The sequence below is a fragment of the Parasteatoda tepidariorum genome, chromosome 7 (assembly GCF_982258835.1).
Source record: "Parasteatoda tepidariorum strain Cologne lab strain chromosome 7, Ptep-v5.0, whole genome shotgun sequence".
NCBI classification, from domain to species: Eukaryota; Metazoa; Arthropoda; class Arachnida; order Araneae; family Theridiidae; genus Parasteatoda; species Parasteatoda tepidariorum.
In genome coordinates, this window is record NC_141761.1 from 15,196,400 (window position 1) to 15,314,377 (window position 117,978).

The 117,978-nt window shown below is 28.7% G+C and overlaps 3 protein-coding genes across 4 annotated transcripts; all 3 read left to right on the top strand.

The window, feature by feature from the left end:
- The first annotated feature begins 36,073 nt into the window (after positions 1-36,073).
- Positions 36,074-67,367, top strand: LOC122272569 (AP-4 complex subunit mu-1-like). Its single transcript, XM_087167389.1, has 9 exons — positions 36,074-36,140; positions 37,611-37,673; positions 39,576-39,657; positions 42,377-42,471; positions 47,635-47,723; positions 50,623-50,721; positions 56,577-56,632; positions 64,495-64,562; positions 67,297-67,367. The coding sequence occupies exons 3-7, from the start codon at positions 39,591-39,593 to the stop codon at positions 56,578-56,580; spliced, it is 354 nt and encodes a 117-aa protein (XP_087023515.1). The 5' UTR covers positions 36,074-36,140; positions 37,611-37,673; positions 39,576-39,590; the 3' UTR covers positions 56,581-56,632; positions 64,495-64,562; positions 67,297-67,367.
- Positions 67,368-70,112: 2,745 nt separating this feature from the next.
- Positions 70,113-90,383, top strand: LOC147806897 (ubiquitin carboxyl-terminal hydrolase 34-like). 2 transcript variants are annotated; one of them, XM_087167387.1, is made up of 5 exons: positions 70,113-70,249; positions 72,805-73,023; positions 80,345-80,486; positions 81,353-81,477; positions 90,230-90,383. In XM_087167387.1, the coding sequence occupies exons 2-5, from the start codon at positions 72,844-72,846 to the stop codon at positions 90,239-90,241; spliced, it is 459 nt and encodes a 152-aa protein (XP_087023513.1). In that variant the 5' UTR covers positions 70,113-70,249; positions 72,805-72,843; the 3' UTR covers positions 90,242-90,383. The 2 variants fall into 2 exon arrangements, with proteins under 2 accessions (XP_087023513.1, XP_087023514.1); XM_087167388.1 differs by lacking the exon at positions 90,230-90,383 and adding an exon at positions 83,628-83,765.
- Positions 83,673-105,919, top strand: LOC147806898 (ubiquitin carboxyl-terminal hydrolase 34-like). The gene is made up of 8 exons (XM_087168626.1): positions 83,673-83,811; positions 91,727-91,855; positions 91,939-92,028; positions 95,138-95,227; positions 100,357-100,439; positions 102,385-102,539; positions 103,976-104,152; positions 105,848-105,919. Exons 2-8 carry the CDS (start codon positions 91,803-91,805, stop codon positions 105,917-105,919), a joined length of 720 nt encoding a protein of 239 aa, XP_087024752.1. The 5' UTR covers positions 83,673-83,811; positions 91,727-91,802.
- Positions 105,920-117,978: the final 12,059 nt, after the last annotated feature.

Below are 117,978 nucleotides of genomic sequence, written 5' to 3' on the forward strand. Positions count from 1 at the left end.
TGATAAAACAGTGTAGTTTATATGATTATTTATTTTTAAAATATTTGATCTAGTTTGAAATTTAATTCGGTGCGTTGTCTAATAGCCAATCTCAAAGCAGTATCATAGACGCAATTGCTTTCCGCAGTTTCATACGCACTATAGATATGCCCTTTTTTTTATTTTCTCGTCATGAAATGCATAAAAGAAATTAAATTGAATAAATGATTAAGAGCTTTATTTTCTTTAAAAGAATTAATAGTATAACATTGATCGGCCAAGCTCTCTGTTTTCCAAAATACAGTATTATATGTATCAACTGATAAGAACTGTGCACTGTTATTTTGAATATTTTATTTAGCCGTACTTTAATAATTTTTATTTTATTTTAGCAGTTACTAAACTTTTTTCTTCCTTAAAAGTTGAAATGATATTTTCCCCTCAAATGATTAATTAAATGTTGCCTATCATTAATTAATCAATTCTTTGCTGTTGAATGTAGTGCTTAAGAGCACAAGAGCTGCAGACTCCTTTACTGCTCCAAGATCAAGCATCGCTAAAATCTATTCAATTTAATGAAATCAAACAGTGATATAAAACCAGTTTGATGCAAAAATAAGAGGGATAAAATCATTTGCAATTATCATGCTTCTTTTGAGTAAAAAATATAAGTTTGAATTTGTTATTCAATGTATATATATATTTTTTAATTTTCCTCCATATAAAATAAACGCTAATTCTTCTAAATCAAATAATCTTGGACCTGCATTTACTACATTTTTTAATTATTAGAATTTTTTTTAACTTAAAGCTACGGTCTTGGTCAATGTTTAAATTTGCATCTTAACACATCTCTAATATCTTTTAAATAACAAGAAACTGAATAGTTTTTTTTAACGTTAATAGTTTTTTTTTTGAAAAAGAATAAAGCAAAGATTGAATTTTTAAGAGCTTATAAAGGACAATAACGTCCTTCCTTAGATAATAATTAATGACAAGTGCTCTATCAAGCAAGGTATGGATTAAAATTTTAATTAAAATTTAAGCATTAAAAATTTATTTATTGTTATTAAAAGGAATTACATGTAAAGTAAAAAGATATTCTCAAAATTAAAATAATGTTTTCAAAATATTACCAAAAAAGAAAATTTTAATTATTGTATTTAACTTACAATTTCTTTCTAAGATTTTCTATAAAATAATATAGAAAACTAAATAAAAAGTAATTTCATTTAATAAAAAAACAACTTAACTATTTAACAAATTAAGATTTTATTATTAAATTACTTACACAAATTTAAATTTGTGATCACAATATTCTGTAAAAACTTCAGAATGATGGGATAAAAATAGTACTATTTTGTATTTTAAATGACCATTGTCCACTTCCATACCATTTACTTAATCACTTTGCTTTATGCGTATACGAAAAAGATAAACATTAAAAACACCCTATCACAGAAACCAAAGACTTTGTGCACTTTTATGTGCTATTATCATTTTTAAAAAAATAAAAATAAAATATCCTCTGACACTTATTTTATTGGTCCACTTAATTAGTAAAAAAACATTTATGTTGAGATTCATATTTTTTTAAGATAAACAGTTTTACTAAATTTCTAGATTATTGAAATGATTTTCCGACTGTTTGCATTTATCTCTTGTCCAAAACTATATAGTTGTTTCTTAAAAGGCAAACATTTATTAATGAAAAAAATTGTCATTTTTTCATTCAAGTTTTTTTTAACCTATCGGTTTTCAGAAAGGTTGTCTTATTACATAAAATCGTCAACTGAATAAAACAACGATAGCTAAAACTAATAATGGCAGTGTTTGCTGACAGTTTTGATACTTTAAAAATATCAGTACTTTTTTTAAAAAATTTGATTTAATTTTTCGAAAAGAGAAAACGTTACTGTAATTTTTGTTCTAAGATTATCATTGAAATAATAACAAACAAAAGTTTAAAATTTTGAATGGTTCATCTATTTCTCTAAAGTAGATATTTTGTGATTTACGGTGAAGTAGAATATTTTGAATTTTTATATTTTTCAAATTGTTACTGCTTCTTATTAAAGTGGTCACAAAATATGTTTAAAAAGTTTCAATGATAACGAATTGCACGAAATAAAATTCAGTTATACGAAAGTATAGTTCATTATTTAAACTTGAACTTTATTTTGATATTCATCTTTACTTAGTCCTGTTGAAAAGAATATAATTTAAAAGGGTACAAAAAAATCTAAATTCCATATATGTACTAAAAAATCATTGATTAAAATTACATCATATAAAATATTTGAAATATTGAAATAGAGGTTAAAATGACAAATTTAGATTTCGATATAGCTGTATCAATATTTTCTAATTTATCTTCTTTACAATAGTTTCATCCATCTTCACAATTGATACTAATTCCCATGTTTAGTGAGGGAAAATGCACCTTAAAGTTCTTTCTAATTGCTCTAGTTAATTTTTTTCTATTAACAGTTTATTAATTGATACATAAACAGAAATTTATATCTAATGTTTGTACACACGTATCAGTATCCGTATCAGTAATTACACACTGGCTTTGTTGCGTGTCTTTCTTTTAAATATAATTTACTAAAGACAGTTAAATAAGACAGTTCATAAGTATAAATTGCAATTATATTTGGCCTCGATAACTTTAATTTTTTTTTTAAATTAAAAATAAATCTGCTAAATTTTTTAAATAAAAGTTTAAAGTATAAAAAGTCAGTTTTGATAAACAATATTGATTTCGAAAATAAAAAAGCAAAATAAAACAGTTCTGAAATTTTCTACATTTATTGATAAATTATTTTGATTTTGAGATCCTTTAACAGTACTAAATAGTACTTGCGTTTTTGTTGGTAAAATCAGTTACCTCTATTCGTTGAATGGTAGGATTTCCATATAGGTAATTACATTAAAATAATCTTGAAGGTTTTTGCTACTTCTGCGCAATGGTCCACGAGAAACTTCAAAATAAATAATTAGCAGCAGATAATCACCTCGTATAACTGCAGAAAAACGTAAGAGTTGGACTAATGTCATGTCACCACCAATTCTTTTGTTTTTACTAGTTCAATTGCTGAATTATTGACGTACCTTTGGCATGAAATGAAGCACTTTTTAATTAATCTGCAAGTGATCTAGCTTGGATAAATTCTCAATAGTTAAAAGTCAATTACGATACATTTTAATTTCTTTCCATGGTTCATGATATTATATAGTAGATAAAAATCAAGCTTTAATTCTCGAAACAAGCTTAAAAGTTCTTAGAAACCTTCTGGTTCAACTTAATCAAAATAAATGCGCAAATATAAGTAAATTGTTTCAAAAGTTATTTCCTAGTAAACTTGGCAGCAGAAACAATGCAGCATGGTCAAGGGCTCTGCAGATTTTTTTTTTATTACTTCTTGGGTGAAATAGAAAAAAAAATTTTGAAGATAAAACTTTCAACATAAAATTGTATATATATATATATATATATATATAGCTTTAATGCTAATTTTGTTTTTAATGGGCTTGGCGTAAACATCTGCTAGACCAGAGTTATTCATTTTTATCTATGCCATATTTTAAAAACATCTTTAAACTTATTTTCACTCAAAAATATATAGCTGAATAGACAGAACATCAAGAATAAATTGTTTGTTAAAGTAAAACTGAAGACAAACATTCGAGATAATTTTACATATCTTAAAATGTTTAGAAACTTCAATTTTATATGTTGGAAAATAAAGAAAAAATTATTGTAGGAAAATGGGAAACGATTAAGTGCAACAGATGGAGAAAGAATTACTCCCTTCGTATATTCAAAATATTCTTGTTTATTTTCCATTTATTATTGATAAATAAAAGGTATCCATTCTGTTGAGGAAATAAAACATCAAATAATTTATGAGCATCTATCAATCACAATAACATAAATAATTCATTAATCATATATCAACTACTGTAAACATTTAAAAGTTTGTTTATTGGAGCTGATGAATATTACTGAAAAGCTGTTATGAAAATCTTTTGCTTATTAATTATACAGTAAATCATTTTATCATTCATAGCTTATATATTCTCCAATCTCACACTTACGGAGTGTGTTAATATGAATATAGTAAACACCATTTTCATTTTTTTTTCAGTTCAAATCAGTGAATTATAGAAATCAGAATCGAATTTTTTCAAAAAATTTTTTATTTTATTACCGTTGTTGAACAGCCGACCCAATTTTTGGTTTTCGACTGCTAATGTTCCACTCAGTAGCTTTGAAACTTTGAGCCCAATCACGAACACAAGGGAACTCCTGGATCAAGTATTGGGTGAAATGTGCCCGCGTGGAAATTTTTTTGATGGAAGTAACACGCATTTGCGTTTCATGGAGAGGAAAACCATAAAAAACTCCCACCAATAGCCTGACTGCATGGGGTTTCTAACCTATGATCAGTCTACCACTGAGGATATTTCACGTCAGCACTGTAGTCGGTGCGAGCCGGGTGCGGAATTCATGTCACCCAGCCGTCACTGGGATTCGAACCCGGTACACCTCATTGGAAGGTGAACTCTATATCCTCTGAGCTACCGCGGCTCTTTCAACAAGTACTGTTATTAATGATATTTTTACCACAATTATTGCATTGGATATATGCCTTCTTGTGCAATATAATACAAAAGAGTGTCACCAACGCAGCGCGCATGTTAAGGTTTCTTACATTATCCAAGAGAAAGAATTTTAAAGTTCGACATTATTCCTGACTTTATGTTGGGTATGTAATGGATTGTTGCTTAAATTTATGATAAATTTTTATGGTTAAGATCTAAAATTTTATTTTGTTACGATGTTTTAAGATATAATGAGATAGAAAAAGAAAATTGTAGTATAAGAGCTAAATCTAGAAGAGTTTAACCCTTTCTCACCAAATTGTTTTCGTTTTGAAACGCTGGTAAAATAGAGAGAAAAAAAAAGAAACCTTGAAACTGTAAGGAAATTCAATAAATTTGAGGACAACTAAGAAAATTCAGGGAAAAATATTTTCACCTTCAATATTTATTATCATAAGGATAAAAATTTTCTCGCTTATTTATCCCCTTCTCTATTATACATATAAGGTAGTTTCCTACTACCGTATATGTATCATACATGGATATCTAGTTTCCGACTACAAATTATTTGGAACAGTTGACTGTGCTCGAATGGTGACCCCTATACATAAAAAGACTGACTAAGGTCTTGAAGTCTGGGCCCGTGTGAAAATCAAATTGTGAGTACAAAGGAAAGTATTTTGTTGATTTGAGATACAGTTATGAAATTGCCTCATCGTTTAAAAATTGAATTATTGTTTAAAAGCAATATCAGGTTAATTTTGAATAAAGATGGAATCTTTTTGGATTGCTTAAAATTTATTGTAAGAAATAACTAGACTTCTTAATTTAATTATTTTGTATAGTTTTAATATGTAAGATTAATATATTCTTAACACTTGCTAAATAAGTTACACTTGGTGTATGCTAATAATCAAATTTTAGATGTCAATTCCTGCCTTCCTTCATTTGCTTAGCAGTGAAAAGCTTAAGAATTGAAATGATAAAGTGGTTAGCACAAAACAGTGGATCTATGATAATTAAAAACGAATTTTAATCGTTCTAAAAAAGGAAAAAAGTAAGATGTTGCAACAGGGGATAAAAAAAATGATAGAAACCAATTGAAGTGTTTTTGTCTTTGATGGTGTAAGAGACAATCGAAATAAAAATGTTTGATGGAGAATTATAGCTTGCTTTGAATGACTAGGAAAAATAAGGAGGGTTTCTAACACGAATTTAAAACGTGCCCCTGAAAAATTCCATTTTTCCAACAATGAATGATGTTATGGATTTTCTCGGTCTTCGCAATGAACTCGAAAAAAAAATATTTAGACATTAAATACAATGTGAATTCCCCTTTTTGTTGTTTTTTCCCCTTGAAATTGGATTTAAAATTCATGGTTTGCAAAAAGGAAGTAAACAAAAATAAATCAAAAAGTAAGGAAAATTTTTTATTTTTGCAGTATGTTGTATCTGAAGTCACCACATATATGCTCTGAGTGAAGTTGGAATATCCATTCATCTAATGGAATGTCGTGGAGGCAAATTTATGGATGTACTACTCCATGAGTGCATCATTGAGTAACCCTTCGATTTATAGGATGTAACACTACACCACAGTTTACTCGATGGTACTTTCATTGAGCAGTGCTTTCATACGTATGACCTTCGACATTCCATTGGTACATGGGCTGTAATAGATATACCAACCACACTCATAGCTTATATGTTAGGACAACAGTGTTTTTTTTAACACTTTTTTTTTCCTTGCAAAAATACGAAATTTAACTTTTTGAGTTATTTTTATATTAATGCGTAATTCAAAATGGGAGGGTGGGCCAAATTTTAAATATATATTCTTAAATTTCCTGCATATTTACTTCTTTTTGCATATTTCATTTACATTTAATGTTTTCCTCCCTTTGCATGTTTTTTTAAACTCCTTTTCCTTTAATCTTTTAATTTATTTTTCTGCTTTTATTTTCTTGTTATTCCATATTATTTCCTTAAATGTCTTTTTTTTTTTAAATTTTTTTTAATAATCATTTTTTTCCTCCCTTTACCTTTAACCCATAATTGCCTTTTACCTTTTTGTTCCTAGATTTTGTTTGTTTCTAATAACTAAATTCTATGTTTGCATTATATTACTACCCATCTTACTTTTCATTTTTTATGCACGATTTAACAATTTATTATTTTTCTTGAGTTATCAAGGCAGTGCTTGAAATTTTGTTGAAAATGCATAATTACTTTATAGTCTATTTTGAAATTTGATATTAAAAATAATTTTGGTAAATAAATTACAAACTGATTGAAAATTTTATATTATTTGTTTTTGTGAATTGTTAATGTTTTAATGTAGTTTTTAGTTTAAAGCTTGCGTCTTACAAAACAGTGTCAAAGTTCAATTCTGAAATTTGCATGATTTATTAAAAATTATAAATGCGAGCTTGTGACAAATTACACACGCAACGAATTGCATTCACAATACTTTTAACGACATGCAATCTCACACAGCCACTTATATAGATTTTTATGTATTGTGTATATGTCCTCGTGATTATGAACTGAACTCAGAAGGCAAAGAAACTTTATATCAAAAAAGGAATATGAAAGAGACAATAGAAAAATCTAGATAAGATTTTAATTCATGATGTGGTTTTTCTATTATTGACATTTTTTTTAATTAAACGGCTGACAATTAAACATAATGCTAACGCAGTTCCTAAAGCCAGACTGCAAACCTCAGTACAGGAGTTCATTATTGAATTCTTGATTTTTTTTAATGAAAGTTTTAGTTGATTTGGATAATTGATATTGTTTCTCTTTAACTGAATTAAAATTTCCCCCCAGGGGGTTTGCTTAACCCTACAATACGAATTTACTTTATTCTTAATACTGACTATTTTTAAATTCATATTTTGTATAGCTTTTATTCGCGTGTATTTCTTTTGGAAAAAAAATCGCATATAAAAGTTAAGCTATTTTTTTATAAAAATTGAAAATAAGCATTTCTATTTCTTTTAAATGCAATTTTTAAAAATGTATTTTTTAGACTTTTGAAGTTTTACAAATTTTTCAATTTTAATAGTCAATTTAAAAAAAAAAAAAAAAAACTTAAGTGAAAGGGAAAATGGAACGGCTTATACCCATTTGTGAACAGAAATGACTTGGTTCGTAAATTTTGAGAATTGCTAAGTTTTGGAAAATCATTAACGTGAAAAATTTTCTTGAGAGTTATTACACAGTTAAGATAGGCAGTGCCTTAAATGGTTCCTGTCTAATCATCGATACTATGAAAAGTATAGCTAATAGGGCAATACTTGTAAGGAAACATTTATGGGGAAAAAGTTTTGAGAGAAAAAAGTGTCTTTTCCAATCAGATTTCCAAATTGAATATTTCCTGCACAACCAGCTATTTAAATACAATTATCAATATCAAGAATTGTAAATTTCGTTTTCAAATTCTAAGGGACGCAGATAAATGCTTGTGATATTCGTATACATTTTTATTTTTACGATAACAATGATTCTGAAAACTCTCAAACCCAGAACCAGATTTCACGAATATAAATCTCCGCTCTTGATTTGCAGTTGTTATTTCATCAAATTGTAGGGTTTAGCAAATACGGGTTTCACTTACCCGGGGCCCCAGTGACGTCCATCTTCATTTACATCTTTTAAATTTTGGCTTAAATCATGCTTGATGCATTTTTTTAATATTAACTTCTAATGACTTGAATCTTATTTTCTAAACGAATGATTTTTATATAAGTATCCACAAAGCAAAATTTTAAGACTCACTTGCTAAAATTATGCGTTTTAAATAGTTAAAAAATTTTTTTGGAATATATTCAATCATGTCTAATATCTCTACTATAAATTCGTATTTTCTCCAGAAAAATGAAGATGGACGGTCGGATAGAGTATTTTTGTTTTAGCTAATTTTTCAACATTGTTGTAGGCGTTTTTTTAGATTTTATGATTTAATAGAATTACAAAATATGGCCTCCTAAAAATTAAAAGTATCAATCCGACTTTTTAACAAAAATTTATACATCTCATTGTTTAAAGGAAAAATATTTTTCATTTTGGACAGCTAGAAAATAATAGGAATTAAGATAATTGTTTCATTATCCAGTTTTACTTATAAAGAAAAGAATATTTAATTAGTATTGGTTAAAATACTTTTTCGAGAAAACTTTCAAGTAACTTAACAGAAAGGAATTCTGTAAGTTTAAATAGAAGTAAGTTTGTTTGCAGTAGTAAGTTTGAATAGAAAAAGAGAGGAATTCTATAAGCTGAATTCATTGGTTTGAAATTCTAGAGCTTTCTATTTACTTTTACTAAACTGTTAGATTTAAGATATTTTTAATGCATGGAAAAACAAATGCTCCCAGAAGGAAATATTTTCAAAAAAGTTTTAATATTAACAATTTGAGTATTTGTTTTTAATGGATTTTTTTATGGTAATTGGTTTTTAAACCTAACATCCCACCTGTAATCAATTCATTTAAAAAAAATTACACAGCTATTAATTCTTTTCTACGATTGTGATTAAAGAATAAAATGGAATATTCTCCTAATTTAAATTCGAATACATTTGTTTTTCCAAATTGAAAAGTTTCTGTTCTGAATTTAAAGAAGTGTTGCAACTATTTTAAATCACAGCTAATAAAAACCTATTTGTTCAAAAAATTGCATTTTGATTCAAAATCGAACGTAAAAAATATGTGTGGCTAGAAAGATTATAAAACTCGCATTTATTAAAACTATAAATAAACATCACACTATGACATATATTATTACATATGATTAAAACTATGAATAAATATTTAACAATATTAATAAACTTTTTTTGAAGAAAGAAAAGGTAAAAAAAATGTCTGTTTTCAAGAAAGCAAAACTTTTTCTTGGAACCGATCCAATGAAAATAGCTTCTTTAAGTACAGAAACTTTTTATTTATCATTTTCGATTACATGTATTTTACATAGTTTTATGTTTTGTATTTTACACTTATTTATGCTTTGTATTTACATGTATTTTACATAGTTTAGTTCTCGATAAATCTTTTCTGTACTGTTGTAATTTTTCAGGAAAAAATAAAAAAAGATCAATTAATAGAAAAAAATTTCTTAAAAAAACTTAAATGTAAACTAGTTCTTATTAAAAAAAAACTAGATTATCCTTTTCAAATAATCTCTATATTAAATTCATTCACAATACCCATTGTTTTCCCATTGAGGGGTTAAAACAATTTTCGTCATTTGTTTTTTTTAATACATGGGATTCTCTAAAAATAATAAAGTTCTTATTTTGTGAAGTATGAAAGTTGAATAGGTATTCAATTATTGCACTTGAGCTCAGAATTGCTTGATTCAGATAATTCCAGTAAAACCTCTCGGGAGCGACCACTCTCCTGTTCCACATTAAAATAGTAGGAAGTTGGTTGTTCTTAGAGGTTACCTCCATTGACTTCAAACTTGGTATGGAAGGTTCATGATTTTTTCGCAAGCGTTTTTAATTTTTTTTCTGAGTCATTTTCTTGGTGCGGAAGTACCACTTCTGTTGATGTCATAAAAAGACGTCTGGATGAATAAAATGTAGCATTCATAAAAATGATCCCAACTGATATTATTAAGTATAAAAAAAGTTTTCCAAATATGAATGGTAAAGATATTTTAAATAAATAAACAATTATGTTTTTTTTCTTTAATTTTAAATTTAATTTCATATCACAAAAATCAGTTAACTTTAAAAGATGAGAAGAAATTTGTTTGTTTGAAATGTTTTTTTTCTTCTAAAATAACTTTTTTTTCTCTCATTTAACTATCAAATCTATAAGAGAATGATTGATAGCATCTTCTTTAGTGTACTCTGACTGCAACATGAGGTTGTATCGTCAAAAGAGCTTCAGCCAAAATAAGCATGAAAAATATTTTATGTGAAAAAAAATATAAGAGCTGCTGCTTTCCTAGATTTTAAAGTTACAGCCAAGCATTAAAAAGTAAAGGTTTTCACATTTTTTTTATTGTTAAATTCTTGTATATACATTATGATTATTTGGAGATTTTTTTTATATTTCATTTACTTTATTGCATGCGTCTTACTAAGTTTAGGTCACTTTAATAGGAAAATTTTTAATAATTGAATGAATTTTTTAGGTGAACACAGTTTAGTTAGCCAAACTGTGGTTACTTGAACCAACCCTTTTTGTAATTCGTGTATTTATAACATTTATACATAAATGTTTGAGTGCATTTGATGGAGAAAAATATTCTCTTGTATTAGAATGTTATTTTTGAATAGAAAGTTTCATAATTAAAAAAATTGGAAAAGGAAAAACAAAGTGGTAGTTTGATATTTAACCAATATTTGTTTAACGTAATGTTTTGTTGTTTTAGTTAGTAATTATTTCAATAAGAAAATATATATATAAATGATATTTTTTCAGTTCTAAACATAGATTTTTAAGTTGTCAATTTATGGGTAGCATATTTTTTCAGTGAAATGAAATGCAATTATACTTCTTAACATTTTCAGTATTTACGATTTTTCCTATTTTATTTAATTTAATTAGACAAAAATGAAATATTTTTAAGATTTTCTGACAATTAAGAAGTCTACATTTTGTTTTCAGAATGTAAAAAGATTCTTTGATTCATTAGTGATGCGAACTTGCTTTATATTTTGAAACTTTCTATTCATTCTTCTTTTTAAAGAGGTGCCAACTGTTACGGTTTGTCTGTAATTTTTAGTTTCTTATTTAACAATAAATTCCTGCACAATAATAACATTATATATAAGCATATATTTTAATATTAGTATTACTATATATATAATTATATATTATTAGACATAGACTATATAAAATTTTGTAGATTATTTGGAAATTTCTATAGATTATATATGTTACCGTGAAAGATTGAAATAAAGACTTTCTCTGGTGAATGTCCGATCTTATATCCTATTTGATATTAATTTATGCATTATTCGATTATTACATTTATTTGATATTTTAATGTCTGATAAGAATAGATTAAAAGAAACATCACTGTTCGGAGTTCCATTCTGGGAAGTGGCACTTGACCTTAAAAAACATCAGTGTAGGGTATACCGGGCAAATGTACACCAAGCACTTAACTATACCTAGTATATATTTCGGACATTTACCGAAGCGACTATTTGATTGTCAAAATTCACCGGCGTAAATCAACAACATAAAATTTCGGTCATTCACAGAAACATATATATTATTGTGATACTTCTAATTACTGATATCTAGTTAGGAAAGTTGGCGCCCCTCTTCTACAGATTTTAAGTTTTCTTTACTCTATTCAAAAATATTAATTTATTTTTACTTTGTTTTATTTCTTATAAATGTGTTCTGGTTTTTAATATTATGGCTCTTGATACTATGGATTTTTTAAAGTGTTTTCTTGAGATCAAAGCTATGCAAATCAGGATTAATAATTGTTAATCTATTATTATTGAGCTATTATTATATTCTTGCAGTGCTTAAAATTTATATTATATTTACATTATAGTTATCTTCTCAAATACGTTTGCAATATTTATTAATTTTTTTTAAATAGAAAGCTTCTAGAAAATGTGATTGTTGGCTAAACATTCAGATTAAGAGTTCATTACTACTCATAGACTAATAAAATCGGATTAGACTGTTACCCTAAACGTAAAACCCACTCCTACTCTTGAAACTAATTTCCCTTACAAACTCACTTCCTCCCTGATCACATTAAATTAATCAAAACTGATTCCTTAAGGAATTAATTATAAGAGTGATTTATTGGTTTTCAATTGGTTTGGTGAAAATGCTAAAAACAATAGTTTTATGTAGGCTACATTAACACAGTTTTATGCAGCATAAAAAATATGGAAAAGCTGAAGTACATAAAGAAAGAAAAGATTGCCAACTATTTTTCACAATTTAAAGATTTTATTACGTTATTATATTTTTTTTCGTGCAACTGGCCAACTTACATAGTTCTAAACTAAGTTCTAATTGAGCATATATAGTTCTAATTGAAAGAGTTGAGTGGAGTAAACTTCCTGCGCAACAAATGAAATTATATAGTTTTCAATTAAGTTTTGAAAGAGTTTAGTAAACTTGCTACCCACGATGTTAAGTTTACTTAAGCTGAAATGTCGAAATTTTCTTGCAGAAAAATGTCAAGTTGTGAATAAGGAAATTTACGCAGAACAAAATATAATTTACACATTGAAAAACAAATATACAACTTCAAAGAGTTTGTTCGAAGTGTTTTTTCTAATCAATAATTCAAAAAATTTAATTTCAATCGAATTTGAATTTAATTGTAAAATATTTTTAGGATAAAATAATTTTTTGTTACAGTTACGTGTTTTTTAAAATAAATTTTAAATCGACGTTTCATGTCTTGAAAGTTTGTATGAATGTTTGTTTACATTCATCTACTTCTCTAATCAGTAAATTTTTAATTATAACTACATTTAGCGGAATCAAGCAAAGCTAACAAAAGTTTTCATCCATTAGCAAACAAAAGAATTGATATATAAATTCGTTATCTGTCTTAAATTAAAACAAAATACTGATCTAAAATTTACAAGTTAGCACAATAATTTTGTACAAATATTTCTAATTAATTCAAGAACAAAATTATTAAAAATTTAGGTCTTATTCAACTTTAACATTTTTAAATTCTTAATCTTTATTGTTCTTAAAGAAAGAATCAACAAAATTATTTTGGGCTCAATGAAATGATTATTAAAAATACATTGAAAAATAAATTTAAATCACTAATCATTTCTTTTATAGACGCGCTATAAAACATTCATTAAATTTTTCAATCATAAATAAGTTTGCGAAATATCATTAAAGTTAATTTGATTTATTTAGTGATTATTTCAGATAAAGTATTGCAACCTAAAAAATTTTTTAAGAAGAAAATACTGATCTTTTTTTTTAATTTTGCTCTTGTGTTGAGTTCAATTAACAATGTGTAATCAAAGAATTGGTAAAGAACAGTAATGAGTCCAGACATAACATGCAGGAAAGGTAAAATAGACAAATATTTTTTCTAGAATTTTATACGAAATCAAAAATGAATTTTTTGCCTTTTTTATTTGGCGTTCCTTTGCGATTGCCTGAGTTCCCCAAATGATAAGTCCAGCCCTGTTCAAATACAGCAAGGATTTGCCATTTTGCTCATAAGATTCTTCCTAGCTGCCTATTGGCAATCATAGATGAGCAGTCTACCTATATTATTAGTCTACGAAAGAACTCTTCTGTATGTATAGCTAACTTAATTTATTCTGTTTTGTGCCATACATAAAACAGAAGCTAAGGTAGAAGGTAATATTTTAAGTAAATAATGGATAATGGAAAAATTTTAGTGCCTTCTGAGTTTGGAATTCAAAAAATAAAAATAATAGAACATGCAATAAGTAGATAAGCTGATTATCAAAGGTTATTAAAAAATAAACATTTAATCACATACTTTTAGCAAAATCGAATTAAAGAATAGCGATTTGTCTTCGAAATTTGAATTTATTTTTACAAATATGTTATATTTAATTTGCAGTGTTATCAACTGCCACAGATAAAGCTTAGAAATACTTAATTGAATGAATTTCTTATTCTCAAAATTTAAGGTAGAATAATTGTTGTTGACTATCATATTCACGACGTCGGTAGTCATACGTCTACTTTTTACTCTTTAAAAAACTGTTGCGCAATATTTACTATGTAGATTTATTTTTAATCAACTATTTCTTTTCAGGTGAAACTAATACGTATTTTAGATTTTTTCTAGTTTATTGAAGTTTATTGTCTTGTGTTCTCCGATTTTATTCGACTGGATGAATAGCTTTTTGTATGCATACACACAGATGAAGACAGCAGGAAATATTTAGAAAATCTTGCAAGATCGTCTTTTTGGGTACGTTTTACAATTATATTATAATGAATTTATAATGATTTGAAAATATTTTCTTTGAAAGTTGATGATGGCTTAGAGGACAGAGCGTTTGCATTCCAATGAGGTGAACCGATTTCGAACAACAGCGATGGCTGGTCGATGAGAATTCCTCATCCGGCTAGCATCTATCACAGTTCTGACGTAAAATATTCTCAGTGGTAGACGGATCATGGGTTAGAGTCCCCTTGCCGTCAACGCTAACTGTGGAAGGTTCTCGTGGTCTTCCCTTCCATGCAACGCAAATGCGGGTTAGTTCCGTCTGAAAAATTCTTTACGAAGGCAATTTTTTCCTAATACTTGATCCAGGAGTTTCCTTGTCTTCTGGGTTGGGTTTAAAATTACAGGACTACGGAGTTGAACATCAGTAGTTGTGAACCCAAAAAATTTGGATTGGCAGTTCAAGGGCGGTGAAAAAATAAAATAACTAAGAGGAATTTTTTATTTACTATTCGAATAAAATCTGTGACTTAAAACATTCTCTGGATAGACGTGAAGCACAATGCGAAAAATGAATTCAGACTTAACCTTCTGAATAAGTTTAGATTTAATGATCGGTTTTTCACATTGTGCGACTCAATCTTAAAGCATGGTGCGTAGCGTTTTTAAAAAGTTGCTTAATTTTTCCTTTTCGAAAATGAGACTTTTTTTCTTAACTATGTCGATTTTTGCCACGCATTATGCAAAATCGTGCTTTTCACATTATTCTATTCAACGTTTTCACAATTCATTTAACCACAATCTATTTTGGCGCACCGTCGGTCCATAGTGTATGAAAGCGCTAATCATTTTGCAGGTTTGAGAAAATACTTCCGCGTGTGCGTCTACTGAGCAGGGTTTGATGATATTATTGCACCCTCATGAGCAACTCTGTTGCATTTTGCAAGATATTATCATTTTCTGGCTTGATTTTCCACTCTCCTATGTCAAACCGAAAAAATCTCCCGATCATTCTATAATGGTTAATATAATCAAGAAAATAGTTATTTGTCAAAAACTAGTTATTTTATCAAGATCATGCAAAGTCTTTGAAAATTATTTTGCATTTCGCTAATGTATGCAGTAATTAAAAATATTTTTTGACTGCTTAAAAAGTACTTAAAAGGTGCTTCTTTTTGGTTGAGAAATATCGCTGCAAACCCTGTAATGGTTCGAAAATAAAACTACATCTATATATGCTAAGTAATTAATGCAAATGATATATTAGTTACGAATGAAATACGAAAACGTATTTTCTTTGAATAAAAATGCCTTTTTTTCATTACGGATTTGGATTTCTGACTCTCAAAATAGAGTGGGGGGGGGCAAGAGAAACCAACCTTAAAAAACACAGGGACTAACCATACTTGTGTTCATAGACTAAAGCCCTGATAGAGTTATCCAAATGAATATCTTCTATAGGACATCTGAAAAAAAAAAGACTTCTAGCGGCTGTTCTCAAGGAGGTGTTTTATGACCATTACTTTGGAGTCGGGTATTAAACAGCCTAATAAAACATTTCAGCTACTTTACTCAGGGATATGCAAATGACATTGTCATACTCATCAAGTCGAAATTTTTGATGGTTTCCCATTGATGGACCGACATAATCTTGATAGTAACCATCAATAATTCCATCATGAACCATTATATTTTTGATGTTAACCAACATAAGTGACCATCACCCCAATGTAACCATCCCAGGAATTTGGACTGATTTATGATGGTCCAACGTAAGAATAGCAACTTGTTTTGATAGTTTGTTCAGGTTGAACCATCGGAAATTTCGAACATAGCTGTTGGAACGATCATGAAGCACAATCACCTCAATGTAGGAATTTGGACAGACTTATGATCGGCAAACAAATGGTTTTGATGGTATATTCCTAAGAACTAACAAGAATTTCTATTTAACGGTCATAGAAATGTATAGTTGGAACTATTATGGACCATCACGGTTCATCTTGGATGTTGATTCATGAGAATTAAACTTCTCTTCATGATTAACCATCATAGTATGAAAGTAATATTTTCCATCATGAAATGATGGAAGTTTGTTTTCATATCAAGCACTATGAACACAGAATGGAACACGTTGGATGATGGTGACCATCAAATGATTTTGGACCATCATGAATCGCACTGAAACCAACATAAATCATCGAAACTCTTCAAATTGGTCATCAATTAATATTTTTCAAGTAAGGTAAAGATTTTCACATAACTTGCAAATTGCTATGTAAGCAAATTTTGCATTGAAAGGAATCTTGAGTATAAATCCACAGTTGACTACTCTCGTATTATGCACTCACAAAATAAAAAGGGATTGTTTTTTCACCTAAAAAACTGCCAAAAGTCCAAATCAACATTGCCTCTAAAGGGAAATTTTTTTTGCCTAATCCTTGACCAAAATTCAACCTAAAACAAACATGTTGGTTACAAAATTAATTAAACCAAAGAATGTATCTTGATGTCTCAGGAGCGTGCTTATAACTGAAACAACAGCGGTTTATAACCGAAAATTATGAAGCAAAAATATAAATGAACCATCCCGAATAGTTTTTAAGAATTCGAATTAAAAAAGAGTCGTATTTTAAAAATTTGATTTCTCGGGAACTATTTGACCTATTTCATTCAAATTTTATATTTTGCCGCGTAAAATTATATTTTCTTTATAATAATGTAAAAAATGTTATACTTTGGAATATAAATTTTTTTCGACTAATATTAAATAAATAATAAAATATAATAAATATTTATTATAAGTTATATTTTGCATAGAATATATCTTTGTATAAATGAATTTTATAATTGTTTGGTAAAGATTTCTAATAGTCTTTTAAATTTCTCGAGATATGGATAAACGCGCAAAAAGTAAAATAAACATTAAGGGGTCGGTCTAAATTTTGGAGCACTCTCCTGGCCGAACTATTGGGACCCTATTCCTAGATTGCGACTATCCCCGTAAGCTGAGACGCGATGGCTCAGGAAATAGAGCGCTCGCCTTCCAATGAGGTGAACCAGGTTCTAATCCCAGCGATGGTAGGAAGGTGCGAATTCATATCCGGCTTGAAACCGACCACAGTGCTGATCCTCAGTGGTGGACGGATTATGGGTTAGAGTCCCTTTGCCGTCAAGCTAACAGTTGGAGGTTCTCGTGGTCTTCCTCTCCATGTACAGCGAATGCTGCTTAGTTCCATCAAAATGTCCTCCACGAAGGCAAATTTCTCCCAATACTTGGTCCAGGAGTTCCCTTGTCTTCTAGATTGGGTTCAAAATTACAAGGTTACGGAGTTGAACACCAGTAGTCGTAAACCCAAAAATAGGGCCTGCTGTTCAATGACGTTTAAAAAATAATATAAAATAAAATTATCCCCGCTAATTTGGAGGCCAGAATTTCGAATCCGTCAGGGGAAAAAAATATGTTTCTTCAGCGAAAGTAGGTTTTTGTGTCTAATTTCTTATCTTAAAATATCGTCTGCACTAATTAATTAGCATGTTTGCGATAACACCCTCGAACCATTAAGATTGAGTCCTAGAATGCGAAGATCCGATCATTTGATCAAAAGTTATTCAGGATGGTCCGTTTTTTTTTATTTTGCGCACTGTACACATCAATAGTCAGGCCTGCTATCACTTGCTCTTCTGTGATTCGGTGGTGCAAAGTGGAGCAGAACTAAATTTGTTGTGGTGCCTAAATACAAGTGTTTTTTTAAATATAAATGTTTTTCTTCAGTTCTATATTTTATCTACAAGATGGTACTCTTTTCTTTGGTTAAACTATGTTGGTAGCTCTGCTATGAGAATATAGTTGAAGATAAATGATTTCTTTGATTTCTTAGGATATATTTAACAATTAAAATTTAAGACAATGGAAGCTTATTTAAAGATTTTATTTTGCACTTCAGTATTAAGGTTCCAACTCAAAACACTAAAGTACTGAATAGTTTCACAACTATGATAATACATAGCAATTGACTACATTTTTCAACGTATTGTAGTGTGTCTACCACTACAAAAATACAATGGCAATTCAATAGTATATAAGACATTTAAACCCAATTGGGGTACCTTTACATACACGAAGGCTGACAGTAACTCCTTTCCCCACATTGGTGACCTTCGGACTTGATTTGAACATGCCTATCTTGACAGTAACGGCCACTTCGATCTGAACACGCCTTCTTCGATGGATGGTTCACATTGAACAGTTGGACTTGTTAATTATGACTCTCTCCATTGCTACTCAGTCTCGATCACCCACAACGTATACACTCGACTGCTAAAGGCGACACAGGAGCGACCACTACAGTCAACTTAATACAGCTCTCATGATCAGCTCAAAAGTACTGTGATCTTAATACAGCTCTCCCGGCTTTTCACAAAACAGCGATAAATCAACTAGTGGTATCCATTCATTGAATTCTATCACAGCTATAATTCTGGTGGGGGAGTTCTGCAGTGTGTCTATCACTACAAAAATACAATTCACTAATATATAAGACATGTTAACTCGATTATATGTTGGGGTACCCTTTCGTAGATGAAGGTTGACATTGTCGATAACTCCTCTCCACACAGTATGTTTTAAAACAATCTGATTGTTTTTCTCTTTAATTTTTAATTAAGGAATGTTCTGAATAAGGAACTATTTTTCTTAAAGATCGAAAAAGGAACGAATATTAATGTATGAAAGCAGTGCAATCTTTCGATTTCCCATTACGAATTGAGTTTAATTTTCTTTTCTTTCTAGAATCTGAAGAAAAAGATTACCAATAAGTACTCATCTGACATTCATGAATGAAATCAGTGAAGAGTTAGTGAGTATTGCAGGTAAGTTTTAATTAAATTGAAGAGATATTTTACGTGACGATCACAAAATGGCTGCGTACTTTTCTACGTTAACAGGTAAGCTCACTCTTGTAAGGTAAGGCACTTATTTATTTTACATGGTACGATACTGGAAGTAGACTCACATTTATTACTGAAAAGAGGTAATGCATTTTTTCTTTGAATAGAAAAAAATTTTAATTAAAATGTTGTTTTTTTTCGTCGGTTTGCCGTCGGCTCGCAACATGCGCTCGAGGTTTTCCCGCTTTTAAACCACGCGCGACGAATTTCGATCGGTCGGTTTTATCATTATTTCATCATAAAGCGCTTTCCGCCTCTTTTTTTCCTTTTAACTAATTATAATTTTTTTCATTGTAGTTTTGAGTTTAAAATTTTTTTCTTTTGATTTTTATTTCGTATGTGTGTTCCAAACTTTTTCTTCAAACGTTTATGCTCCAAATTTTTTTATCCAGTATTTATGTTCCTACATCTTTCGTTCTATGTTCCTGTTGCAAAATTTTTCGTTCTGTCTTTGTTTTCCAAATTTTTTCATTCAGTATTGGCGTTACAAGTTTTTTCACCTTGTTTTAGTGTTCCTAATTTGTTAACCCAGTGTTTGTGTTCCGCATATTTTTCAACCATTGTTTGTGATCCTTATTTTTTCACGATGTGTTAGTGTTCCAAATTTATTCATCCCACTATTTTATATTTCTGTATTGTATTCTATATTTTTTTTGTGTACTGTTTGTGTTCCAATTAATTCCTTCCAATATGTGTTTTTTGATTTTTCCCTGAGTGCTTTATGTGATGTTTAAATGTTTTGAATGTTTTCTGTGGTATTTTCAAAGTGTTATTCGATTGGTAAATTTTTTGTTCAAGTAAATCCAATCCAATTTTTTTTGAGAGGGACGATCTTTATGTATTTTTGCGTGGTCAATTCTAATTCCTATTTTCAATTTTGTTTACATTTGATGTTTAATTTTTCCAACTTTTGTTTTTGATTTTTTCCAGTTTTTAATTCTGTTTTCATGTTTTCGATTATTTTTTTTTAATTTGCTTTCTGTTTTATTCATTGCGTTCCAACTTTTTATTCTTTTTTTTTAAATGTAGATACTATTTTATTCTATATGATTTGTTTTTATTTCCAGCATGTGTTGTTTTTTTATTTTCATTTCGAGTAAGTTTTTATTTACAATGTATTTTTCAAATTTCCCTTTCAAATGTGTGTTACATTCATTTTTCATTATGCAGTTCAAATTTTTTCTTTCAACATGTATTTCAATTTTTCTGTTTTCAATGCTCGGTCCTAATTTTATTTTCCATTGTGTGTGCCAAAATTTTTTCCCCTTGCTTATGCTCCAAAATTTTTTCATCTTGTGTTTGTGCTCCAAATACTTTCATTTTGTGTTTGCGTTCCTAATTTTTTGGACCTATGTTCATGTTCCAAATTTTTTTGTCATGTGTTTCTTCTAAACTTTTTCTTCAGTGTTGTGTTTAAATTAGTTTCTAGTGTGCGTTTAATTTTTTTTCGCTGTATGCTTTAAGTGTGCTTTACATTTTTTCAATGTTTCTCTGCAGTGTTTTGAGGGTGTTTTTTGATTAGTATAATTATCGCTCAAGTATTTTCTTTTTTAATATGTGTTCCGCTTTTCATTTTTAATATTCATTTAATTTTTTTTTCTTTCAATGTGGGTTTCATTTTTTTTCTTTCAATGTGTTTTAATTTTTTTTCTTTCAATGTGTGTGTCAGATTTTTTGTTCAACGTGTTTGTGTTCCAAATTTTTTCATCCAATGTTTATGTTTCAAAATTTTTCGTCCCAATCTTTGTATTTGAAATTTTTTCGTTCTTTGTTTGTTCTTCAATTTTTATCATTCTGTGTTTGTGTTCCAACTTTTTTCGTCCTGTTCTAAATTATTTCGTACAGTGTTTGTGCTCCAATTTGCTTGTCCTGTGTCCCTGTTTCGAATTTTTTCAAACTGTGTTCGTTTTTTAAATTTCTTCATCTAATGTTTGTGTTTACTATCTTTTCATCAGGCATTATGTATCGATATTTTTTTATCCTGTATTAGAGTTTCAAATTTTTTCATCTTATTTTTGTGTTCCAAATTTTTTCGTTCAGTGTTTGTGTTTCAATTCATTTCTTCCAATGTACGTGTTGTTTAAATGTATTTTGTATTTCTCAAATGTTTTCCTGTGTCTTTTTCAGAGTGTTTTTCAAAGGGTAATATTTTCGGGATGATCAAATCCATCTCTGTTTTATGCACTTTTTTCGTTGCATCCATTCTCTTTTTGTATAAATCGTTTTGTTTTCAGAGTTTTGCATTTTTGGCTTCAGTTTTTTTTTTTTTTTTTTTTTTTTTATTTATGTAATTATCATTTCCAATTTTGATTTCTTCATATTTTTCCACCGTTTTCAAATGCTTTCCACTCTTACTCACAGTGTTTCAGCTTTTCATCTTCTTTTTTCTAATGCACCCTATATATATATATAGTATATATATATATATATATATATATATATATATATATATATATATATATATATATATATATATATATATATATATATATATATATATATATATATATATATATATATATATATATATATATATATATATATATATATATTAAATCTGAGTTTTCGTTTACTATGTATGTGTGTATATCCTTTTTCGGAGTTTTTTTTTTTTTTCGTTTATCTTCCAATGGCTTTTTTTCAGTGCTTTTGTTTCATATTTTTGAATGGATGTTTTTCGTATTGGTGCACCACTTTTGTTCCATGTCTCTTCCATTTTTTTCCAATGAGGGCTCTAATTTTTTTTGCTTTATAAAATTTTCGTTTATGTACATCTGATCAAATCCATTCCTGTTCATCGCCTTATTTCATTTTTCATATTATCCATCTTTGTTTACGGTGCGATATTATTCTTATACAGATTTAACTTTTTTTATTATTCATTATTTAATCTGAGTATATCCATTTTTATCCTTTTTTTCAAGATTTTTATAATTTTAATTATTTTATTCTTATGTTTTTCTCATTTTATGATTTGACCAATTTTTTTAAATGATTTTAAAAAAAATGTTCTTGTTTTTTTTGTAAGGTTTCAGATCTTAATATGTATTTTTTTGTTGTTTCTTTTTAACAATTTTGTTCCTCGTTTCTTTTCAAGTGTGTCTGATTGATTTTTTTAATACTGTTTTTAATTGTTTTCTTTTGTTTTTATCATATGTAAATTAGTGTTTCATTTTAAGTGCTTTTTAGCTATTCTTTTTCTATGTGTTTGTAAGTATATTGATTGTTTCCGGCCATGTTCCTTGTGCTGTGTTTCCATTGCTTTTAATATCGTTAACTTTGACTTTTTTTAATTAAAATTTTTTTTTTATGTTTTCTTGAGACCTTTAATTCTTTTGGTAATAATCCTGTCTCTCTAACAGAATGTAATTTAGCTTTGTAGGATATTTTCTGCTTAATAGGGTGACAAATAAGGAACAACCGGACAAAGTGGGATCTGTTTTGCTGATTGCAACTTCATCTGTAAGTATAGTTTAATCTACTTAGTAAACTATTTCAAATCTTGTAATTAATTTCAAATTGCAATCGTTTTTATTAAATTAAACAATGTTTGTAGGATATATTTCAGCTAAGTTGTGCGACAAATAAGAAACAACCAGATAAAGTGGAATCTATTTTGCTGATTGCAACTTCATCTGTAAGTAAAATTCAATCTACTTTGTAAACTATTTCAAATCTTGTAATTATTTTCAAACACACTTCTTGCTACAGTTTTTTTTCCTTCGTTAACAGGCAATTTCTGGCTGTTTAAGCAAAGAGTTATAAATTATATAATATGTGATTTCAATACAAATTCTAGTACAAGGAATAATACAATATATTAAGATACATATGTATGGTGCTCAGTATAGAAATGGTCCACCCTGAATTACTTTTAGTCCAATGATCATTTATTGAAAATCTTAGTAGTGAAAGGGGGTGATCCAAAATATGTTATAATTAAATGCAGACGATATTTTAAGTTACGAAGTCAAACGCAAAAACATACTTTCTCTGAATACGCGTAGCTTTTTTCCTCCGGGGAATTCGGTTTTCTGACCGCCAAAATCTAAGAGGAATAATTTTGGGAAAAAACATAATTTTATTTTATAAACTCCCTAGCTTTTTAATTTTGAACCCAATCCAGAAGACAAAGGAGCTTCTGGATCAAGTATTGGAAGAAATTTGCCTTAGTGGAGGATTTTTTGATGGAACTAACCCGCATTTGCATTACATGGAGAGGAAAACCATGAAAACCTCCCACGGTAAGCCTAACGGCAAGGGCTCCCGTGATCCATCTACCACAGAGGATATTTTACGTCAGCACTGTAGTCAGCTCAAGTTCAAGACTAATGCGGAATCGACCAGCCATCGCTGGGATTCGAACCCTGTTCAACTCATTGGTAGGCGAGAAATATGGTCCCACTAGTTTGATCACGAAAGCGGTATTATTTAATAATAGTCGAAATAATTTCGATTTGTAAGGTATAAAAGTTTTTACATCCTTTTAAAGAATGTAATTTTACAAAGCAAAATATGACATTTAAGTGAAATCGGTCAACTAGTTCTTGAGAAATAGAATTTTAAAATAGTTGTATTTTTAAAACTCGCTTTTTCAGGAACTATTCTACTACTTCTCTCAAATTTTGCCTTTTGATATGTGAAATTGCATTCTTTATAATGATGTAAAAAAATTATACCTTACAATTTAAAATTTTTTTAATAATTAATAACCAAAATAATAAATAATAAATATTTACTAAAATTTTTTTTTTGTATCTTTAGACAAAAGAATTTTATTATCGTGTGCAATTTTTTACAGTTTACTTAAAAATTTCTCTAGACACTGCAAAATATGCTTAAAGTAAATTAATAATTGTTTCAAACTGTGTACCGTCTCTTGGCCAAACTATCAGGACAAATTTTTTTCCAGATTGCGGCTAATCCCTATATTTTAGGAAATAGATATCCGATTCCGTTGTTTATTCAGAAAAATTACTTTTTTCGTCTCTTGTCTGATTTCCTAATATAAAATATCGTCTGCACTAATTAGTTCCCCCACAAACCATTAAAATTGAGTACGTAAAAATCGGATGATTAGATCAAAAGTTATTAAGAGTGGCACTCTTTTTCTTTGGTCACTGTACCTGCGCTCACAAAAATAAGCGAATTCTAATACGACAAACAGTTAAAACTAGTTTTAAGCCATTTATGATCTAGAACTTAACCTCCTTTCCCCTTTTAACTGGTTGAATCATCCGGATTGAGCCATGGTGGCTCAGGGGATAGAAAGCTCACTTTCAATTAAGTGACTCTGGTTTAATCCCAGTGATAACTGGTCGATTCGAATTCTACTTAGCCGGCACGCACAAACGTCAGGGCTGCCGGAAAATATCCTCAGTGGTAAACGGATCATAGGTTAGAGTTTCCTGCTGTCAAGCAAACCGTGGAATGTTTTTGCGGTTTTCCTTTCCATGTAACGCAAATGTGGATTAGTTGCATCAAAAAGTCCTCCACAAAGACAAATTTCTCCAAATACTTGATCCAAGAGTTCCCTTGTCTTCTGATTCAGGTTCAAAATTACAAGGCTACGGAGTTGAAGATTAGTAGCAGAAACCCTTAATTGGGTTGGCTGCTTAACGACGGTTATAAAATCATTCGGACTGGCCATAGACTTGAAAAAGCACCCGGGGCCCCAGCCAAAGCCTTCCTTTAAAAAGGGGCCGTTTGACTCCCTGCTCTTAAGAGCAAAAAAAAAAAAACAAAAAAAAAATAAAGCTTTTTAAATATTCAGTATAATTTTAAAACACATTTTGTCGCAATTTTTTTTGATATTATGAATATAATATTTAAAATATTATTATTTAAAAAATAAAATACTTTTTTAGAATTTTACTTAATAACTAAGTTGAAGGCTACGTTGAGCGTCACTGTTTTAATAAATATAGGGAATTTCATCTTCAGCCTAATGCACGTGCATGAAATTCTGAGTTAACAATCATTTGAGTGTACAAACTGGGGCCTCATGTACGGTACAATCAAAACAATAAACTATTACGTAGTTTTTCCTCCCTTTCTTACGATTCAAAACTTTCCTCACTTGTTCCTTTTTGGTCAATGCCAAGGTTGTTAACGCCTTTTCAAAAAAGATAATGAAATTGGGGAGTTGTCACTGTGAATCTTGGAATTATGGTCCCCCTAGATTAATACATTATCTGATCAGATCAAAACTGTTTAATTCGAACTTGCAATGTTTTATTAATATTATTGAATTTTCTCACACAAAGTGTACACTTACTATGAAAATAAAATGCATCGAATATGTTGGGGGTTCCGCAGATTTCCTGAACTTATTGTCATTAATCATGACACCTGTACAGATAAAAATTATATTTTAGTTGAAAACAGTTTTTAAGCTGTTTTCATTTAAGACTTCAGACAATGTCGGTTTAAACTCATAACAATGTTACTGTGAATGACAGAGAATGGTGGTGGTTGACTTAAACTGGTGAATGTTGACAATCACCTAGTCCAGGGATGACGAACCAATGGCACGCGTGCCATTTATGGCGCGCGACACAATATTTTGGGTACGCCACCGATCACAAAGTTCACTATGAAGCATATTAACAATTAAATTAAAATTCACAAAAAATTAACAGAAAAATGAACAATTCCAAAAAAGCAATTAATAACCATAAAAAACAAGCTAACAATAAATAACTAGCAAAAAAATTAACAGTTCTGCTTAAACTAACATCTTATAACCCTAATATAAGTTATTTGTCATCTAATCTGCAACAACAGAAATCACACTGATGTTATTTTAAGTTGAATTATGCGTTTAATTGAGACATTGCAAAAAAACATTTTTTTTTTCGTTGTAAATAAAGAGTTTTGAGTTGATAGTATTTAGCATTATTATTTACCCAATAATCATGAAGTCAAAACTATTTGTCGGCACGTCTATGACCTCATTAAAAAAATTTGCAGAAAAAATGGCACGTTGATGCATAACGGCGAGAGCAGGCTGCTTTTGCTTTCCTCAGTGAAATAGATATCCCACAATTACAAATTGATAATTTGTAAGCTACAAATCGTTTGCGGTCGCCCCCTTTTACATGGTGGACGCTAGGTGAAGGGGGTTTGAACGGCGAGAGGGCCACTCGTCTGGTCAGCAGAAGGGGAGATAAGGAGTGATAGATTTATGAGGAATTAGAATGCAGAACGCCTTATCTTAACAATTTGTTCTTGTGGAATATAACATTTCTTTCAATTTGTTTTTGTGGTATATCTATTTCATTGAGGGACGAAAAAGTTTCTAGTTGCGACCTTGCTCTCAGCCTTAAGGTTCGCCACCCCTGACCTAGTCTATCTTGTTAAATGATACTACCCGGTATACATTTGCCCGCTTTATATCCTATATCAATGTTTTTTTTTTAAGTTTCATTGTCACGGTCCGGTATACATTTACCCGATATTCCCTACACTCATGTTTTCTTAAGTTTCAGTGTCACTGTTCGATATGTATTTTACCGATATTTCGAACACTGATGTTTCTCCTAATCTATCTTCAAAAGATGTTAAAATATCGTATAAATATAATAATATCAAAGAATAAATATAAAATAGGATGTAAGTAATATTTCGGCCATTCACCAATGTGACTAAGTGATTGTTGACATTCACCGGTGAAAGTTGACATTCTCATCATTTCGACGGTAACAACTTGATTTTGACGATTTTTCATTTATGGTAACAACTACATTTCGAAAATAGTTAGTAAAAGAAGCAGTTGCAGTTAACTACATTTCCTTTTTAGTTTATAACCGTCGTTGAGCAGCCGACTTGATTTTTGGACTAACGTCCAACTGCGTAACCTTGTAATTTTTTAATCCAATACAGAAGACAAGGGAGCTCCTGTATCTAGAACTGGGGGGAAAATGGAACTCACCCGCATTTGCATTACATGGAGAGGAAGACCACGAGAACCTTCCACGGTTAGCCTTTCGGCAAGGGGATCTGTCTACCACTAAGGTAGGTTGTTATTCACCGGTGAAAGATGACATTTTCCTCATTTCGGTGACTAACAGTAATATATGCATTTCAAAAAATTTTTCTGATTCAGAAGATCATTGGTTTTATTGAGCTATAAATTTCTAAAAAAAATTTCTTTCACGCATCAGTTTCTAAATGTTAAAATGCATCACTCAGTGGAAAATTTATGACATACATTTTTGTTTCATTTGTTGCCTAACAATATAGGCAAACATTTTGTTTTCCTGTAAAGTTGGCATATTAATTGAGTAAAAATGCGTTAAGAAATTCTTTGGTTTACAATAGTTTAGGTAGTTCAGACAGTTTTAAATGTCACTTAAAGTTGAGAAAAAATAAAAAATAATTTTGAAATCAAAATAAACTATGTAGTTATTGGTACTAGTTAAATTCAGGACTAAAACATTTCATATATTTTAATTTTCTTACAATAAATTCTAAAATAAACTAAACTGCTGTTTGTAGAAAATGCAACACCATGAAGGAATCATCAGAATCAAATGAAATTCGCAGCAAATGTCAATTATAGGATATTATGCAAATTAATAAAGTTTCAGAGCCATCGCGCGTGCGTGGCGCGCGCAGCGCCCTCTGAATTGATGCTGAAAGCGTATAAATAAAGTGCTGTAGCGGGACGTTGAAAATAGTCTATGATTATTTGTTAGTGGCAAACGTTTAGTGAGACCTGAGTATGCCTCCACGACGGAAGAATAAGAAATTCAAGCAACTTACGGAGTTTGAACGAGGGAGGATAATCGGCCTTCGAGAAGGAGGATTTTCCTATCGCGCAATAGCAGCTCGTATGCAGCGGAACAGTTCCACAGTGATGCGAGTTTGGAAGCAGTGGACCGACGAGCACCGAACAACTCGAAAAACAGGCACTGGACGACAGAAGGTGACGTCAGAGCGCGATGATCGACACCTGCTCCGCATGGCGGTGAATGATCGCACAGCTTCCTCCAGGCAGCTGGCAGCACATTGGTCTACTGCTACAGGTGTACAATTGTCGGCTTCGTCAATTCGTCGTCGTCTGCTGCGCCGTGGATTGCGTGCAAGGGTGCCATTATACAGGATTCCCCTCACGGCGGATCATCGACGGCTGCGTCGGCAGTGGGCTCTTGAGCACAGAGACTGGCGAGCTGATTGGCACCAAGTTGTCTTTTCAGATGAATCACGCTTCAATTTGTGAACCCATGATGGCCGTGTTCGTGTTAGACGTTATGCCGGTCAACGCTGCCTTCCTGAGTGTATTATTGAACGACATAGTGGTCGAACACCCGGAGTTATGGTCTGGGGTGCGATTTCGTATCATGGACGATCCAATTTGATACGAATTGAGGGTAATCTCAATAGCAACAGATACGTCCGTGAAGTGCTACAGCCCGAAGTCGTTCCTTTCCTTCAAGGCATCCCTGGAGCTATCTTTCAGCAGGATAATGCACGCCCACATGTTGCGCGGACTGTTAGAGACTTCTGTTCAGCACAACGCATGCAACTTCTTCCTTGGCCTGCTTATTCGCCGGATATGTCGCCTATTGAGCACGTGTGGGATATGGTTGGTCGGCGTCTCACTCGTGATCCGCGTCCTGCAGTTTCCAAAGACGAACTTTGGTTGCGCATACAAGCGATATGGAATTCTCTTCCTCAAGCAGATATTCAACATCTGTTTGACTCCATGCCACGTCGTATAGCAGCACTTATTGCAGTGCGTGGTGGCTGCACCAAATACTGATTTCGGACGCTTAATTTGTTTCTTTTGTTTTGAAAATTTCATCATTTATTTGTATCAGTACAAGTCGTTTCTGCATTAAATTTCATTTGATTCTGATGATTCTTTCATGGTGTTGCATTTTCTACAAACAGCAGTTTATGTTGACTGATAAGTAAGTGCTTTAAATTTAAATATAAAATAATTAGCTCCCTAAAGAATGTTTAATATTTCTTATAAAATTTGAAATTGAGTTACGAAGCGGAAGTAATAAGGCAGTATTGACTAACTGTGAGAGGTCTTCCTCTCCATGCAACACAAATGCTGGTTAGCTCCATCAAAAAGTCCTCCACGAAATCAAGTTTCTCCCAGTACATTATCCAGGACTTCCCTTGTCTTCTGGATTGGGTTCAAAATTACAAGGCTAAGGAGTTGAACATTAGTAGTCTTAAACCCGAAAATTGGGACAGTTATTTAATAAAAAGAAAGTGTAGTACTAAATTACTGTTTAATACTGTAATTTTATACTTTAATTTCTTTATATTTGTTATTTTTTTACAGTTTATTTAATACTGTTTGTCTTGAGATATTTGGTCTGTTTAATTCTGTCTGATTAATAATGGTATTTTATTTATATTTGTTATTTTTTTACTGTTTATTTGTCTGTCTTGAGATTTTCTAAAATTTATTTTAATTTTGTTTGCAAAATTCGCAGTGGATGCAGCTTAAAATTTCTTTTAACCTTAATCATGCAATAATGTAAATATTTTTCACAACCTAAAAGTGGACAAAGGTATAGTATTAAATTACTTTAAGAAAATGCTGCTCACAGTTAATTAGCTTAGGTCCACGTATTGATAATTTACGTTTTATTTACGTTTTATTACGTTTTATATTACGATAAATAACGTTTTTATAATTTAGTGTAGTTTTGGAAGAAAAATTTTATATTAGTTAGGATGATTATTGATTATTATTTAGATTTTATTTAAAACCGATTTACAAAAATTGGAGTGGAAAGTTTTGTTCCTGATTTTCATTCTATTATATTTTCTATGTAAGGATTTTATGTTTGAAAAGAAAGCACGTCAATCATCTTCAGGTTGGCCAAGTTGTTGTTTATTAGTTTGTAATTAGTTTGCTTTATTAAATTAAAGGATGCAAAATATTTTATTAGCTATACCATGCAGAGTAGAATAAGAAAATATTTTAAAGTTCTATTTCAGTTTGTTTTATAAGTTCGTTTTTGCTTTTTATTAAAAGTTTTGAGTTCTTATTTTCTGCAGTAAACTATATTTTTCTTTCTTATTTTTTAAATTTGTTGAACACTAATTGAAAGATATTGTTACACATTTTTTTTAAATTTTCTAGTCACGAATTTTTAAGGCTTTATTGCAATGTTTTACTCTAAATTATGCAATGCATAGGACAAATTAAAACTTGAATTAAAATTGCTTTTTGGATTGTGGATTAAAATTCCTTTACCAAAATTTTATTAGCTACGCATTATAAATTTTTTTTTACCCTACAAAGCGGTAGGATGTGTAATTATTGAATAATAAAAAATTCAAGTGCATAACTCTTTGAAATCGATTTATTGTTCTGAGAACTTCCTTTTAAAGATTATTCCTCTTTAGTTAAAAAAAAATTCAAAAAGCTCTAAAATTATAATTTTAGGTAATATTAGTTCACTATAATATTCCTTGTATTTTGTTTTTATTGTAACAATGCTTAACTTTCCCTTTTTTTTTAAATAAACTGATCTGTTACTTGAACTCTTAAAATAGTTTTAGCATTTATTATTATTATTATTATTTTTAGATAGTGGAAAAGTTATATTATTGTTAAATGCAGTTTGACTAAAACATTTTAATGTGTTAACTGTTTCAAATAAAAAACAACTAATTTCATGTAAAACTTAATCATTTTTTAAGTAAAAATTAAAGAAGGCAGAAACTAGCAAAATGAAGTATTGAGGAAAATGCATGCTATATCACAGAGTTATTTAAAAGCATTTCTTGTTTATTTATTTAGTTTTTTTCCTTGCACCAAAAAGATAAATTTAGCTGAATTTTTCCTTTATAGAACCTGAAGACTGAAGTGTTTGTTGATGTTATTGAAAAAATAGTTTTCCATATTTCCAAAGAGGTAATAAATTATTTTATAACAAAACATAGTGAGGTTTAAAAATGTCTTAGCTGATTTATCCATTTTATATTAATTAACATTAAAAAAAATTTTATGTTCCCCATTCTATGTAATGAAATGATAGTAGAAAAAATGTTTTGCATGAAACACTTTTTTAATGCAAGGAATATTTATACATATTTTATTTTTTATGTATGTATTAAAATTGTTTCCTTATTAAGAGTGTAGAAAATTTTATTTTAAAGCCCATTTAGTTTAGGAACATAAAAATTTATTATTTCGTAAGAGCTTTGAATATTGTTAAAAATTTTGTTGCTTTAGCAACCCCAAAAATAGTCTTATTTTTCTTTCTACAAGAAAACCTTGCTGGAATTTTTTTTTAAATTCTGCAAGCGAGCGTTAAACTGCACGTGACTTTGCTAAAAACACTTTTTTTATCAATATCTTTTTGATAAGCTAATTAAATTGCCAATTTAGTTTTAGTCGCTCTAAGCAACCAAGTTGCAACATGATTTTTATACTAAAGATAAAGTTGATTCTCTGACTTAGAATTTTCTATGTTAAATTTTGGACATTAACAGAGAATGTTTTAAAAAACATGCTTAAAATAAGTGTTTTGTTTAATGTAAAAAGCAAGTGTCTTAAAGGGATAGTCTGGTTATCAGTGTGCAGGACTCGTGTTCGTAAAAACTGGGTCTGGGTGTGACAGAAGTCAAATTCTTGGTCATAGACAGTGCCACTGGAAAACAAATGCAATCACACCCTAATGGCCTACAACTACAATAAGTGTTTTGAACATAACTCTGATTTTTAAAAACACCAATTATCACCAAGCCAATTCCTACCAATTCTTTATGAAATGGTGGCTTAGGGCAGTGGTGCGCAAACCAGGGGTCGCGACCCCTGTGGGGGTCGCCAGAAGTTTTTTGGGGGTCGCCAAATTTTTATGAAATGCATTATCCCTGCATGCTGCATACTATACAGTGTAAATATAAAGAGTGAAGCGCCGCCACTAACTGTTTAATTGCAATTTCATGCTGTCCACTCTTTCTTTGACCGTAATGCGTAACGTATTCTCTATCTGGCTATCCGTGGAAAAACAATATCCCGTTTTATGCAAGAATGTCATCAGAGTGTTAATACAATTTGCATCAATGTATTTATGTGAAGCTGGATTTAGCAAACTAGTTTCAATAAAAACTAAATACCGCTCGCGTTTAAACCCTGAAGATGGTATGCGAATTGCAATTAGTAACATACATCCAAACATCGATGAGATAATTAGAAACTTGCAGCCACATACATGCAGCCACATTAAAGGGCAATTACTGATTTTTGAGTTATACAAATAGTATTTTCTTAAAATTATAAATAAAAATTAATATGAATTAAATATGATGATGTTTTTATTCGATGAAACGAAAGAAATGCGTGAAATATACATCGTATTTGTGAACATTTATCTCTAGGGGTCGCCGAAAATTTTCTCTCTACAAAAGGGGTCGCAGTCGAAAAAGGTTTGCGCACCACTGGCTTAGGGGATAGAGCGCTCGCCTCTCAATGAGGTGAGCTAGGTTCGGTCCTAGTGTTGACTGATTGATTCGAATTCTACTAGCGGCTACGGAGTTGAACGTAGTAGTCATAAACCTAGTTGCTAGTAGTCATAAACCCAAAAATTGGGTCGGCTATTCAACGATGGTTATGAAATATAAAAAATTCTTGATGAAAATATAAAGTTTTTATAAATATGTAGTTATAATAATAACTATTATTATTTATATAATTATATATAATTTCATATTGAATTTTTTTCTTCCTTTTACGATACTTGTGGCTAATTTTAAGAATGACATTTATTTTGAATTACATGCTTTGTGCATGGACTTTCAAGCAACTTAAATTTTAAATTACAAAAATTATGGATTAAATTATTTATGATTTTTATTTTAAAAAAAGTAATTGTTTAATAGTTTATGGATTGATATATCAGTTCATGATAAAAAATACGTGCTAACTAGAGAACATATTTCTTTTTTTTTGTTCAAAGATTTAGAGATTTAGATTAGATTTAAGTTAGTCGAGAAAATGCATGTGAGTACAGTACCACTCCCAAATTGAAAATTTTTAAAAGCATAGTTTATTTTTTAACTACATAATCCTTGCATAATTGTTTTAACATTATGTATCTAAATTTATACTTAAGTGCTGTTTATGGCTGTATAGTTTTTAAAATTTTATTAGGAGACCTTGGAACTTATTGCTTCCTTTATTGGAAAGCGACCAAATTCAAAACGTTTTGATTTGTTGAATTTGGTATTTTTGCACAAATTATTCCTTACCTAGAAATTTTCTGAATGCCATTTCTTCATCGCTTTTCCTGAAAGTGCAATTCCATCATTTTTTTAGATATTCATAAAGCAATGTTAGTAATTTCAAAATGTTTTGTTGTAAAGAGAGAAATAGCTCAAACAATTTGAGGCTATTTTCTTTTTAATTCAAAATTATTTTTTGTTCAATTTATTGTTTTGTTTTTCCATTCCATGTAGTTTTCTTTGTGGAAAATAACTATTCAAATATTTTTTTATTAAAAAGATTGAGAATTACCACTGTAAATACCGTCTGAAATAACATTTTGCACTGATAAGTAAATTTTTTTTTGTAGTTCACTATTTTCCTTAAAAACATTTTTCAGGATGTAATGGATGTCAGGAATAATGTTTTGCTCTGTAAGATCAGTATTTCTTTAAATTTATTTCTCTCTAAGCAGAAAACTTTCAAGTATAAAGAAAAATTTGAAGATTATTGCTTAAGACTAAAGTGACAAAGAATTATCAATCTAAATGGCTAGCAGCTCTTTGTCAATTCTTTGGGTGCTCTAATTAATAAAGTTTTGATATATTGCATATTTTGTTAAGTTATATATATACAGTCGACCATTATTTAGGGATGGCACTAAATCCCGGTAATAAATTCAATATATGGAAAATTCGTTAAAAAGAAAACACCTTTTTAAATATTTAAACAACACAAAGCAGGTTTTAAATTCATAAACCCTAGACATAATTAAAAGTCGCAATTGACACACCTTTATCTTGTAAACTAGTATCTACTTTTTATTTTATAAATCTTAACCCTAAAAGAAATCTGTATGGAAACCAAGAATAGAGCAAAACATTATTCAGTGTTACACTACCATTACAAACATTTTCAACTAAAAAAACTAAATTTATGTAAAAAATTATAGCTACATTTATTATTAAAGTAATTTTAAACATACATTTCCACATGCGCTCCTAAGTTTATTTGCTACACTTAAAATCTATTCATTTTTTCTGAGTTTTTCGTTTGAAATACAAACAAAAAAGGATTTTAACTGCTTTCACTAAAAGTGGCTTCGAAAATCAATATAAAGTCATTTCCCCCATAACATGCATCCACAAGTTTGAAATATTTTGGGAAATAGGAAAAGTGGATCTCAACGAAAAAAACGTTAATTAGAAATTTTACTTCGCTATTTGAAAGTTATTTTACGAAGAAATTTCCAAAATGTTCTTGGTTCCTAGAAAAGAATTGCAAAATAGAAAAATTCGCAAAGTGGAAGTTCGTTAAATAGTAGCTGTATAAAATATTAAACAGCTTTTTTTGAAAAATGGTTTATATTTTGTAATTTTTGCTTAAGAATTATTTCTTCTTAGGAAAATAGTTTGAAAGACAGATAAAGTCTAAAACAATATTGCATGACATTTTATAAGACTAAAAAGGATATTTTTGAAGTAGCTTCTTCTGTATCTGCGTCATATCAGTTGAGTTCTATAAAATTGTCTTTGTAAAGTTCAAAAGTTAGTTAATTTTATATGAAAATTTTCCTTCTTTCCAAAAAAAAAATTATTGCTGCTTCTGTGGAAATTTTTTTTCTGACCTTGGATCAACTATTTTAAGTAAGATATCATCTCTTAACTTTATAAATGCAATTTAATTTGAGTTAATCTGGAAACTTTTCATTTTTTTGGAAATAATGTTTGTAGTTTTAATTTTAAAGAAAGTAATTTTGATTTATTTTACTTATTGTTAAATGGGATTCGTTTTTTTAAGGACAGCTTGATAAATTTCTTACCATTTTGAAATTTATTAATTTTCAGGGAATAATTCAAAAGTGCCAACTGCATGGAATGATACTCATGAAAAGCTTCTTACCTATGAGTCATAAAATAATTGTGAATTCAGAAGATAATTTAAAACAAGATGACGTAATGAAAGGTAATTTTTATTTTTAGCAAAATTTTTTAATGTGAAATTTTTTTTTTATTTTTTAAAAATTTTGGAAGATTGATTATTTTTATTGACTGATATTCTTATTTATTTACTGTTTTATTACTTATAAGTAACAAATTTTTAAAAAAATAAATTAATGTGTAATATCTTATTTTCATAGTTCGTATCTGTATCAAGTTATAAATAACAATAATTAATTCCTTAACATTAACATTTGTTTTAGATTAATTTAAAGTGAGAAGTAAGTTAGTAATGGCAGTATAAATCAAATTCTAAGCAATTTAAGCAATAGTGCAAGATCAAGTGCTAAGTTTGGAAGTTTTTACCTTATTGAAATTGATAATTTGCGAAGAATGAATTGTAAAACATAAAATTATCAAGGTACTCAGTTTATTAACATGTTAAGTTATCATAGTTTGGTAAATGAAAGAAATAAAAATTCATATTCAAATTTATTCTTTCTTTTCTTTAGTTTGGGCTGGAAAAAAAATTTCTTCCTAATCTGGCTGCAGGAAGACCATTAGTAAAATCTAGATCTGAGCTGGTGGTATGTTTTGTTTCATGTATATTTTTATATTAGATTCTTTATTAAATAAATATAATTTATGCAATCTTTAAAGAAAGAAACATCAGTTAAGGCGTGATTTTTTATGCAAACCTACTTATTAAGTAAAGTGCATCAAGTTCAAAAAGGGCATACGCAAAAAGTAAAATTAACATTAAAGAACCAAACATTCAACTGCTTTCTATTGAGATCAAATTTAAGAGATGTCCTCCTTGAGTGTTAAGATAGAAAGATTATTTAAAGACGTTTTCGTGACTGAATTTTCTGTTTAAATATCGTCTATACAAATTTCCTAGAATAATTTAGATCCTTAATAATGTTAATAATTCTAAAGTTATTAACACTTTATGTTAGTACTAAAAATCCAATCATTAGGTCAAACATTTTTCAGCTGTTACTTTCTTTCTTGAAAAAATTTAAGCGCTGTAACTTTTGTTTTAGATTTGTTATATTTGTTTACAGTGAATAAATAAGATTTTTAAAATAGAAAAGTATTTAGTTAAAATTTCAAATTAATCGTTTTCTAGTTTTTGAATAATTTGTTTTATTTGTTTATACCAGGCATAATAAAGTAAGAAAAAGTAATATAGTAAAATAAGAATCTATTTCAGTTTGTTTTATAAATTTGTTTTTACATTTTATTAAAACTTTAAACTCTTATTATCTGCAGTAAACTATATTTTTCAGTCCTATCTTTTAGATTTGTAAAAAACGCACTTTTATTGATAGATATTTTTATTAAATTATATGTTGACAAATTTGTAATGTGTTATTGCACTGCTTCAGTCTATATCATGCAATATATATGACAGATTAAAACTTGAATCAAACTCGCTTTCTGAATTATGGATTAAAATTCATTTACAAAAATTTTATTGGAAAGACCTTGTAAAAAAGCTTTACCCAACAAAACTGTTAAGATGTGTAATTATTGAATAATAAAAAATTCAAGTACATAAACTATTTGAAAATGAGTTATTGTTCTGTGAACTTCTTTTTAAAGATTATTCCACTTTAGTTGAAAACAAATTCAGAAAGCTCTAAAATTATAATACAAGTAATATTAGTTCACTATAATATTCCTAGCATTTTATTTTTCTAATAACTTAAATTTCCTTCTTTTTTTTAATAAACTCATGAACTCTTAAAACAGTTTTGGCATTCATAATTTTTTTAGCAAATAGAAAAGTTATTTTATAGTTAAGAAAAATTAACTAGAAAATTTTAATGCTTTAACTGATCAAAATAAAATACAACTAATTTCATGTAAAAATTAATCATTTTTCATGTAAACATTAAAGAAGACCGAAATCAGTGGATATGAAACAATTTTAAGTATCGAAGAAAGTGCATACTGTATCACAGAGTTATTTAAAAGCATTTCTTGTTTATTTATTTAGTTTTTTTTCCTTGCACCAAAAAGATAAATTTAGCTGAATTTTTCCTTTATAGAACCTGAAGACTGAAGTGTTTGTTGATGTTATTGAAAAAATAGTGGTCCATATTTCTAAAGAGGTAATAAATTATTTTATAACAAAACGTAGTTAGTTTAAAATTTTACAACATGTTAGTTAATTTATCAATTTTATATGAAGTAGCATTAAAAAAATTAATAGAAGATCTATGAACTTATTACTTTCTTTATTATAATGTTACCACGCTTAAAACCTTTTGATTTGTTGAATTTGATATTTTTACAATTTTACAAATTATTCCTTTCCTGGACATTTTCTGAATATCATTTCTTTGCCGCTTTTCCTAAAAGTGCAATGCCATCATTTCTTAGATATTCATAAAACAATGTTGAGTTATTTCAAAATATTTTGTTGTACTGGGGGATTGTTGAAACAAATTGAGGCTATATTCTTTTTAATTCAAAATTATCTTCTATTCAATTTATTGCTTTCTTTTTCCCTTCATATGTACATATAAATTCTTTGAAAATAATTATTTAAATCTTTTTTTATTAAAAGGATTGAGAATTACCACTGTAAATAATGTCTGAAGAACGTTTTAAACTGATAAGTAAATTTTTTTGTAGTTAACTGCTTTCTTAAAGAAATGCTTCAGGGTGTGTTTTGTTAGACTGGTAATTCTTTAAATGTATTTGTGTCTAAAAGGGAAACTTTCAAGAATGAAGAAAAATTTGAAGATTGTTACTTAAGAATGAAGTGACTAAGAATTATCAATCTAAATAATCTCTTTGTTAATTTTGGGTGCTCTAGTTAATAAAGTTTTGCTACATTGTAAAGTTACACACGCATATATATATATATATATATATATATATATATATATATATATATATATATATATATATATATATATATATATATATATATATATATATATATATATATATATATATATATATATATATATATATATATATCACAATAAATAAAAGAAAAAGGAGAAAAACAAAGAAAAAAGAAAATCAGTAAGTTTTATTTACTGAGCCTAATCTGCAAGTATACAGAACTCATAAAATAAGTTCAAAATGTAGAGAAAACTTGGAAAAAATTACAGTAAAGAAAAAAATATTTAAAAGAAATTAATAAAAGTGCGTGGGAGAAAAGATATAATCTCTTCATCAGCTCACACGATTATATCCGCGAAAAGGAGTGCTTTCTAATATTGTATCATTATAGTCCATGCAAAATACATCAATACAATAGTATGAAGAGCACTAAGGAAATAGCGGATATAGTCATGTGAAAAGTTTCTATACTTTGTTTTTTTTACCCCCAGATTTGTATTCATTTTTTTAAAATAATTTTCTTTTTTCAATATTCTGTAATTTTTTCCATGTTTTCTCTACATTTTGAACTTTGAGCAAAATTTACTAAATGTGAACTAATTTTTAAGAATAGCTCTTAATATATATATGTATATATACACACATTCATTAAACAGCTATTTTCCAAAATTGGTTTATATTTTGTCATTTTTTCTTTACAGTTATTCTTCTTAGAAAAATAATTTGAAACACAGATAAAGTTTAAAAAAATATTGCATGATATTTTATACGAGTGAAATCATCATTGCAAGTAGCTTCTTTTGTAACTGCACCATATCAGTTGAGTTCTATAAAATTGTCTTTGTATAGTTCAAAATTAAGTACATATAACATAAAATCCTCCTGTTTTTAAAATTGTGTTCTATTTTTTATATAACCTTGGATCTACTATTTTAACTAAAATATGATCTTTTAACTTTATAAATTTAATTTTTTTTTAGTTAATTTGAAAACTTTTCATCATATTTTTTCTTTTTTCTGAAATAATGTTTGTAGTAGTTTTCAATTTAAAAAAGTGTTCTAGCTTTATTTTACTTATTATTAAATGTATTATTCGTTCTTAAGCATAACATAATATGATTTTAAAACTTATTTATTTTCGGGGAATAATTCAAAAGTGCAAACAGCATGGAATGGTACATATGAAAAGCTTATTACCTGTGAGTCATAAAATAATTGTGAATTCAGACGTAATGAAAGGTAAGTTTTATTTAAGCAAAGTGTTTTTAACTGGTTGTTTCTTTATTTTTAAAAATTTTGAAGATTGATTATTTTTATTGACTTATATTCTTATTTGTTTAATGTTTTATTACTTATAAGTAAAAAACCTAAAAGAGAAGCCGTGTGTAGCATCTTATTTTCATATTGTATCTGTATTAAGTAATAAATAACAATAATTAATTCATTAACTGTTTTATATTTGTTTCAGGTTAATTTAAGTGTTTTTTATGAATGAATAATTATTTTCCCCCGTGGTGTGTAGTTTTCTTAAGAAGTACTTATTTTCAATTTACGCTTTTTAATTTTAGAAGCCTTTAAAGAAGATTTTGTTATTGGATATTTTTAAAAAGTGCTTAATTTTCCTTTTGAAAATGAAATTTCTTTCTTTGCCTTGTTGATTTTCATCACTTGATATGCAAAAGAGTGGTTTTCACATTGTTCTTTTTAACGTTTTCACAATTCATTCAAATGGAATGCATTTCGGCGTTATGTGTATCAGTAGTGTATGAAAATCAATCATTTTACATGTTTGTTGAAATACTTGCAGGTCCATATGTGCGTTTACTGCGCTTGGGTTCGGTGAGATTCTTGGACTCTCATGTGCAACTCTTTGCCAGATATTCTTAATTTCAGTCTTCATTTTTCACCCCTGAAATCAAGCTGAAATATAATTAAAAAGAAGAAAGAGTTCTTTGTCAGAAACTGGTTATTTTATCATGATTATTTAAATTTTTTAAAAAATATTTTGCATTATTTTTTTACTGTACATAGTGCTTAAAAAGTACTTAAAAGGTGCTTATTTTTTGTTGAAAGATTTGGCTACACGCCCTGTTTCTTCATCACTTTAATCTTTCTAGTGTTTCTGATGTTTAGTAAGTTATGGTTGAGGTATTTGATAGAATATGAAAAATAGGTTACCTTTGTTTTGTTTATTTCTTTCTAATTTTATTCTTTGACCCTATACATTTTATCAAGAGTAGCTCTATGACTTTGAATCTCTATCTATTTACCAGGTCTTTTATCTATAGCGTCTTTTTTCTTTTTAAAATTCGTTCTCCTAATTATTTTTTACGTCTTTTTTAGTAGAAGCATTTTATAAGTTTTATGTAAGGGCTAGGCTCGGTATTGTTATGTTTTCACATGGCTAATTACCTTTAACTTCTTCATAAAGATAGACCCTGGTCATTAGATCTATGGATAAAGCAAGAAAATGTTTATTGTTCTCCATAGATCTGTGCTAAAATTATTAAATAAAAAATTATCTGTTCTACTATTTAAATAACTATATATAAATTTCATTTTTATATTCAAATAATATTTTTCTGTTAATTTTTTCTCTCTTGGAAATTTTAATGAAAATATATGAAAAATTAAGTCTGATTTTATTTGAGATTGCTTATTATTAACCTTTCATTATTTTTCTTATCTACATGGGCACATCTTTTCATTGAGTCATAGATTTATTCAGATCCACGAAACTGTGGATTAGATTCACAATTCTCTATTTCATTATTTTTTTTATTAACTTTTTTTCCCTATTTATTCTCAGTTTCTATAGTTTCCTTCTTGACGCTAAGGTCGCTGACCAGACTTAGATCAAATTGATATTTATTTGAAAGTCTTACTTGAATGTAATATTAAAAAGCTAAATCAGTTTATTGACATTAAAACTTGCTCAATATTTAATCAAAAATAGCAATAATTTTGTTTTTAAGATACTTAAATTATGAATTAAAATGGTAGTTAACATTTAAACAAAATTTTAATGAAGAATAAATATTGATACTACATGTATTTAAATCGTATAGTTAAGTGTGGAGAAAAAGTATTTCTTTATTCAAACTTTTTTGGTTATTATTATTTCTCTATTTATTTTTTTTCCTATTTATTCTTTGTTTCTATTTAGTTTCATTCTTGCTACTAAGGCCACTGTACAGGTCAGAATTAGATCAAAATGATTATATGTATTTGAAAATTTTACTTTGATGTATTACTTAAGAGCTCAATATTTAATTAAAAAAAGTACTAATTGTGTTTTAATGATACTCAAAGTATGAATTAAAATAAGAGTAAACATTAAAACTAAATTTTAACGAAGAATAAGAAATAATACTACATGTATTTATTCTTATAGTTAAAAAGTATTAGCACATTAGTAAATATCAAAGAAAACATATTTCTTTAAAATTCAATTTGTTTTTAATTTCATATGTATATATATATATATATATATATAGCACAACAAATAAATACAAAAAGGATAAAGAGAAAAACGAAGAAAATCAAGTAAAATCAATAAGTTTTATTTAATGTGCATTAGCTGTAAGTATATAGAACTCATAAAATAAGTTCAAAATGTATAGAAAACAAGTAAAAAATGCTAAGGCTAATGAACAAAGATGAAATAATGAAAAAAGAGAAGAAAAAAATAATTGAAAATAAAATAAAAAATTAATGAAAATCCGAAAAGAAAAGATATAAGCTTTTCATTAGCTCACAAGTATAGACAATACAATATTAGAAAGCACTCCTTTTTTGTGGATATAATCGTGTGAGCTGATGAAAAGATTATATCTTGTATTTTCCGGATTTTAATAATTATGTTTCCCTTTTTTTCGGATTTTTTACTTATTTATTCTTAATTATTTTTTTTTATTTTTTCATTATTCTCTCTATATATATTTAATTTCTGTTGTAGCACTGATTTTTGGACAACATCATTTTAGCAGTTGCGTCGATGACAAAAACTTTGAGAAACACAGATGTTTTGTTGTAACACAGTCCCAAGGTGAGGTTAGTAAGTTTTATGTTCCATATTGTTTTTAATTATTTTTGTTACTGTGTGCAAACTATTATTATATTCTTTGTTTTAACTAATATTCTTCTAAATAAGGAAAAATATTTAAGCTGTTTACTTCATTATTTCTTTTGATAAAACATTTTTGTTTGGTTTTTATTTGAAAGCTTTAGTTTATTTACAATTTTTTTAATATTCGTATATCCCACTTTTCATCAAAGTGATTTTTAACCCAACACTTGCAACTTTTTAGTGTTCACGTTTCACAATTTTTGCAACTGCTCTTAAACTTTTTTTGCATTGAACATGTTATCAAGCACGTAAAAAGGTAAATAAAATAAATAAATTAGTGGTTCCCCAATTGATTCTGTTTCACATAACATTTTTAGTGTTCTAAAGCAGACAAAAATCCCCAAGTTTATTCTATCTAACACATTCTTTCTCTTCATGTGTTTCCATTTTTGCAAAAAGACAAAATTATTTTCTGAGCTTTAGAATACCACAACTGTTTAACCCCACCTTTTTTCCCCATATTGACAGTTAGGGTGAGACGATGGTTGACATTGCTGACAACTCCGCTCCTCACTTTGGTGAGCTTTGGACGCGATGAGAACATGTCGATCTTGGCAGAAACTTCCACTTTGATTTGAACACGCCTACTTTTATGGATTCCTCATTAAACAGTTGACTTGCCACTTGTGATTGCGACATTAATCACCTCCTCGCGTTGTTGCTACTCAGTCTCGATCACACATAACGTTGGCCTGAACTGCTGATGGCAACACATGAGCGACCTCGATCGTGAACTTAATACAGCTCTCACGATCAACACTCAAAAGTATGGTGATCTTAATACAGCTCTCCCGACTTCTCATAAAACAGCAATGAATCTACTAGTGGTATCCATTCATTGAATTCTATCACAGAAAAAATTCTGGTGGGGGTGTACTGTAGTGTATCTACCACTACAAAAAATACAATTTTAATTCACTAATATATAACATGTTAACTCTATACTATGTTGGGGTACCTTTTCATAAATGAAAGTTGGCATTGTCGATAACTACTGTCCCCACTTTTTTTTTATTTAAAATTCTTAGTTTATTTACTATTTTCATAATATTAATTTTTATAATAATAAATTCCTAATTATTTACATACAACTCCTGTTTATACTTGATTCAAAATGTTAGATTAGGAAATATCGACATCCATTACTTGCTATTTCTTATGATAGTTTTTAATTTTTTTTCATTTAAAGGTTTCTACTTTATTTACTGATTTCATAACTTGAATATACTGTAAATTCTTGGGATCCTACCAGGGAATTTGTGGAGTCAAAGTTGATTTTCCTGAAAAAAATCTAAATCTAGAATAGGAGATTCCTCAAGCTTTAGGAATCTAGTTTCCGAAGAAACAGGGATTTACCGCTAAACAAAAGATAAGACATTTAAAAGAGGGTTGAGTTTCAGATTTAACCAATCATCAACGGGTTTTAGTGTGTAGTGCGTGGCCAGAAGGAATAGATTCTAATACAAAATACAGAGTGTAAATATTGATCAATTCTGATATTTTCCAGATTTTTTTTTAACAGAAATTTGAAAGCGCAATAATGAAATTCATTTGTGAAAGTAATATTTGTTTCAGAAATATAATTATTTTAAATTGTCTTTATATTAATATATCATGAAGATTAATTTTACATTAATTACCGAATTTATTTAAATGTAAAACGTATTCTATTTTTTATGTTGGAAAACAAAATATTAAGGACTGCTAAAGCATACTATGTGTTTTTAAATGATGATGATATGATTCAATTTAATTTAATACTTGTGGCTTCCAAAATTTTATGCTTACTCTTTGTTGTGTGTTATAACTCATCCATAAAATATGATTAATCAAGAAGCCAATGATACATACAAGTGTATTTAAAGAAAAAAGTTTCGGTTGAAATTGTTATTTTTTTTCTTCAGTAGAAAATCAGTTTGAATTTAATTTGATATTGGTTTTATTTTTGTTACATTATGTACACAAAACTAAAAATATTCCAAAGTAAACTTCAAATTGAAATATAAAAATTTCGATATGATTTTAATATTCTTTGTTAGAAATAATATTCTCTGTTAGAAGTTGTATTTAATTTGAATTAAGCTGTTTTTATAATAGGAATGTGACGTGAGGAATAATAAGATAGATTTAATTTTATTTTCACATCTAATAAATTAAATGTTAAGAAAGAAAGTATATTTAAATTAATAACAAACAATATTTCTACAGCCAATGAATAATATTTAAATGTACTAAAATGCTGAAGCTTTCATGAAATTCAAAATATAGCATACTTAGTTACATAAACTATTAAATATTTTTGAGAATACCATTTATAGTTTCAACTTATTTTTAGTTTATTTGATTACACAATTGATGGTTTCTACATCAGTGTGTTAAAAATCAATTTTACTTAGGGAATATTTTTTTTAAAAGAAATTTCTATCTATTTATATATTTTTTTCTATGTTTTATATATTTTTTTCTTATATTTTATAATATATTTCTTCTATTTTTTACTGGATTTTGAGACCCTACCCCTTGCTTGCACCGATTCACAGTCATAATTCTTTTTCTTTGCTTAAAAGTCAGTATACATTATTACTTTTCATTATCAAAGGAAAAAAGATCATCTCTGTTTATGAAATATGTAGTTATTGCAATGATATGTATTAATATAATGATATCTCAATCGCAACAATTAGCTGCATATGAAAATTTCAACTGTACTAGAAAAAAAATATTTAATCTTAATAATACTAAATGTGCAACACAATCAAAAACAGGAAAATATAAGTTATTTTACTTATTAACATAATGTAATGAAAACCTTCAGTTCAAAAACTTCAGTTCGAATTTAAAGTTTTTTTTATGTCTCTTGAATCTTTAATATTTTTAAACATTTTAATATCAAACGTTAAGATTTATTTCTGGCAACATCTAACTTTAATTTTTTTTATTTATTCAATTTTTTTTTTTTTGTTTATGATATCAGGCACGGTGCAGGCTATAATCTGAAGATCTTGAAAGAGATAAATATATTTTTTACAATAATGAATAAATTATTATTAATAAAAACTAAAGAAAAAAAAAATTATTTTTTTTAAAAATATCCATTTATTTCAAACTTAAATATAATGTTATTTTTATGATAAAGACACTTTACAAATAACTTAAAAATGAAACGAGTCTCAAGGAAATGTGAGTTTAGATTTATTAAGAATCACTCTAAAATTTATGAAATTGTTTGTTTAATCGATTTAAAACTACATTAAACTTGAAAATCCATCTATTATAAGTTTTGTTCAAATGACTCTAAATTTTAATTAATCGTAATTTTTTTTGCAACTTAATAACATAAACTTGTTTTAAATAATTTATTTTTGTCTTCTAATTTAGATAATGAATTTAGATCCCGTTTACCTCCTTTTTTGATCCGTTGGAGCAATATCGCATAAAATTCACTTCACCAAACCATGGCTAAGCACCTAGTCCCGTTTTTCGGGTCTTCATCGTTTATTAAGCGTGGTAGGAATGCTATGTTATTATGGTCTTGATCAGATAACGTGGACAACACCTGATCTGGTATCCTTCTCTCTAAACTTTCGCATCACAATCTACATGGCACTGTTTGCCACAATAGATTTAACGTGAACCTTACTGTGTATTTACACTGGTTGTTTAGGCGGCTTCTAAAATTGAATTTCGCAAGTGAAGTGAGCAGCCAACGGCGCTACCACCATCGCTTTCATTTTAATATGCAATAGAGCCACGATGGCTGGTCGATACGAATTCCGCACCAGGCTTTCACCGACCACAGTGCTGAAGGTAAATATCCTTAGTGGTAGAGAGATCATGGGTTACAGTCCCTTTGCGGTCAGGCTAACTGTGGGAGGTTCTCGAGATCTTCTCCATGTAACGCAAATGTAGTAAAGTTCCGTCAAAAAGTCCTCCGTGTAGGCAAATTTCTCTCAATATTTGATCCAGGAGTTCCCTTGTCTTCTGGATTGAGTTCAAAATTACTACGCAACAAATTAAAAGGCTACGGAGTTGAACATTAGAAGTCATAAACCCAAAAATTGGGTCGGATATTCAAAGACGGTTATAAAATAAAATATGCCAATAACATAAAATTTGTATTAAAAAGTTTATGGAGTCACATTAACTCAACTGTATGTAATTAGTAAATTATTTGTATGTTATTTTAATAATTTTTTTGCTTCCTTTGATCCTTTTATTACATCGCTGATTATTCGCAGCTTTCAATTCCTTATTGTTTCTTTCATTTTTCCAAAGGATTTGATTAACAGCCTGTTCTTTTTCAGATTTTTTATGTTAATGTGATAGATACACAACTTACTGCTTTTTTTTTAGCTTTCTTTAATATTTTTTTAGTGTTTTTAAGATTTTGTATAAAGATTTTAGTTTTAAAATTTCACAAAAAACATGGAGATTTCTTGGTATTTTTTTGTTAGAGTCAATAGATGGATATTTAGGTATCAAAGAAAAATAAGTGAAATTCGATTTTGCTAACATTAAATATTTTAGTCATCTGTATATCCAAAATAATTATTTCTTTCTTAATAAAAAGAGATATTAAAAATTATGTACAACGCAGTTAAATACTACAATTCCGAAGGACAGTTGTGAAGTGCAGCAGAAATTCCATAAAAAAAATTGAAACCAATAGAAAATTTAAAAGAAGAAAACAATGAAAATTACGAAATTGATGAAAAATATAAAAATGTCATTTTTATATTTTTAATTGTTTTCTTCTTTTAAATTTTCTATTTGTTTCTTATTCCTTTTTGGTCTTAACCCAATTTTGAAAATTTAGTTTTGTAAAAAAGAGTTTCATCTATAATACTATCTTTCCTTAAAAGATTATACATTCTACCTTTAATGTTATAAACATATAGCTAATGGTGATTTTACTTTTTACCTTTTACTTCTTTGAAGCTTCTTTAATCGACTTAAATTATAATCTTAGAAATTATGGTATTTTCTAGTTATATTGCATTTTTTAGATATCCTGTCTTTTAGGTGATGATAATATGTAATGGTATATATACGTTTGAAAATGTTAATGATTATTAATTGTTTTTCAGGTCAAAGCAATAACTTATTATTCCACGACTAGTGCATCATTTGTGCCATTTAGACTGCTTTCTATTGTTGAAGATGTGGATAAAAACAGGTGACTTTCTTTTTTCTAAACTGCTGAGTATTATTAAATTTGTTATTTAGAGGAGTTTTTTAAAATATCAGTTTTTTTTAAATTTTAATTTAAAATTCCGTTTGTAATAGCATTGCCTTTTTTATAATAATTATAATCTAAACTGATTATTCATTTTAAATCCAAAAAAAGAACACGCATTTTATAACTATTTTTGTTTTTGCAAGTTAAATTTTTTATTAACTTGTATTAACTATTAATTTTTTAATAACTTGCAAGCTAACTTAGGAAACTTCAGCCTATTTTAGAGCTTAGCAAATATGCCAATTGTAGCATAATTTACAATGCATGTCAATTTTTTTTTATAATTTATATTAAGGGTTAATATTATGGATGTAAAAATAGTCTAGTGACTGATGTTTGATATTTTTCTTAATATAACTATGCAGAATTCACATTGATTTTATGATCTTTTATTTCTTTTTCATATTATTCTATAACTTCAACTATATTGCAATACAATGCAATGCAAAAAACAGTTGTTTTTTTTTGGAAAATTGAATAAAGTAAAATAAGGATTTTTTTTAAAGAAATATTTATAAAATTAGCTGTATTTTTTCATTATGTATTTTACTAGCAATAGGTAGGATAAATAATTTATTATTGATAATTCTTCTATTAAGTGGTTTATATGTATGAAAAAAAACTACAGCCTGTTTTCCAAACTGCCTGGTTCACAGATCCTACTAAATATTTAAAATATCCAAGTCGAATCTCATAAAATTCAAGATCAAATATTCCTTAAAACATTTATATAACATCCAAAATGGACTACTATACACACCACTAACTTCACAGTTAACTCACTGAGTAAAATATTATTCATTTTATTAATGGCAGGTAAGTTTTTACCTGACAAAAGAATTAAATTAGTAGGAACAAGCAAAATACAATTGTATTTTGCAGAAGCTTTTCCTCAACTCAGGTTTACAAATTACAATCAACCTGTAGTTACTCTTATTATTATTGACTGAAAGAAATTTTTGAATGTACATGACAGCAATAAATAATATTTATTCTGAAATCTATTAACAATAAGAAATTCTTTTTAATTCATTATTTTGGTTTTATCACAAGTTTTCATTGCAATATTTTTTAAATACAGTCAGACTTCTTTTTAAAGAACTTCCCTTTTGCGAATTTCTCTATTTTGCGATTTTTTTTCTTCAAGAAAATGAGAACATTTTACAAATTTCATGGTAAAATAACTTTCTAATCGAAGTGAATTTTCTATTTAGCAAACTTTTCTTTGAGATCCTCATGGTTGAAATGTTCTGAAATATTTCCCAAAATATTACAGAACATTTCAAACTTGTTGACTCATTTTGTGAAGGAAATGACCTTGATTTGATTTTTTAAGCCACTCAACTTTTAAAGAAAGCAGTAAAATCCCTTTCCCTTTTTGCTTACATTTCAAAGAAAACTGAGATGAAATTAACGGATTTTATCAATAGCAATTAAACTTAAGAACGCATGTGGTGATGTATGCTTAAAATTACTTTTATACTAAATGCAGCTATAATTTTATACATAAATTTAGCATTTTTTTAGTTGAAAATGTATGTAGCATGTACTGGATAATGTTTTGCTCTGTTCTTGCTTTCCATGCAGATTTCTTTTATGCTTAAGATTTATAAAATAAATAGTAGATACTAGTTTACAAGATAAAGGTGTATCAATTTATATTTTAATTATGTCTAGCGTTATTGAATTTGTAACGTGTTTTGTGTTTAACTATTTCAAAAGGTGATTTTCTATTTACGTAATTTTCCTTGTAACAAATTTATTCTCGGGATTTAGTGACTTCGTTAAATGGAGGTCCGACTGCAATGTAATGATAGTACATACTGATTATGCTTGTCAACCCTTTCAGATTGCTTCGCTATTTGAGCTGATTTTACTCGCTCATTAAATACTAGTTCTTTAGAGTACTTTTTTCAAAGTGTAAATTCTTTCTTAGAAATTTTGTAAAACCTTTGATTTCAAACTACTTGGTATACTACTTAGTAGTACTGAAATACTACCAAGTGGTTTTTAGAAAAACTACTACTTGGAAATTAGATTTGGACTGGATAATTCATTGAATTTTTCTATGTACACAAAAATATAAATTCATTGTTTGGAGTTGCAGCAGTTTAATATATTGGACACCATATGGCAGTGATGAATGCCTCAGCTCATAAATTAAATTAGACAGTGTGACTCTTGTGTGCTACACTGCAATGGTGCCATTGCCTGTGTGAACTATTCATAATAACTACATTAATAAAATTGCTCTATACTTGTACTTGACGTATTACAGTCCTGTATTCCGACATAAACTTGTTAAATGTAGTAGTAATAAAATCCAAAGAAAAATGCTTGAAAAGTTTTAAAATATATATGTATACATAGATGATGGGTTTTTTGTTCTTTTGCTATTTTATTAGAATACTTCTCTTTCGTGTACAAACTATTAAGTGATCTGCATAAATTATGGAGCATCATGAAAACAAAAAGAATAGTCTGAATTACAGTGTATCCTGTGTAGATTAAAAAACATAATCAAATACAAAATATAGCTCAACTTGTTGGTTTACATGGACAGTTAGTTTTTAATTTCTGCCTAACTCATAGATCAGTTTTTTTCAGCGTTTCGTTGTCAATGCGAAAAAATAAGTTTCATAAACTTAGTGATAACATACATATAGTGTTTTAAATAAATTCTTTCTGTTGCACAAGAAAAATTACTTTTGATAACTAAAAAAGCATTAATTTTTTAAAATTGGTTAATCTGATGTTTATTCAATTCATTTTAAATTAATTAATGCTGAAAAAATATATTTGAAATTGTCAGCATACTAATAATTTCTTTCTATAGGGATTGTGATTCAACTCTACAATCATCTTGTAATTTGCCATCTAACATAGAAGCATTGAATGTTGTACTACATATACCCGTGCCATCTACTACTATAAAGTACTTATTTGTTAAATATTATAATCTAGACTTTATTTTATAATCCAATAACATCAATTGTACTTTCAAAAGGAACATATATCTTTGTTTTTCCTCCTGATTATTTTATTTTCCTGATTAAGTTAAAATAATTTATTTTTCCACCATCCTAAAGTTTTTTTTTTTGTTTGAAAAAATTTCAATAATTTACTCTTTTAAGTTAAGTTTACTCTTTTAAGTTTTAACAATTACAAATCTAAAGCATATATGCAATATGCTATTAAAATCCCATATTTTTAATACAATATTATTTATTACAATAACTGAATCTCAAAATGAAAACTCACATTTATTAATCTCTTTTTGAAAAGTCCGATTCGAGTGATTTTGTCGTCAATTTTTTTTTTTTTTTGGTAGTTACTGCAACTGATTTCAGAATTTTTTCTAATGCTATGATTTACAAAATGGGAAAAAGGAAATAATTAGTGTGTTTTCCACCTATAAAATACTAGAATATCAGCAAAAATATTATAAATGTTCAAATAAAAAAGTTATATAATTTAATTTTTAATGGAAGTTTTTTTTTTGTAGTTGATGATTTTGTTACTTTAAATTAGTAACAGGTATATTTTTTATTTTCAAAACTATCTTGCAGAAAGATATTAGTATGAAGGAGACATGTTGCAGAAAGCCCCCAAAAAATTTCTGCTTCAGGGGTTTACTTATTGATGAAGACATTTATTTTTTATGTGTGGTGGGCTTATAATTTATTTTTAAAAACTTGATTATAAATTTACAAAAAAATTTCACTATCTGAGGCAATTTTAGTATTTAAAGCGAAAAATATTTGGTTATTGGTGCTTTTGCACATTTCTTCCCCTCCCATCTTTATTCAGAAAATAATTGCACGAGGAATCTATTAAGGCATAAAATCTATTGCAGTGGTCGGAAGCAACGCACTATACGTAGAGAAACTACTGTAGTCACGGCTTTTCTTCGTAGTTTGTAGTGCAGTGGGCTACTTTTTTACAAAAGTGTGTAGTGACATGGTGCATAGCGTTTTTAAAAAGTACTTGAAGGTGCTTATTTTCGATTTTCGTTACTTAAAAGCCCTTAAAGGTGCTTTTGTCATGGGGTGTTTTTAAAAAGTGCTTAACTTTCCCTTTTCGAAAATGAAATTTTTTCTCTTCTTTACCATGTTGATTTTCATCAAGTATGCGAAATCATGGTTTTCACGTTCAACGTTTTTACAATTCATTTAACCAATACGGCGAACCATCAATCCATAGCTTATGAAAGCGCCAATCATTTTACAGGTTTGATATAATACTTGAGGGTCCGCATGTGCTGGGATCGGTGAGATTATTGCAATCTCGTTTGCAACTCTGCTGCATTTTGCAAGATATTTTCAATTTCAGACTTCATTTTCCACCATCAGCAATGATTGCATAGAATCGATATTTTCCGATGCATCGATTTATCACCCAGTCCTAGTGAGTAGTGTGATGCAAACAAAAACAGTAGTTTGTAGCGATTCCTGGCAACTAGTTTTAACACTAGATTGCCCAAGGAAGTCATTTTGACTGCTTTCTAATTTCAATTAGAAAAACAATGATGTATAACATGACACCATTTCTTTGGATTTTGTGCAACATATAACTTTTTTTATTGTTAAAACCTCTAATAACTTGTTATGTAACTGTAAATAATATAAAAAATATTAAAAATTAATTTTAAACAAATTTCTTTACACATTTATTCTTTTACAATCCAGTCGTTTTGACTGCTTTTGGGCAATATAGGTGTTTATACTAAGTTTCCGTCTTTCTACTGTTAACGGTAGTGTAAAAGAAACATGGTTCTAAAGCATTTAATTTTTCGAATTTGATGGATGCAAATCTTCGCGGGTCCATCAATGGATGCAATGAAATTGACCCTGTGGCTGACGCTGAGCGTTTGCATAGATTTAAACTAGCCACTACAAAAAATAGATAATTAATCACTTTGATAATTAATTACAACTTTATAAGCGAATGCACACTCGTAAAGAATTAATAATATTTTAAACAAATGGAATATATTTTCAATGCACTTAATTTCTCAGATGAAATAAAATAGCCTAGAACAATTAAAAATCTGATAATTTCGAATAAGTGTTTGATAATTTCGCATTTCTTAAATTAAATATTCGCTGTCGGAAAAGGCATAAAATATTGAAAACTAAACGAACAAATTCAAAAAAAAAAATTGTTTCGGAATAACAAACTCGCTTTTGTAAACTTGAATAAATATTTCTTCAATATATTTTCTGATATTTAATGTAAGCCAATTTCTTATTCAAAATCATTTTAAACTTCGATGTAAATTATGTTCTCGATCAAAGTCCGTCTCCTTTCAAGAAGTGAAGTAGTCACTTCACTTTAAAAAAGTATTTGCAGGTGTAGTTAATTACATTTGTAACAAAGCAGCTGCAGTTGTAGTAAACTACAAAAATAATGTAATCTTTTCGACCACTGGATTTGCCCGAAGTTCAATTTTTTTTAAAGTTTACTTCTCAATAAATATTCTAGAACACTTTTAGTTCTTATTCTAATTACAATAGAAACATTTTTTTAAAAACTCTTGGCTTCTTTTCAACGTTTCTAACTCTTTCTTTTGCTAGCTTTTTTTTTTTGCTCAAAATGGTAAATTTCTACAGGCAAGAAAATTTTTTTGAAGAGCACAATCTCTTTTGTATTCATTTATTTATTTCATTTGAGAAAATTAAGTTTATTTTAGGATGTTTCTGCAGGGATATAACCCATAAAATATTTGAGAAATATATTCAAATTAATGTTTTCAAAATACCACTTCGTTAAGTTAATGAAGAGTGAAAACTAATTACTATAGAACATAACAATTTTCATTAAAAAATATAGCAATTTTCTGAAAATTTATAAAATATGGTTTGAATTGCTGTAAAGATTATAGACTATCGTTTGCCTCCCCCCATAGCCCATCAGAAATATCAGTTTGCTTGACTGCTCAAGACAATGTCCTAAACAAGTTTTATCTGCTTTCTGTCCAAATTCACCCAGTATCCTTAAAAAGGATTCTAAAGAATATCAAACAGGACGTCCTTCTCTGACGTTATAGCGGCACAGATCAGTGTACATGATTCGTAGCCTTTTTTTCCTAATACTTAATCCAGAAGTTCCCTCGTCTTCTGGATTGGGTTCAAAATTGCAAGGCAACGGAGTTGAATATTTGTAGTCGCAAGCCCGAAAATTGGGTCGGCTGTTTAACGAAGGTTGTAAAATAAAGTAAAATAAGTTATTCGCTAGCCCATTTGTGAAAAAAAGTTTTGCAAAAGTTTTTTAACTATATTTTCACCTGGAAACAAGTTCTTTTTTTTTCAGAACGCTATTACATTGGAAGAAATTATTAGTGCATTCTAATCCGAAATAAGTTCTTGTCAGATCATTCGACAAAAAAAAAAACAATTATGGCACGCCAAAAACAGGTTATAAATATTTTTTGTCCTGGATACCTCAAATTTGAATTTTGCCTTCTAAAGTTAGTCGTTATCCTTCTAGATATTTTCCCAGAATCAAAATCGTCGCTCATTGTAAAGGTTCGTTAGGTCATTTGCATTACTATAGAACACTTTCCAAGATAGGTTTTTATATATTTTATGACCTAGAAACCTACTGTTCCGGATCATAATCGCCAAAAAACATTAAAAAATTATCAAATTATCTTAAAAAAATAGCCAAAACAAGTTTGAAATAATTTATGACTTAGAAACAGCAATATTAAACCTTGCCTCAAAAAGTTATTTTCCTGTAAACATTTGTTACCCCTAGCAACCCACCAAAAGAGATTGAAATTAGACATAGCTTAGCTAGTTTGTGACCACGAAACAGAGGTTTGACAGTTTTTAGTTAACTTTTTAAAAATCGAATATTTTTAGAACAAAATTTTAAATTTTGCACCGCAGAGTTGGCCGTTTATGAGGATATCGTTTGCCTAGTCTTGCACTACAGTTATTCTAATTAGCCAACTTGCTGAAAAGTTATATTTATTTATTAATATTTTTTTTTTAAAAATTTGCAATGTTCAAGTGGCTATGCACTGGTCACTGAGATATCATTAGAAAGAATTAAATAATTGAGGTACAAACGCGCTTCTCCAGTCGAAGCTCACCGATTTCAAATCTTTTCTTACCTACTTGCCTCGGAGGTGAAGGCGGCCGGTGCATCATGTCGTTGATTTCAAAATGGTGGATCCCTAATTACGCACTGTTTGCTCATTGAAGAGAATTAAACAACCCGGCAAAAAACTTTCGTTAGCCCACCTATAAAAAGGGATAAAAAGCCACGTCAAAAACAGGTTCAACTGATTTTTGTCATTTAATTTAAATTCATTTCAAAATTTTTAATTCAAAATCAAAATTTAATTTTTTACATTTTTTTACAATAAATTTTAAAATGAACTATGTTAACTAATAAGTAAGTGCTTTAAATTGAAATATAAAATATTTAGCTCATTAAAGATTGTTTAATATTTCTTATAAAATTTGTAAATAAAGTTACGAAGACGAAGTAAAAAACACTTTATTAGCATTTTCAAAAAATAGAATTCCAATTCTTTCAAGGGTCTCCTGCGGGCTCCAAACTCTCAGTCCGACCCTGGGATCATGAGCAGGGCGACGTGCTGGTTTATAATTTAACATCCTTATATTAGAGTAACAAACATTTCCATCAGATTTTTTCAAAAATAAGTTTCAACTCCTTTTTATTATAACAACCGCGTCAGCTGTGGTGGCTCAGAAGATAGAAAGTTCTCATTCCAATGAGGTGAATCGGGTTCGAATCCCAGCAATGGCTGGTCGGTACGAATTCCACACCCGGCTCGCTCCAACCACAGTGGTAAGGTAAAATATCCTCAGTGGTAGACGGATCATGGATCAGAATACCCTTGCTGTCTTTCTAACCATGTGAGGTTTTGTGGTTTTCTTCTCCATGCAATACTAATGCTGTTGTATCCATCAGAAGGTTTTCCAGAGAGGCAAATTTCTCCCAATACTTGACCCAGGAGTCAAACATTAGGAGTCATAAACCCAAAATTGTGTAGTCCTTAACGACGATAAACGACGGTTATAAAAAAAAATTAACCAGCTGTTTTAATTTTCCATCAAACATTTACCATTAGTAGGGAATCATTAGTCTAACAAATATTGTTATCAAAAAGTTATGGCCAAAACATACTGTATCCAACTTGTAATAAACTTATTAATTTTAATGTCTGAGAGTTTTGATTTGAAGCAACATTTGAAATTATTCTGCGGTATGTTAATAAAAAAATCCTGATCCTGCTAGAATTTTTTCTCAGTCAACCTTTAGAAAAAGTTACGATCTTAATAGCTATTTTAGTGAATTATTTATCTGGAAAAAAAACGTGATCATAACAGACATATTGACAACTGGAAATTTGCTTAAAAAGAAAAACTACACAAACCTTTATGTCAGCTTGAATTTACATGCCTACCTTTAATAACAAATCGAATGCATGCATTGGGAGGGAAAGAAAAATTAAGAAACAATAATTATGTTTAATGGTTTTTAACTTATACTTAATGTTCAGTGCACATCTTAAGAAAATGATCAAACAAGCCTTATAAAAAACGTGAAAAACTTAAATCATCTCCTCAATGTTTCTTACCTGTGGTCTTCCTGTGCCAATAATTGTTTGCCTACACTAGTTTCGTGAATTGACAGTGTTGTACAGTTATTAAAACATTTTTATTTAATTTTGTATTTGAAATACTTATTAAAACATTGCTTATTGTTTACTTTGCACTTTTTGTTAATAAAAGTTGGGTCTTCATTTTTCAGGTAGGGAAGAGTTCCAACGTTATTTGATCTGTATTATTAGTGCTGTATATTTTGTGGTAAGAAATTTATTTTATTGTTTCAAAAAATATTTCTCCATGCTTTGACCAGTGGTCGAAAGTAGCGCACTAGAAGTAGTGAAACTACTGTAGTCGCAAGTTTTTTCGTAATTTATAGTGTAGTGTGCTACTTTTTTTAAAACAAAAGTAGTGCAGTGAGAAGTAGAACTGGGCGATGTTAAAGTTTTGGCATCGTGATCCACGCTAACATCGCGATGTTTCAGTACATTAATGTTTTATATTTTTTACGACATAAACTTGCAATTAGTAAGTTGCATTATTTTTTTAAATAAAGTTGCATTTTTTATAATTGTTTATCAATATTTAAAGACTTGGATATCTGCAAAATAGCGGGTTAAAGACAATAAACGGCTCGATTGATAGTTAAAAAAAATCAACAGGATTTGCACAACACTTCGATTCTCAGTTACATCCGGATTCATCGTGTTTGCAAAACGATGAGCAACGATGTAAAAAAATTGGAGAGAGATAACAATCTCTGCATACTTACGGAGGGAAATGCTCTTCGCGGGATCTTGGAGACATCAATGTACTGTCGGGAACAAACAAAGCACAACATCACGCTTGTAGACATTGATATGAACGATACATCGGGAAATATCGTACGCATATCTGAGAATGACAATTTCCGATGCTTCGAAAAATTGGAAATCTAAACATCGAATTTGCAATCTAGAATGCATTTTATGCTATGTAGATTTTCTTTTAATTAAAATATTCTTTGAGGGAGTACTTTGAAAAAGTATATTAAAAATATATTTAAATTTAAGATTTTTTTTTATTAAACAGAGAGTTATTGATAAGCTTTCAATCCTAAGTCAAAATTTTTGATGGTTTTCTATTGATTGACCAACATTAGATAACCATCAATAATTCCAACATGTTGATAGTTACCAACATAAGTAACCATCACCTCAATGTAGGATTGTTTTGTGATGGTCGAACATAAGAATAGCAACTTGTTTTGATGGTTTGTTGTTGTTAAACCATCGGAAATTTCCATAATAGTTTCTAGTAAATCAAATGTTAGAACGAATATAGACAACCATCGTCCGTAAGTAGGAATTCGAACCGATTTATGATAGTCCAGCATAAAAAAAATACCAAATTGGTTTGATGTTATATTCCTGAGAACCATCAAGAATTCCCATTAAACCATTATGGAATTGTATAGTTAGAACCAATATGAACCATCAAAGATCATCATGGGTTGTAGGTCCATGAGAGTCAAACCTCTCTTGATGGTTAACCTTCGCAGTCATAAAGTAGCATTTTCCATCATGGAATACGGAAAGTTTGTTGGGATATCAAAAACCATGAATGCATAATATTGGAGGACCATCAATTGATGTTCATCATGAATGATGTTCAAAATGTTATGATGGAAGCATCAAGAATTTTGACTTGGGTTGACTGCCGTGTTTTTTTCTGACTCTCAGCTTTTTGACCTGATATTTTCGAATTGTGTGCACTTTCAGAAGACCACCGTTTTCTACTTAAATAATCAAGGATTTTAAAATAATCTATTAAAATCGCAGAATAGGAAAAATATAAATTTTCAACCCACATCTTTTTATTTTAATTAATAATGAAAATTTTGATACACAATCTAATTTTAATGGTGATGAATTCAAGTCTATGTACTCATTTATTATTTTCACCCAATCCAGCAACAAATCATGTAGGCTGAATTTCGTAGTTTCACAACTATCGTTTCTTATGATTTTAAAAATGATTGGTTACTATCAATACGGTAATCATGAGCCGTGATGGCTCAGGGGATAGAGCGTTCGCCTTTCAATGAGGAACTGAGTTCGAATCCCAGCGAGGCCTGGTTGATACGAATTTCAGCTTGCACTGACCACAGTGCTGACATAAAATAGTCCTCAGTGTTAGACGAATCATGGGCTAGAGTCCCCTTGCCATTGGAATAATCATGGGTGCATTTCGTGGTTTTCCTCTCCACGTAATGCAAATGTAGATTAGTTCCAAGAAAAAGTCCTCCTTGAAGGCAAATTTCATTCAATACTTAAACCAGGAGTTTACTTGTCTTTTGGGTTCCATTCAAAATTACAAGACTACGGAGTTGAACATTAGTAGTCGTAAACCCAAAACTTGTGTCGGCTGTTTAACGACATTAATAAAATATACAGAAATCGGAGCCTCATTTGAAACCGAATTTAGTAAAAATTCATAGAAATCAAAACAATAAATTATTTTGTGCTTTTCTTCCTATTCAAAACTTTACTCACTTGTTCCTTTTTGGTCAATGTTATTAACCCCTTTTCAAAAAAGGAGGGGAAAAAGATAAGGAAACTGGGGAGTTGTCACTGTGTTTTTTGGAATTCTGGTTTCCTTAGATTAATTCCTTAACTGATCAAATCAACTTTCAAAAATATTCAGGTCGAACTTGCAATGTTTTATAGCTTTTACTAAATTTTCTCACACAAAGTGGCCTAAGACAGATTGATTCGAATATTTTGGGGGTACCAACATTGGTCCCACAGATTTCCTGCACTTATTGACATTAACTATGATACCTGTGCAGCTAAAAAATATATTTAAGTTGAAAACAGTTTTTACGCTGTTTTCATTTAAAACTTTGGACTACATACCTATTTAAATTCATAACAATGTATGTGTTACTGCGAAAGACCGATATTGGTGGTTGTTGGCTTCCACCGTTGAATGTTGACAACCTCTTACTCGCCTTGGTAAATGTTCGAAATATATTCTTAGGTCTAGTTAAGTGCCAGTGCCCGGAATGCATTTTCTAAACACTGATGTTTCTTCTAATCTATCCTCAGAAGACATTAAAATATCGTATAAATAATTACAATAATATTAACGAATATCAAATCGGATATAACAAATATTTCGGACATTCACCTAAGTAACTGTGCAATTGTTGACATTCACCGGTGAAAGCTGACATTCTTTTCATTTCAACGATAACAACTTCATTTTGAAAATAGTTTGTAAAAAAAGTAGTTGCAGTTAACTACATTTTATTTTATAACCGTCGTTGATCAGCTGACTCGATTTTTGGGTTTACGACTGCTAATGTTTAATTGCGGAACCTTGTAATTTTGAAACCAATACGGAAGACAAGGGAACTCCTGCATCAAATATTGGGAGAAATTTGCTTTCGTGGAGGATGCTTTGATGGAGCTAACTCGCATTTGAGTTACATGGGTAGGAAAACCACGAGAACCTTCCCCGGTTAGCCTGACGGCAAGGGGACTTAACCCATGATCCGTTTACCACTGAGGTAGGTTTTCACCAGTGAAAGTTGACATACTTTTAATTTCGGTCACTCACAGTAATAGTATATGCAATCCAAATTTGATTTGAAAGATCATTTGTTTTATTTAGCAATAAATGTTTAAAAAAAATTTTTGTTTTTGCGCATCAGTTTTTCAAAGTTGCAATGCATCATTCATTGGAAAATTTATGCCATACATTTTCTTTTTTATTTGTTGCTTAACTGTACAGGTCAGCATTTTGTTTACCTGTATAGTTGATTGAGTAAAAACGAGTTTAAAAAATTCTTTGGGTTAAGTTTAAGCGACATTTAAAGCTGTTTCAACTGTCTAAGGTTGAGAGAAAATAAGTAAATATTTTTTAAACAGAATAAAGTGGTTACTGGTACTAATTTTATTAGTACTCATTAAATTAAAGACTAACAAATTTAATTTTTTTATATTTTTGCAATAAATTCTAAAATGAACTATGTTGACTAATAAGTAAGTGCTTTAAATTTATATTATTAAATATTTAGCTCTTTAAAGAATGTTTAATATTTCTTATAAATTTTGTAAATAAAGTTACGTAGGAGAAGTAAAAACGCTTTATTAACATTTTCAAAAAATAGAATTCCAATTCTTTCAAGGGGCTCCTGTGGGCCCCAAACTCTCAGTCCGACCCTGGGATCATGAACAGGGCGGCATGCTGGTTTATAATTTAACATCCTTATGTTAGAGTAACAATCTTTTTCATCAGATTTAGTCAAAAGTAAGTTTCAATTCATTTTTTTCATAACAACCACATTAGTTGTTGTGGGTCAGAAGATCTCGCCTTCCAATGAGTTGAATCTGATTCGAATAACAGCAATGGCTGGTTGAGCCATTGCTGTTATTCGAAGGTTGGTACGAATTGCGCATCCAGAACGCTCTAATTAAGGTGCTGACGTAAAATATACTCTGTGGTAGACGGATCAGGGATCAGAATTCCCTTGAGGTAATTCTAACTGTGGGAAGTTTTCGTGGTTTTCCTCTCCATGCAACTCGAATGCTGGTTAGTTCCATCAGGTAGTCCTCCACGAAGGCAAATTTCTCCCAATACTTGATCCAGGAGTTCCTTTCTGGATTGGGCTCCAAATTGCAAAGCTACGGAGTTGAGCATTAGTAGTGGTAAACCAAAAATTGAGTTGTCTGTACAACGACGGTTATATATAAAAAAAAAAACTACGTGTTTTGATTTTCATTCAAACATTAACTATTAGTAGGGAATCATTAGCCTATCAAAAATATTTGCTAATCTCGAACGTCAAAAAAAGTTATGGCCAAAACATTCAGTATTTAACGTGGGATACATTTATTAATTTTAATAACTAAGAGTTTTGATTTGAAGCAACATTTGAAATTATTCTACGGTATGCATCGAAGAATATCGTGATCCTGCTCGAATTTTTTCACAGTCAACAATTAGAAAAGGTTGCAATAAACAAAAACTGTTAAAGAATTCTTTATGTAAAAAACAAGAGATCATATTAGACATATTGACAACTGGAAATTTACTTAAAAAGAAAAACTACGCAAACTTTTATGTCAGCTTGTCTTTACATGCCTACCTTTAATTTTAAATAGAAGCCATGCATTGGTAAAGAAAGAAAAACTAAAAGGGAATAATTATGTTTAACTTATACTTAACGTCAGTGTATATCTTAAATAAATGATCAGAAGCAAGTCGTATAAAAAAATGAAAAACTTATGTCATCTCCTCAATGTTTCTTAGCTGTGCCGGTTATCTATTGCCTACATTAGTTTTGTGAATTAAAAGTGTTGTAAAATTATTAATACATTTTTATTACCCCTTGGCAAAATGGATATTGGTTTGCGTTTCATGGCATGCGCACATTATTTGGACGCCATCACACTTTTCAACTGTGATGTGCACTTCAACTGTGTCCTTATTGCATACATTGCTATGGCAACGGCTGCTGTTTGATATTGGCAATGGCTTATTGCATACATTGCTATGGCAACGGCTGCTGTTTGAAATTTTTTTTAGAATTCATTTTTTCTTATAATTTTTACCAGCAGTCAATCTTAATGTATTTACATAATAATAACTTAAAGTATTTTTAGATTTTTTTTTATTAACAACTTATAATTACTGTCTTGACGGTGATTTTAGTGTAAATATGAATACTGAAGAAGGAAAAGTATATTGTGAAGTCTTGAAACAAGTACATAGGCAGGATTTGAAAACCAATTCGGCGACAAACATCAATTGCAGGGTGCGTACAGACTCCTTATACTCCTTAGAAACTCCTTGGAAATAAAAAAGTCTCCAAGGAGTACTTGGAACTACTTAGATTTCAAAATTAGTCCTTAGAAACTCCTTAGATTATTGTGTTGCATAGATGAACTTACTAAGTACGCTGAGGAATTTCTGCTGTCCAAGCAGGGAAACTAAATTATATGACTTAGCTGTCAAAATCTAATAGTTTAATAAAAACTTTAAAGGAAAAAAATTTGAATTGCAAGAGTTAGAAGAAAAAAATAACAGCAAATAATTTAATTTTACATGTTACAAGCAAATTTAATTAATAATTTACTGTGATTTTTTTTTGTATAAAATGCCTTAGATTTTCTCATGTATTGAAATTTAAAAATATAAGATTGGTAGGTTTTTATGATAATATTTAACATCTGTACTTAAACAAGATATATTAAAATATTTGAAACTGGAAAATGTATTTATGTGTAAAAGTGATAACATTTATTTTTCTTGATGAAGTTTGACAAAGTCAAAATTTATTTCAAAAGGGCTAGAAAAAAATATGCAAACTACACATTTTTGCGAGTTCTTTATAATAACTGCTTTTTAATATTAAAAAAAACTGTCTAGTTATCTTTTACACAAAGTTTTTTAATTTTTGATAAGTCTTGGAAATTGGATATTCCTTGGAAAAATTATTTATCAATGGCTGAAATTTATAAATTGATTAATAACAATTAATGATTAAACTCAAAAGTTATTGAAAGATGACTGTGATATTTTATAGTGTGATTTTTTCTGCGCTAGATCTCTTAAAATAAAATTTACTAAAAGGTTTCATGTTTGAAAATGTTTTACATTTATCAGAATTTTATACGTATCATCAAAGCAAATAGCGAACAAAATAATTATCTGACAATAATCATGCATTTATTATAATGTAGCTTTTTTTGTTTGGAGGGGGGCGAGAAGAAGCGTGTTTAAACATTATAATTTCAGCTCTCGTTGAATCTATATTATAATTTAAGTGCAGTGATCTCCAAACAATAATATTAATAATTACACATTGTACCTTGTACTTGTTTTTCATTGCAGCTAATTTTTTTTATTATTTAACCTTTAATTTAAATCTGTATATTTTGTTACATTGATAAAAAAGTTGTGCTACTTTGCTGAAAAAGTAGTATTTATGAAAGTATTAATATTATTATTCTCTTATTATATGATGTATTAATTTATCAGAGCTTTGATTTAAATTCGATGCTAAGTTCATGGTGTGTAGCCTTTTAGCAAAGTGCTTGAAGGTGCTTTTTTTATTGAGTGTTAAGAAGTGCTTAATATTTCATTTTCGAAAATAATATTTTTTCTCCTTTTTTACCATGAAAATTTTCACTGCATAATATGCAAAAGCGTGCTTTTCACATTGATCTATTCAAAGTTTTCACCATTCATTCAACTTCAATCCATTTCGGCATACCATCGGTCCATAGCGTATGAAAGCTCCAATCATTTTACAAGTTTGGTGAAATATGTACTTTGAAGTCCGCATGTGAATCTACTAAGCTGGGTTAATTGAGATTATTGCACTCTCAAGTGCAACTCTGCTGCATTTTGCAAGATATTGTCAATTTCAGGCTTCATTTTCCACTCTCTGATATCGAACCAAAAAATCTCTCGGATCATTTTATAATGGCTAATATAGTCAAGAAAAGAGTTCCTTATCTGGAACTAGTTATTTTATCATTATCATATAAAGTCTTTGAAAATTATTTTTCATTTTGTTAATGTGTATAGTGCTTAAAAATGTTTAGTCAGTGCTTAAAAAATACATAAAAGGTGCTTATTTTTTGTTGAAATATTTAGCTTTGCACCCTAAATTTATGTTTGAAACAAAAGTAACTGTGATAGAAAAATGTGTTCCTCACTTTCAAAGAGCTATTATTGCGCATCTCTTACTTTAGGAAAACTTTTTTTCTAAAAACTATAATGTTAAATTTTGTAATATCACAACGTTACAATAATGTATGTTGTGATTGCAAACCACAATGTTGTTAGAAATAACATTAAAAAGATCTATTTATGTATGAAATTTTTCAGCTTAAATGTTTTCTAGTGCAATCGATAATACTCTTATTGAAATGTTATAGCCAGCATTGTTTCAGAAACTTTTTACCAAGTTCATTTTCACTGTCATTGAGTAAAAACTTTTAGATGAGATGTTAGTAAAATTTGAATTTAAAGTAAAATATTTAAAGAACATTCCAATAGGAAAATGATAATGTTAGTGTTTTATTTTTCATAATAGACCAATAATTTGATTTGTCTCTTTCTTATAGTTAAAGCTGTGGATGAACATAGGCACCATAATGCAACCTCTAATGCTAGCTCGTTCAGGAGTGATACGGTAATATATATATATATATATATTTTAATTGTCTATGTCCAGATGTTTTAATATTTATTTTGTTCTGTTATGAGTAATATAATATTTTACAATGTTAAAATTTTTTAATGTTAATCCCAGTTAGCTGTTGCCCGGGTGGAAGTACTTTGGTTACAGTTTTAACTGTGATATTGCCAAAATTCTCTGAGTATTGATTTTTTTAATAATTAAAAATCAATCTGGTAGCCACACAGTCCACCATAAGTATGAGACATTGTCGACAGCAGAAATATTATTTCCTTCCTTACATATCTCTTGAGCCATAACTTGAGTACAGTATAACAAGGAGCGTAGCATTTTTAAAATGTTTTTAAAGGTGCTTGTTTTTGATATTCTTTTTTTAAAAGCCCTTAAAGGTGCTTTTTTCAGTGACTGTTTTTAAAAACTGTAATTTCCTCCTTTTACAAAAGGAGATTTTTTTTCTTTGCCATGTCGATTTTCGGCACGTGTTATGCAAAATTATGCTTTTCACATTGTACTACTATTAAACGTTTTCACCATTCATTCAACTACAATCCATTTCAGTATACAGTCGGTCATTAGCGTATGAAAGTGCCTATCATTTTACATGTTTGATGAAATACTTGCAAGTCGGCTTGTGCATCTACTAAGTTGGGTTAGGTGAGATTATTGCACTCTGCTGCATTTTGCAAGATATTCTCAATTCCAGGCTTCCTTTTCCACCCTCTGATATTGAACCTAAAAATCTTTTGATAATGGCTAATATAATCAAGAAAAGAGTTCTTTGTCAGAAACCAGTTATTTTATCATGATCATGTAAAATCTTTGAAAATTATTTTATATTTTGTTAATGTATGTAATACTTAAAAATATTCTTTGGGTGCTTTAGAAGTACTAAAAGGTGCTTACTTTTTTCTGAAAGATTTGGCTATGCACCCTGTATAAATATGCTACTGCTCAAAAAAGGCAAGCTCCATTAATAATTAGTATGTCAGTTTGCAACCATTTATGTTTAAAAAATTTTTACTGTATTTTTTGAATGAAGGATTAAAAATAATTCTAAATAATTACTTCATAGCTAAGTTTTTATTTCTATAAAAATACCTAATTATTCTAAATAAATACTTAACATATAATTAAATGTTTAACTCTACTTAAACTATCACTTAACACTACTTAAACTATAACAAAATGAATATAAAGAAATACCTAATGTATAACTAGTTATTTAACAATAGTTAAAGTATTACTTAAGACAATCTATCAAAATGAATTATTATTGTAGATAACTGTAAAGACAATCTATCAAAATGAATTATTGTAGATAACTGTAATGTTTCCAATTTAGATGACAAAATACTTGCATTTTCGGTGCCAAGTAAGCGAAATAAATGTATAAATTTTCATTTATGTTTTTCACATTGTTTTGTACATAAGCATTGCGAAGATTAGATAACCCTCTTTGAATGCACATAAATGTACTTTTTCTTTAAAATTTTAATACAATCCTACTGTAATGTTTTACGTAATATTGTCTATAATTTTTTTTTTTGTCTTAATTCAGGGATGATTGTATTTCAGGTTTTTCTTATCATCCTTCTGGATCTGAAAAACTATATGCAAGGCATGTGATTTTTCAGTGAATTTCACAGAATTTTCTAAAGTTTTTTGAGTGAATGATAACATAATCAGTAGAGAGGTTGTATAACAATTTACAAGGCTAAAGCAGAATTTTTTTTTTGTTGCCACTTGCCCAGTTTTTACTACTTCAAGCTAAACAGCATAAAAAAAAATGTACCTCATAAAATATCTTTTTTTCCTTTAAAAAAAGTCCTTGTTTTTCAATACAATCTGTTGTTAGAACACATTTGCATTTATTTATACTGTGGTTACTAAAAATTATTTTAAAGATAACGTTTAAAAGATTCCGAGCTATTCACAGTGTTTCTCTGTAATATCTATGGTCAACTACTATAATTGTATGTTGTCAAATTAAAAGAAATTTATTTTTCTATATGCTAATGTTATTTTACTATTCTCTGAGTTCTATTACTGCCATGGTTAGATATAGACACACGACGTGCATGGATATATTGGTGGTGATTCCCCAATTTTACAATTACTTTTTCACTATTAATTGTAATATTAAAAAAAAAGTATCCACATACTCAAACAAAAAGTTTGCAGTGGAAGGGAATATGACGCAGACGGCATAACCATGATTTATGCAAGGTAGAAGAAAGTCTGCATTCAGTTGTATGCATGCTGTTTCCAAAGAGAAAAGATGTAACTGCCACTTTAGTCCAAGGATTAGCAGTCAAGCCTGCAGCCATTAGCAGTCGATATTACAATTTTGTACAACTCAACTTGACTATCGCTTTACAACGGAAATAGACAATTTCAGTGACAGTAGGAAATCTTTTAATGTTTTTTCGTTTGGAGCAAAATTACTAATATCACTTATTATGATAATTATTTTATATGAATGTAGTTCTATGTATAACTACTAATATTAATTTGCATGTATACATATATCTATTTTTTGTCAAGAATAAATGAAAATATGAAATAGTTAACTGCTTACGTACATTTATTAAAATTATTCTATTATCAAAAATATTATGAGCTTGCAGCTGCTTTTGAATTGTCTGCACAGATATTTTACGTTTTTATCTTACTATGATTATTGCCTTTGCTTCCCAAAATGTAATCTTTTCACACCATTATTTTACAGATATTTATGTCAAATCAAAGATAGTCATTTAAGAGCAGCTGGCAAACGCAATTTATTTGAATTTATGTGGGCTACAGTGAAGGATCCTCTGGATAACCATGCAACTTTTGACAAGGAAGGCATGGACCTTGCTTTCAAGTATTTTAACTGCTGCACTTTTACCATGAGACTTGCTGGGATTGCTCAAATTAATGTATGTATTCTGTTTCTAACTCTTCTCCCTATATAAAAACACATTTTGAGATAACAGGGTGCATAGTGTCTTTAAAAAATACTTAAAGGTGCTTTTTTTTTCTTTTTTTTTTTTAGTTTTTTAAAAGCCTTTTCAAGGTGCTTTTTTCATTGGGTATTTTTAAAATTTCCTTAATGTTCCCTTTTCCAAATTATTTTATTATTATTATGTCGGTTTTTGCCACGAATTGTGCAAAAAGTGTTCCATTCTCGCTCCATTCAATGTTTTCGCAATTCATTCAACCACAGTAATAGTATATTTAGGATATATATATTCTAATTATTTTTTTAAGATAATATATTAAAAACTAACATTTTTAATAAAATACTTAATATTATTGACATTTTTCTGGTACCCATCCTACACTTAATGAGAAAAAATTACAGACTGATCTAAAAATTTTAAGATTTATATCTGGAAAAATCAGGGAAATCTGAAACCTGATTTGAGTGGCCACCCTGATTTTGTTATCCAACCTACCCTTTCACCTTATTAGAGCATATAGTTGACTGTAATAAGTATTTGATGTTAGAACCGACTATAATACCACTGACCTTAATTTCTACCCATGATGTTGATTAAATATTTAAGTCTGGCAGCAGAAAAACTTCAGAGTGACAAGAAGTACATAGTTTTATCTTTAGTAAAAAAATAAAGACTATAAAAGTTAACGAAATTTTTTGTTCTAAACTTTTTTACGAACTATAAGATTTTGACTTTAAAGAAAGAAAAATATTTACTATTATTTTATTATTATTGTAATAATTGTGATATTTATGGGATATATTATTCCTTGAAACTGTCCTAAATTTAATTTAATTCTCATTAAATTAAATGTAGGACATAAAAGTGTTGTAAACCTTGTAAAAATTTTATTTTTTGAATATGTTTACATAAATACCGAGCAACATCTTTACTTATATGAAAGCAAAAATCAAATGTCAAATGACAGCCCTTTGTAAATATCTTACATCACAATTTAAATTTGAGTAATATTTATTGCTGTAAAATTTTAGCAGGAAAAAGGTTATCATGGAAAAAAAACTTCTTGAGAAGGCCAAGACCCACACTGGGCTGTCGAGCCATTAATAATTATGATGAATATTTATTACTTATTTAATCGCAAACAAGATCGAAAAACGAAGTTCTTACTAGACATTTCTTTGTTAAAAGAAGTGTATAAGAAGTATTTGTTTTACTCAAAACTTTGTTAATACATTTTTCTCCTGTTTGTCAAATACGTTCATAAAATAATTTGTTCTTAGTTATAATTCATTTTCTTTGTGTAATCTTTTATTTATGGTTTCCATTTTGTGAAAACTAATCAATAATTCAAAATTCTTAGAGTTTTAAATCCGTTACACTAGATGTTTCATCCGCAACAAATGAATTTGCATTTTTCAGAAAAATTTAAAGTTTCAATCTTTGAAACTTGAATGTTTTTGAAAATTTTATAATCTTTTGAATTGAAATTAAAAAACTTTTTTTAAAAAATAATTCATGAAATATGTAAACTAATTTCTCTCTATGACATTTGTGTAAGTGATGTCCCTAACAGTCAGTTTTTTTTTTTTTTTTTTTTTTTTTTTTGAAATTCATGAAATCAAAAAGTTTTAGAACAAGTGGAGAGGGTCCAAGAATGTTTCCTACAAAATAAAAAATTAAAAGTATTTGAGGAATTTTAATTAAGTTATACAGAAAATAGAAATGCAGCATTTTTGTGCATTTTTTTTTATGAAAACTGTTGCACACTTTATAAAAGTTTTAGAACAAGTGGAGAGGGCCCTAGAATTATTCCTCCAAAAAAATATTAAAAGTAATTGAAGATTTCTAATTAAGTTATACAAAGTTAAATGGAGATGATTGTGCTCCAGAAAAAGTCCAGATTTTTTGTTAAAGTTTCAAGAAATCATCGATCACATTTATGTATAAAAAGTTTCGTATATTTTGTTTAAAAGTATTAGAACTAGAATTTATACTTGGCATCTCTTTCATTTGTAAATATTTTTTCTGGTAGAATAATAAATGTGATTAGAGATAAAAGTAAACTTAAACATAATTTTTCATTTAAATAATGCTGCATATAATTGATTTAGAATTTCATGTTTTGAAAATATCAATGATTTAAATTTATAAATACATAAATTTTTTTGAAATGCATCATTAATGATTTTACTCAAGAAAATTTTCCGGATATTTGGGTTCGGCTAACAATTATCCCTGTTTTTATGAAAACTGTTGTACACTTCATTGGGGGTTCGGAGAATTCAGGATACCTGCAAGCATGAGTCTGCAAGAATTCAGTATTTATAGGGGCCGATATGTTATGAAATAGAAGGCAGTGTTAAACCTTTTTACTTTTATCCTAACTTTTACATAAGTCTTTGTTATCAGTTTGGATTTTTTTTTTTTTTTTTTTGGTGTGTTCAGAGTGTCTGGAATTTTTAGACATCTGTCAAAGAAAGTAAAATAACCAATGTTTTTGTTAAAAAATTTTATAAATGCTTCTAATTTTAAGCTATTTTTTGTTACTAATCTATAAAAACTATTTATATTTTCTAATTATAGTCTTTTTTACTGAACCATATCCACATGTTTAATGAACTTTGTCAAAATGAAAGCTTAAGTGATGCTGAAAATATTGGAAGTTCTTCTTTAGCTAACTAGCTTATAGAAAATAAAATTATTGAATGTATATTTGGTCCAAATCTTCATGTTGAGGTGAGTTGTCTTGGGATCATATTTTTTAATTCATTTTAACAGTTACTTTTATTTGATTCAAAAGATTTTTAAAAACTACTAAAACTTCAGTAGACTAAATTTAAAAAGATCATGTATTGTTCACTAAAATGAATAATATAAAATTTGTGTTTAAAATATTGTCTGTGCCAGCATTTATTTTAGATTTTTTATTTAATTTTCTAGAATTTAAAATCTTTAAGGATTTGTAAGGAATTTGTTCGCATGATCCCTTTAAGGGGATCCTATTAATATTTTTAAATTAAAAGAGCAGTATATCATAGATAAATAATTTTTCCATTGATTCCTTTTTCTTTAAATTTTATTTCAAGTAATGTTTATTTCGAATAATATTTATTTCAAAAATTCATTATTTGAAATAAATAATACTTATTTCAAAATAATATTTATTATTAAATAATATTTATTATTAAATAATATTGATATTATCAAATTTATTTGAATAAATAATATTTATTTCAAATAATGAATAAAATAATTTTGAAGAATTTTTTAACTGAATAGTAAAATAAAAAATATTTTATTCTTATTTTTTGACGCTTGTTCTGATATTTGTGTGTGCTCAGAATTTTTTATTTTCTATGAATACCAATGTGAATTTTAAAAGAATTGTTGTATGGTATTGAAATATTTGGTTTCTTTGACCGATTATCTTTTATATAATAATGATCAAGGGGTGATAGTATTCCGGGTTTTATGTATCATTCTTCCGGGTCTAAAAGCTACAGAAATGACACTTTGCTTTTGAAAAAATCCGGATTACCGTATTTTTCGCCATCGCGATCTGTAAGTATCTGGAAATCCAAGGTTCAGAAGTTTCAAGAAATCATTGATCACATTTATGTATAAAATTTCTTGTATATTTTATTGAAAAATATTAGAACTAGAATTTATACTTGGCATCTCTTTCATTTGTAAAAAAATTTTTTGGTAGAAAAATAAATGTGATAGAAATAAAAGTAAACTTATATATTATTATTCATTTAAATTATGCTGTATATAATTTATTTAGAATTTCATGTTTTGAAAATATTAATGATTTAAATTTATAAACAAATTTTATTTTTTTAAAATGGGTCATTAATGATTTTACTCAAGAAATCTTTAGGCTTTTTGAGTTGAGCTCACTATCGCGTCTGGTAGAGTACTTTTTAAAAAGATCATGTATAGTGAATAATATAAATTTTTTTCAAGTAGTGTTTATACCAACATTTATTTTAGATTTTTTATTTAATTTTCTAGAATTTAAAATCTTTTAGGATTTATATGGAATTTGGCACAATCACTTTAAGATCCTATTCATATTTTTAAATTAAAAGAGCAGTATATCAAATGGATAAATAATTTTTCCATTGATTCTTTTTTTCTTTAAATTTTATTTGATATTTATTTCAATTGATGAATAAAATAATTTTTTAAAGAATTTTTAAGGAATATTTTCCCTGATTTTTGCCTTTTGTTTTGATATTTGTGTGTGCCTAGTTTTTGTTTTCCATGAATACCAATGCGAATCTTAAAAGAATTCTTGTATGGTATCGAAAGATTTATTTATTTTTCTGACCCATTATATTTTATATAATGATGATCGTGAATATGGTGATTTGATAGTTCTAATTAACGGATTGCCCTCTAATTGTATACATGATTCAGACATTAGCAAGATTTCCCTTTTCATTTTGTGAGAAAAAAGAACTCAATTTTATGTTATTAAATTTTTATGGTGATGAATTCAGGGGTCATGCATTTATTTATTAATTTCTGCAAATGAGTAAAAAGTTTGTGGGAGAGAGTTTTGTTATCATTAATTACCCATATTTTTTTCCTGTTACTTTAAAAGAGATCTGTCATAATCAGCAATCATAGAATTTTGAAATAAAGTGAGGGTAAACAATTACTTGAATTGCTTTTGTACAAAAATGTTTTAAGCAGCATATTCATTGTGTTTTCAGTTTGAGATTATAAAAAGCTTATTCGTAGCTGCCAACTCTACTCGATTTGGCCAGTTTCTCCCGGTTTAATTGAAAGTCTTCTGATTTTTGTTTATTTTAGAAAAGTCCTTAAAATTTAGTAAGTTTCCTTTAAAAATCCTATTGAAATAAATTTTTGCTTGGTTGAATATTTAAGTAAGTGTGACTAATACATAATGACACGGTCCCCATTTATAGAAATCAGTTAACTTTCTTTGATGAATTAAATGCCTATTACTGTTCAGAATTACAAATAAACATAATACATAACATTTCAAGTTCATATATATGTTAATCATAACTGGAAAATATTGAAGTTTTTCTATTTTGATGAGTATAAAAATCCCTGAAATTACCTATACATGAAATATTTAGTACCTTTTGCAACAATTATTATAAAATTTATATTGTTTCATAAAATTTACTGGATTTTTTAATATTATCCATGTTAGCAGCTATGCCTATTATTAATTGAGCTTTAAGGCATTGATTTTGACGTAGCTGTGTTTTTATTATGAGTTGAAGTATTTCTATTTATCTTTGTTATAGTTAATAAAACAGAGCCACATTATTTTAAATTTTCTGGTGATGGAAGGACGCATAATTAACGAACACATCGATACAATTTGGTGTGCTGCTCAGTTGAAACACTGTTCTCGGCAAGTTCTTGATTTTTTACCTCCTCTCATCAAAAATTTGGAAGTTTCTCTTGTTCTCCATTCATACAAATTACTGTGCAATATTGAAACAAAGGAACAAACAGAACAGGTACTCTGCATTTTATTTCTTTAGGTAAAATTTTAGCTGACATTAAGAAAACACCAATAATAAACTGCTTTTTGCTCTATACTCCTTGAATTTGAAATATTTCATTGTTTTTTCGCATAATTTTTAAAATAATGTGTTTCTAAATCTATAATTATAATAGTTTGACATAGCTCTGTCATTAATTAATTGTTTGCTAATTAAATTTGTGTTATTTTTTATATCTTGAGCTAACTGAAAAATCTATCATTTTGTAATACATCAGGCGAATTAGAAAAGTCTCCATTATTTTACTCTCAGTCTGAGATTTATTACACTCAATTAGTATGTCTTTAGGCTAATTCAAAATGACTCAATTCAAAGAGTTGCTGAATCAGGCAGACATTGGTGCCCCGGACGTGATGTGAACACACTTACCTTGACAGTAACGTCCACTTCGATAGATGGTCCACATTAAACAGTTGACTCGTGACTGCGACATTATCCACCCCCTTGCGCTGTTGCTACTTAATTTCGATCACACACTACGTAATCACTCGACTACTAAAGGCAACACAAAAGCGACCACGACCGTGAACTTAATCCCACGATCCTGATAAGTTCTTAAAAACTGCTTAATTTTTATTTTGGAAAATAAGGGCCCTTAGAAGTACTTTATTTTTGTACAAGGTTTTTAAAAGTCTTTAATTTCTGAAATACTTTTAAGTTTTTATTCCTGAGTACTAAATAAGAATGCATGATTTGCTTCTAACAAGAAAGTCAAATCTTTGTTTACTATTTATAGCTCGTTTTATTACAATGTAAATTTTTTTTAAAGTCTTAGATTGTTACGCTTTTACTTTTTAAGGATAAGCAGATTGTTACATAAAATTTTTTATCTACTCAATTAAAAGATCCAAACTTTTTGTTATTATTCTCTATTAGAATAAAATTCAAACTTGGATTTTAATAATCATTTTATTCAGTTAACATTGCAACTTAATATACTGTTTCTTCTTTTTATTCAACTTTTTATTGCTTTAAAATTAGTGCATGTTTTTTGCCAGATTGTTTAGTAATATTATGTAAAGCTCATCATAAAATTAAATGTAACACATTTGCTGTTTAGTAATAATTTCAAAATGGTTAAGTCACTTCCCATTTCCGATATGTTTTTCATAAACTGTTTCAATATTTTTTGTAAAATGTTACCCAATAACAGGGATGTGATTCTTCCGCGGATTCGCGGATTTCCGTTTTTTTTTTTTTTTTTTTTCTTAAGATTTTTCCATTTCATCCACTAATTTCTGCAAAAAAAAAATTTCTGCACAAGGAATTTAATTTTCCGCCGAGCGAAAGTATTGAAGTCCTCATTCCTCCCTCTGAAGTTTCCCTAAAAATCAATTCCTTGGGATAAAACTGGTTGACTTTTATAATCAGGGACGAGATTTTTCCGTTTCTTAGAGGATTTTCAGTTTTGTCTCTCGAATTTCAGCCTTTTTTTTTTTAATCAAAAACTCCAATTCTCTAAAAGTTTTTTTTTTTTTTTTAATAAATATCTCGCTTTTTTGTGAAAATTCAGTCATTGAAAAATAAAACTATTATATTTATTTACGATTTTCGAAGATAAACAGAAAATTCAGACTACATCCTAGCTGCTAACCCTTCCACCTTTTACTTATTTTAGCTATTTTCTCCGATTTTACTCACAGAAAATAAGATTTTCCATTTTTTTATCCCTCTCCTGATAGCTCATATTTTCGTAATTCAGACGTTGCTGCTTCTTTTTTTTTTTTTTTGGCGTGAAAGCAAACGGAAAAAAAATGAGGTGGACTTGCGGTAAAAATATTTATTTGCTCATTCAATTAATCTTGTAAATTTTTATTTATTATGTCTAAACAAAAACAATGCAAACAAGCCTTTTAGAAATCCCTAGTCCAGACTCCACAAACATCTCGATTCTTATTCACGCAATTTTAATATCAATCATCTATTTTCATATTTAATTGATTTAAAAGTTGCGCATTGTGATTCTTATTTACGCTATTTAAATTTCGTACATTATGATTCTTATTTACGAGATTTAAAAATCCAATATCGCTTTTTGTATTTAAGCATTTTTAAAATTGCGATTTTATTATCAAACACCTATTTTCGTATTTATCTGATTTTAAAGACTTAACCCAATAATTAAGCATGAGATCACAAGAAAATGAAGCAACATACCTAGGTGAAGGCTGAAACTGGACTAAATATTTTATTATAGATAAGAGGTTATATTAAGGACAACACTGCTGCCATCTATGTACAACAATGTAAACTAATTCTTTCAACACTCCCACTTTAGCTTACATTTTTAGGAATACTAAAAGAAAATCACAAATGTGCAAAAAAAATATCAATACATCATTTTAGTCCCATTGATTTTCCACAATGTTCATGCTTAGCTTTGTTAAATAGTCGACATTTATATTTATCATATTCACTCCCACTGTCCGAAGCAATCCTTTTTTGGTGCATTTTCTTCTTCACTTTGTCAGATGTAATTCTCCTCATTAGTATCTGAAACAATTTTTCTGTTCTTGCTCGGCCTGTCTTCATCACTTGCTCCTATTCTTCTTTTAGATTTTGCATTACCACTGTCAGAATCTTCACTTCCACTATCAATAAGCAACTTTCCCCTTTTTAGGCCCACTGTCTTCATCACTTTGAACAATATCGCTAGCACTTGCTTTCCTTTTTCTTTTAGACTTTTCTTTTCCACTGTCAGACTTCTCACTTGATGAAGCAGTTGCTTTAGAAACGATTATACTCCTTTGCTTGGATTCTCTATCTTTCTTACGTTTTCGTCTTTTACCACCTTCTTCTCCTTCATCGTCAAGTTTCACGATCATCTCGTGGCACTCGTCTTTTCTGTCAGAGCCTGAAGCCTTTGCTTCTTCATCTGTATTAGAATATTCATCATCTGATTGTGCTTTATTAAAACCACCTTCATTGTCAGATTGGGTTTGATTTAGGTTAATGGACCCTTCTGATATATTACATTCTATTTTAATCCCTAAACAATAATTTAAATCTTTCATTTCAAATATTTTACTTAGTTGCTTTTTTGCTAAATTTTTAAGCCTTACTGAGTTGCTAAAAATTAATAAATAGCCTGCATAAATAGCTACAATTACAAATTCTTTATCATTTAGTTTAATATACACACAGCTATCAAAATAACTTTGCCTAAATCCCATTTCAACTAAGCCTTCTTCTAATGTTAGATACCAAAGCCTGCCACTTTGCTTTAAGCAATCTAGAGCTTTATTAAGTTTAAGAACTTTCCCATTTAAATTTTGTTCGTAATATTCATTAAACCCATCTGGAATTTTCATGTATATTTCTTCATTTAGTGTCCCTTGAACAAAAGCCTTGAACAATTTCGGCATGTCATTATCTACAGTTACATTATTACTCTCATCATTATTTACAAAATCGCCTCTATTCAAACCATTAATGTCATCCTGACCTGCATTAATATCATTTTGGAAATTTAATTCATTATCACCCCTGCTAACATTATCATCATTTTGGAGTTTATCTGATGTGTTGTCAAAATCAACAATGCACCCACTGAATAAAGAGTCATCACTGAACTCTGGTGAACTTTTGTCACTGTTATTGTCATGATACATATCATGTTCCAAAAAATGCACATCTCTGGCTACAACAATACTATAATTAGTTGGATCAATTAGAGGATAGCCCTTCCTATCCTTACAATACCCAACAAACATTAACTCTCTAGCTTTCACGTCCCATTTTAAACGCTTCTGTTTGGGAATATGAACAAAAGCCCGACACCCAAACACCCTTAAGTATTTCAAGTTTGGCTTTTCACCACTCCATTTCTCAAAAGGTGTCATGTCTGGAACCACAATTGTTGGAGATATATTTTTACAATGAGCTGCTGTTTCTACTGCTTCAGCCCAATATTCCTGGCCAAGGTGGGCATCCACCAACATAGACCGAGCTCGCTCAACGAGTGTTCTGTTGTTGCGTTCTGCAACCCCCATTTGCTCCGGTGTATAACGGATAGACTTTTGATGCTGAATCCCTTTGGAAGCTAGAAAACTATCCATCTCATTATTAACATACTCCGTTCCATTATCAGAGCGTAAAACCTTAATAGGTTTGCCATTTTGTCGTTCTACATATGCCTGAAAGTCTTTGAATTTTCCAAGAACTTCAAATTTCTTTATAAAGTAAACCAAAGTCATTCGTGACAAATCATCTATGAAACTTATAAAGTACCGAGAACCGCCTATTGATAAAACACTCATTGGTTCACAGAGGTCACTATGCACTAAGCCTAACAATTCTTTTGCTCGTTTAGCCTTACCCTTGGGAAATGGTTGTTTATGCATTTTACCTTTAATGCATGGTATACAATCATTAATTTTTCCATTAAAAGAGAAACCCTCAACCATATCTTGCAATCTAACCATCCCTCCTTCACTTAAATGACCTATTTTCTTATGCAATATTTCATTTGATGAGTTTTGAGCAGTAATTAAAGCCATATCATTATGAATATCTAAAGAATATAATCTATCGCTTACACCTGTTCCACTAGCTACTAAATTATCACCCCTATGAACAAAACATCTTTCCCCTGTAAAGGTAGTAACCATCCCAAAATTTTTGTTTAAATACTTAATAGATAGCAAGTTAGCAGTTAGTTTTGGAACATGCAATACATTATTAAAAGTTACTTTTGCTTTCTCCCCATTTCTAGATAAAAGAAAACTAACACTCCCTTATTCCCCCTCAACTTCTATAACAGAGCTGCCTGTTTTAATTTGACTAATACTTGCAGTTTGATAATCTGTTATCAATTCTTTATATGGGGTCATATGGAACGAAGCACAAGAATCCATGTACCAAACATTAGGATTTGGATTAGAATTTGCAACATAGATACCTGCTACATAAGCTTCTTCCTTCATAGGAGTCTTACTAGAAGTAGGCTTTACATTACCCTTTTTGTTAAATTTATCATACGCATTTTTCTGGCGTGGGGGTCTTTGACAATCTATACTTTTATGCCCAAACAAATTACATTTGAAGCATTTCCCCTTAAACTTATTCCTGCCTTTAAACTTCTCATTAAGGAAAGCTTGATCTAAATTCCCAACAGAATTAGGTTTATCATCCTCAGCCATTAATCTAGTTTTAACGTTATCAACAGTTATCTCTTCCCCACAATTTTTCAAAGCCATAATAAGGGGTTCAAATCTGTCAGGTAAGTTAGCTTAAATTATTCCAGCTATTAATTCCTCATCTGCTTTAACTCCTGTTGATTTTAATTGCTGATATGCTGAAATTACTTTATGAAGGTAGTCACACATGTCCTTACAATCTGAATACTTAGTGTTAACCAATTCTTTAATTACAGACTCTTTTCTAGTTATTCCTTTATCATCATAAGTTTTTGATAATACTTCCCAGGCTTCTTTGCCACTAGATAAGTCCCTCAAATCATTAAAAATTGTTTCACTAATCCCTTCAACTATGTATGACAAAGCTTTGGCATCTAAAGCTGCATCCTCCTTTTTCCCTTCAACATAATCCCATAAATCTCTTTTAATTAAGTGCATTTTCATGGCAAACTTCCAATCAGCATAATTTGCCCTCCCAGTTAATTTTTTATGGCTAAAAGAACCTTCTCCCCCTGGCATGATTATTTTTCTTTATTAACTTTAAATTAAACTATCAAAAAATATAACTATAAAATAATAAATTTTCTATTAAAACATAGTTAAATTAAATTAGTTACAAAGTTTAAAAAAGAAAAAACAGCAACATTTATTTAAGTGTTATGCATTTAAGCCTAACCATGTGTTAACACATGCTACCATAATTTATTTATCTTTAATTCTAAAACTTATCAAAGAATTTAAAAATAAATATATTAAACCTAATAAATGTTAGCTTTAAATTTCTTGGATCATCCTGGGCCCATAACCTAAAGACTTAACCCAATAATTAAGCATGAGATCACAAGAAAATGAAGCAACATACCTAGGTGAAGGCTGAAACTGGACTAAATATTTTATTATAGATAAGAGGTTATATTAAGGACAACACTGCTGCCATCTATGTCAGCATTTGTGATGCCATCTATGTACAACAATGTAAACTAATTCTTTCAACAGATTTAAAAGTTGAACGTTGCGATTCTTATTTACGAGAATTAAAAATCCAATATCGCGATTTGTGTTTACGCGCTTTTAAAAGCTTATGTAGCGATTCATATTCACGCGAGCTTAAAATCCAATGTCGTGATTCGTTTTTGCTGTTGTAATATCAAACATCGATTTTCATATTGATACGTGCTTTAAAAATTAGACTTTGGGATTCATATTCGCGTAATTTAAAAATTATGCATCGTGATTCGTATTTACGTGATCTAAAAATTACGCATCATGATTTATTCTCTCAATTTAAAATCATGCATGTGATGCATATTCATACAATTTTAAAATTAACCATCGGGATTTATAATCACATGATTTATAAGTTTAAAAATTGCGCTTTTTTGTCAATTTTTTGGATTTTGAATATATATACATATATATTTCCTTGGATTTCCTCTTTTTCACTTTTTGACTACTCTCATTCTTGCAATAAGGTGATATTACAGGATTAATTTATAATAAAAGAATTTCATTTTTAAACTGTTAACTTGCAATTAAAATAGAATATCAAATCATAATACATAATAATAGATAATAATGTTAAGAATGAATTAAGTTAAGCCTATAGAAAAAAAGTAGAATGATTTAAGGTGCTTAGATATTAGTATGGCCTTTTTTTTATTTAAAATAGAGCTTAATTTAACATGACATAGTTAAGAAAACTACTATAATAACTCTAATTCAACTTTTTAGTATTAATTTTTTTAATATATGCTCTTAGAAATTAAACATTTTATTAATAGAAAAGAAAATTTTTTTCAAGATCGGCCAACAACGTAATATGTTATGCATGCCTAGTAGCTAAATGTAAGAACTTGTAATAATATTTTTTCAATGTTTTTACCACCTTTTTTTTATTTACTCTTTTTTTTAATACATGAAAAATATAGCAAATCCTCCACAGTAACATCTCTCTTGCTATCTTGAATTTAATAATTTCATAATTAGTGTGTAAATGAAGGAATTTTTTTCTTTCAATATTTGTGTTCATATTTTTACCTGCAAAATGTACATAACTTTTTGCCCAACTGACATAGTTTTAATGAAAATGAGCAATTGAGATGTGTTATCTAATGAAATATAAAAATTGTTTGTTTCAGACACTTCTTCTTGCTTCTGCTCTAATCAAATTTATATGGTTGCATGGAAATAGTTCATCTTCTACGATGGCATCAGAATTGAGAGATCATCAAAACGCCAATAGTCCATTCTCAGTTCTTGTAAAGGGATCATTACATATGGGTGAGTTACATGCTGGCTGTTCTGTAATATATTTGCCTCAAAATCAGTTTTCATTTTTACTTGTGGTCTTAAATCACATTTAGGAATATGAAATGTTCTTAACAGTAAAGATAATCTTTTTGTTTCAAAAATGAATGTGAATATTAAACATGGTGCATAACCTTTATAAAAGGTGCTAAGGTACTTGTTTTCGATTTTCTTTTTTTTTAAGTCCTTATAGGTGCTATATTTATTGGGTGTTTTAAAAAAGTGCTTAATTTTCCCCTTTCGAAAATGATAATTTTATTCTTTACCATGTATTTTGCAAAAGCGTACTTTTCACGTTATATTCAAAGTTTTAACAATTAACCGCAATCCATTTTTGCTTATATTTTGTCTGTAGCATAAAAGCGCCAATCATTTTACATGTTTGATGAAATAATTAGGAGTCCGCATGCACATAAACTGAGCTGGGTTCTGTAAGATTATTGCACTCGCATGTGCAACTCTGCTGCATTTTGCAAGATATTCTCCATTTCAGGCTTCATTTTCCACCCTCTGATATTGTACCAAATAATCTCTCGGATCATTTTATAATGGCTAATATAATCAAGAAAAGAGTTCTTTGTCAGAAACTAGTTGTTTTATCATGATCACGTAAAGTCTTTGAAAAATTAGTTTGCATTTTATCAACAGCCGCTGCACCCTGTATCTAACTTACATTTAAATTTTCAGAAACTCATTGTTTTTTCTGGATCCACAATAATTGTAGTGATGAAAAGTCATAAATATTTGGTGCTAAAATCTTAGCGAACTTTTATATCCATTAAAGTTTTTTCTAAAAATAATTTTATTTAAAGCTTAATTCTGGTTTTATCTGTTTTTAGGTGTAAATAGTGGAGATTTAACAAGGAAACGTAAGCCTAGTAGTTGTGAAAGGAGTGTAAGTGTCGAAGCAAGCAATAGTGAAGATGAGCGTAGTGATATCAGACATGTTCGTGTTGTTAATGAGGTCAGTAATAAAATAATAAATCTTGAAATATTCTCCTAATTATTATTAATATTTAATCGAGCACTGGATGTGCTTCTATAAATATAGAAAAATGACCAGTCTTCATAGCTGCCAATTCTACTGGAATTTGCCAGTTTCACATGGTCTACTGGTTTAATAAAAATTCTCCTGGTTTTTGCATACTTTAGTAAATTCCCTAAATCTGAGTAAGTTTCCTTTTAAAGAGAAGAAAACCTTTTGAAACAGAATTTTTACACAATTTATTGCTTGCTTGAATATTTAAACAAATACTACTAATGCATGGTGAAACAAGCCTCATTTATAGTAAGCATTTATTAATTTTTATTTTTAGTTTATTTTTATTATTATTTTATTTTATTTTTATTCTGAATTCCCTTTCTAAACTAATTAAAAAAAGCTTTCAACTAGCAATAAATTGCTTGTTTATTACTATTCAAAATTATGAGCTAAACATAATGGAAAATATTGCAGACCATTTATAGAGTTTAGTGTAATAAACTTTTTGTATTTAGATTGCAATAAAATTCCCTATATGTAAAATATTTAGTGTATATTGCAATAGTTGTCAAGAAATTAATATTTCGTAAAATCTGCTGGATTTTTTCCTATCCAAGTTGGCAGCTATGGTTCTTAAACTTAACAGTAATAGGTAGTTAATCTAGAAAAAAGGATCTTACAAGTCTTTTTTGGCTGAGAGTGCAGTCTCTAAAGAAGAACAAATACAAAGATTTACGAAACTTATGTGGATATAATAGTAATAAATTTATGAAGTTAAACAGAATAAGCTATGCAGAAAATATTTACTATTCAGGTACAATTAGCACAACACATAAGATTTTCAACCATAAACCACTTGCTATAACATTAAAAAAAAGCATTAATCAATTTGGTATTTGTTTAAAACTTAAAGAAGTGATCTAGAGAAGGCCAGAGTCTATGATGATAAAGTAGACAATGTAGTTTACGTTAAAAATTGATCTACCTGTTCCAATTATTTCTTAAATAAATTTGTCTTAGATGTGGTCAAATTTATTATATGAATTATTATATGTGGTTAAATTTATTATTAAATTTATTATTAAAATTATTATTTTTTATATATATGTGAAATATTATTTTGCCGTATCACATGAAGCTTTTTAAACAAATGTGCCTATCAAAAGGTAATTAAAAACAAATTATTAGGAGTTGCTTTTGTAATGAATGTATTCATAAAGGTGTAACTAAAGTGAAAATCTCTTATCCTGTATTCACACTTTCAACCCCTTTATATAGAGCTTAAATACAATTTTTAATAATGTGCTTGCAGACCTATATAAAAGTATCTTTGATTTTAATTAGCTAATTAAGGTTCAAGTGTATGTTTCAATTTGTTTGGGTTCATTCTGAAATGCAACATACCATTTTCAAGACTGGAGTGAGGCCTTGATATCTCCTGATTAAGAGGATGCTTTACCACTTGAGAAACTTTTCGTGACAAATTCTGTTCCATTTTAAATTTAAATTATGAACAAAGTGTGTTCAGTTAAAACCAGAGTTAGCTGTATAAAGTTTCACAAGCACTGATTTTTTTTTCTCTCCCCTTTCAAACTATGAAGATGCAAATAAATCGTGGCAGAATTACTTCTCAATATGCATTTTTGAGTAGTAATTCTATCATAATTTGTTTGCGTTTTGATATTTAGAATTTTTGTTCTTCCACAATTTATAACATGGTTTATTCTAGGTTTATCTGAATTCACTCTTCCTATATACTTTAAGTTTCTAATTATTGTGAAAGAGATTTCACCCACAGTATAGCTACTGCGTAGCTGCCAACTCTACAGGATTTTTCCAGTTTCTCCTGGTTTAATTAAAATTCTCCTGGTTTATTTAGATTTTTGCAAATTCCCTAAAATTGAGTTAATTTCCTTAAAAAATCCCATTTGGAGAGTGCAATAAATTGTGCAATATTTGGAGTCAAAAAATAATTAGGAGAAAAAGAGCCAGACTAGTGGCAAATAAAAAGCAACGCATCATGAATAAAAGAGTGGCAAAAGCTGAACTTTCAGAGGACGAAAGTGTGGAGAACCCTGTTATAAAGTGTGTTTCTCCCTCGAAGGATATAATAAGACATTTGTAAATTCTAGGAATCATGAACTAATAAATTCTTTACCTGGAAAGAAATCCATTCATCGGCAGCAAGCAGTGGAAACTTGCTGAAGTTGCTTTGGAGAGGGAAGAAAATGTTGCCGGATTCAGTGACAATATCGATAACGACATGTACGAGTGTGGACAGTACCTTGCTACTCAACGCCATGCTCCACCTTCGGGGTGAGTTTTTCATTCCTTTTACCTTGAAAAATTTTTTTCTTTTTATTGGTGCATATTATAATAGTTAGTTAAATTAATATAAGCTTACAGTTTGCATGCTGAGATCAAAAATGTACTGTATTGAGTGCTAAAGATTTCAGAAATTTGCGGGTTTTAACATGTTGCATAGCATTCCTAAAAAGTGCTTAAAGGTGCTTATTTTCGCCATGCCCCACCTTCGGGGTGAGTTTTTCATTCCTTTTACCTTGAAAATTTTTTTTCTTTTTATTGGTGCATATTATAATAGTTAGTTAAATTAATATAAGCTTACAGTTTGCATGCTGAGATCAAAAATGTACTGTATTGAGTGCTAAAGATTTCAGAAATTTGCGGGTTTTAACATGTTGCATAGCATTCCTAAAAAGTGCTTAAAGGTGCTTATTTTCGCCATGCTCCACCTTCGGGGTGAGTTTTTCATTCCTTTTACCTTGAAAATTTTTTTTCTTTTTATTGGTGCATATTATAATAGTTAGTTAAATTAATATAAGCTTACAGTTTGCATGCTGAGATCAAAAATGTACTGTATTGAGTGCTAAAGATTTCAGAAATTTGCGGGTTTTAACATGTTGCATAGCATTCCTAAAAAGTGCTTAAAGGTGCTTATTTTCGCCATGCTCCACCTTCGGGGTGAGTTTTTCATTCCTTTTACCTTGAAAAAATTTTTTCTTTTTATTGGTGCATATTATAATAGTTAGTTAAATTAATATAAGCTTACAGTTTGCATGCTGAGATCAAAAATGTACTGTATTGAGTGCTAAAGATTTCAGAAATTTGCAGGTTTTAACATGCTGCATAGCATTCCTAAAATGTGCTTAAAGGTGCTTATTTTCGATTTTCGTTTTTTAAAAACCCTTGAAAGTGCTTTTTTCATGGGGTGTATGTAAAAAGTGCTTTTTTTTCTTTACCATGTTGTTTTTTGCCACATATTATGCTAAAGCATGTTTTTCACATTCAATTCGTTCTATTTAACGTTTTCACAATCCATTTCGGCGTAGCGTTGGTCCATAGCATATGAAAGTGCCCATCATTTTACATGTTTGATGAAATACTTGCGAGTCCGCATGTGCGTCTACTGGGCTGAGTTCGGTGAGATTATTGCACTCTCATGTGCAGCTCTTGCATTTTGCCACATAATCTCGATTTCAGGCTTCAATTTTCCACCTTCTGTTATCGAACCGAAAAATCTCTTGATCATTTTATGATGTCTGATATAATCAAGAAAAGAGTTCTTTGTCAGAAACTAGTTATTTTATCTTGATCATGCAAAGTCTTTGAAAATTAGTTTGCATTTCGTTAATGTATGTATACTACTTAAAAATATTTTTTAATGCTTGAAAAGTACTTAAAAGGTGCTTAGTTTTAGTTTAAAGATTTGGCTACGCACCCTGTTATAGGTTTGTATGCTAAAAGAAAAAAAGTACATTATTGAGTGCCAAAGAAATCTGCAGGTTTTCAAATGAACAAACAACATATTTATTAATTTTCTTGCACTTTTTTAATTTCCCCTCATGTTTTCCTAGGTTTTATACTACCATCTTCTTTCTTTTTTTTCTGCTAGCAGTAGGGAAAAAATATTATTTCTTTAATTTGTTAAAAATTATTGATTGTTTAATTATTGCTTCTGTGGTAATTGATTTCCAAAATGTTGGTTTCTGCTAAAAGATCTTTTTTTACTTAATTTTTTTTTATTCTGTTCATTTGACAGTCTGTTTAAGAATTTTTTTCCCCCATTAGATCAAGCAAAACTAATTTGCACAGTCATTTTAATTTGTTTTCGTTATGATAATGAACTAATTCTTTATAAGATGGTCCAGTAAATTTCAGGATTCGTTGATTTAAATCACAATTTCAGTCATGATGATTGAAATCAAGTGATTTTTTTTTAAAAAAATCATTGATTTAAATCAACTGCTTTTTATGTATGTATATATATTGATTTAAAAAGTTAAAAAACAATGTTTTAAATTATGGATACTTTTATTATTTCTTTTCTTAGTTTCAAAATTTATTTTAAGTAAATTGCTGCATTAATTAATTTTAACTAATGATATTAATTCCTTTCTTGGTATGTGTTAAATTCCAACACATTTGAAATTACCTTTTTAAAAATCTTTCAATTCTTAAGATTGAAAGTGCAGATTAAAGTAAACATTTTAGTATTTTTTTTTTCGTAATATATTTACAGTATCTCTGACATAATCAGATTTTTTATAAAAAAAATTTATGAAAAAAAATAGATTTTTTTATAAATTTTTGTTAGCTTAACTTATCTATTTTGATATAGGATTAAAAATGAATATTTTAATATAAAAATATATGCATTAAATATTTATTTATTTTTTGATGAATGACTGCATCTATAAACCAATCTGTTACATTTATTTCGTCATTTTGAAAATCAAGAGAGAAAAAAAGAAATCACAATTTTAAATTAAAATTATGGTTTTATAACTGAAACTTAGTTTTAATAATTAAAGTATTCTTCAAATTCTCTATTTCATCTAGTCTTTAAATTTTAGTCATGCATTTGTTTCAAAATGGTTGCTATGCATTCGAAGCTATTATAATGAAAAATTGTTTTAGGTAGTTAGAGCTTCTAAAATATTCTTATAATATAGTTTTAATTTTAATTTAATTTTGATTAAACATTTATAAAGTTTTTTTAGTCATAAATCAAAGTTTTTACAGTGTGTTTGAATAAAAAAAAATCTGATTTAAATCAAATAAATCTTATTTTTTATTATTTCATTTTTTTTTAAAATTAAAAAAAATCATGAACCCTGGTAAATTTACAATACAAAGACAGATCCAGCTTTTCCAACTGTTGGATTAACTGTTACATTTATATAAATTGTCTCTTAATGTCCTTTATTTTTTTATCATTTTGCCCCAAAAGTCCATATTTTGAATTAAATATGTCATTTAATTTCTTGTATAATATTTTTTTTCTCCTTTTGGAAATTACCCTTTAATTTTAAAGTTTTTTTTCTTTAAATTTTAAGATTTCCCTCTTAACCAAGAAAATTTATTTTCAAAATTTAGATATTTTTTCAAGATTTTCTTTATTAGTAAGGAACTTTCTCCACTTTTTCTTTAGCTTTTAAGTACTTGTATGACAGAAAATGCATGTCTATGGAATAAGAATTTTCTCTTATTTTAATTATCCCTTTCTTCTTTGCAATGGAAAAGTAGGCTCTTTTTTTTTTGTTAATTGTAATGTATGGCTTACAAGGAATGAAGGAAAAATGGATTGAAATAACCTTCTTTTTATTAGCAAGGAGTGAAAATTCTGTTTCATAAAATTTTCAGAAATTTCCCATATTAATGTTATAATGGCGTAAAAAAAAATTCTTTTTGCACTTTTCTTTAAAAACTATTTTATTATTTTTTCTATATATTTCTAAATATTTATTTATTCTATTTACAATTTTTTCCTGTTATTTTTAAAATAAATAGACTGTAAGCTCTTTTTATTATTTCATTGTAATAAATAATATAATGCTTTGTGTAAACATTTTTACTCTTTTATCAGGGTGGCCACCCACCTTGAAAACCTGGAATTATCAGGGAATTTTTTTATATTGGAAAAAACCTGGAAAAGTCAGGGAAATTTGGATAAAAACCTGAAAAAATTAGGGAATTTCAAAGAAAAGCTGGAATTTTTCTCTTAATTTGAATTATTTTACCATCTGTTATATCCACTTTTATTTAGACGTAAATTTATCGTTAAAAAGTTGAAATATAATCAACTCAGCAATAGTTTTCTTGCATTTCTGACACTTAAGTAAAAAATTTCAAATTAATTATGTATCATTTTTCACAAACAATTGCTAAGAATTTTTTATTCAAATGTCAGCTTCAAAATTCACTCAAGGTTGCATTTAAATTACAAACAAACTCACAGAGTTTAGACAGTTTGTAAATTAGTAATCATTTTTTGCTTTCGTGCGATCAACATCGACAACAACAGTTTAATCCATTTAATTTTAACTTATAATAATCAGTTTTTATAAAACAAATTGTTTTTCAATTGGTTTATTATATGCTAAATTTTTAATGTAAAAATTTGATGATTACAAACTTTTGTTTTATAAGATAGTTTTTCAAAGAAATTATTGTTCATTTTTTTTCCGACACCATGGAATTGTCCAGATTTAAAAACAATTAACTCATCTAAAGTAGGAAATCATGATTGGAATTCTTAATATATTATAATTTCTAATAAGAAAAAAAAATTTAATTTAAAGAATTTTATCTAGCTTTTTTTCTTCTGTGGAGTATGGAAAAAGAAATTTGAAAATTTCTCCTTTATGAATACTGAATATCTCTTAAAATAATAGTGCTAATTTGAAACAAACAACATTATTTAAACATTTGACTTATGATATTGGTTTAAAGAAAATTATTTTAATGAATTTTATAAATAGTCCTGTTTGGATAAAATACAGTATGAAATGGCTCTATATTGAAATGTAAATAAATATAAAAATTTATTGGTTTCTAATCACCTGGAATTATTTTCTTTTGCTTATATAAATATATTAAACAGTACTTATCTAAGATTGTTTTGAATCATTGCTATTTGGTACATTTTGTGCAAAAACTATTTGACACTTAAAAAAAATTTTTGTTCATTAAAAGCGTTATTTTCTGCAAGCTAAACATATTGTATCCTCCACATCTATTCAAAATGATTTATTAAAAAAATAACATTTTAAATGAAATACTACACTATTGACGAATACACTAATATTGACACTTTTCTTGTACCTATGCTACACTTTACCAGAGAGAGAAAACACGCTGACCTGGAAATTTTCAGATTTTTACTGGAAAAATCAGGGAAATTTGAAACCTGATTTGAGTGGCCACCCTGTTTATATAAATGTCCCTAATTTCTTACTTTTTTAATCCTTTTATTTTTCAGGGGTCTAAGCCGCTATTAACCTTGCTATAAAGCCTTTTAATCTCAATTCAATGATCTAGTACTTGTTTACGCGATGTTACTTTTAATTGTCCACTTATTATTTACACAGTTTTAATAAAATAATGCATCAATTTCTACACAATTTTAAAATATTTCTATATTTTTGGTAGGATGATAGTTTTATTCTAGTTATTGTGTTATGATTATCAGTATTTTTGTGCCATCACATGGTGCGTAGAGCTTTTTAAAGGTGCTTATTTTCGTTTTTTAAAAGCCCTTAAATGTGCTCTTTTTAATTCAGGGTTTGTGAAAAGTGCTTCATTTTTTATCTTTTAGATCTTGAAAGATATTTCTTTGCGGTGTCGTCATAAATTACAATGATTTTCACAATTTTCTCGGCAATATTTATCAGAAACTAGTTCTTTTATCTAATTATGTAAAGTTTTTGAAAATGTTTTTGAATTTTATTGATTTTATGTTTATAAATTAAGAACTTTAAAAATATAGGGAAAAAAATAATTTTTATTACCATTACCGCACAGATCCTAATTATGAAATTTTTTTTTTTTTTGGAAAGTCATTAAAAATATTTTTGAGTTCTTAAAAAGTACTTAAAAGGTGCTTATTTTTTGTTAAAAATTCTGGCTAGACTAGATTAATTTTTATATTTGCTTGTGGTACTCAAAAAAATATTACAAAACTGCATGATTTATGTTTATCTTAGAAGTGAAATTGTGATACAATTCCTATACACAAGCCTCAAATGTTTATCTGCTTCTGTTTACATCTTAGTATTTCCCTGTGGATTATATCAAAACTGAGCGTATCAGGCTCAATTAATTTTATAAAAATTATTGGATTTTTCATAAAAGTGGTTTGCATTGGAAAAATGAATTTTTTAAAAACTTAGTTTCAAATGTTATCTTTTCATACATCTCTTATTACTGATTACATTAAATAGCGACTAAATTTATGCTTAACTAACGCTACATAAAATAATGTACTGGATTTTTTAAATTTATAAATAAAAATTTTTTAAAAATAGCATGTTAGGTCTGTTGCTGTAATATCTATATGGTCCCTGTGGCAGAGTTGTGGCGACATTATCGCAGACAGTTACAGAGTTCTCGCGGAAAGATTTTTCCTTTGAAGTTGACACTTCTGTTTCTTTAAATTTGTAACATGTATATTTGTTATTTTTAAAAGTATCTTGCAGATAGGTATGTCACAGAAAGCCTGGAAAAATTCTGCCACTGATGTGCTATATGATGGTATATGATGTGCTTTTTTTATAGTATAAGACCGATATTTTTTGCATATAATTTTGCCTTTCTATGGTGGGTATAAGTGTTTTGTAATATACCTGAGAAACATTTATTATGAAATTTTTATCATCATGGAAATTTGATGAAGTCACAGACTGGTATAAATATTTTAATTTAAATCTTCCAGAGACTTTGTTGAGGACATCTTAAGCCCAGACGATGGCAGCTGCAACAGTTCACACGTCAGTAACAAATCTGAGAAGAATCTTGCTGACTTTGATGGAGAAGAGTCAGGCTGTGAGGATGAACTAGCACAGCTTGCTCAAGTTCAACTTCATCCAATGGCTCAGAGACTTAATAACATGGCCTGCATGTACTCTCCCCAGATTCATGGTGGGAAACATTTTTTAGGTCATTCTTCAAGAGACAATTTGGGAAATCATTTCCAACTGGAGTCTGTGTGTGAATCAGGCCAAACGCTTTTATGGGACATTTTGCAAGACGACAAAATTGTAATTACTCCTTTATTATTATTTTGGATTTTCATGAAAAGCAAAATAATTGTTGTGATAAAATGCTATATATTCAAAGTAACAATGGGGAAAGTTATCTTTAGCTTATGATGTTTAACATGCTAAAGCCTGTTATTAGGGTCAACTGCTTGAACTAGTTATAAACAAAAGATCAAAAGAATTTTTTTATCTCAAGAGCATGGCTGCTAACTCTACTGCATTTTCCAGTAGACTACTGGATTTTGCTAGTTTCTCCTGGATTTTGTACATTTTAAAAAATTCGCTAAAGTGATAGTTTCCTAAAAAAATCCCTATTGAGTGAGTTTCCTAAAAATCCCTATTAAAGTAAAAAATTTGCACTGATTTTTGCTTGCTTGAATATTTAAATAAGTATTGCTTATATATAACGAATTTAGTCTCATTTATCGATATCAGTTTTAAACTTATTTTTTGTTCTAAATTGTTCAGTTTAATTTTATTCAGAACTTTTTTAAATTAATTAAAAAAATTCTTTTAACTATATTTGATCTTTTAACTGTAATTCCTATTAATATTCAAAATTATGAGTAAACATAATACAAAACATTTCAAGCATATTTAATGCCAATCATGACTGCAAAATGTTGCATGTTTTATACTTTTGATGACCATAAAAATCCCCAAAATTCCCTATCTATAAAATATTTAGTATATTATGCAACAATTATCATAAAATTTATTTTATTTCGTAAAATCTACTGGATTTTTTTATATCTGTGTTGTTAGCTATGAAAAAGATACATTATTAATTTCATAAGTGTTAAGTTCAAAGTACTTTTTGAAGTAAAAAATTTTTTGTAGCAAAAGTTTTTAATTGCCATAAAATTTTGAAACTACTTTTCAATTATTTTTTATTATCAGTTGAATGAGAATATACACAAATTAAAACTGTCTTTTACAAATTACACAACTCTTCTTTTAGACAAACATATGTGGAATTCAAACGTATATTTATATGAAAATTGCCGTTATAGGTTAAAATTTTAGAACAATTTCGAGAACTCAAAAAAAAATTTTGCATAAATATTTCCTAATTTAAAAATTCAGTTTCTTTGAATATTTAAATTTCAAGTACCTTTCTAAGTTTCACACGATTTTGAGTTCATCCAGACTTAAATTCTTTTTTTTCTTAGGGTCAGCTAAGTGAGGGTCTTGCACTTGAAGCAGAAAAAATTAATATGCAGTCTCGTTTGTTGGTGTACTGACAAAATGATAAGAATGAAATTCATAGAAGGCTGCCTACAAAATATAGCAAATAATAGGTAAAAATTTATTCAGTTGATAGTTCATAAAATGAATGATTAGTTTTTTCAACCTTTCCTTAATCTTTTTATTTTCTCATTAGATCAGTCATCATGTCTATGCGTTTATTACCTAAGCTGTTCTCATCCTTCCAGCAATTCAGAGGAAGCAGTGATACTCATTCAGTGACATTGTAAGCTTCTTAAACATTTAATAAATTTTGCTATGTAAATTGATTTTTCACAAATATTCAAATTTGATGTATATTGATTATAGAAATTCATTCAACACTTATCCTTTCACTCCATGGCAGAATCACAATGACATTGTCGCAGAAGGTTACAGAGTTTCTTGCAGAAAGATTTTTCGTTTGTATTTTTATTATGAGAAATACAGTATGGAACCGATTATCCGGAACGGTCGGGACCATCGCTATTCCGGATGACTGATTTTTCCGGTTTTCTGAATCGCTACAAAAAGCCTTTTTTTTATAGTTAAACCCAACTAAAAAAAAATTGGAAATAATCTTAGAAATAAGAAAAACGATGAAGTAATACACTAATGATTATTTCCAAAATGATGGTAAGGTAAACATCTTTAAGAAAAGAAAGAAAAATCGTAAAATCTTATGAGGAAACAAAATTTTTTTTTTTTTAAATGGCGAGAAAATTTATCGAATTTCGTTCCGGTTTTTTGGTTTTCCGGTTTTCTGATTTCCGGATAACGGGTTCTGTACTGTATTAAAAATAAAAGAATTTCAGATTTCTTTTCAGTAGAAATTTACACGTGATATTTGAATCATGCATTTAGATAATCCCTTTTTGGCACGCGATTCGCACCTATAGTATCCTAAATCGATGCATTGTTTCCATTGTATTTTCGGCAGTTATTGATATTGATTTTCACCTGATTTTTAAATATCGCGATATATTTCAAACAATATGAAAGATTAGAATCGTGCGTTTGAGTATTTACTTTTCAAGACAATGATTCCATCCAATTTTTGACAGTTATTGCTATTGATTTCTCCATAGTTTCTAAATCAGATATTTTTATACGATTTTATTTATTACAACAACCGAAACAAAACACTCATCTGAGTTTTTTGAGGAGTCCGATTCGCATGATTTCGTCGTCGCTCCTTTTCGGCAATTACTTCATTATTTTTTCATGATTTTTTATTGTAATAATTATTTACAAAATGTGGAGAAAGAAATGATTTGTGCTTTCCCCCCCCCCGCTCCCAGCAATATGCGAGAGTATCACCCATAATATCAGAATGAAAAAATTGTTACATGTTTAATTTTGAAAAAATTATATAGTTTTTCTTCTGTTATTTTAAGTTAGTGACATATATGTCTGTTATTATTAAAAGTATCTTGCAGAAAGATATTAGTGCTAGATAGTCGCAGATAGCTAGAAAAAATTCTGTCACACTGTCCTTTCAGGAGTCATGAAATACCTATTATCATAGCTCATATAATTACCGCAATACCCATAGTACATACATAGATCTTTATAAAATAAACCTTGAAATGCAAGAGCATCTTATAGAGTTTTGACTTGTACAAATCATTTAATATATCTTCAAACTTACCAGTTAAACATGGCTGCAATAGTAAAACAGATAAGTCATAAAATGGTTTAAATAAATATTTAAAGACATAAAAATTTGCCTTTAAGTATTAGGGTGTGCCGTTATACAATGTTAAAAAATATCCAAAATAAAATAAAGCAATAGTTTAAAAAGTTGCTCTTATATTGCACAAATAAAATGTTATAAAGCCTTTTCTAATTAAAAGAAATCTTGGATGCTGTACTAGAGATTAAAAAATGGAAATCAGGTAGAAAAAAGAACATATTTACAGCTGTATGTAAAGAAGTATATGTACACCCTTGTGCAAATTAATTGAAACAAACTCAATAAATTCAGAAAACTAAGAGAAAATGCTATTTTATTTAAATTTATACAAACTCAAAAATTTTTAGTACATAATATGATCTCCACGACACTTTATTAACATTTGGACACGATTCGGCATGGATTTCACTAATTTTTTACAGTCATTTATAATATTTGTGTCCTTGTACCACACATAAATTAACGCCGTGATTAGCTTCTCCATAGTTGTACAGTCCATATTTAATAGGCCATTTATGCATATGGCCCAGAAATTCTCAATGGGGTTGATATCCGGAGAGTTCCCTGGCCATTCCAATGTCTCAATTTGATTCTCAGACATGAATTTCTTGACAATTTTGGACGTATGGCAAGGAGCTAAATCCCTGTTCCATCAGGGTATCGTTTCTTCAACTCTGGAACAACGTTTTTACCCAGAATAGTAATGTACTGCTCAGAACGCATCATACCGTCAATAGGCTGCAAAGGTCCAACCCCATTGTAACCGAAACAACCCCAAAACATCTTCTTTAAAAAACACGAAAAAAAAATTTTGTTTCAATTAATTTGCACAAGGGTGTATATACACTGATGTAAAAAAAATATCTGCACAGAGAAAAATTATTTTGTAGAGTAATGAAATTATGGCAATGCGTTTGTCATAGTAACATTTAATTTATCCAAGTTTCAAGATCACAAGTTTAGGCAATCGAGAGAAAAACCATTTTAAATATGAAATAGTGGTACATTAATAACCGATGTAACCACCAAAATTTTGAATGCAAGCAAACGCGCATGCATTCCGGCATATAGATGCCTTATGTCATCAGTCAATACAGGTATAGTTAATGTTGGTTGTGGATGACAATCACCTTTAAATTGTACTTGCAGGGTTGCCACTCCACAGGGAGAGCAGAGACAACCTGCAAAATACAGGGAATTTAAAAATCACCTAAAATAACAGGGAAAATGCAGGGAATTTTGTTTTTTATTTTTGTCTTTTAAAAAATGGTGACCACTCAAAGCGTAATCTATGGGACATTAAACCATGATATTTCAGCTATACTAAACTATTTAATTTACTATAACATTATGTTCAGCTGTTTTTCTAGCGATTAAAGCTAATAAATATAGTTAGCCAAATATATCTCACACAGAGCGCAGTAATTCTTGTTTCCTCTTAATATATTGTGAATAGTATGTACATGGAAAACACAAGGAATTTTTTTTTTCAGATTTGAGTGGAAACCCTGACTTGGTAACTTTGCACTATTTTTATTTGACTTTTTGTTCTTTAATATATGAAAAATTTTGATTGATTTAAGAAATAAGTTTAACCACTGTGTTTTCCAATTTCTGTATTTCGAACTTCAAAACTTTAATCAAATTTTGTTTTCTTTAGGTGGGCAGAGAAAGAACATAAAATGCTGAAGCACTTTTTCAACAATCTCATGACTTATACTTCAAATAGGCATAATAATAAAAACCCAATGTAAGTCAGTTTAACAATTTGTTATTATAATAATGAAAAGAAAGGAATGTAGGTGTACTTGCTTTGTTTGTTTATTTTACCCAGGTTTTATACTTTGGTGTATTTTTTATACTCTATTCTAAATATCCCCACAGTCTCCCTCTCTCTACGTTCACAATTCTAACAAAATGAACTCAGAGTCTGAGAAATCAGTTTCGGCAATTTTATGGTTACTTGTATTGTTGTGTTGCACATCGATTTGTTTTTACTAATGACTGTTTTATTTCAAATTGAATAAATTTTTTTTTAGTTGAATAACATGGCCTGTAGCATTTTTAAAAAGTGCTTATTTTCATATTTTAAAAGCCCTTGAAGGTGCTTTTTTCCATGGGGTGTTTTTTAAGAATGCTTAATTTTCCCTTTTCAAAAATACTTTTTTTCTTTACCATGTCAATTTTCGCTGCGTATTGTGCAAAAGTGTGGTTTTCACATTGTTCTATTAACACTAGATCGCCCAGGGAAATAATTTTGACTGCTTTTTTATTTCAATTAAAAAAACAATGATGTATATAATGATACAATTTCTTAGAATTTTGTGACTTTTTGTACAACATATAATTTTTCTAGTGTTAATATTTACTAATAACTTGTTATATAACTGTAAATAATATTAAAAAAAATATTTAAAATTAATTTTAAACAAATTTCTATACACACTAGTTATTCTTTCACAATGCAGTTACTTTGACTGCTTTTGGGCACTATAAGTATATACTAAGTTTCAGTCTTTCTAGTGTTAAACTTTTTCACAATTCATTCAATCACAAACCATTTTGGCTTACCATCTTGTACTCTCATGTGCAAATTTGCTGCATTTTGCTAGATATTCTCCCTTTCAGGCTTCATTTTCCACCCTCTGAAATCGTACCAAAAAATCTCTCAAATTTTTTATGGTTGCTAATATAATGAAGAAAAGTAATTATTTTATCATGATCATGTAAAGTCTTTGCATTTTGTTAATGTATATAGTGCTTGCAAATATTTTTTGAGTGCTTAAAAAGTAATTTAAATGTGGTTATTTTTTGTTGAGAGATTTGGCTATGCACCCTGAATAACAATGAACAAACATTCATATTTGTGCTAGAAAACCTGATGAATTTTAATAGTTTTATGCAATGAGGAATCTGAACTATATAATAAGATCTTATTGTAGATAATATCAAGAAAGAAAGGTTAACTTATTAAATTACAGTCATGAAAAAGTTAAAAATGCAAACACATTATTTTTTAAGCGAAAAATTCCTCGTTTCTCTTATTACAAAAAAATTTGTTACTATTCTTACATTCTCTTTAAAAGATTGGATAAGAAATTTATGAAACACATAATAAGTATAAATAAATTTTTATATGTTGGTGCATTTATTCAATTTCTTTGAAGCAAACTTGATTTTAAGAATTAACAACATATGAAGACTCAACGTTTTTTTTACAGTTTTATCTTTCTTATAAAATATTTTATCTCAATTTTTTGGCCATTTTCTGTTTCCCTACTAGAATCATTACATTTATACTGTTATCAAATTTTCAAAGAATTTTATGTTTCAAATTTGTTTTCTCAAGAACAAATCAACCGATTTTGTCCTAATGTCGTATTTTCCAAATTCCGCACCATGTAAAATTACATTCTTTGAAGTAACATAAAAATTTGTATACTCTACAGTGAAAAAATTTTCCGGTATTTTTAAATAAAGTAACAGAAAATAATAAATACATCAAAAATTATTTTTTGCTTCGGGTAAATGATGCAAAAATTTTTTACTTAGCATTAAGTCTCAAGAAAAGTAATACTAACATTAAGGATTCCTAAATTAATTGACTGCCTTAAGTTACAACTAACTAAAATAATGCAATTTTTAATTTAATTAGACAGCTTAACAGATCACTTAATTCAATTTATTAAGCGGCCTGTTTGCCCATGTTAATCCTCTGAGGAAAAATAAATGTGAGTTTGGTAACTGCTGGGTATTAATAAGTAATTAAAAGACAACTGATAAAAACAATAAAAAAAGGAATAATGACCGGGTAAAACGATATAGGTGTACATTTTTAGCGTTGTGCTGCAATTTGCAACCCAGAAGAAAATCAATTTTAAAATTCAAGAGAAGAATACATTTTACAAAAGAGACATACCTCTTCTTCTCCATCACGTTATCTTTCACCTAGAAAAGCAATCCATCAGTATAAATAAAGGAATCCAATTCTGGCCCAACATTTTTTTTTTTATTGAAGATTTTTAAAACTCTTTAGCAGAACATCTTACTATTAGTACAAGAGGCACAGCGTCAAAAATATTGGTACTAGTGGGTAGCTGGAGCAGGAGACAGTGCCGTAACTTCACTCCTCGGGGCCCTGGGGCAAACATTTTTGGCGGCTTTCAAAAACTTTCAGTACTCCATCTCTAACTGTCATTTTAGCTATTTATGTATTATGTTAGTGAATATATTTATGAAAACAAGTTATTTGTTCGCATATAAATTGGATTACAAAACATTGTAAGTTTTAAACATGACAAAATGCAAAATTTCAGCAAAATCGATTAATCCTGAGAAATTAAATTTTAAAAAAGTCGTACTTATAAAACTCGATTTCTCAGGAACTAATCAACCAATTTCGCTCAAATTTGTATTTTCCATGTGGAATTAGATACTTTAAAATGATACAAAAAAACTATATGCCTTACGATTCAAAAGTTTTCTGAATATTATTGTCCCAAAGGGGACTGGTCGTTAAGACACGGTTCCTAGCAGATCACCGAAGTCAAGCATCACTGGCTGCGGTCAGTGTGCGGATGGGTGACCACTTGGGTCAGTCTGCGTAGGGACCAAGGGTGTTCGGTATTGGTCTTCGTTAAACTGTTCTGTGATAAAGTGCTCGACTTCGGTTGCAGGTAACCGGGCTACCGAAGCGGGGGGGGCCATCCCCTCTACGGATCAAACCTCAAGGGATGTTTCCCAGACCGCCGCAAATAGTCTTTTGTGCAGCACTAGTGCGACGTAAATGATCAACATCAGACTATTATTATAAAATTAATGCGCTCCTTCCGTGCTCTCATTTTTATCTTCTTGCTCAAAGTTAAAGTTAAATTACCTATTTTCAAAAAGTTGAGATATTATCTCTATTATTTTACCAGCGTTACGGTTGTGACAAACTAACACTCGTCGAATCCTCATGGACGATGAAAAGAAACCGCAAACAGCTGTTTTCCGAGAAAGGGCAGGGCTAAGGAATGTGAAAGGAATTTCTTGGGGAGGATGTCTTCATTGTGCTAGCGCATTAAGGGGCGAGAAGAATGGGATCAGCAACTACAGGAATGGATCAGGAAATACTTAAATGGTATCAGAAATTAACAAATTTGGATAAAGATTCTAAATAAGACTTGTGATTTTAATAAAAAAAACTGTGACTCGCTGTCACAGAGTTATTAGTTAAGCTTTTATTTATTATACAAAAACATCATTATGAAAAATAGTGAGAAAATAAATATTTTAAACTTTAATTACTCCAAAGCTAATTCAAACTTTAGCAAGATCCTTTTGTCTTTAGACATAACAGTTTTGCTGCAATTAGTTTGCCCTTTAAATAAAAATTTTTAATTTCACCGAAACTATTTTAAGGTAAAACAGACGTTGCTCAACTTTAGGCATGAGTAGTACATGGTTGTGAAAAATCACCATTCTTTTGCTTGTGATAAAATAACTAACCAACTGGAAAAAACCTTAACTTGAAATAACTGTAAAACTAATCTACACATGTATAACATTTTCATATTAGAATGTAAATATGAGACATATGCATTCTGTGAAACTTCTTGATTCATCATAAACATATCATTTACTGATTTATGTATATTATGATTTAATTTGTATGCATTGAAAATCATGCTTGAAACAAATAATTCCTTGAATTTCCCTTTAAACACAATTTAGAAATTTCAACATTTTATGTTCCATTATTTTAAGGCTGATCTTTAGTAGGATGCATCTCTCCTGAGTTAATGAAGTATCTCTGAAATTAAAATATAGCTCTTAATTATTATTGAACCCACGTAACATTTTAACAGAATTAAAAAAAAAGTCAATAGAACAATTTATTTACATGAATTGATTGCTTTTTATTTCTCCAAAGTTTATAGCTCAGTTTGTGTAGCAAGTTAATTGTTTCTCTGGAGAGAAAAGAAATTTCATTCACAAATATGTAATCGTGTGCCTTTAAGCCTTCATACTTGCGACAGCTCACTCGCTTGATACTGTAAAACCTTTGTACAATAATCCCAACAATATTTTGGGGATCAAATAAATATATTGTTGTTGAGAGATATATTGTTATATTGAGGGCCTGCGTACTTTAGGGACACAATAAGACTTTTTTTAATGTTATATATACTAACTATAAATATTTTTATATATTATAAAAAATTAATTTGCAGAGTGTTAATTATGGTTAAATATTAAAAACATTTGAAATAAATTCAGAAAATAAGATCGTAAACATACTTGAAAACCGTTTTTGTTGAAAATAGTCTGATATTTTTGTTTGATTATTATTTTTTTACTGTTAAATCAACCAACAAAGTATGCCTTGAGTCCAGAATACCAAAATGATTTTCATTTGTGAATGGTGCCCCACAGCTTTTAACATGAAGGAAATGAAATCAGATAAGAATGTTACTTCTGTGATTTCTTAAGAGATAAGTGAGGCAATTCTAAGAAAGAAAGCTATTGTGGTGGTCAGCAGTGAGTCTTCTCTTGTCAGGAAAAATAGCAAAAGATGATTTAATAAGATTTTTTACATTATTTGACAACCAATAATAAATAGTAAGGTTAAAGTTTGGAGAAAAAAAATTACAGGGGTTTATTGCTCCAGAGAATATCGTAATATTGAGAGGAGGATAACATTAATTCATATGCAAGTTTGTCGGGACCACTAAACATTATCGTAATAGAGGGAGTTATTGTTGTATCGGATATTGTACTTCACTGTATTTCAGTTCATTGTTAATACAAAGAAACATTTTCATCTGTTTTTTTATCAATATATATATATGTTAGTGTTTTATATGTGATATGGATTTTTTTACTCTTTATGCATAGGTATTCTCATAAGGATGCAATTCAGGTTCACTTGCATTTTCTTACAAATGTGTTCTCTACAGCTGGTTCTCCTGAAATATTTCGTAAGTATCAATTGACCTAATTTACCTTCTGAAATTTAAATTAACTAATTATTTTCCTGAAAAGTATGAAAATCAGAACTTTTAGGTGTTTCCTTCGCATCAAATTTTACAGCACTAAATGGTCCTGTTAGTCAAAAAAAGTGAAGACAAAAATCTAGTGAAACCATTTGGGTCAGTTATCTGAGCAATAAGTGAAGTACTGAGCAATAAGTATGATAAGCATCGTTGATTTCATGTATCATTTTAGAGTACCTTTAACATTTTAGTTTTCTAATAATCTTTAATTCTACTCTCTCTAATGATCTTCTGTCATGGGCTATTGGTGTTAGTTATTTTTCTTTTTCTTCTTCATGGTGCATAGCATTATTAAAAGATGCTTATTTTCGTTTTTTAAATGTCCTTAAAGGGGCTTTTTTTCATGGGGTGTTTTTGCTTATTTTCCCTTTTCAAAAATGAGAATTTTTTTTTCTTTACCATGTCGATATTTGCTCTGTATTATGCAAACACGTGGTTTTCACATTATTCTATTCAACGTTTTCACAATTCATTCAACCGCAATCCATTTCGCCATACCGTCGGTCTGTAACGTATGATAGCGCTAATCATGATACATGTTTGATTAAATATTTCTGCTGAACTGGATTCGATGAGATTCTTAAACTCTCATGTGCAACTCTGCTGCATTTTGCTAGATATTCTCAATTTCATATTTCATTTTCCACCCTCTGAAATTGAACTGAAAAATCTCTTGATCTTTTTTATGGTGGCTAATGTAATTTAAAAAAAAGAGAGTTCTTTGTCCAAAACTAGTTATTATATCATGATCATGTAAGGTATAAGTGAAAGTTTTGATGTTTCACATAGTGACAAAAAGTAAATTTCCTTTCTTGTCTTAGTTAAATCACTCATAATTTTAAATTCTTTAGATTCAATTTATGCTACTAGTTTAGAACAAAGGTGTTGACATAGTAAAAATTTTCTTTTTCAATCTTATGTTAAATAATTTTTTTTATTTATTTATCTTGTTTGTTCAGTTATTACCCCTGTTAGAGATTTTTTTTGTGCTTTCTGCAACAAACTTCCCTAGCACTAATACTTTAAATTATAACAATTACGAATTTAAAGTAGCAGAAACTTTGTTTATGGAAGAAAGTATAGAATAAAATGTAAAAAAAATTTTAAATTGTGAAAGTAGTATTTTTTAATTCTAAAATTGTTGGCGATATTCTCAAATTTTGTTGGCATATAATGCAATTTCAAAGTTTGGAAATCATTGCACATATAAAATTCGTAAATAAATTAAAATTCGTATATAAATTAAAATTCGTATATAAATTAAAATTCGTATATAAATTAAAAATATTAGAATCCGTGCAGAACTCCCAAAATAAAGATGACTTAAATAAGACTCTTTAAAAAAGACATACCCAAATAAGTGTAAGTAAAATATGGTTGCTCTTTAAAAGAAAAAAAAATGGAAGAACATCATTTCTAGACGGAACTATCTTTTAAACTTTCGTGATTTCTGAATTTTTTATTTTACATTATTAATTTGAAATTTCAGCTAAAGCCAGTTACCAATTTTTTTTTTTTAAAATCTCAAATGAGAATAGAAAAATCATGATTATTTCTTTCCTCTCTGATGCAAAAGAAAAACCGAACATTTTCCCTTCTCAAAGGAGAAATCTTTCTGCAAAAATCTGTAACATTGTGCGACAATGTCTCCGCAATTCTGCCCCGGGGGTCGTTACTTATGTTTTCTTTGCATGGGATTAAATAAAATTTATTATTTGCATGTGTCTTAATTGTTCGCTAAAGGACTCAAATATAGGAATAGCACATATTTTATTAGGTGACCACACTAAGTTTAAATTATGATACATAATTCTATAAATTCAATGATTAAAAAATGTTATAATTATTTTTTATGTATATTCATTTCTAGAATTAAATCATGAACAAGTTGATATATTATGGCAGTGTTTAGCTCAAGATACAGAGTGTGCAGATGAACTTTTTGGTTGGCTTCTCAATCAGGCAAGAAGAAAAGATCAACATGCTATGAATATTTCTTTGTTTAAGCATGCTCTCCTTGAAAAGGTATGTTATAACACCTTTGTTGCGTAGAGATGGTTAGTACTACTGCAAGAAGTAACATTGTCATACTATTGTAATGTTAACTAAGTTTAATAGCGTTCTTAAAAAGTGCCAAACGGTGCTTAATTTCAAATTTTTATTTTTGTAAAGCCTTTAAGGAAGCTTTTTCATTGGGTGTTTTAAAAAAGTGCTTAATTTTCCCATTTCCAAAATGTTCCCGTTTTCAGATTTCATTTTCCTCTAATCTATTTTGTTGTACCGTATGTCCGTATGAAAATGCTTTACGTGTTTGATGAAATACTTGCAGGTTCGCATTTTCATATATAGAGCTGTATTCAGTGGGAAGGATTCTTCGCCTCTCATGTGCAACTCTACTGCATTTCGCTAAAAATTTTCAATTTCAGGGTTCGTTTCCATCCTCTGATATGAAGTTGAAAAATCTCTCGAATTTTCGCTGGTTACGGAAACTGAACATAGTCAAAAAAATAAAAAATTCCCTGAAAAAGTGATTGAAAATTTTATTTCTCTTGTTAATTTCCACAATGGAGAAGTGCTATCGTCTTCGTCACTGGCAAGCTAATGGGCTTCTTGTGATATTCTATTTATAGATCAGTACCATAATCTTCGTACTTGACTTGCGGATCATTCACTAATTACATGTTTTTATGTGGGCCAATGCAAATAGGGAATCATTAGGGAAGTGTTACACATTTTGCATCATAATTTTTATTTCATTTTCCATGGCTTATTTTTTTGCAGAGTATCTTCCATCTTATCAGAAATATATAAGGGGAAAAAAAGGAATTTTTTTTTTAAATAATTTCTTTTCTAAATAAGCATAATTACTTATAAGAAATATGTTATGTAACAGAATAATTATATAAAATTGACTTAAATTTAGTTATCCAACTTTTATGCTAAAAAATACTTAATTTAAAAACTGCATAGAAGTATTGTTATTTGTACAAAGTACTAAATGTAGAAGAAAATGACAAACATTTAAATTATCTCTTTTTACTAGCTGTAAGTAAAATATTTAGTTGTTTGATTTAAATTTATTTATTATTTATTTGATATCCAACTGACAAATTTGGTCTTAGTCTTTACAAATTAATTTAAAGTATTAATCTTGAATATAGCTGCTAAGATTTTATTTCTTCAGTGTCTAGTCTGTAGTAATTCTATTATTTTTTTTAAATAATATGAAGCTTTATCGACATGTTTCATCAAAGCTTTGATTTGTGTACGAAAAGAAAATTTCTGAAGAGAATCTAAATTTAAATAATGAAAGTTCAGTTTTATTTGATTTGGGATTTGCTAACCCTGCTGTAAATGATGAATAAAATTTATCATGTTTATTTTATTGGTGATGTATATTTTTGAAAAGTAAACAAACTGTAAATATGAATGTATTAAGACACTTTCTTTTTGTTTTCAAGATGCCTCAGTTGCCACCTGAGTCTACTAGCATGATGGCTTTAAATCTTTTGCAACAACTTAGTAGTCTAGCACATTTAGCAACCGCTTCCTATGACACTCCATCTTCTGCCGCTAATTATATTCTGATATTATCACATATTTCACTTACAAAAACATCTAAACTCGAAAATATTGCTGTATTATCTCAGAAATCATGATTTCTTTAGAGTTTAGGAAATTCCGTATTTTAGATATTTTATTTAAACTAATAGCAACTTTTGACAACTAAAATTTCTTGGTGAAAAAATTGTCCCACTATATGAAAATTTTTGAAATGAGCTCATATTATTGAAACCATATTTCAAAATTTGATATTTACAAGAAATACAATTACATCATAATTGAGCTTGCGTTTAAATATTTTATAAATTTACTTTTACAGTTAAATATCACGAGGTTAATACAAAAGCACTTTTATGCTGGTTCAAAAAAAATTTTAATGCAGAATTAATCCAATAATTTATTACGCAGAATTAATCCAATATCTAAAAAATCAAATGTCACAATTTGTATTTACGAATTTCGTAAAATTTTTTTTTGCTATTTGTATTCACATGTTTTTGAAATTTCATATTTCGATTTGTATTCACACGCTTGTTATATCAATTATTGATTTTTGTATTTTTACGTTATTTAAAAGCTACACATTGCGATTCGTATTTACGTGTTTTTAAAATACAATTTCACAACTTGTTTTTTACACTTTTTTTAAATTAATTTGCTATTCATTTTCACACGATTTTAAAATCCAATATTGTGGTTCTTATTTACACAATTTTAAAAATCCAACTTCCAGATTCTTGTAAAAAGTAAGATTTTTCTTAAATTGATTACTATAAAAGTTTAACATTCTTCGTTGGTAGGTAATTTAATTATAAATCTTATTTTTATTAAAAAAAATATGTTACATACAGGGTATTTGTGCCCCTGGAAAGTCATGAATTTCGGTATTGAACGAAATTTGTCATGATTATGACTATTTTAATTTTTAAAAAAAAATCAAAAAATCATCATGGATCATTCAAGTCATGGATTTAGGTCACTGAAGAATTTTATTTTTAAAATGGAATCCCCCCCCCCCCCAATTTCATGATGTTCTGAATTTGTAACAAAATCCCCACTCAGGGTCATATTTTATTAAAATATAAAATATTTTTATCATGTTCTTTAAAAATTATGGTGTTCTTTCAAAAAATTAAAGAAAAAACATCGTTTCTAGAGTGAAGCAAGTATCTTTTAAACTTCTGTGATTTCAGAATTATTATTATTTATTTATTTTTGCTTTATCAATAAAAAATTTAGTTGAAGCAAACCAGTCATTGGCAATTTTTTTATATTCTGAAATGAGAACAGAAAAATCAGGAATATTTCTTTTCTTTCCGATGAACATAAAAAGTATCTTTAGAATATAATTCTGCAGAAAAAAAGAAGAAAAAATTATTTGCTCAGCTATTTTATTGCTTCAACTCTTTCTTTACTCTGTTTTTTAAAATTTCAAATCAATATATGAAGATGCTGAGTATAACAGTTTTGGTTATACCTATCATTTCAATTAATGTTATTATAATGCCTTTTAAATTTATTATTCTGTTTTTGTCGGAGAAAATAGTAACTTCGTTAAGTCATGAAAAGTTCTTGGAATTAGTCATGAATTTGAAAATATAAAATGTAGCAGATACCCTGTGCATACGAAACATGGATGACATATGAATTGATATCGATTTTTTGCACATAAAATTTTATCACTCCTGTGTATTAGTATTTCCATTTCACCTGGTATTGAGTGTGTTTCTTTTGTTTTGAATTTTATTCATGGTTTTATTTTTCATCAGGTGAACGGAATGCAACAGCTGTGGGGAATCCGTGCATTGAATACTGATGGCAGCCGTCCAATATCTGAATAACTATTACATTAATGGTAAGTTTTGTAGGAATAATTTTCTTTTTTTAATTCCTACTATTAGTTCACACTCTTGTTCAAATAATTCTATTTCTTTTGAACATGTAGTGGAGGACACTTGATGTTAATGCAGTTTTATTTCAAATATTGATTCATTCATTAAATAGGGATGAGCAAAAAACAAAATGGTATTTTCTCTTTAGTTAAACCTTAGTCATTGTTTTACTATAAGCAATTCAGTTTTTCACATATTTTAAAGATAACATCGGTAATAATTTCTAACTTACAGCTCTATTTGAACAAAAAAAATAGTTTATTGCCCACACTTAATTATTTTATATTCCCTGTGTCGGATAAATTCAATAAAGAACATCACGTGGTAGCACATGTGGTCCACGATGCCAAATTTATACTTTTATAGTTGTGTTTTTTTCTTTCCAAAACCTATTATTAGTTCACATTCAGCCGGTACATATTTATGTATCTTGTTCAAATTTCCAATTGTTTAATAAAATAACGGGTGTCTATAAAAGAACTTTAAAAATTCGTATCTCACTAACTATAAAAGATAGCAAAATTTAGTCGATTTCTCTGAAAAGAGTAGCTCAAAAAGTTTTACTCATACCAGTTGGGAATGTTTGTATCAACTGTTGGCGGCGCTGCAGGGTGTTGACCTTGAAATGACGTCGCAAAATTTGACTCCGCAACAAAAGGCTCAATGTGTTATTTGGCTCATAGAAACGAAGTCTTTAGTTACCGTACAAAGAAACTTTCGACGTAACTATGGTGTTAACCCGCCTTATGAAAAAACCATTCGTCAATGGTTCAGTGCATTTAAGGAAACAGGAAGTGTTTTGAAGCAAAAGTCGCCGGGTAGGCCGAGTGTGTCTCAAGAGAAAGTGGACAGAATCCGAGCTTCATGCCTTCGAAGCCCTAAGAAATCGTTGACAAGACGCAGCCTGGAGTTGGGGTTACCAAGATCAACTGTCGGTAAGGTACTTCATAAAAGACTATGTTTAACTGCTTAAAAGATTCAACTTGTACACCACATCAAACCAGCAGACAAGGTTAAGAGATACGACTTTGCTGTTTCAATGCTAGATAAAATTGATGACAATAATGGTTTTTTAAAAAGTGTAATTTTTAGTGACGAAGCTTCTTTTCATGTGAATGGTCACGTAAACCGGCATAATCGCAGAATTTGGGGTTCTGAGCCGGCTCATGAGTTCGTCGAGTACGAACGCGACACGCCCAAAGTAAATGTTTGGTGTGCGCTTATGCATGACAGAATCATAGGTCCGTTTATTTTTATTGAGAGAAATATCAATGGTGATGTCTACTGTGATATGTTGGAGGAGTATCTTTTTCCTCAGTTCGATGACATTGAGGCGGAGAAGGGTTTAGTTCACTTTCAACACGATGGGGCCCCGCCACACTTCAGTTTACGTGTGCGTGAGGCATTGGACGCTCGGCTCGGCAACAGGTGGATCGGAAGGGAGGGACCTATTCCATGGCCTCCAAGGAGCCCTGATCTGACTCCGTTGGATTTTTTCTTCTGGGGGCATATCAAGAATCTTGTGTATGCGGAGAAAATTCGTGACGTTCAACATCTCAGGGAACGAATTGTGTGGCAACTGTCCCCCCAGACATGCTCGCCAGGACATGGGAAGAGGTAGAATACCGTTTAGACGTCTGCCGTGCCACTAACGGGGCTCTTATAGAACTTTACTAAGTGTTAAAAAAAACTTGAAAATGTAAGCTTTTCAGTCATGTATAAAACATGTATGTATGTTTTTTATTTCATTAAAATATTTTGCCTCAAAACCCCGGAGTTCTTTTACAGACACCCTGTACTTTTTATCAATCCACTCAAGTTCAAATACATTTTTTTAAACTTGTAGTGTATGACACTTTACGTTAATACAGTTTTTTCACATATTAATTTATTTACTAAATTTAATTAATTTTAAATTAGATTTGAAAATAATTTTAGAGAAAACTTTATTATTTAATAAAAAGTAAGTAAAATAGAATTTTTCTTTGTTGACTTTTGTTTGTACTTTGTTTTCTTTGTTGAAATAGGAATTGACTTTAAAAAACTTTTTTTTTTATATTACTTATTTTCATGCAATTTTAATTGCTATATAAATTTAATTTCTTCCACAGTTCATCATTGGGACACTTGAAAGAGAAGAAGAATTCATTCAACATTGTATGGATAATCTAATGAAGGCATCTGAACAAACTAAAGAAGTAATATACTTTTAAAAAATATTTTTCTTCCTTTGTCCACGCCACTGAACCATAGTCAAGCACCGAGTGCAATTTTTTAAAGCTCTTTATTTAAATATTCATGGTAGGAATGCTATGTAATTTTCATCCCAGTGCAGCACCTGAGCTGGCACCTCTTTCTCTTATAGTTTGTCTAAAGTAAGAACTCCTCTAGACATTCGTCTGGACCCATAGCGGTGACTATGGTAATGAGGTATTACTATTTCAAGTATGGTTGCAGGATCATTGCTTAGGACATGTTTTTGCTCCAGCCGGCAAGAAGAAGGAAATCTTTTTCATCTGTCTATTGCGTTAGACATGGAGTGAAGAGAAGATACCCTCTCTAAAATCTGCTATTCTTATTTCCATAACAGCAGACAGCCTCAGACTTTGTAGCAGGGGGAGTTCTTACCGTAGACAAACTATAACTTCCATACCACAACCCAGAAGATTTTCAGCCTCGATGGGTGTAATCTACAACTTACTGCAACCACACTGGTCGCTTACTTGTCTGCTAGGATTGAACTCACAACCACCAGCAGAGTGAGCGACAGCCTCACAGAAGCTCTTTATGTTTGCCTTTATAATGACTTACAATAGTTTATGATAACTTTTAATTTTAAGCATCTTTTAAAAATTCTGCTGAAATGCAAAATACTTTGCTCTTCATATATTGGTTTATTGAAACAAGATCGCAATTTATATTTTAAAAAAAGCATAAAAATTATGTTGAGTACCATAAAATTTGGATAACTCAAATTATTATCGAAATTGAAAAATCATGGTGAGTTAACAGTTAATCATAACTGTAAGGTATCATAATGATACCTTACAGTTATGATATCTTACTTACTCTCATGAGCAACTGCTGCATTTTGCAAGATAGTATTCTCCATTTCAGGCTTCATTTTCCACCCTCTGATATGGAATCAAAAAATCTCTTGTTTGTTCTATAATGGCTAATATGATCAAGAAAAGAATTCTTTGTCAGAAACTAGTTATTTCATCATGATCGTTTAACTCTTGAAAATATTTTTTTAGTGCTTAAAAAGTACTTAAAAGGTACTTATTTTTTGTTGAAAGATTTGGCTATTTGCCCTAAAACAGCATTTTATACGTTAAAAGGCATCATTTCTCTTATTGGAAACAGTTTTTATTCTACACTTTTAAAAATGGCAGGGTGCTAGAAACAGAAAAGGATAGTATTTCCTTCTCAAAAAGGAACACCTATCACAAAAAAGAATATTGTTCACATATATTTACCAAGCTTTTAGGACTTCCAAAATATCCAAAGCTCTTAATTTTATCATGAAAAAAAAATTTTTTTTAAAGAGAATTAGTTTGATCAAAATTAATTCCTTCTGCTAAATTCATACATTTTACACACATTATTTTTTATTGACTCATAGTTTTATATTGAACGTAATTCTGGAATTTTGAAAATGGAGTGTGTCAAAAATATGGGTATTTTTAAAAATGTCAAAACGATTGAAAAAATAAGTAATTGTAATAAATGCCGTAATAGGAAATTGATGTGAACTAGTAATGGAATCATTGAGGGAAAATATGAAAATTGCTACCTGTAATATCCTATTAATTGCATCGGATGCAAATATTTAAGAAACGACAAACAATTACCAAAAAATCGATCCATCTATGACCTGGATTTATGATAGAATTGATCTTAACTGTGCATGACAAAAATTGACTTTTTAAATCAAATTAAAATGATCAAAATGAGAATAAAACTAGTGGAAATGTCCGAAAATGGCATGGATTTAGGGAGTCATTGCGAATTGAATGTGCCAAAGTGACAACTCAAATTTGAAATTCACATGGCACAATTCATATTTTGGTGGAATCATCACGCATCAAACACCTCAAAAAGTGATAACTCAAATTCCAAATGTGAACGTTATAATAAATTTTTCAAAAATATCATAAAAGTATAAAGATTCATGTATCGCACATCACAATTTGTATTCACGTGATTTAAAATTTACACATCGTGATTTATATTTGTCCGATTTAAAAAATGACTCATGGCGATCTGCATTCAAGTGGTTTTTAAAAAATCACGCATCACATCTATCTTTGTGCGATTTAAAAATTGCATATCATGATTTGAATTCACTTGAATTTAAAATCACAAAGTGCGATCCGTATTCGTGCAATTTAAAGATTCCTACAATGAGATCCATTTGTGCAATTTAAAAATTGTTAATCATGAAACACATTAGCATGTTTTTAAAAAATTATACGTTATAATCCATATTGGTATGATCAATGTTCGGGTGATTTAAAAATCACATGCGATCCGCATTCGTATAAATTAAAGAATCACAGAACATGATCAGATTTCATTAGATTTGAAAGTCCCACATCAATATTTTTAATCACAACATCCCACGACGTGATTTATATCACAGGATTTAAATATCAAACTTTGTGCTTTGTATTTAAAGGAATAAATAAATCTCAAATTGGATGTGATTTAAAAATCATATTCACTTGATTTTTTAAAATCTCTCATCATGGTCTATTATAAACAATTCATTATCCTATGTGAAAGTGAAATGTTTAAAACTGTAAAATTTTCTAATTTTTGACTATGCAGATTTTGGTTTAAAAAATTTTCATGTTAATATTTTTTTTCTGTTTAAGAGCATAAGTTCAAATATTTTATTTTCTAACAACTTCAATAGAAATAATTTTCTGTTTGATTTTCTGAAACTTATGTTGCTGAAACTTGTGTTGTTTTTAGTTTGATCTGGGAAAAAATTTTATTCCTAATCTGGCTGCAGGAAGACCATTAGTAAAATCTAGATCTCAGCTGATGGTATGTTTTATTTTATGTATATTTTTATATTAGATTCTTTATTATGTAAATATAATTTATGTAATCTTTAAAAAAAGAAGCATCAGTCAATGCGTGATTTTGTATGCAAAACTACTTATTAAGTACAGTGCATCAAGTTCAAAAAAATACTTTAATAATTTTTGATGCAACTAAATAATAAATAATAGAACAAGAAATAATTTCACAAAATTATGATCTGTATGAAACTCTTTAGATAAACGAGTTTCGTGCAATTTTGTTTTATTTTCTAAAATAGTTCTTAAGACATATGCAAAAAGTAAAATTAACATTAAAGAAAACATTTGACTGGTTTCTATTGGGATCAGATTTAAAAGATGTCCTCCTTGAGTTATTTGAAGACGTTTTCGTGACTGATTTTTCTGTTTAAAATATTGTCTATACAAATTTCTTTGCATAATTTAGGCCGTTAATAATTCTGAAGTTATTAAGATTTTATATTAGTACTGAAAATCTAATCATTAAGTCAAACATTTTTCAGCTGTTACTTTCTTTCTTTGACTCATTAAAACTTTTAGTATTGTAACTTTTGTTTTAGATTTGTTATATTTGTTTACAGTAAGTAAATAAGATTTTGAGTATTGAAAAGTATTTAGTTAAAATCTTCAAATTCATCATTTTCTAGTTATCATCTTCTGAATTATTTGTTTTATTTGTTTATACCAAGCATAATAAAGTAAGAAAAAATAATAGTAAAATAAGAATCTATTTCAGTTTGCTTGATAAATTTGTTTTTACATTTTATTAAAACTTTAAATTTTGCAGTAAATTTTGCAGTATATTTCTCATTCTTATCCTTTAGATTTGTAACCAAAGCACTTTTATTGATAGATATTTTTACTAAATTATCTGCTGACAAATTTGTAAGGTGTTATTGCACTGCTTCAGTCTATACCATGCAATATATATGACGGATTAAAACTTGAATCAAAATCGCTTTTTGAATTATTAATTAAAATTCCTTTACAAATATTTCATTAGAAAGACTTTGTAAAAACTTTTCACCCTACAAAACTGTAGGGTGTGTAGTTATTGAATAATAAAAGATTCAAGTACGTAAACTATTTGAAAATGAGTCATTGTTCTGTGAACTTTTTTTAAAAGATTATTCCACTTTAGTTGAAAACAAATTCAGAAAGCTCTAAATTTATAATGCAAGTAATATTAGTTCACTGTAATTTTCCTTGCATTTTTTTTTTTCTAAAAACTTACATTTCCTTTTTTTAATAAATCATGAACTCTTAAAGCAGTTTTGGCATTTATAGTTTGTTTTCAGCAAAAGGAAATGCTATTTTATTGCTAAAAAAATTTAACTAGAAAATTTTAATATTTTAACTGATACAAATAAAATACAACTAATTTCATGCAAAAATTAGAGAAACTAGTGGATATTAAACAATTTAAGGTATCGAAGAAAGTGCATACTGTATCAGAGAGTGATTTAAAAGCATTGCTTGTTTATTTATTTAGTTTTTTTCCTTGCACCAAAAAGTTAAATTTAACTGAATTTTTCATTTATAGAACTTGAAGAATGAAGTGTTTGTTGAAGTTATTGAGAAAATAGTGGTCCATATTTCTGAAGAGGTAATAAATTATTCGATATCAAAACATAGTTAGTTTAAAATTTTACAACATGTCTTAGTTTATCCATTTTATATGAATTAACATTAAAAAAAATTAATATGTTTCGAATTTTATGAAATGAAATGATTGTAGTAATAAATGTTTTGCATAAAACATTTTTTTACTGCAAGGAATATTCGTGCATATTTTATTCTTTCATGTATATATTAAAAAAATTTTTATTTATAAAGTGAAAGAAATTTATTTTAAAGCCCATTTGTTTTAGTAATATAAAAGTGTACTATAAGAACTTTGAATATCGTTGCTTTAGCAATCCCCCAAAAGTCCTATTTTTTTTCCTTCTACAAATACTTTGTAGAAAGAAATATAGAAAGAATAGTGATATTTTTTGTCTACAATTATTTTTTAAATGCAAGAAATATTCGTGCATATTTTATATTTTCATGTATGTGTTAAAATTCATTTTTATTTACAATGTGAAAGAAATTTGTTTTAAAGCACTTTTACTTTGGAAACATGAAGTATTTTATTTCATAGGAGCTTTGAATATTGTTACAAATTTTGCTGCTTTAGCAACCCACCAATAGTCTTATTTTTCTTTCTACAATTTGTTTCCTTCTACAAATACATTGCATAAAAAAAGAATAGTCATATTTTTCTTTCTAAAAATACTTTTTTTTTAATGCAAGGAATATTCGTGCAGATTTAATATTTTCATGTATGCATTAAAATTGTTTTTATTTACAAAGTAAAAAATAATTATTTTAAAGTACATTTACTTTGAAAACATAAAAATGTATTATTTTGTAAAATCTTTGAATATTGTTACAAGTTTTGCTGCTTTAGCAACCCCAAAAGTAGTCGTATTTTTCTTTATACAAAAAAAAAAAACCTTGTTGGAAATTTTGTGAGCGTTAAACTGCACGTGACTTTGCTGGAATCACTTTTTGATCAATATCTTTTTAATGAGTTAAAATGATCGCTTATTTAGGTTCAGTTGCTGTAAGCAAATAATTTGTTTTAATTTGTTAATAATTTGTTTTTGTACTAAAGATATAGTTGCTTCTCTGACTTAGAATTTTCTATGTCAATTTTTGAACTTAACAAAGAATAATGTTTAAAAAAACATGCTTAAAATAAGTGTTTTGTTTAATGTGAAAAGCAAGTGTTTTAAAGGGATATTCTGGTTAGCAGTGTACAGGTCTCGTGTTCGTGAAAACGGGATTCTGGGTGTGGCAGAAGTCAAATTCTTGGTTATAGATTGTGCCACTAGAAAACAAATGCAATCACACCCTAATGGCCTACAACAACAATAAGTGTTTTAAACATAACTCTGATTTTCAAAGACACCAATTATTACCAAGCCAATTCCTACCCATTCTTCGTGAAACGGTGGCTCAATTTATAAAAGCATAGTTTATTTCTTAACTAAATAATCCTTGCATAATTGTTTTTACATTATGTATCTAAATTTAGATTTTAGTACTGCTTATGGGTGTATACTTTTAAAATTATATAAAGAGAAGACCTATGAACTTATTACTTTTTCTTATTATAATGTTACCACGCTTAAAACCTTTTGATTTGTTGAATTTGATATTTTTGCAATTTTACAAATTATTCCTTACCTGGACATTTTCTGAATATCATTTCTTTGTCGCTTTTCTTAAAAGTGCAATGCCATCATTTCTTAGATATTCGTAAAACAATGTTGAGTTATTTCAAAATGTGTTGTTGTACTGGGGGATTGTTGAAATAAATTGAGGCTTTTTTCTTTTTAATTCAAAATTATTTTCTATTCAATTTATTGCTTTATTTTTCCTTTCTATGTGTAGTTTTTTTGGAAAATAACTATTCAAATATTTTTTTTTATTGAAACGATTGAGAATTACCAATGTAAATACCATCTGAAATAGCATTTTGAACTGATAAGTAAATTTTTTTGTAGTTATCTATTTTCCTTAAAAAAAATTTAAAAAATCAGGATGTGCTTCTTAATATTGATATTTCTTTAAATTTATTTCTCTCAAAACACAAAACTTTCAAAAATAACGAAAAATTTGAAGATTATTGCTTAAGACTAAAGTGACAAAGAATTATCAATCTAAATGGCTAGCAGCTCTTTGTCAATTCCTTAAGTGCTCTAATAAATTAAGTTTTCATATATTGCATATTTTGTTAAATTATATATTTACAATCGGACCTCTATTTAAGGATGACACTAAATCCTGATAATAAATTCGATACATGGAAAATTCGTTAAAAAGGAAATACCTTTTTAAATACTAACACTAAACAGGTATTAAATTCATAAACACTAGACATAATTAAAATAGCAATTGATACACCTTTATCTTGTAAACTAGTATGTACTATTTATTTTATAATTTGTAAGCAGGAATAGAGGTAAACATTATTCAGTGTTATACTATCCTGTTACATACGTTTTTAACTAAAGAAAGTTATATTTATGCATAAAATTATAGCTGCATTTATCATATAAATAATTTTGCACATGCATTCTTAAGTTTAATTGCTACTGATAAAATCTGTTAATTTTGTCTGAGTTTTGTTTGAAATGTAAGCAAAAAGGGAAAGGGATTTTACTGCTTTCTCTAAAGGTTAAACGGCTTCGAAAATCAATTCATGGTTATTTTCTCCATAAAATACATCCACAAGTTTGAAATATTTTTAGAAATAGGGATAGGTGTTTCTCAAAGAAAAATTCATTAAATAGAAATCCGACTGTATATATATATATACAGGGTGTCTCAGTTAAGCGTTTCAGAACTTCTAAGAGGGGTAGGGGGCATCCTGACGTCTCGAAATCATACAGCAATGTGGGGTCGGAAATACTTTCCTGAAGCGGTGACGTACACAGAAGCACCATAAAGAAAAGAGACCGTAAGTGAAAAATCGCTATAATAATACATTGAAAAAATTATATGGTACATTGGCCAAAGTAAGTGTTCGAAGTTTCTGCCACCGGCTACAATGTACACCTCACATCTCCGGCGCATGAACATTCGAACACTCTGCAATACTCCAGGCATATCTCGCAGGCAGCTACTGCGATTCTTGCAACCAGCATTATCAACATGGGTGTCATAAACCAGTGTTTTCATATGACTCCAGAAATCAAGACATGATAGGTCGGGTGACGGAGGAGGCCACATAATTTTTTCAATGTATTATTACAGCGATTTTTCTCTTACGGTCACTCTTCTTTATGGTGCTTCTGTGTACGTCACCGTTTCAGGAAAGCATTTCCGACCCCACATTGCTATATGATTTCGAGTCGTCAGGATGCCCCCTACCCCTCTTAGAAGTTCTGAAACACTTAACTGAGACACCTTGTGTATATATATATATATATATATATATATATATATATATATATATATATATATATATATATATATATATATATATATATATATATATATATATGTATATATATGTATATATATATATATATATATATATATATATATATATATATATATATATATATATATATATATATATATATATATATATATATATATATATATATATATCTGTGGGAGTTAGTGCAGCATAGGAGTAAATAACGACGATAATTTAGCAAACATAACAATTTAATAGAAATAAAAAGGATAGAAGGATATAACAGTTAACATTATTGACATGACTCGTGAGAGCTGCCTTCGCGCAGTGGTCTCCGGAATGCACGTGAATAAGAAAAAGATTGTTTAAAAATTGGTTTATATTTTGTAATTTTTGCTTAAGAATTATTTCTTCTTAGGAAAATAGTTTGAAGCACAGATAAAGTCTAAAACAATATTGCATGACATTTTATAAGACTAAAAAGGATATTTTTGAAGTAGCTTCTTCTGTATCTGCGTCATATCAGTTGAGTTCTATAAAATTGTCTTTGTAAAGTTCAAAAGTTAGTTAATTTTATATGAAAATTTTCCTTCTTTCCAAAAAAAAAAATTATTGCTGCTTCTGTGGAAATTTTTTTTCTGACCTTGGATCAACTATTTTAAGTAAGATATCATCTCTTAACTTTATAAATGCAATTTATTTTTAGTTAATTTGGAAACTTTTCATATTTTTGGAAATAATGTTTGTAGTAGTTTTTAATTAAAGAAAAGTAGTTTTGCTTTATTTTACTTATTGTTAAATGTGTGATTCGTTTTTTTAAGCACAGCTTGATGAATTTCTTACCATTTTAAAACTTATTAATTTGCAGGGAATAATTCAAAAGTACGAATTGCATGGAATGATACTCTTGAAAAGCTTCTTACCGCTTAGTCATAAAATAACTGTGAATTTGAAGATAATTTAAAACAAGGTGACGTAATGAAAGGTAATTTTTATTTTAGCAAAATTTTTTAACTTGTTTTTTATATTTTTTAAAAATTTTGGAAGATTATATTTTTTTTGATTAATATTCTTATTTATTTACTGTTCTATTATTTATAAGTAACAAACTATTAAAAAAAAGAAATTTGTAATTTCTTATTTTCATAATTTGTGTCTGTATGAAGTTATAAATAAAAATAATTAATTCTTTTACTGTTTAACATTTGTTTTAGATTAATTTAAGTTTTTTATTATGAATAAATAATTCTTTTCATTGATAATTATTTTGAATGCATGTTTCTTTTGACGTAAACATTTGTAATAATTTTAGTTTTTAATGCATTGCTAATACATGATAGTTATGCACAGGGTGCGTAGCGTTTCTAAAAAGGGCTTATTTTTGATTTATGTTTTTTGAAAGCCCTTAAAGGTGCTTTTTTATTCGGGATATGTAAAAAGAGCTTAATTTTCTGTCTTATAAAAAAGATTTTTTTTTGCCGTGTTATTTGTCATTCTACATTACAAAAATACATGATTTTTTTCAATTTTCTGTGCAATATTTATCAGAAACTGGTTATTTTATCATGATTATGTAAAGTTTTTGAAAACGTTTTTGAATTTTATTGATTTTATGTTAATAAATTAAGAACTTTAAACGATAGAAAAAAATAATTGTTACTACTGCACAGATCCTAATTATGTTTTTTTTTTCGAAAGTGATTACAAATATTTTTTGAGTGATCAAAAAGTTCTTAAAAGGTGCTTATTTTTGCTGAAAAGTCTGACTGCGCACCCTGTATGTCTTCAGCAGAAAATCAGTTTGAATTTTATTTGATTTTGGTTTTATTTTTATTACATTATATGCACAAAACTAAAAATATTCGAATGTTTACATCAAATTAAAATATAAAAATTTTGATATGATTTTAATATTCTCTGTTAGAAATAATATTCTCTGTTAGAAGTTGTATTTAATTTGA

Coding starts and splice junctions, on each gene's coding strand:
- LOC147806897 (XM_087167387.1), top strand. CDS start 72,844: ATGGAAGGACGCATAATTAACGAACACATCGATACAATTTGGTGTGCT. Junction 73,024..80,344: donor CAAAGGAACAAACAGAACAG/GTACTCTGCATT, acceptor TGTTTGTTTCAG/ACACTTCTTCTTGCTTCTGC. Junction 80,487..81,352: donor AAAGGGATCATTACATATGG/GTGAGTTACATG, acceptor ATCTGTTTTTAG/GTGTAAATAGTGGAGATTTA.
- LOC147806898 (XM_087168626.1), top strand. CDS start 91,803: ATGATAAGAATGAAATTCATAGAAGGCTGCCTACAAAATATAGCAAAT. Junction 91,856..91,938: donor CAAAATATAGCAAATAATAG/GTAAAAATTTAT, acceptor TTTTCTCATTAG/ATCAGTCATCATGTCTATGC. Junction 104,153..105,847: donor CTAAACTCGAAAATATTGCT/GTATTATCTCAG, acceptor ATTTTTCATCAG/GTGAACGGAATGCAACAGCT.
- LOC122272569 (XM_087167389.1), top strand. CDS start 39,591: ATGGTACATATGAAAAGCTTATTACCTGTGAGTCATAAAATAATTGTG. Junction 42,472..47,634: donor TAACACAGTCCCAAGGTGAG/GTTAGTAAGTTT, acceptor ATTGTTTTTCAG/GTCAAAGCAATAACTTATTA. Junction 47,724..50,622: donor GAAGATGTGGATAAAAACAG/GTGACTTTCTTT, acceptor TTCTTTCTATAG/GGATTGTGATTCAACTCTAC.